Source organism: Rhinolophus ferrumequinum, chromosome 11, assembly GCF_004115265.2.
Source record: "Rhinolophus ferrumequinum isolate MPI-CBG mRhiFer1 chromosome 11, mRhiFer1_v1.p, whole genome shotgun sequence".
Lineage (NCBI taxonomy): Eukaryota > Metazoa > Chordata > Mammalia > Chiroptera > Rhinolophidae > Rhinolophus > Rhinolophus ferrumequinum.
The window spans coordinates 43014500-43158678 of record NC_046294.1 but is presented as its reverse complement, the minus strand read 5'-3'; the positions used below and the strand labels follow the sequence as shown (position 1 = coordinate 43158678).

At 41.9% G+C, this 144179-nt stretch overlaps 2 protein-coding genes across 9 annotated transcripts in view; both read right to left on the bottom strand.

Annotated features, from left to right (window-relative positions):
- SCUBE2 (signal peptide, CUB domain and EGF like domain containing 2) overlaps positions 1-41677 on the bottom strand; it is a 61499-nt gene extending 19822 nt beyond the window's left edge. For 2 of the 7 annotated variants that reach the window (XR_004424506.1, XM_033121905.1), the window contains exons 1-16: positions 41386-41675; positions 39952-40074; positions 33656-33781; positions 28878-29012; positions 24249-24374; positions 21726-21842; positions 20907-20996; positions 16307-16423; positions 15248-15370; positions 12672-12788; positions 11198-11320; positions 10664-10780; positions 10319-10405; positions 8484-8588; positions 6193-6348; positions 5593-5799 (exon numbers count right to left, since the gene is read on the bottom strand). Coding sequence is in view for 6 of the 7 variants with exons in the window: in XM_033121905.1 (XP_032977796.1) it covers positions 5593-5799; positions 6193-6348; positions 8484-8588; positions 10319-10405; positions 10664-10780; positions 11198-11320; positions 12672-12788; positions 15248-15370; positions 16307-16423; positions 20907-20996; positions 21726-21842; positions 24249-24374; positions 28878-29012; positions 33656-33781; positions 39952-40074; positions 41386-41503 (1987 nt within the window). In the remaining variant the exon portion in view is untranslated. Of the gene's footprint in view, positions 1-5592; positions 5800-6192; positions 6349-8483; positions 8589-10318; positions 10406-10663; positions 10781-11197; positions 11321-12671; positions 12789-15247; positions 15371-16306; positions 16424-20906; positions 20997-21725; positions 21843-24248; positions 24375-28877; positions 29013-33655; positions 33782-39951; positions 40075-41385 lie in introns of all 7 variants that reach the window. The other 5 variants (XM_033121907.1, XM_033121906.1, XM_033121908.1 and 2 more) reach the window with 5 other exon arrangements.
- A 23296-nt stretch (positions 41678-64973) lies between these two features.
- DENND5A (DENN domain containing 5A) lies at positions 64974-141799 on the bottom strand. 2 transcript variants are annotated; one of them, XM_033120107.1, is made up of 23 exons: positions 141422-141799; positions 112956-113027; positions 112069-112178; positions 109776-110433; positions 104984-105171; positions 98446-98763; positions 97053-97268; positions 95978-96212; positions 90235-90385; positions 89472-89565; positions 88289-88420; positions 85116-85268; positions 79301-79385; positions 77687-77771; positions 77070-77198; positions 72411-72532; positions 70860-71005; positions 70148-70266; positions 69605-69786; positions 68949-69031; positions 68323-68446; positions 67535-67703; positions 64974-65988 (listed from the first exon to the last, which is right to left on the bottom strand). In XM_033120107.1, the coding sequence occupies exons 1-23, from the start codon at positions 141534-141536 to the stop codon at positions 65805-65807; spliced, it is 3870 nt and encodes a 1289-aa protein (XP_032975998.1). In that variant the 5' UTR covers positions 141537-141799; the 3' UTR covers positions 64974-65804. The 2 variants fall into 2 exon arrangements, with proteins under 2 accessions (XP_032975998.1, XP_032975999.1); XM_033120108.1 differs by lacking the exon at positions 112956-113027.
- Positions 141800-144179: the final 2380 nt, after the last annotated feature.

The window sequence follows — 144179 nt, the reverse complement described above, 5'->3', positions numbered from 1 at the left end:
TCCCTGCTTTTCCTATAAATCTTTTCTGATTATTTCTTCCCCAGTGATCACATTCATCTAACTATTCAACCAACCCACAGGCTTTTTCTCAGTTCCTCCTGCATATGAAACAGGGCTGGGTGAGATGAGTGACATATGGAAAGTAAGTGCCAGGATCAGAGGCCAAGTCAGAAATCTCCGAGTTCACCCCAACTCTTTCTTCATCTCAGTCTCCAATTCTATCTATCACCAAACGCTGCTTCTATTTCTTCCTAAATATTTCTCTAATCCATTGCTTCTTTTCTACTCCATTTAGGACCGTTGTGTCCTCAATATTTCTTATGTGAAGCATTCAAAAGCCCCCAAATTGGTTTTTCTGCCACCAGTCCTCACCTCCAATCCAGTCAATGAGACTTTTTTTAGAATACAGTATGACCTAGAACTCCCAGGCTAAATCCTCAAACAGTACCTTGCCACCTAGAGATAAAATCAAGGCTCCTTAGCAACATACTCAAGGTGTCTCATGACTTGCCCTGCTTTTTCCACTAGCCTAGCTGCCCACCACATCCCAGACTGCTCTCCGGGTCTGGTAATACTGACATGTCAGGGATGCCCTGTGCTCATCTTGCTCGTTCTCGTTCCCCACGACTGTTCCTCTGCTTGAATGCTCCTCTCCATTGGCGCGTCGTCTGTGCATTCTTCAGAACGCAGTTTAGGCTTTCTGTCTTCTGGGAAGTCTTTCTGACTCCTGCCTGGGAGGGCCGAGTGTGCCTTGAGGGGTGGTGTCTTATTTATGCCGGCCTCCCCTGCATCAACACCAGAGCCGGCCCAGAGGGTTCGCCAAGTGAGTGCAGTATGAGTAAGATCATCGCAGGGCACAGGCTGGACCCAGGAGGGGTGACAGTTTTCAAATTGAGAGAGTTGGGAATATAGGGCTCTTGAGTCAGACCTGTATTTGAACCCTGGTTCTGCCACTTACAGGCTGGGTGACATTGGGTAAAGGGCTTACCTCCCTCTGCCTTAGTTTCCTTATTTATAAAAAAGGCATGATGCTTCTCACTTAGGTCCTAGCTCAGATGTCACCTGCTCTGAGAGCCTTCCCTGAATACCCTATGGAGAGTAACCCCTCTTTTCTTCCTCCCCTCTCTGTTTTATTATCTTTCATAACACTTATAACTTCTGAAATTATCCCTTCTTTACTTTTTTATTGTCCATCTCCCTCTGTTAGAATTTGCACTTCATAAGAGCCGGCCCCTCACCCATGATGTTCTCACTGCTTCATAACAAGTCCACAGAGTAGCACAGAGAGGTGTCTTGATAAATACTGGTTGAATTAATTTTTCTCAACTGCTGCAGAGGAGAGCTATAGCTGTTAAAAGCTGAATTAAACTTTCCTAGTGTCTCAAGAATCCAGGCACTAAAATACTACCCAGTTTGCCACTTGCCTGGATTGTGTTCTAAATCTCAGCAAGTTTTAAGAATAATCTATCTATCTATCTATCTATCTATCTATCTATCTATCTATCATCTCTATATGTAGTATATTTCTTAAATAATTTATCCTTTATGAAAGGATAAATAGCTATGAAAGAAAAATAGCTAGAAATCCATGTCATCATTAATTTTTCTTTAGCTATGAACGGCTTTATGAATTACTGTGGAGCTTAAGGAATTTGTTCCTTGCAGAATATAATTGCTATTTTTTTTTTGCCATCTTGCTAAAATTGATCACAGATGGTACAAAGGTCACCAGCAGAGCAGACTGTCCCCAAAGTCCTTAAATGCCAAATTAGAGACTTCACTATGTAAAAATGACTATAAGGAAGAAAGAACTTAACTGATCAGAGGTGACTGTCCTTTGATGTAACTTGGGACATTCAAATTTATTTTTTAAATGATATTGGAAAAACAAACAATTCAATAAAAAAAGAGGAAAAGAATACGAATATTCTCAGAAGAAATCCAAATGGCCACAGACATGACAGCAGGTTCAGTCTTACAGATTAAAAAAAAACAAGGTTAAAAATTTGATCATTTTTACTTATTAACATTGCAAAAATTAAAAATATCAGCAATAACTAACCCATGTTAGCAATGATGTGGAGCAATAAACACTCAGATACAATGTTGGAGGGAGTATGGTTTTTTTGGAGGGTAATTTGGCAGTATCTACTAAAGTTTTACATACGCACATCGTTTGACCTGGCAGTTGGATGTCTACAAGTCTATCCTTCAGAAATATTGGCCAGGTGCACAAAAAAAGAATATTCACTGCAGTATTGTGTGTAATAGAAAAATTACGTCCACCAATAGGGTGGCTATAGGTGGATATTTAGTATGGCTAATAAGTACTGGTATCTTAAAAGTAGACTAGGAAGCTTTAAAAGAAATAAGGTAGCTCCTCTATTAGCATGGGAGGATGTCCGTAATCTACTCTATAGTTTAAAATAACACACAACACTATTCAAATTATATTGATGTATATTTTTAAATATGTTCTTTTCACACATAAACCTATAATCTATTTTCAACACAGCAGCCAAAGTTGTCCTTTTGAAACATAAGTCAGAATGCTGTTTCTCCTCTACTCAAAACCCTTTTTTGGCTTTGTTTCCCAGTTTCCAAGTCAGTGTCCTCACCACCATTTCCATTCCCCACGTGATCTGGCCACTGCTCGGACTTCCTCCCTTTCCCGTCCCTCAGCTCTCACCGTCCTGGCCTTCTTTCCAATGCCTCAGCGTTTTTGTACGTGCTGATGCCTTTGCCTGGGACCTCTCCCAGATATCCCCTGGCTGGCTTCCTCTGTCCTTCACATCTCCGCACAAATGGCACTTTGCAAGATCATAGTCCCTGACCATAATCTACATTTTGGGGTGCACACTTCTCCTCAGCCCTCCCCTTTGCCCTAGCACTTTCCTTTCTCTTCCTTGCTGACCTGTTCTTATACCCTTACCACCATATGCTGCGTGGTAAATTTCCTTGTTCACCGGGTTGCAGTCTAGTACTCCCCTCTGGCATCATACACTCCATAGGGCTGAGATTTTTGCTCTTTTGTTTCATTACTGGATTTGCAGCACCTAGAATAGGAGCTGGCACTATTGAGCACTGAACACAGTAGGTGTTCAATGAATATTTATTGAATGAATAAATACAATTTCATTTTTATATGTGCATAAAAACAGACTTGGAAAAACACACAGCAAACTATTGATAGCGATTATTTCTGAGGAGTGAGATTAGGAGCTGAGGGGAGAACTTTCACCTTTAACTGTATACATTTCTGTACCATTTGAAATGTACACAGTTTTGGTAATTAAAATTAAATAACAATATTTTGAAGGAAAAACATAATGGTTCTATCTCTTCTTCCAGGTGATTCAAAACACTTTTTTGGACTTTTCTGAAAATACTAAAAATAATTTCCAAAAAGAATTATCTTAGGCTTGTCTCTACAGTGTGTACCATCCAGAGTTCAGAAAATACCAGTAAGCCTGGTCTTCCTGAAGTTCTAACACCATCAAACAGACCGGGAATGTAAGACAGACTGACAGACCCCACCCCACCCCCGCACACACTGTGGGTTGCTTGTGCCATGTATCTGCTGGGTCAAAAGCCTTTCTAATTAAGACACCCAACCCGTCCTTACATACATTTCCTCCCTCCAGCAGGAGGAAGTAATTTCACTGGTAATTCTTTATGCTTTTTCCTCTACATGGTAAAATCTTCAACACTGCTGTCGGACAAGGTGAACCTGGTTTGGTCCCACATGGGCTATAAAATTCATCCATTGCTAGAGGGAGCTCTTGAGACAAGACACGTTGCCTCCCTCAGCAACAGATCCCACCTAACTAGCATGACGAGCACCTCAAGACACATTCACACACACAGCAGCTACATAAACCCACAGTGAGTGTCTTTTATAAGTTGTCATGGTCGGGAGGTCTCTGTTAAGTCACTCCTGATCCTCATTCCTGGGCTTTGCTTTCTCAGAAGCAAACTCACGATAATACGGGTCATACTCTCACTGGGAGTTGGTCCCCAGAGCCCTTGACACTAGTTTTTCTTGAATTCTTAACTGGCCACAAAGCCTCCCTGGCAAGCCAACCAGGCCTCTTCCTAATAGGCAGCAAATGGGGCTAGAAGCAGGACAGGCCATCGTCCCCTGAGAGTTTCTACACCTCACCCCAAAAAGGAAGGCAACAACAGCCAATTCTTGTCACCATCTTCATATGGAAACTGGAGCTCTTAGAACTTTAAATGAGAACAAACCAATTAGCTATGTTGCTTTTACTCTTTTCCTCTCTGTAATAAGAGGGTCAGCTGGAATAAAAGTCAAAACTATTTGAGAACCAGCTCCTCTGGTAGATAGTTACACTTGATTTTATACTTGATTTTTACTACATTTTGGCAAAGCAACAGGTCTGGGCTGTGGGGATATTGCTGACAATTCTCCTGAATAAGTACCCAGCTTTGCTCCTGAAGAAACACTGATTTGTTGCTCCTTAGCTCAAGCTTCATTTCTTGGGCCTTGTGATTCTAATGACACTTCTGAAAGGACATCAGTTTATTCTGGAGGGGTCTGGTTATCAAAATTCACCTAACTTGGGACCAGAGCACAGGTTTTGGAGTAGGGCCATCGATATGATGTTGAGCAAGAGAACTCAGCCCTCTGAGCTCCAGTGTGTTCATCTGTTAAATGGAGATAATAACACCTACCTGGTAAGATTTCCGTTAGGATTAAATGAGATAATGCAGACACACTGCTTAGATACAGTGCTGTTGTGACAGGTGAGAACTCAATAAATCATTACCATTATGACTATAAAGTGAGACTCCCCCCCCACCAATTTCCTCCATCTAAGAATCTCCCCAAATTGCCTAGAACAGTTTCTCACAACAAACAAATCTTGAGATTGCCCAGCCTAGAACCTCTTGCCCACGTTCCTCTTGCTTGGAACTTCATCAGAGGAATAGAATTGGTGTTTCTCAAATGCCAGGTCTCAAATTTAATTCTGACATACACACCACCACCACCACCACCACCACACACACACACACACACACACACAGACACACACACTCTCTCCCATACATGGAACTGACACTGCTAGGAGCCCTGGGCTGAAGCTCAGGCATCTTACAAGGTAGCTGGGCAGCCCCCCAGCCTTGCCTCTGCACAAATTGCCACCACCCATCAAGCCAGATGGCGAGGAGCGGAGAACAGCGGTGGTGGAGTATGCAGAAGGCTCATGGTGCCTTCTACCTGCAGTCCTGCCCCAGCTGGGAGACCAGTCATCTGAAGACCACCGTCCTTCAGACCCTTCAAGGACAACACTACCTCTTCTCATCAACCCTGCCTCTTCCTTTCTGTCCCTCAATTCAGCAAACATTTATTAAGTGCCCACCACAAGCCAGGCACTATGCCAGGTGCTGGGGAGCTCCTGGTCCAGTAGCCATGACAGACACCACCATTAGTTCCCAAATGAGTAGATGTCCAGGGTGTTCTCCGGAGCCCAGGGAGGGAAGGATGAGCCAGACTTTGGTTACCCTTAGTGCTTATAGAGCTCAAGACAGTTCTGTCAGCCAGAAGGTCCTGGCCAGCAGGCCACTCACCACACTGGTTTCCTGTGTGGCCCTGGCCCACTCCACAGGGTTCTGCCCGGCGTTCAGATGCTCTGGGAGACTTTTTCGCCACTTCGAGGTCCATGCCTGAGAGCTGGAGGTGAAACTGCTCCCTGTGGGCAGCCTTCCGGAGCGTGCGGATCGCTTTCCGGAGCCGCTTCTCTGTTCGCTTTACGATGCAGCTCAGATCACAAGAAGCTACAGAAATGAGAGGGGCAGCAGTGGGGAGGATGTCAGGCTACGCATGTGAGGAGGTCCAGGCCGGCTGCAGGGCCCACCAACACCCACAGTTCCTGGTGGACAAAATGGGGGCGAGACCTGGAGCCGGGCACCTAGCAGGCTGGGCAGCATTCGACACCAACAGAAATTTGTTGACCAAAATGGTAGCTTTAGGTTTTTATGAAGCAGATAAAATCCTCAAGTTCCAAACCAATTCAGTTTAGTTTGGGGGTAAAAAAGAAAAAAAAACAGGAGATACTTCAGTGGTTACACTACTTTTTCCCCCCTCCCAAGAATGATGAAAAGTGAAAGGCAAAGGAACAAAGAGCAAGCGGTGAGAAGCCTGGCACCAGACACTGTTTTCAAACCAACCTGTCACCTCCTTTTGGTTAGTTTCAAGCTCAAACTCAACAGTGATAAATATTTCCTTAGTTGTGCTTGGTCGGCCAGCGGCTCCAGGGACTTGCTTGCCGGAGCTGCATGTAAGGTTTGCGTAGCGGAAGCTCTCTTTTACTGAGCTGTGCTTCTCTGTATGAAGAAACAAAATTATCGGAAGCCAGATTCTGGCAAAGTACTCAGTTGAACATTTGCTAGAGCTCAGTAAACATTTCATTAAAACAACTCTCCAGGGACGAAGTGATTAACTCCAGATGCCAAGATGTTGAAAACCCTCAGCTTGGAGCACGATGACATTTTAATTTAATTTAATTTGTAAGAGCCAGGCTTGCCTCCTATATAACTTAACAATTTAGCTCTTGAAAATTATTTTCATGGGTAAATGCTGATGTTTCTGCCTGACCAGCCATATATGTGGCCAACAGGAACCAGGGTCGTCTTGCATTCCTGACTGATGGTTTGCCAAGGCTCACTCACGTTCTCACAGTTGGTTTCCTTAAAGCTGGACTGTGATACACCAAGCAGGGGCTGAGGCCTCAAATAAGGAATGAGAACAGGAGTAGAAAAGAAACCAACTCCTACTTTCAGGCAAACTGACCTTGAAGTAAATCCAACACAAAGGAAAAGCTGGAAAGCACTTCAACAGTGATGTCTCATTTTAAAATAACCAGGAACAATATATGGTATAAAGAATCAACAGAACCAAACAATATTATGAAGGCATCTAGGATGGGAATGAAAGTGTTGCATAAGGCAGGGCTTCGCACATCTCTATGCCACTGTGGTCATCCCCCACCATGGCTTCCAGTGCATCTTTAATGATTATTTAACCCGAACCAAAGGGCAGGTCCACATATCATCCACACGATTAATTTATCTCTAGTTTTAAATCTTACTTTATTGAACTGATGTATCATCTGTAGTATATTCTTCTTTAACATTACAAGGATGTTCAAAGCAACAGTTCATCAGGGGTCAAAGGAAGAGGGAGACAAATTAAATATCCTGTCTATATATTTCCCCTACGATCGATCTTACCTTTTCAAAAGGCTAATTTCAAATATCAAACTAAACAGATGCTCATTTTGAACCTTTCTCCTTTTCAATGTTCCCATATCTATTTTTTAAACTTTTTATTTTGATAGAAGTTTAGATTTACAGAAAAGTTGCTAAGATAGTACTGACAGTTCCAATATACTCTTCACCAAGTTTCCCCTAATGTTAACTAATATCTTACATTAACACGTACATTTATGAAAACTAAGAAATTAACATTAGTACAATGTCATGAAGTACACTAGTGACCAAATCTATCTTTAAGTACTGCTTTTTCCTTGATCTAAAAATATAAATGTTCAATGTGGAGAATTTGGAAAATTAAAAAAAAAAAAAGAAAATCACTCATGCTCCTCCGACCCAAATATAACCACTACAAATGATAAGGTGAGTTTTCTTCTCTTCTATCTATACTTTTTCTAACACAATTTGGGTTGTATTAGATATACAAAATTGAACTCCCCTTTTTCTATCCCTTAGCATTATAACAAGAAATCTTCCTATGTCATTAAACGTTCTTTGAAACACATAATTAATAGCTGCTTAATACACCATCAAATGGAAGTACCAAAATTAATCTTGGTTAGTTACACAAAACGAGCAGTCCAAAGTGTCTACAGTGAGCTTTATGTTTATTTGTTTGTATGACTTATTTGAGAGCAAATTGGGGAAAGAAGCCTCCCTAAGACATGAATCCTGATTTATTTCTATGAAATAATACTGGAAATGTGAGCTGGGAAAGAAAGAGGAGAGTTCGGTTCTGCTCTTTTCAATAAGTCAGTTCTACTTGGGTGGTATTTATTCTTCTGACGCCTCCAAAACTAAATCCAGTAGGAAAGCTGAATATTACATCTTTGTTCATCAAAGATTATCCTTTCTGAGCCAAACCTTTTTCCATTTCTTTGGCTTATATTTCAAGCAAACTCGAAGATCTAGAAAATTTAATCCAGTATGACCAAATGCATCTGAAAGCCCTATTGATGACTGTGAATTCAGTTTTCCCCAGAGCTTCCTCATCTATACCTTGCAAAGAAGCTCTGAAGTATAACCCCAGAACTATATGGTGGTTCTAGGCGAGGTTCTTCTTTCTCCTGTGAAGAGAGTCCTTGGAGATTCTGAACTGTTCGATCCCATCAGAAGGGCTCAAGCTTGTGATGGGCCCCTTTCCCAACATGCAGGAAGCTCCCTGCACCAGCCATCTGATTCCATACCTGGTAGTGCTGGTCGCAGACCCTCGGGAAACAGCTCAGCCTTTTTCAAACTACACTTGCCTTCATTTAGCTTAAAGGTTACACTTGTCCTGATGGTGGCGACATCTTCAGAAAGAAACAAGTGAGAGATATTACCTTCAGAGGCAAAGGAATAGAAACACCAGGAGGGTAATGGTGAGCTACCCACTGGCTGGGTCCCACTGCGTGCTGCACACCCTGAACCCCACTTATCCTGAGACCAAGAAAGGTTTGGATGATGGAGGGCCCATCATCCTGGGACTGGGGACACCAGGAGCTTCCTAAGAGCTACACTTAGCCCTCTACTGAGATGAATCCAGTGCTCAACTATAACAAGGGACGGGCCCAAAGCAACCTCAACAGTGAGATGAAATATGAGGTCATTTTTGTGCCTTCCCGAGAAAGAATACCAGAATCCTCTGGTTCAAATTTAGACAAGACTGCTAAGGAAAATGAGGAAAGGCAGCTTCTACTAAATAAGCCTGTCATGGGAGGATAGGGCTGAGGGAGCCACCATTCCAGACAAGGATGGCACTCACTAAACGTGGCTAGGATTTTTCAGGGTCTGGGAGGGAGACAGGGCCTCATTTTTGGGGTCTCATGTACCAAATTCTGCTCTCCTCCCTTCAGTCTTAACCATATGTTAGGCTCTGGAGCCAATGACGAGGATTTAAACTCTAGCTCTTTAACTTGTGATGAGAACTTGAGCAAATTACTTAATCTCCCTAATTCTGTTTCCGCATCTATAAAATAGACATAATTATGACACCTATATTATCAGGCTGTTGTAAGGGTTAAATAATATAATGCAAAAAAAAAATGCTTAGCCTACTGTCTGGTATAAAGTAAGAACTGAGTGACTGTTAACTATTTGCTTGCCCATCCTCGGGGTAGCCTAAATCTCCAAGGGACCATCACTGAGGGATTGGGGTGAAACAGTCCATGATGTCTGCTCTGGCTGGGTCCAAACATCAGGCAAGAAGGGCAGTGAAGGATCAGGCTTAAGACTCTGGCTCCAGACTGCCTGGTTAGACTCCTGGCTCCACTATTTCTTATCTGAGCCACTTTGGGCCCATTATTTCACCTCTCTGAACCTCAATTTCTTCATCTGGTTAATGAGAATAACAGTAAAATTGCCCCAGAGGGTTGAAGCGTGGATTAAATTAGCTAACACATGTAATATAGTGGCTGGCATGTTTTAAGTGTTTGACCAATATATGTGAGCTGTTATTCTCATGCTTTGGCTCTCCAGCTTCATCCATGTAACATGGACATCGAACGTCATTTCTTCATCCAGCTATTCTCATGACATAATCACAGAGATGTCTAAATCTGGGTGGATGAGGCTTCCTAAAAGCTTTAAATTTTATTCTTTGTATTTTGACAAAGGAGAAAGGGTTCAGGGTCTTTCTCTGGGGAAGAATTCTTGCTCCCCACGTCATACCCATGTCTGTCTCCATCAACACCATGTGCCCAGGCACACACTTCCCACTAGGCCTTTGAGGTGCTGTAGGGTGCAGGGAGTTGGGGAGACCTGAGTCTCCCGGTCCCGGAGCTGTGTAGGCCTCTGCCCAATACGATGACGCACCAGGGCTGAACACGGAGCCTCCCAATACACAGTGGACACTCAATAAGTGTCGGCTACGTGGTAAGTCAGATTTCAGGCACCGAGGCTGCAGTCAAGGACATTCTGTAATGTGCTCACGGCATCGAGGAGATAAAGAGAAAACAAAGCTAACGCCCAAGAACAGCATCCCGAGAACGAAGCCCATTGAACATAGTGAGCCCGAGAGAGAACACACAGATTTGGTAGTTACCCCCAAAAGCAGAGTCATTTGATTTTTGCTGTTTGTTCCTGAGAGGAGAAGAAGAGCCGCAGGTGACAGAGTAGGCCTCTTGCAGTCCTGACAGACAGAATGTGGATTATCAATATGGAAGCAAGGTTACAGTCTCTTCTGATAGCAGCTAAAATCACCTCCCACCCCCACTCCACATGGACCACTAGAAAAACACCCAGCATAGGGGTCTCAAAGCACTGGCCTCCAGTGGCCAGGGGTCAGCTAGTCAAAGACATGGAAGCCTTTGAGAGCATCTGACACCTAAAGGCCAGGAAGGCCTGGCCCTGGCATGAGGACCTGCCCCAAGGACTGGGACCCACTCACCTGAAGAAAGGTGAATGCCAGAGTGACATCTGAGGAAGCACCTGTCTCCTCCGCCACTCTTACCGCAATGCAGGGACACGTGGGGTGATACACTAGTTGGCAAGACTCCCTTCACTTCTAGACAGGACAAAATATAGACACTTACAGAAAGAGAAGGACACTTCCAGGTATCAGACAATAACAGCTGAGTCCCGTGCATCAGAGGCCCCAAGAAAAGAAGGTAGAGCTGACACCCAGCACAGAACACAGGACACCAGCCACTACTTTCCACCAAGGTGAGGGAGCTACTTATACGCTATTTTTTCATGCAGAAAAGCAACCAGGAAAACAGAAGTGAGTTCCAACCTACGCAGAAGCATGGAAGGAAACCATAGAGCCTGCAAAGTATCTCCTGTTTTTGAACTATTTAAAGAACCGGCTGCTGCAGCTGAGGGGAGGGGTGGTCGGCTGCACTATGGGTCCAGTCAGACATGGGCAGTGCTGCTGGGCCAGGGCTGAGCCCGCTGCCGGGGCCTCAGCCTCGGCGCCCCTTACCCACACAGTCTTTTCTATTCCAGTGGAGCTTGTATGCAGAGTGGCACTGGCATTCATAGCTGCCCACTGTGTTCACACAGACCTGCTGACAGCCTCCATTGTTGACACTGCACTCGTTGGTGTCTGTGGAACAAAACACGCTCCTGTCACAGCAGCCCATCACTGACTGGCTGACACTATCCTGCCCTTGAGGAAGGAGCAGGAGGGGAAACACATGGTTGAAACTCATTAAACAAAGGGATGATGCTAAGTGCCTTTAGGATGCGTACTTGGCACCAGCTGACCCCATCCCCCACTCAGTGGATTTCCTGGCATGAGCCTCGCCAGAATGGTCTCAAGTTCCATTCTTGACCAAACCATTTCCCCCTTAGGGACACTCAGAAGGGGCCACATTCTACATTCAGATGTCCAAACTCAGTCGCTGCACAGGCTCCCAATTTAAAACTCCACCATCCTCCTGGACTACATACCAAGGGCGTAGAAATAGGATCCCCCTCGACAGTTTATATAGTTGAAGTATAGGGAAGGAAAATGACTTGCACTAGTCCCCATCGACCTGAAACTGAGTTCAGGTCAAAGGTGGCTCCAACTAACACCCAGAAACATATCCATATTCAGGGGCCATCCCCTTGGCATTTCTTGGTGAACTGGAAGAGTATGTTTTTAGCCACTCCAAGAATGTGTTGAAAATGAGAAGCAAGACGACGCTATAGCAAATCACCACTATCCATTCTTCTTAAGCACGGGACACAAGGACTGAGTGGGAAGGACTTAGGCCAGTGGTTCCTAAACCCTCAGATCCTTAGAATTGCCTTGGAAGTCCCAGACATGCTGAGGCAGAGTCTGTATTCTCAAAGATGGCTGAATGAACCTGATGGTCAGGGGAGCAAACTGCAAGTCATTCGGTGCCAAATCTGATTTATGCCATAGTCTACTTGACCATAAGGACAAATGACATCAGAACATGTTGCTTCATGAGCACAGAGCAGGAAGATAAAGTCAGTGGTTCTGCTTCCAGCTCAAAGACCAGCACAAAGGGCTCGAAAAACGCCTCACAGTCAGTTCCCACGCACAGCAGGGCTGTGGAATCGTTGGTGGCCCGCCAAGCCTCTCTGAGGACTGTGACTTTACTATCTGCTGGAAGTTCCAACGGATAGGGTATTGGCTCCTGAGAAATCCTCCCGTTCTCTGAATATAACCGCATCGATAAAATCAATAAAGAATTCACAGCTGAAGAGCTGAGCTCTTCTCTCTGCTTCATTTCATGCTCTACATGCTAAAGGGATAAATGGGGATGATGTCCCTTAGCAGATGCTTTCCTTGAGTCGATGAACTCACGACTGCTGTCCAGGGACTAGACTGTCCCATTCATTCCCCAGTGTAGAATTGGCCCTGATCTGAGGAAACCTCGGGGATAGGCCCTGTTCCCCTGCAAGCCCAGCCTCATCTGACTCCAGAAGGGCGTTCTGCTCACCTCCACAGTGGGTAAAGCCATAAAGGGTGTACCCTTTGTTGCAAGCACATGAGAACGTGCCAGGGTGGTTGACACAGCTATGGTCACAGGTCCTGTCCAAAGAGCATTCATCCACATCTGGAATTGTAAACGGAAAGGGGACCTGAAACGGACTCTGAGGGATGCGTGGAGAGAATATGTGCACAACAATAGCAACGATGAGAAAACAACACAGACAATAAAAAACGATCTATCAGTTCTCCCAATCACTATGTTAAAGACAGTGTTGAGCAGCCCACAATAACTATACTCACTGCCGAACTCTTCGTTGCAAATTGCACTTGCCTAAATGCTCAGTTGGTCTCTCTCACCCACGCTTATTTGCAGGACTGAGTAATTTAGAATATTTAAATGAAGGCAAATGAGATAACACACCTAAAAAGGGGTTTGTAAACGGTCAGGTGCAGACTATGCATTGTGACTGTTATATTACTATTGGTAGAACAGCAATAGTAATTTAATAAGTGATGGCAAATTGAAAGGAAAAAACACTTGGGTTGGAGATAAATCTGGTTCCTATCTCTTTCTGATCTTTCCAGAATGAGTCTTCTGGCCCCAGGAGGCCTGTTGATCCTGGATTTTAATGCCCTCTGCACTAAAGGAATGCATTTATGCTAATAACCTCAGTAATTAGCAGACACTGAAATTTCTATTGCAGACACTGAAATTTTGTGTTTAAGCTCCAAACTGTATCCTCTTGATCAATCCCTTGCCTTTGTTCCTCCCCCATGGTTGAGTCCTGGGCCCCTGCTGTCCTGGTCCATTGGGGAGGCCTCCCTGGCTTCAGCTAAGGTCCCGGAAACTGACCTCAGGAGGCTATATTTGTTGGTCTAATCATCTCTCCTTCCCTGATCTGGTCCTCACATCTTTCCTGTGATTAGAATTTCAGTGCTTCACTTCCTCAGCTCTTTGGACAGTTTTAACAGTTACCACTTATGTCTCTAAATGGATAAACCAGGACCAGTGCAGAGCTCAGTGGAAGCCAGATAGCCCATTTCCAGATCTCTTTTTCAACACCAAGTATTCCATGAGAAACTACATTAATAAGAAACAAGCATTTGCAAGAAACTGGAAGAACAAAAAAATGAAATAAAAGGCAAATTCTTGCAAAACCTCCTCTTCCCTACCTTTCCCCAGAAATCCTGGCAATTTCTTCAGTAAATTTGTTCTGTGCAAATATTTTTATTACCAAGACTGCTCAGTGAAAAATGAGAAAAAGTCTGTTTCTTCCCTAGTAATGGATGTCACTTTCTGAATTCTGTTATTAACATCAGCCAGTTGTCGAGAAAGTGGACTTGTCCAGTAGCTGACTTTGGCTGCTCACAATGGGCTTTTGCTTTGCCAAAAAAAATGAGATCACTTTTCTAATTCCTTTTTAATGTGTTTACACAGCTTAAACGGTATTTCTTGCTCTATACATTATGAAACATTATGTGGAACAGCAGATTTGCTTTCCAAGTCAAATGGAAGAAAACCACACAATAATCATCTAGAATGAACTCACTGAATTTAAAGGGGGTTATACATCTGCCTAACAAAATATATATTGAGAGAGAGAGAGAGAGAGAGAGAGAGAGAGAGAGAGAGAGAGAGAGAGAGAGAGAGAGAGATATCTAATTCACACCATAAGGTAAAAAAGGTAATGTTAATCTTTAGTATCTGATGGGAAATCAGATGTTGTTTTCTGATTTTGATTTAATTCTGGGACTTCTGACAAAACTAAGTTTGGCTGTTCTTATTTGTAGACATGGAACAGGAGTAAATGACGACACATCTTTTTTGAGAGCTTCTTCCTGTATATCAATAGGGCATAAAAGGTACTCATCTGAAAAGATAAGTGATGCCTCCCACTCAAAACAGCTTACCACCACCCCAAATAGTTACTGATATCAACAACTGCTGCCCAGAGAAGTTTCCTTCACACACCCCTTATGTGGGAGGGATGCCTCTGAGAAGAGGTCTGCAATCCCTCCCCACAACCAACCAGCTTCTCCTCCACTCAGTCTCCTCCCTCCCTCTTCCCAAGCACCGAAGGCTGGTCACTCAAACAAGGGCCATAAGGAAGAAACCAACTGGTACATGATCTTGGTTATGGGTTGACCCCATCTTTTTACTAGGACAAGGTATGTTATAATAACTAAGTCGACATATTTTTGCCACCAAATTTTGTTATAAAATCCTAACATTAAAGGAAATTTTAGAAAAGGACAATTATTCATAATCTGAACATCCTAACACAGCCTTGTTTGCATTCTGTGATCCATTCCATTTCCAGCAGCGAGCTCTGCCATAATCACACCAGATGGGCTCTTTGAAGTGTTCTCTAATCATTCGCAGCTTAATTTCCAAAATATACCTGTGAGCTACGTCAGGGATTTTATTCTACCTATCAGATGAAATAAGTGAAGCACAGGCTGGAGGTTGGGTTAATGACTCTGTCAAGAAGCCCAGTGAGCCAGTTTCTGCCAGGGTGGGGTTTTGTCTTCTCTGCTCCAACCAGCGGACATTGCACAGCAAAGCTACGTTTCAGCACATACCTTGGCAAGACTTCTCATCTGTTAATAATTTAAATCCTTTTTTGCAGCTGCAGTCAAAGCTGCCCACGGTGTTTTTGCAGAAATGATCACAACCTCCATTGCGGGTCTGGCACTCATCAATATCTGTAACAGGCAAGCATCGGCAAATCAGACAGCGATACTTGCCTGGTATTCCACAAGTCCCTGAGGTGCTATTGTGTGTATACTTCATGATCCTCTGAAACAAAAACAGACCCATACAAGCATTTAAGAATGTTTGCTGATGTTTTTAATCTTACACATGCTTTCTGGTCAATTTTGAAAGACAAGTGCTTCGTCCCCTGAGAATTCTGACTTACACTGCCCTTGATTAGCATGAGGAAACCATCCAGGGAAAAGAATGGTGATGTCCTGTTATATGGTCAGCCTTGCTCTGCTCTCTTAAGATAAGAATTCCCCCTTTGGTATACTTTCTGCTCCAGTTTAATGATTAAAGTTGTAAGGAAACAGGACATTTGTTTTGGCAAATTACACAACGATCAAATAGTCTTAATGCTTTTAAATGATTCCTGATACATTAATCTTATCTTTTCTCACTTTCATCTGGTAACTGCTTATCTACTTTGTATCATGTTAAAGAACTAAGCCTTTGTACTCCTGCCCATGAAATAATAGCAGGTCATTGGGGTCTCTATTCATCAGTAAAAATTAAAGGTACAGTTATTCATTAAGTTCTCTGGATAACAATCTTGGCCGTTATTTACACAATAATCTCCAGGCTGTTATTTATGATATGTTGATATTATCTCCTGCAAATATTCCCTTGAACATCTGCCTTTTTCTAATAAGGCCACTGTCTGAAATGGATTATTTAATACTTGTAGAAGCTGACCTTCTCAACACTTAGTGTAATTAAGTTGGTTCTAATTAAGCTTGCTCAATTATAACCTTCCACTAGCCCAGGGAAGAAAAGCTTCCATCAACAGGAATCATAAGCAAATCTGGAGTCATTCAGGAGGTGTGGAGGGGAAGAGCTGACTTTATCCCCACACACTGGCAGCACGGAGAGGCACAGGCTACCTTTACAGGTCTTTCCATCCAACTGGAGAGTGAATCCAACAGGACAACTGCAATGAACACCTGTCGAAGTATCCTTACAGGTGCGATCGCAGCCTCCATTGTTGACAGCACACGTTTCTGATGAGGAGGTAAGGAAAAGGCCGTTAGCTTCCTAAAGAAGTGCTGACACAGGCGGGAGGAAAGGTATATTGGTGCAGTATAAGTACTTGACAAAGGTCATAAAAGCCAAGAAACACGGTAGTGTGTTCACTGTTGTATTCCCAAGTCTCTGCCACCAGTAGGTGAGATAGAGGGAGAGCAAGTGCAGCTCCTCCCACCCACCTAAATAAGTGACCCTCTTTTTTTTTTTAAATTGGAGACTATCGGGGAACGGTGTGGTTTTCCAGGACCCATCAGCTCCAAGTCAAGTCGTTGTTTTCAATCTAGTTGTGGAGGGCGCAGCTCACTGGCCCATGTGGGAATCTGACCAGTGACCTTGGTGTTATAAGCACTGCGCTCTAACCAACTGAGCCAACCGGCCGCTCCATAAGTGACCCCTCTTGATGGGGTAACCAGAGGGGTAAAGATGCCTCTCCCAAACTGCTGAAACTTTCCCTTCCACTGGCAGATTTGAAGCCACTAAAACTTCCTGTTGATCCACAGCCAGTGACCTGCTAAGTATGACACATCTGGCAGGCTCGATGTGAATGCAGAACAGGGGGGTGTTCCTTCCTTAATCCTGAACTCTCTCCCTTCCATATGAGCAATGGGCAAAGCAAGAAAGGGTAAGCATTGCCCACCCCAATCATTCCCTTGCTGCAGACCAATGGCTTCTTCCTTGCAACTGCCAAGTAACTCAGATTAGAAGTTTACCTTTCCCTGAAAGAGCTGTCAGAACTACATGAAAAGTCAGCCACAGTTGTTAAATTGCATCTATAGAGATAAAGAACAATAAGCAAATGGCCTTCTAGTTCTGCATTTCACACAATTATTCCAAATAACAGACAAATGCTCTTCAACATTCATTCAACTGTTAGCATCTAAGCATCCAGAAACCTGATTTTACTTTCATAGCTACCTCATTGTAGAGCCTGTGGGGACAAGCTTAGTTCTAATTAAATATGATAGAACATGTATGTTTATCCGTTTCCTCTCAAAACCTCACTAAAATGAGAGTAAATAGATTTTTTAAAGTATAAATCCTTAAGGACAAAGAAAAGAGAAGACAATAGATGAAAGATGTCAAATATTCTGGAAGTGGCATGTCAGTGAAGGAGCAGTAACTGGCAGAGCAGAAAACTAAATCTTAGCGGTCTCCAGAGGAGGGACTAACAAGTGGGAAGCTCATGTGAGCGACAGACTCTCACAGACTCAGGCATTGGAGGTCCTGAGTTAGTCTCGAGGCAAAGAGGAGGACGGGGTTAAAACCAGGAAGACCGATTCGAAGTGTGTAACCAATAGATAAACGCCTACGTCCCCTCCTAAATTCTACCACCAAACGGCTATCCGTCTGCTGTCTGGGCTACAGCAGAGCAATGGATCCTCTGGAGAAGTGTGACCAGAGAAGCACTGGACTCAAGGGCACCAGGAATAGCAGAGGGGTACGGGGAGGCACTGTCAGTGGAAGTCTGTACCCTAAAAAGAGCAATCAAAAATTCTTATCCGCCCTCGACTCCCAGAACGCTGGCAGTCAAGCCTATGTCCCCTCAGCAGCAGATTGAAGGGCTCCTCTCCAGCTACATTGACCTGCCCACATGAAAAGACCTATAGATACTGGCATTTGAGGATCTCCAAATGAAATGGCTGAGTCACTGCCTCGTCACCTAAGCTAAGCATAAAGCCCACCAGCTGACAGAATATCTAGTCGGCGTTTTAGTATTTCACTATTAAATATGAAAAGTCAGCCAAGAATCACCAGAAATTTCAGGAAAGCCTCTAATATGAAATAAATACACCAAATCAAAAAAACAGGGTAAAGAGAATTTGGAGGAAACAAAGATAATACAGGAAACAAAAGAGAAGTTTTAAAAATCTCACAATTTCCTCAGAGAGATAAGAAAAGCATCCATGAAATAAGAACAGGTTCCTACAACAAAAGACCAAAGCAAAATTCTTGAAAGCAGAAATTTAAAAAGAATCCTGCAGAAGGATTAGGGGAAAGAAGAAGAAGAAGAAGAAAAATCTCCTAGAAAGCAGAACAAAAACATAAAGAATAGAAGAAAATTGGAGGATCAATACAGGAATTACAACAGCCAGCTAATAGGAGTTCCAGAGAGAAAGAACAGAGAAAATGGAGTGAAGACAATTATGAAAGAATATAAGAAAGTTTCTCAAAGCCAGGGGACTCGAATGTCCATATTGAAAAGGCCAAATGAGTGCTCAGCATAACAAGCAGGAAAAGTCCCACCATGAGGGACATTATTGTGAAATTTCAGATCACCAGGAACAAGGAGAAGACCCTAGAAATATCCAGAGAGAAGATTTCACAAGTTCCATATACAGGATCAAGAATAAAAATGACTTTAGACTTCTTGAAACAACACTGAATGCTTGAAAACAATAGAGCACTATTCAAAACTCTGATGGAATATTCTTTCCAACTCTGAATTCTACACTGAGCCAAATTCTCAATACAGGGTGAAAGTAGAATATAAAGCCATTTTCAGATGTGCAAAGTTTTTAAAATCTAGATTTACCCATGCAAACGAATAGAAAAGAAGACATGGGATCCACCAAAACAGGAGAGTGGTGAAGGGCATTCCAGCCTGGTGCTAATGGGAAGGCCCAGATGACAGGTGCTCGGCCGGCCTGGGGAGTCAGGCCCACTGAAGCAGGTGGAAGCCTCAGAAGAGACTTCTTAAGAAGAAAATGGAACGGATAAGTTAACTATTATATTTGAACACACTGAAAAGGGTTTTAGAGCTCTGCCAGAAATTTGCAAAAGAACTGGTAAGAGGTACTTAGAAAACTAAGCAAATAAAAAAAATACAATCATAGCACATTACATGCCTCGGGTGAATCATATTTACATATTCATAGCCACAGTAGAGTAAACACATAATATTGATATAAATTGTGGTAAAACCATGTTAAAGGTATGGGAGAGAGGGGGCGGAGAAGAGAGAGAAAGAGAGAGAGAGAGAGAGTTAGTGGAGGGAGCAGAAGAGCTACAATGTAGTGTTCTATAGTAGAAAGTCAAAAGCTAATATCTAGGGGCAGCCGGATAGCTCAGCTGGTTAGAAAGCGAGCTCTCAACAACAAGGTTGCCGGCTCAATTCTTGCTTGGGATGGTGGGCTGCGCCCCCTGCAACTAAAGATTGAAAACGGCGACTGGACTTGGAGCTGAGCTGCGCCCTTCACAACTAGATTGAAGGACAATGACTTGGAGCTGACAGGCCCCAGAAAAACACACTGCTCCCCAATATTCCCCAATAAAAAATTTGAAAAAAAAAGCTAATATCTAAAATTGACAGATCAAGAAATAACTGGAAATAACGAGAATATCTCAAACTGGATAAAAAGAGAAATAACTGTATACACTTCACTTTTCAGAAATATGGGGGAAGCAGAGTCAGGAGAAGAAACAAGTAGAATTAAAAATTGTTTCCTCTGGTGAATGAGATGAGGGAATGGGAATTTAGGAGACAAGGAAATGATGTGTTTCATTACAAGCTTAATAACACTAATTAAGTTGTTTTTAAGTTTTTATGTTATTCACATGTACTATTTTAATTTAGGCAATTTAAAATTTTAATAGGGCAGAAAAGAGCTCAGAAATGTCACCTGCCTGCTAACCAAGAGCTGCTCAGTACCTTACCTGACTGTTAAATCTGAACCTATCAAAGATGGGTTTTGTTTAGGTCAAGCCGAGCTTCCCCCAGAACACTAGTGTCAGAGGATCTGTCTGAGTCCCACCCCCACGGCCACTACCTCCACTTCTGCTCTCATCTCCAGCTCCATCGTTGGACCTGCTGGAAGACCTTCCCATGTCCCACAGCCAAGTGCCACTCTTGTCCTTTCATCTCTTCTGCCATTAACATGAGCTCAGTCAGAAAGAGAAGACTCAGTGGACAACAAAACCAGACAAATCACCATGTTAAGCGAGGGGCTGCCCAAAGTGCCTCTCTGGTCATAGCTTCTCAGAAAGAAGACAACTGACATTCACTGGCCACCCACTAAGTCCCAGACATTGGACTCTGGGCACTTTTGCATATTATTATCTTAACTGCGCTTCCTGAGAACCCTAAGAGGTAGATGTTATGACCTTCATTTGAAAGAAAGACCAGGAGATGGAGGCTTAGGGCAGTGTGCCCAGGTCTCACTGCCAGTCGGGGCAGCACTAGAATGCCGACCGGTTACTCTGACCCACAATACCAAGCGCTTCCCACAATACCAGGGTCTCGGATGGTGACTAGCAAGAGCAGTGTGTGGAGATCAGACACACCCTTGCTTGACCCCAGTACAGCTGGTGACCCCGGTTTAGCTGGTGACCCCAGTACAGCTGGTGACCCTGGTACAGCTGGTCTGAGGGCGCATGGGTCCCAGGTTCAGACCTAATGTGTCAGTTGGAGAGGGAAATGGACAATGACAGTGGCCAGGGGAGGGTGGGGGAGGCGCCTACCCATGAGCAGCCGCCGTTTCACCCGTTTGTCCCCATCCGCCACGGATGTGGCATTGCTGTCTGTCACCTCCAGGGCAGTGTCCTCTTGCTCTACAAGAGATGAAAAAGAGCTCAGTTCTGACCGAATGAGTCGGATTACTCATCCCCTGCACAACCACTTCTGCTAAATCCCAGACATGAGAACAATGTAAGATATGTGACTGCTCACTCAATAAAAATGTGCTGCAATGAGGCTCTGTGGGAAACAGCGTGCGAGATGGCCGCAGAGCCTTAGTAAACATCCAATATGGAAAAGATTTTTGAAGTACATTGTACTGACCAAAGAGACACTAGGGAATGCAAGCTTCAGATTCACTCCAGTACCCTCAGTCCAGGACAAAGAGAACCTTGGGCCTGGGAACCTCTAAAATGTAGGTAGCAAAGGACACAGGTGAAAGACAGGGCAGGCATACCACCAGAAACATGCAACTTGGTCCTGCTGACCCTAACGGCCACCGTGTCATCACAAACAGCTAGCTTTCACTTTGTGTCACCCTGGACCTTTGAAATGTGTTGTCCCAGTCTTCAGAACACTAGCTTCAGGAGCGGCCTAGTCTAGGAGAGAAGAAAGGGCTTTCCAACGTCGCACAGGGAGAATGGGACCCCATCCCAGGCCTAGACTACTCCCCTGACACATGTGAAGCAGCACAAGACCTGTTTGGGGGCAAATGCACTGGAAACTCCCTGTATCTGGTGTAAACACAGCTAATAGTTAGGGTTAGGGTTAAGGATGGTCGGGCTAGAACAGACCCTCCCCCAGTGTGGGGGGTCACCACTCACCAAGGCAGCTCCTCCCATCGGCGTGCATCTTGTACTGTGGATGGCAGCTACACTCTGGGCCTTCAGCCGTGTCCTCACAGGAGTGCTGGCACCCACCGTTTCCATGGTTACAGGTCACTGAGAGGAAAATGAATCAATACATAAAGCACTGAGTTCACAGCCAGGGATGTGTTTGCTCCAGAGGAACTCTGATTTTCATCCCGCAAGTATTTGAGCACCTAGTATGTGCTAGGCACTGTTCAGGGAAGATATAACCCCACTCAGACCTTGTCTCTATGGACACAGATAATCACAATATATAATGTAGAAATGCTGAATGACAGATGTGAGCAAATAACCTTTGATAGGAAGATACAGATGGGAAGGTGAGGGGTGGGGGTAGATTTTCACTATTTAAGGGAAATTATACCAAAAGATTCTGGACTACTGCTTTATTCCAGCATAAGTTTATATATTAATATAGCTGTGCTGGGACTCTGGGAAATGCAATAGCACTTTATGCCTGGAACAAATATGCAGTATTTAATTTGTACATATGTGTTAGAATTTCTCTCATTAGATTCCATCTGGATTAGTTAGAAGAAAAAGTAATCAGAGGAAATGATGACTCTTCACACACAATGCAACGCTAACTAATAATTACAAAGACTATATATGAATGCATTGATGACAAGCCAAAAGAGAAAAAAGTCAACTACAAAACTATCTAGTCATCAAACTGAACAGTGGATATACCTCTGGCAAAGGAAATGGGAGGGGGAAGGTTATATGCTTTCTTTACACACTTTGGACTGTTTAAATTCTTACGTAGATAGGCATTTGTAATTTTTCTAATCAAATGAACTAAATGCATATTTGTGATGTGAGAAAGAAGCTGTTCTGTGATTATAGTTACACAAAAGTTTTTGCATATGAACAACTAAATAGGAATATGAAAAAAGTGAAACAGCTGGTTATGTGGTGGAATTCTGGATCTTTTTTTTCTTTTCTCAAGTGTAATTGTAATATTATTTAAGCAGTGACATCTTAAAAACATTTTAAAAAGGAACTTTCTACTGGTCCCTGAAAAATGGTGAAATGCTGAGCATCTCACTCTACAGGTGAGTCATAGCGAACCTTGGTCTCCTTTTGAAGATACCTGGAGCCGAGATAAGTGGTCTTCACTCTGCCTCACCCACTGGAAGCCTTCAGGGACAGCCTCACTCTTCGGAACCTCACGAGCCTGTCAGAACTTGTTTGTGCCAGTGGCACCAGCCCTGGTTTGGCAGTCTTCGAGGCTACACTCTGCTTTGTGATGGAGACAATGGGGAGAAGTCTCTCCCCAGCAAAACCAGCTCCTCATCTCTTAACCACTAAGGTCTACTCACTGTCAACTATCATCCCTAGCAAACTACAGGGGCCTCCTGGAAGATCCGTGGCTTTGGGAAGAGTGCCTCAAGGGAAACCATCAGTGTTTCCTCTGGCATAAATAGTGGTTTAGGAACACCTTTCATGGCCGGTTGTTTCCTATTATCCGTTGGAGTTTCATTATTGTGTTTCATCATTGTGTGGCAGCTGTGTCCGGACTGTGTATACCATTCATTGATCCATTAATTATACCAATGTGGATTGAGCACATCCTGTGGTAGGCACCAGGAAAAGATTGAGAGGTAAAAATAAGACAAGGTCCCTGAGGCGGAGGAGCTCATAGTTGGGGAGACAGACACATGAATACACAATTTAAACCAGAGTGTCATGCCCGAGAAGTGAGGAATAATGGTGCTACGGGAGCCAAAATACAAAGTGCCTACCTAGTCTGAGGCCATCGGAGAGGATTCTGGGTAACATAGCATGGTGACCAAGAGCACAAGCTTTATAGCTAGGCGAGCCCACGTTTGAATCCTAATTTTCCCTGTGTGACATGCTGCTTTACCTTCTCCACAATTTTCTCAACTAAAAATGAGGATAATAATACTGAGCTCCTGGGGTGGTGATTGTAAGAATTAAATGGGACATGGTACATCTTTGGACAAGACTTTGCACATTAAGAAACGCAAATAAGAAGTTATGTAGGATATTGAAGGCTAAGTAAGAATTCACCACGCCAGGAAGGGACGAGAGCTTGGAAAAGGCTTGCAGGCATGAAAGAGTATGAGCTGTTCTCTGAAAGGCAAAGAATCTGGTGTTTGGGATAAGAGGTAGATAAGGCTTGTAAAAGAAGCAGGAACCAGGTAGCAAAGAGCTGTGATTCCCAGATGAGGAAATTTGATTTTAGTCTGTGGAAAAAGGGGAGACCCAGTCCCTCACATTCACACTCCTTACTCCTGAATTTCACTTTCTTCTGATTGGTTCCTTTAAAAAACACCATTCTCTTCCCTATGGGGAACCACCCTTGTGCAGTGAACTGCGTACTCAGGTCAGTATCTCCGTCAGCTGCCTTCCCTGAAACTGCTGCTGTGCCATGAAGTGGCGTTTCTGATGTGGGCAGCACAAGACGGCCTCCGGGAAGGAGGGCCCCCAGCGCGGGTGCCAGTCCATACTTACAGATGCAGTCTCTCTGGTTCTTGGCCAGCTCAAAACCAGGCCTGCATTCACAGGCGACGCTGCCCCTCGGGGCCTCCTTGCAGATGTGACTACAGCCGTGATTCTTATTCATACAGCTCAGACCTTCTGCAAAACAGCAGCATGCAGCCAGTGACCAGGGTGGACCACACACCTGCCTGCCTGCGTATCCATCAGCCCCATATTTTAAAAGAATATGTCATTAAAATCAAGGCAGGTCAATTAACAGAGACATGAAAAGTTTCTTATGTCATCCAAGAGATATGATGTCTCCACTCTCTGAAAGAAGTAGGAGCCCCCCCTCCAATAAAGTGAAAAGAAAGCACCCACCAGAAGCTCTCTGCTGGGTATGGAATCAGAGCCTGCTGACCCCAGAAAATGGTCACCCACGCTGATCAAGAATGCAAAGAGAAAAGGAGAGTCTCCCTAAGAAATTCTGCAGATAAACTGAGGAAGAGTCCAATTGTTTTCACATAATCTGAAATGATTTTCAGAAAGTTCCCACCCTCCTTTCTACTCCCACCAAATCCACACTTGGGAGGTGCCTGTGGCTATTGTATTTTGGCACTACCGTATGGACACCTCCCCAGGGACTTCTCTTTTGTGACCACCCTCAGTTAGTCCCTGGGCCCCTTTCTCAGCAGGCTTGGAGCACGAGCCTCTAACAATGTCATATGACAACACAACAACAAAGAGAACAGAGGGAGATGCCCTACGTGGGGCTTTCTTTAGCTGCTGTATACTTCTTTTCAGGTATATGATAAGTTTCATTCGCCCCAATCTTGTGGTAACAGTGGCAGGAAGCAAGAAAGGTGGTTACTTTCCTGAATGGTTTAACATGCATTGAAATAATGGGGCCATAACAAAGTATGCACCTGTACGGTCTACCAGCATTGTGTCTCATCTTTGGGACGAATTCTTTGGGACCCTGCCACTTGCGAGCACTCTGAAGGAACTACTACCACACCCAAGAATATTCTCAAAACATCGGCTCAGTTTGTAGGGCACTATTAAGACATGTTTCTGGGATGCTTCTTCGATTTTGTGCAATGTGACTCAAGCATCTTGGCGAGTAGGGATTTTATTCTCACTGGCTCTCTACTGACCAGGCACTTTCTAATATTGGGACGTAGCACTGTTTTAAACATGAGTATAAAAAGTTTTCATTCAACTTCCCTAGGCTCCCACACGGTTCTGTATTAAGCTGCTAAAACCTTAGCCATTTATTTGGTTCTAATGAAGTCAAAAGTCACCTCTCTCCAATTCTCCCACATAGCCATCGATCTATGCTTAACTAGAATAATTGTTTTAATACAAACAGATGTCATTCCTGTTCCAAACGACAGTGTAACAGTTAATACATCCTATACACTCCTAAAACCATCGTGTTTGTTATCTGACTGTTATAAACTGTTTGAACACTAGCACTCGATCTGCTGTAAGTTGCTGGGACTCATTCACCCCTGCCAAGGGCTGCTGTCAATTAACACAGAAAGAGGCTTGCACTGGATTGGTGGAAAACTCTCTTTGCTCTGGCTGGAGATTTCTGAAGATGTTATTTACTTCCAGTACCAAGATGGCACAGGAGGTGAGAGCTGCCTCTCGAAGCAGTATCCTGCCCTCCTAGGAAGGGCCAACAAGCATTACGTTTGTCGTTGGGTCAGCAGAGGATTAGAAGTAACAGGTGTCAGGAGCACGTAGGAGTACACATAACAGTGCCCAAGAAAAGACGGCAGTAACACCTGCAAAGTACACTCCCCAAACAGGTCAGCTGCTGCTTCTTCTTTTTCACATTGTTTAACAAGTCTGTTAAGACATTTGCAAAGTGACCTTTACTGCCTCAGAGCAATTCATTTACAAAAGAAATATTTCATAAGAACTCACTGTATGCCAGGAGCCATGGGGATACCAAAAAAGTTGCCCTCTGATGTCATATCATATCAAGCTAGACCTAAAGTTACCAGGAGATAAAGAAGGTTTAAATGGCTCTGGACATGCTGAGGGCTTTTTGAAAAATGACTGTGAAGCTTTTTGATTTAAAACAAGGCCACTGCTAGGAAAGCAGATGGATCTGGTCCAAACTGGGGATCCCAGGCATGGTCTTGGCTCCCCTGCAACCCCCCAGAAATTGGCCTGGCAGTCATGTTTAGGGTTGTCAGTTCACCAGGAGCTAAACAGCTCAGAAATATTAGAAGTGCCCCATTCTGGTGGTCCCGGTCTCAGGGTCTCACTGAAGAATATTTCTGGAAATGAAATAAAAATATGGCTTGCCAACAGAGTGAGAAACATTCCACAAAGGGGGAAACAGGCCCGATGAGAGCACAGCCCCTTCCTCACTACCCTGACACCTTCCCCACTACTCTGAAAAGGCAGCAGTATAAACATCTAAAAATATTCTCAGAGCAGACAAACAAAAGAGGAATGCTCATTTTGAGAGCCTGAGCACCCATGAATAGGGACAAAGGCAGGCTGGGGCAATGGTGTCTCTCCCCAGCCTACCCCCATTACATGGGTGAAAACACACAGTCTCTCCATCAGAGCTCTGGGGTCTCTAAGGATTAAAAAAAATCAATAGCTTGAGCTTTCCCTCAGAATCAGCTATTATGATCTCTTATATTGAAGAATACTTAGTCAAGAACTATTAAAAACAATAACTATTAAATAACTATTAAAAACAGCATCACTAGAAAATACTAGCTTGCAGTGTTACCTTCTTTGAATCATTTTTCAAGTATCATGTGTGGGTTTCAAAGTCTATCTTAATACAGTTTCTAAGAGTTTAATATGCGCATCAGGGAGGAAATCCTAAAGGAACACTGCTTACAGATTGTTCTATTTGAAGAGTTAAACCCCTAGGATGAAGGAGTCTCAATTACAAACTGCTATAATCTGTTGGCTCACGCTGACATGGATTTGCCAAGCAATCAGGTTGAAACACAACAGAAAATCACAGAAAGCACTTCCAGACCACAAGTCATATTCCTGGATTTTGGTTTTAGCTCCAGACAAATATGTTCATTTTAAATACTCTTCAGGGGTTGCAAGAATGTCTGAATTGTAGAAAATTTAGAAAACGCAGATTGTGGAAAGGAACTGCTTTTGTATTTACTTCTGTTATGAGGACCCTGCGTCTGTAATCAGTCGGGGGGCTTGCTGGAGGGAAAAAAGGGGCTCAGCCACTGTTCTAGGAGTGCAAGGGTAAGAGAGGAGTCACTTTGTGAGTGGGTGAGATCCATAGTGGGGGTGTTCAAACAACGGTTTCACCTACAGGTCCCCACCTACCTCCTTACCGTGTGAAGAGAAAGCCAGAGTTACTTCCCAGGAAGCAGCTTTGAGTAACCAAAGGGGAAATGCCCTGAGATCCATCTTAATTCTGCCTCAGACCAGATGCAGAGCTTCCCCAAAGAGTCCAGAGAGAGACCAGCAGGAGAGTACAACCCAACTGCTACTCTGTTAGTCCCCATGAGATAGAGATCCACCTGATTGGAGCCAGAGTGTGTGACTAACCTGCTCAAACACTGACAGTGAGCAGGCTGGGGTGGTAAGAGCCATCAAACCCACTGCCTCCAGTGTTTTCTCTGACCATTCTTAGTACCCAAACAGGCTCCTAAAGAAGGAGACATCATTCTTGGAAAATGAGGCAAAAATCATCTTCCACAAAGAAACCTTTGAAACGTCACTAAAACTATGATTAAAACAATAAACCTACAAATCTGTGATTAAATAGAAGAACTTAAAATCACCTCATTCTTAAGTTATGAGAATGAACAAGGAGTTAATAGTCTAATATTTAGGGAACTTCCCTTAAAAACAGGCACAAGCAACCAAGGGAGAAGGTATACAATCACCAAAATATGACTGTTTGGCTTAAGAAAGAGCAGAGAACAGTTAAAAGCACATCATTCTGTTAAAAGTGGCTGATTGGCCACAAGGCCCCTCCCTCCCAAGCGTCCCCTGAACTAAAAGAGGAATTTAAAAAAGGTATAAACTCAACGCAGAGATAATGAAAGGTAGGCCATCAGAAGAGAAGAGTTGTAGGTTTTCACGTGGATGCAGGAAATCACACCATAGACAACCCAAATCTGGGGAGGGGGTCCCCTGCCCCTGGAGCCCCAGAGGCTCAGAGTTCCAAAATCCAAAACACAGGGCAGGCCAGGTCCAGCCTGAGGCTGAAAACAAGGCAAAGCCCTGGAAGTCTCCTAGGGAGGCTGCAGTCCTTCCCCACCCACCCTGAGCAAGGAGCAGGCTGGCACCTAGTGCTGTGGTTTGCAGCACGTTTTTGAAAAACTTGGCAGATTGTCCATTTCTCCTGAGACATCTAGTCATGCTTGAATTGTACTCTATTTAAAGATTAGAATCAGAGAATGTGAGTTGGAAGACACCTCAGAGCTCACCCAGTCCAACCCACTTATTTTGCCAGGTGAGGAAGTTGAAGCTAAAATAATTTGCCCAGTTACCCAGTAGCAGAGTCTGGACTCATCCTCAGGCCTCCAGACTTTCTAGAGCCCATGCTTCCCTTCTAAAGTTGCTGAGGGTGGGGGTGATTCTCAGAGGTGACCCTGCCCCCCATTCCCTACCCCCCACCCGCCAACCACAACAGGGCAGAGGTACCTTCTAAGCGGTGAATGCATGTGTGCTGATTGTCACTCAGGAAAAACCCCTCCTTGCAGCGGCACTCGTAGCTCCCCATAACGTTGACACAGGTGTGCTGGCAGCCGCCATTGTTCTCTAGGCACTCGTCCACATCTGAAGGGGGAGAAGGCTTAGCCTCTGCTTTTGTGATTGTTTCAAACACCCCACCCAGCCCAGCAGCTCAGAGATGCCTACTAAGTGGAGATGAGGTCTCTCTTCTGGTACCTGCATCACAGGAGCTCTCAGAATTGAAGTCGATGGGACCCCCATATGATTAGCCAACCCTCATGGGTGTCAGGCTCACTTAAAAAGGCCTTCCACATGCACACAAGATAATCAGTTCAGTAAATATTTATTGAACCCCTTCTCTTTCCAAAGTACGGTGCTCATGGAGACAGTAAAACATCGATGAGTAAGATCAAATTCCTTCACTGTAGGAGCATGCCCTTCACGAGGACGAGAAAGACAAATATACGAGTAATTATGAGATGTGGTACAAAGGAAAGTGAGGTCACATCTGGTTGTGGGGCATCAGGATGGGTTTTCTGGAAAAGCTGATGAAGGCTGGGCCCTGCAGGGTTTCTTCCACTACAAATGAGGAGAAGGGATTGTAGACAGAAGAAAGCATGAGCAGCAGCAGGAAGGCTGGGGAGCATGGAATCTGTTCAGATAACAGTGGTGGGTCATTCCACTGCGCTGGAGCGTGGGTACCAGCAGGGAAGTTACAAGAGACAGAGCTGGGAAGAGAGATGGGGGATCACACTGCACAGGACCTTGAATAACAAGCAAAGAAGGACCTACTTTATTTGGGAAACAGTTGGGAACCACTGGAGAAGGGGTGACATGGTCAGACCCTCGTTTTGGGAAGAATATGGCAGCAACTGTGGGAAGGACATGAGAAAGGCAAGAATCAAAAGCCTGGGAGCCTGGCTTCACACGAGTGCCTGAAATAGCCATGGCTGGTGGTCGTGGGGGACCGGACCTGGGCCTGGCAGTGGGGATGCCAAGGAGGGAAGAAATGAAAGAGGACTGTGGACAAGGTGCCTGGAGGGCGGGTAGCCATGGAAACACAGGGAAGAGCAGCACTGGGTATAGAAATGGGGGTGGAGATGTGCTTGGCCCCACCCAGCAGGGAGGTAATACTGGGAGGTGCTGACATTCAGCGCTAAGTCCGGCAGGGAGTGGGAGACCTAAGTCTGGTGGTGTAAAGACAGCTCTGAAGACCATTTACTTGTGGTGGCCTGATAAAGTGGTGGATGTGCATGAGAAAGCCAAAGGCAGAAGTGCAAGAAGGGAGAGAGGGGAACAGAAAGGAGACACCAGAGGTGGAATTCAGGAGAATATCAGGGGCAGGAAGAGGAAAGGAGACAGCAGGAGCCCCAGAGAAGCCATCAGAAAGATGGGGAGGGAGATGCCTCTTCCAGTGCCACGTCCCCAGGGTGAGTTTAGGGGACTGTCCTTCCACTGTGTCACTCACGACCCTCTGCACTTACCACATTGCATTCTCACAATTTTTTTTCCCCATTTGCACCTTTTGACCCCTCAAAATCTTTTACTTATCCATCTCCACTAGATTGCAAACTCCTTGAGGTTCGAGATTTGTGTTTGATTTCGCATAGCCCTGGAACCTGCAGATGTACATTAAGTGTTCAGTGCATGAACGAGCAAGCAGGAAAGCACCGCATCACCAGAGCCAAAGAAGAGGAAACTTCCAGAACAATCTCAGACATGACAGAGGCTCAAGGAGAAGGCTGATATAAAAGCAACTTATTTTCTCCAGCCTGATTTCCCACGTGCCTATCACTAGCTCCTGGGCATATCCGTAACAAGAAAATTCACATTTAAATATCTGTTATCTGGTTTCAAGCTTCAGATCTTCCAGTCATCCGTCTTCCCACACTACCGAGCAGATAGATGCCTTTCTAAACTGATGGGACCCAAGCCATCCCCTAAAGCCGAACAAACTTGCCCTTCTCTGTGCCAAATGGTGAAGGGAGCACATTCCAAGGGGATAAACCACATTAGGACACACCTGGCCTAGGTGTTCCTCGGTGAAGACTCACTGTGAGCAGGACAGGGCTGTTTCCCTAGACACCGAATCCTGGCTTGGTTTTGAGTAAAGGTATGCTCCCACCCCATGTTTATGTAACACACTCTTCCTTTTCTCCAAAGCAATTAGAAATGTGTCATTAAGTTGGGTGACGCACTCTAACTGAATTAATACAAAAGTGTTTGTGTTCACATGGACACATGTCCATCACTAGGCTGGTGTTTCTCCAGACTGTAAAACTGTTTTACAACCCTGGCGCATGTTAGAACCCTGACGCCCGATCCACCTCCTGAGACACTGATATAACTAGTCTTGGATGAGACCTAGGCAGTGGTGTAATTTTAAATTTTTCAAGTGATTCCAATGTGCAGCCTGAGTTGAGAACCACTGCTACAAAACCCAATAGCTATATTGTGCTTCCAGACACTCAATAAATAGAAACTGAATTCAGGTGGGGTGAGCTGCATGGAAGAGCTGCATTGCACTTTTTAGGCTCACGGGCATTCGTATCTTGGAGGACTCTGGGTTTAGTGCCAGAGCTTAGTGGTATTTGTACTCTGTACATTCTGGCTAATATATTGGTGACTAAGGTGCAGTTAGGGGGCTGAGGAGAGGTAAGGGCTCATCCCAGAGAACACAGGAAACCGCTGCTCCTGAAACTTTTGGCTCTGAGTTTCTTTCTTGTAACAAAATGCTTCGGTCCTTTCAAGTCTACATGGCAGAAAAGTCTCTATATGTACTAGTCCTGCTCTTCTTAATGTACCACTTTATTTTCTTATATCTTCCTTTAAAGAATCCTTAGCCCCTTCAGATACAGTCCATGGAAGAGGACGCTCAGGATCTTTCTGCAAGGCAGATCCTTGCTACAAAACCCACAAAGAGAACCCCAAGCAGGGGAAATGGAGATAGTCTGCTTAAATATCTGTGTTCGTGGCCAGGCAAGGACGGATTCCAGGCCTCAGGATTTCTGAGCAGGTCTTTACTCAGAACTCTACCCACCCGCTGGCCCTGGTCCTTAAGCCCTGGATGGCTCAGCTTGTTGTTTTTAGGAAGCTCGCACACCCCCAGGCTATGGTTTGAGCACAACTGTGATGACGGGGTCTCCCATCAGATACACATTCTCAAATGCCATTGTGGGCAAATCAAAGGGAAATGTGAAATCTGCCCTAGAAAATGGTAAAAAGAAGGGAAGGAAGGAAGGAAGGAAGGAAGGAAGGAAGGAAGGAAGGAAGGAAGGAAGGAAGGAAGGAAGGAAGGGAAGGAAGGAAAAGAACCCACAAACACAATTTATGCTTCCCATCAAATTACACACTAACGGTGATTTTTTTTTGAGTTTTTAATTAATCTCAATTTATTGCTGCTGTCAGGATTGTCACTCTAATGTGCCTTTTTTGTGGTACTGATGGCCTACAAAGTCTGAAAAGGGGTTAGTGGTCCTCCAGCCCTCAAGTCTTCCTGAGAGCTGCAGGCTTAGAAAGCCAAGTAGTTGGGTCCAAAGCCTGACCTCTCACAGAGGGCAAGACAGGAAGGGACAGAACCTTCATCAGGCTCCAGGTGACCTGGAAGTGGACAAAGGTCATACAAGGGAGTGAATCCCAAATGGAAATACTCTCCTTCCTCAACTCTCAAAATACAAGTTCTGCCTGTACTTATCTAGTGACTTTTATGCTGATCTCAAAGCATTTGATCAAGTGGCCATTCTCACTGCACGGTAAGGGGGCATCTGAATAGCTGTCCCCACAGAGTCAGGGCCTAGCTTTAGTTGTTCCTGGGACAGCCAAGTGGACATCAGGGGGCCAACCACATGAAGGATTATCAGTGTCAAAGGAATCTGATGCCACCTGTCTCCCATGATGTCCTCCTGGACAACTGATAACACCAGCCCTAAAATACAAACAGATCACAAATACTTCCCTGCCAGGTATGCTGCATCCTCTACGACTATCCAACACTCAACCCCATCCAAGTGTTTGCTATTTCTAAGTTCTGTTTTATTCCTGGCATAAGAAACCAGTGTAAACAACACTCTTTGCAGTCCCTAACTCAAGGACTGAAACTCCAACAGATGTTTCTGTTTTGTAGAATACTAGGAAGATTCTACAGGAAGGTTTCTGTTTGAATTTCTTTCTCCCTCTCAGAAAGAAAGAGGGGGGGTCTACCTGGCTGAGATCCAAGCACACATTTGGAGTCTTCAGGACAAGTAGTTTTACCAATTCTACAATAGAGACACTTACAGCATTAAAGAAATGGTTATAAGTCAAGACCCTTTTAACACAAAATCAAAGATCTTAAAGGTGACAAGCACGCTAGAAAGTCAGTAAGTAGTAATGATGGTGCCTGTATATCTCCTTGGACTAATGGAGGATTTATATTATGAATGATCACATAAAAACTAAAACACTTGGGGTAGCCAGTTAGCTCAGTTGGTTAGAGCCTGGTGCTAATAACACCAAGGTTGCTGGTTCGATCCCCTCATGAGCCACTGTGAGCTGTGCCCTCCTTAAAAAAAAAAAAAAAAAAAAAAAAAAAAACAAAAAAACAAGAAACACTTTACCTGGTTTTCTGTCAGGGAGTGTGATTTCTATGGAGACAGAAAACACAAGTCTCTGACTCCCTTCTTTTTTAATGAGTATTTCATCAAAGGAAAGAAAGGGGTGAGGGTGATGGAGGATACAGGAGAATTGTCATTTTCAACCATTTTCCTTACCAAGACAATTATGACCATCATGAGCCAACATGAAGCCATCAAAACAAGTGCAGCGATAATTGCCTGGAATATTCAAACAGTCATGCACACAGCCTCCATTGAGTTCGTTTTCACATTCATCAATGTCTGAGGAATAAAACAGAAGTAAACCAGACAGCTGCTATTTCTTTAGTATGAAGAAATATGCATTTACCTTTTAACCAGCCATCCCACTTCTAGGAAACTACCCCGAAGTTGCATGAACAATAGAAAATAAATACGTATAAGGTTATTCACTGCAGCATTTGCAATTACAAAATACTAGAAACAACCTAAATGCCCATACAGAGTAAAGTAGTTGAAGAACTATGGTACATTTACTCAGTGAATTATTATGCAGCTGTTAAAAAAAAAACAGTAAGAAAGATCTCTATGAACTGATTTGGAGTGATTTCTAGGATATACTATTAAGCAAAAAAAATCAAAATGCAACAGAGTATCTGTAGTATGTTATCTTCATGGAAAAAATAAGGGGATATAAAAAACACACACATGAAATTTCAGCATGCTTTTTCTGTAGAACTTGATAAGCTTATCCTAAAATTTATATGGAAATCCAAAAGACTCAAAAGAGCCAAAACAATTTTGTAAAAGGAACACAGATTTGGAGGACTTTATATAAAACTACAGTTATCAAGACAGTGTGCGGTATGGGCATAGACAGGCATATAGATTAATGGAACAGAATTGAGAGTCCAGAAATAAACCCTTATATTTACAGTCCCTTGATTTTAGACCACAGTACTAAGGCAATTTATTGGAACAAATGATAGTCTTTTCAACAAATGGTGCCGAGACAATTGGATGTCCATATGCAAAAAGATTGATTTAGGCCCTTACCTCACACCATACACAAAAATCAACTCAAAAGGGATCAGAGACCTAAAATGTAAGAGATAAAGCTATAAAGCTTTTCAGAAAAAATATAAAGCTTTCATGAGAAAATCTTTGAGACCTTGGATTATGGAAATATTTCTTAGATAAAACACCAAACATACAATCCATAAATTTAAAAATGTATTAAATTGGATCTTATCAAAATCAAAAACTTTTGTACTTCAAAAGACACCATTAAGAAAATGAAGACAAGCCACATATTGGTAAAACATAGTTGCAAATCACATACCTTATAAAGGACTTACAAAGAACTCTTACAATTCAATAATAAGAAAACAAACAACTCAGTTTTAGAATGGCAAAAAATTTGAATAGACATTTTACCAAATAATGGCTAATAAGCACATTAAAAGATGCTCAACATCATTAATTATTAGGGGAATTCAAATTAAAACTACAATGAGATAGCATTTCACTAGCACTTAGAAGAGCTATAATAAAAAGGACAGACAATGACAAATGTTGGCGGGGATGAGGGTTCCCAATGTATGGGAACCCTCATACATTGTTGATGGTAATATAAGATGGCACAGCCACTTTGGAAAAGAGTTTCGCACTTCCTTAAAAGATTAAATATAAATTTACCATATGACCCAGAAATTCTACTCCTAGGTATAGGAGCAGAGAAATGCAAAATTATGTCCACACAAAGACTTGCAGGTGAATGTTCACAGCAATATTATTTATCATAGCCCAAAAGTAGAAACAACCCAAATGTCTATCAACTGAGGAATATATAAACAAAATATGGTATACCCATCACTGGAATACTAGTCAACGATAAAAAGGAAGGAAATGCCAATAAAGGCTAAAAACATGGATGAACCTCAAAAACATTATGCTATGCAAAAGAAGCCAAACACAAAGACCATATATTGTATGATTCCATTTATATGACATATCCAGAAAAGGCAAATCTATAGAGACAGGAAATAGATTAGTGGTTGCCTGTAGCTGGGGCTAGAAACAAGGATTAACTGTACATGGCCCTGAGGGATCTTGCTGAGATGAGGAAAATGTTTGAAAACTATATTATGTAATAGTTGCACAACTCAACTAATTTACCCCAACTCATTGATTTCTACACTTACTAAGAATTGGTGAATGTAAATTACAGCTTATTAAAGTAGTTAAAAATAAAACACACATTTAGCTGCTTATTTGTACAGAAGAAATAGAGGAGGATAAACCGAAACTACAGAAATGGTGACCCACAGTATATGGGAAAGGGGCAGAAAGGAGGAGGAATGGGAACAGGGTAATAGGAATAGGAGGAGAGAGTAACACTTTTCTGAGTTTTTGTATAACTGTCACGCTCAGAACCATAGTGATGTTTTACATACACACACAAATACATGTACCTACATAGGTATGTACAATCAACGGGGGGGCGGGAGGGGAAGTGAGGGGAAGGATAAAAAATGGAACACAAAGAGAAACAAATGACTATAACTGTATTATAAATGAATGACATAACCACACTGAAGGGGATGGGGAAGAAAAGTACTAGTCCAAGTAAGTTTGAAAAACAGTATCTTGACTGGATGTTGTTAAAGCTAAAATCAAAAACAGCTGTATACGAATACTATACCCTAATTGGTAAATCCGTTCTACTCACAGGTTACAGATTAGTAATTCTTTCTTTGTATACTAGGATTGAACAAACAGGAAAATATACTGCAGATGAGAGACAGGTTTCTCACTGTTGGAGGAAGAAGTTATGAATAAGCAAAGAGGGAGATTAGAATGAATCTTGTGGTATTGCTTTGGAATCCAAAGTAAATCACTCATTTTACTCACATACACACATACTATATTTATTCCTTATATCTACCCCTTTGTGTGTGTGTGTGTGTGTGTGTGTGTGTGTGTGTGTATTTGGGTTAATATGTATGCATACTTTCCTAGCTCTGTCTACTGAGACGACCTAGGAGTAATGACACCCCAGTAACAATGAAAAACACCAACATCTAGATCTTGGTTTCTATATACCATTTTCTAATAAAAGGAACCAGGGTTCCTTGGAGAAGTGGTTGATTCCAGGATTGGGGATGGGAAAATAAAATACAAGGTAAGTCTGGACTATCTTCTGGTACCAGAAAATTAGGAATTTCTCAAAAAAAAAAAAAAAAAAAAAGGACGAGGGCATTTAAAAAGACACAGGAGACAATGTAAAGGAGCTCCCAATGGCTAAAGCTAAAACAATTTGAGCAAAAATAAATAACCATACAAATAATTAAATAAATACCCATGAATCCATACTAGCATAAATACATAAACACATAAATCAATGCCTGAATAAATGGGGAAGATTCTTCTATTATTAATGAAGAATCACAATAATAGATGTATAAGGAATGAGGGAACTACTAAATTACCGACAGCTACACATCACAGTAATATTTGTTGCAGGTAAGATCCACAGTTGGATGCTGAAATCAGTGCGCGAAGATCTGAGAAGAAACAGGGTATTAGCATAGGCTGAAAGCATCTGCCCCAAGATATGTATCTATTCTTATGCAAAGGGAAAGCATACCAACTCTGCAGTGGAGAAACCCAGAATACACCATTTGAACCAGGTGATCAAGGTTAATGTCACTCGTAATGGGACACATGCATGTTGTGTGTCCCCGATGTGACTGATGCACAACAGAACTGCTGTGGCAGCCTTGTCAAAAGCTTTACTTCTGTATTACTACAAACGCACAGCCTCAACCTTATCATGAGAAAACATAGGAAATTCTCTTATCTTTTCAATTCCTACCATATCAATTCTTATCATGAGAAAACATGGTAAACAAAAGAACTGAACAGTACTCATCAAAAGTGTCAATTTATGAAAGACCAGGAAAGACTGAGGATTGTCACAGATTGGAGGAGACAAAGGAGACTACAGATAAATGTAATGTAGGAGTTTGAGTTGGATCCTGGAAAAAAGAAAAAAATGAACTGTAAAAAAATGAAAAAAAAAACACTAATGAAATTTGAATAAGGTCTGTAGTTTTGTTAATAGCATTGTGACAATTTTAATGTGCTGGTTTTAATATGTGTTATGGTTATATAAGTTGTTAACATTCAGATAAGATAAGTGAAGAAGGGCACATGTGAATTCTGCACTATTTTTGCAAATTTTCGGAAGTTTAAAATAAAACGTTAAAAAAATACAGCTCCTCATACAAAGGCCAAGTTTCGATCCATCCTTGTTAAACTTTATTCAATTCTCTAAACTGCAAGAACCATGTAATGAATACTGGCCACTGCGATAGCCCATCCCCAAAGTATGGGACACAAGCAAAGATCATTTTAAATAAAATATCGTTTATCTAAAGCTACTTATGAATTGTGCTCGCTTCGGCAGCACATATACTAAAGCTATTTATGAATCGCTTTATTTTAAAAATACTTATTCGGGGCCCATACTTTCATATCTCCAACATTTTGACAGAAGAAACTTTGCGGAGGATAGAATTCTGGTCCCTCTGAGCAAACCCAGTTGCCATCCTTCAACTCAAACAGGAGCAGTGAAGCTGGTGATAATCACAACACAAATGGTACCATGGGTAGGACCTACGAGGCTTAAAAACTGATATGCCAAGAAACACACATAAAGGAGTTACATTTTTGAATCCTTGCAATCTTCATTCTCTCTTCTTTTACTTCTTGTAAGACAGTGTCTATTTCTGGACTCCCATACCAAGAAATCCAAACTAAATAGACACATCCTTCCTCACTAGGTTTATAAATCCTACAAGTATTCAAAAGAGCAAATCCTCCTAGGGGTTTAGTTTAAAATGCAAAGAATACATGCTCCTTGTGAACAGTGTTTGCCTGTGAATAAAGAATAGGAGAGTTTTTGTATCGTTTGGCTTTTTATAACACTAATCATATATTGTTTTAAAAGTGACTTTTAATAACACTAATCACATATAATTTTAAAAGTAATTTAAATATATAAAAGCAACAATGAAATAGTAGACTTTTCAATTATTAGCTGTTAGCAATTCAGTTTCATTTGTGATATGTCAATCCCAACAGCTAAGAATGAAGAAACTCTTGCCACCTGTCATTCAACATCATTTAGTAAATATGTACTTTATCCAAAAGAAACCATGGCATGGTACCTGCTCCCAGAGAGCATACAGTTACCAGAGGACACAGTGAAAAAGTGAACATTTTTTCCCCAAGCAGGGTACCAACATGTGTGAATTCCAGTATGGAGGAAATCAGCAGAGAGATGTTTCGGGGACAGGGAGTCTATTGGCCTCCCATGATGTAGCGCAGATAGAAAGACGGCTGTCTGTCGCTGGGAAAATATGAACTGGAAGAAACAGAAGGGCTTCCTGGATGGACCTCCAACCCCACTTGCTGTGAACCTGACCAGGAGCATGCTCCTCTGGTGGGAAAGGCAGGAGTTTTGCTCCTTAGCAAAAGGGAGACTATACATATTAGGATTTCTCATCCAACCATAGAGGAACACCGGGAGGCTGAGTGAACAGGACAGCTGTGAGGCCAGGGACAGAGCTAGACACCTGACTTCCTTTCACCTGCAGGCTAATTGTGTGATCGTGGCCACAAGTCCCTTTCCCAGTTTCCCTGGTCTCAGTGTTCCCATCTGTAAAATAAAGGATGGGATTGCCTCAGAGCTCCCTGAAAAGTCCTGCCATCTCCAACGGCCATGATTTCCATCCCCATGAACAGCTGCCTCCTATAAGGGTCAGGTCTCCAGCCAATTCAGAGTTTGACACTGAGCTATTCCCCAGTGGCCCAGAGCTCAAAATGGCAGAGTCCTTACTTCAGGCTCCCAGAGCTGGAACTCTAAGGGCTTAAAGTGTCCCTCTGCACATATCTTTCCAGGGTGAACTTGTAGCTCCGAATGCAGCAGACCCTTGGTGTATCCCTCAAGCTTGGCAGGTCAAAATGCCAAACCTCCCAGAGCCGTGGACAAGATGGAACATCCAGAGCCTGCAGGGGAGGGTAGGATTGGCACTCAGACTCCAGAGCAAGGGTGCAAACTGCCCCTGGAAGGTAAAGGATTTGCTCTGCTCTGGCAGGCACTGCTCTTCTGATCAACATAACATGACTGGTGACTTTCTGCCCTCAAACTGAGTGGGACCAAAAGATACTGAAGCATCTCTTTTCCTTTTTAGAAGCTAAACACCAGGGACATTTCGGAGCCAGATAAAACTATAATCAGCTCTAGGGAGGACTCTTTAAGGATCTGAAATACATTTCAGAGAGAGGGGGATGAGACTTGGGGGGAGGGGCAGCACTTTTACCAACATGAGTGGCCACTACAAGAGCTGGGGAGATGAGGCGCTTCCCCTGCTGGTCCCCCCACGACTGATCCCCAAGTCACTTACCCTCACACTGCCTGCCCTCCCCTTGGTAGCCAGGCTTGCAGGAACACTTGTAGGAGGGGACTGTGTTTTGACACAGGGCATTGGTGTGGCAGTCATCTAGCCCTCGGGCACACTCGTCCACATCTGCAAAAAGCACAGCAGCTCCTAGTACGGTACCCTAAGCCCGGTGTGACCTGACCTTGGCCACTCGCTAGCATCACCTCCCACCAGCCCACCCCACTTCACTCCTCACCAACTGAACTGCTTGGGAGGCCCTGGGATGAGCCATGCCATTTCCAGGCCCCTGTTTCCAGGCATGGTCTGATCCCTCTGACTAAAACAGCCTCCACCCTTTCTACATGCCTTCAACTCAGCTCAAATCCACCTCCTCCAGGAAGCCTGTCATGAGTCCTGAGTGTAGGTGAGGTGTCCCCCCACGATATATATATATATATATATATATATATATATATATATATATATATACACACATATATATACGTATATATACATATATATGTATATATATATACATCTTTTCATAGCGCACATATCACTCAGGGCTGTCACTGTTCTCCAGCCCTTCTCCCACTCTGCATGTTGTTTGATCACAGACTGGCTTGACACATAAATAGGCAATAGTAAATGCCTGCTGAAGGAAAGATCAAGTTAGCAAAGAAGCTTGCCCTGGGCTGTGAGCACACCATCCTGAGCTCTTAGAGGGTGCAAAGAGGGAATGGTACCCACAGCCATTCACCACTGCCCACCCTCTCAATCTGGAAATCGGCCTTGGCAGAAGTATTGTCTGGATTGACACCACTCCAGGACATTAATTAAAAACAAACGTTTTGAAAGTACTGTACGTCCAGTTAGTGGAGAACATCCAGAGTACTTATCTCCTGCAGTCCAAAACCCAGGCTGGTCCCTGCTTTCAGGCATTCCCAGATCCTCAACCAGTGGCTATTCCGCAGATAGAAAAATCTCCGAAGCCGACCCTGAAGCCCGCAGGAGAATTTCCTCGCCCCTGAAGTAAGCAGGAGCAAAGCTACCATGACCTCCCGAAGTACCCGAGCCGGCTGCGGCCCTCAGTTTCCCCATCTACACAACGAGGAGCTAGACCTGGAGACTCCAATGCCCTCCTCTCTGCTCACCTGGCGAGAGTCTGACCAACAGGCGCTCTCCGGGGTCCCGGAGCAGCTGGGACCAGGGCGGGAACTGTCATCAGCCCCCGGTCCGAGGCTGGGTCGCAGCACCCAGGCCCTGGGCCTCTAGCCCCAGCAGTGGTGGCGCCTTGGCCTGGGCGACGGGTGAGAGCCCCCGGGGAATGGGGCCATGCGAGCTCCCGCAGCCCAGCCCCGCGGGCCCGGCCCGCCCGGATCCGGGACCCAGGACTCCCTTCCCGGCGCCGGCCCCGCCTGCGCCCTGCCAGGTGCGACCCTGCAGCCCGACACTCACCTTCCGGCGGCCCTGGGGCGCGGCCCCAGCAAGGAGGGAAAGCTGTGGTCAGCAGCAGCGGCAGCAGCGGCAGCAGCACCCGAGCTGCCCCGGGACAGCCGCGGCCCGCGACCCCCATGGAAGGCGCGGCTGCTGCCGGCAGAGGCGGCGGCGCGCGGGCAAGCACGGTGGAGACTCTGGGAGGTGTGTGCGGGCGCCCTGCCCGCTGCGCTCTGACACCCCCGGCCCGGCCCCGCCTGGCCCCCGAGCCCCGGCCTCATTTTCACACGGTCCTCCCCGGCCGGGGCGGGCTGCGCGGGGGCAGTGCCGCCCCTACCGGCCCCCCTTCCTTCCCCCTCCCGGCCTCGGGCGCAGGGGGCGCGGCCGCGGTGGCCCGAAGGCGGCTGTCAGCCTGGCGGGGGCGGGCCCCAACTCCCCGCACAGGCCCTGGCACCAAACTCCCTTGCTCTCGCACCCCCGCCCCTCTCCAACCCTCAGAGAGCCTTGTGCTCCGCCTGCTTACAGTGTCCTACAACTTGACCCAGTCCCTTTTGTGAGGACAAACAGGCCTTCTAGCCTGAAATATTCAGCCACTGGGCACCCAGGAAGTGTCCTCTGTGGTTCAGAGTCTTGTAGTCCCCAAGCCCAAAGCCACCTACGGACTGTCCACTTGGGAGTGGGGGCCTGTGGATGGTGTGGAGGGGATTCCACATACATCTGACCCTCAGGAGAACTCAGTGAAAAGGGTGACGCCAGCTTCTCTGCTCACCTCAGCACACCCTCTGCACCCTTCTCCATTCTGCCCACCCCACAGCCCTCCGAGGACAGTAGGCCACTTGTCCCACCATGGGCCACACTGAGGCTGTCCCTCTGGCACACTGCTGGGCCCAGAATCGCAGCACAAAATGTTCACTTCACCGAAAACCAGTTAAAATGTATCTTCAGCGCAGCCTAAAAGGTGAAGGGAAAGGGGACTAGAGGTCAAAGGTGAGCCACCAGGGACAAGAGACAGCCCCAACTTTGCTGGGGCAAAGGTGGTATCTATGACCAGTGGAACTCATAAACATCAGATCCCGCCAGCTGCACATACAGGCAGTGCCTGTCACCTGGCTCTCCGAGCAAGACTTCCTTACAAAGGAACACACACTCACAGGGCTTCCCAAAGAACCATCCTAGGCACCATCCTAGGCACAGATGACTGACACCCACTACACTCAGCATCACTCCAGGAACAAATGTAGCACCGACTCCTAGATGCAACAAACACCTGCTCAGGGATTTTAATGTTCTTTGAGCTTCTCTGTATTTATTAAATTTTCTCCTTTGAATATATACATACATACGTGTGTTTGTGTCTATATTTATGTCTCTATCTGTGTCTGCATCTACATCTATCTATTCATTCCTTTGATAATCAGAAAAAAATAAACATCACAAAAAATCCCCATCCAGCTCATGCACAATAATAGCACATCTCCCTGGGGTCCATCCATCCCCCTCCCAGAGCTCCTTCCTCTGCACCCCTCTTCTGCTGTCCTTGCCCCTCCCATGCCCTTGGCGCCCAGGCTGAGACTGCCTCTTTGGGCCTTAGTTGCTAGTGCTACTCCCTGATAGAGAATCTGAGAGGAAAACTTTTCTGTGGTTGTTTTTCTTTTGACCTTTTCATCCCTTGGTGAAGGCAGGCAGGTTGCATCCCTTTTTCTGTCGTTCGCCCCTCCCTCCCATCCCCTTTTGTTTTGTGCGAGAGAGACACTCAGCTATTTCTAGTCATAAGGATGGTTTTTACACATTTGTAAATCTTCACTTAGTGAAACAGTTCCCTTTGTCTTTGTGTCCTTAATGGTGGCCATAAATTACGGCCTTCTTTTCTCTTCGTTGCATCAGGCTTCATTGCTTTTGAAATGATCAAAGTTATTTTCTTTTAAAATCCAACGAGACACTGCCCATTGTGTGGCACAGACCTCTTTAGCTCTAGTCAAAGCATACAAATACATAAAGCTGCCCATTAAACTCTACCGAGCCTCCTCCAGCCCCTTGTGCCTGCTGAAGAAATAAGATGAGTGCTGTATTTTTCCCTTCACCGGTTCCCCAAGTTTATATTTCAGTAAGAATACAAATTAATAATGGTAAGACCCAGCGCTTTTTTGCCAAAGAGGGTCCATTTTTGTCATGTTTCCTGGAAAAATTCACCACTGGCATAGATCTTAAAAAGTGTTCTGAATCCTATTTTGTTTGCCCCAACCTTCATACAAATGTGCTTTCAGCTGGTTGGCTCCCAGACGCCTGGGCAACCTCTCTGACACCTCAGATTAAAGTCAATATGCTTTACAACTGGGACTTTCCAAAGGGAAAGGCTCCAGGGGAAATTTGTGTTCAAATGTCAATGTTTTCAGTGTTCCAATGTCAGGAGGGACTTGGTGGGCCCTGCGCTAGCTGCTGTCTGCCCTCTATTGTCCAGCTTAAGTCCCCACAAACTGCCCCAGAATTAAAGTTGAATCTCTCTCTTCCTCTCCTTCTCCCTTCCCCTCAGGCTGAGAGGCTGTGAAACAGGCTTGAGGGGAGAGGCAGCACAGCCAGCCAGCCCCAGGCTCACCAGGGCAGGCTTCTGGCACTAGAAAGACTGTTGAAGCGAAGAACCCTGGGTGCCCCACACTACGTATGACAAGGTTAAATGCTGTGTTCACAGGACACCTTTCAATACCCATCTTTTTTGACTCCTCAGCAGCCTTTGGAAACTCCCTCCCGTGGATTTTTATCACAGCAGGCAAGCTCCTGGTTTTCCTCCCACCTCTCAAGAATGGCCTTCTCTTTCATCTTCTTGGGATCCCTTTTCATATCCTCTTCCTCATGGTTCACTCATTCCCTTGATTCTAGAATAGAAATCTCTAGTTTCGATCTCTCCCCTTAGCTTCAGCCCTGTACATCCAATTGCCTACTGGCTGCCTCCACCTTGATCTCCCATAGGTCTCTCAGATTCAAGATGTTCAAAAGAGAGCTCATCTTCTTCCTCAAACCTGCTCCTTCTCAATGCTCTTTCTCTTATTCTGCCAATACCAACTCAGAGACCTGGCAGGCATCCTGGACTTCATTCTCTCCCTTCCCAGTACATCCAAACATCATGTCAACTCTACCTTTTTACCACCTCTCAAAACCATCCTCTTCCTCCATGCAAGCAAGCCGCCTGAGCTCAGGGCCTCATCCTCCCTCACCGGATCTGTTACTCCTAGTCCTGGCTCCTTACTGGTCTCCTTGTCTAGAATCTCACCCCCTTCAGTGTCTTTTCCACAGTGGCTGCCAGAGTGAAATGTAAATTTCATCATACCATTCCCAGTCTTCCTGAGGCTAGTCGAGACTCCCTTGATATAACCACTCCGAAGAACTGTTGGGCTATATCTACTAAAGCAAAACATGCCTACTCACTTCTAAGTATATGCCCCACAGAAATTAGTGCATGTGTTCACCAAAAGATGTGTGCAAGAGCGTTCATAAATAGCTATATTCACACTAGCACAGAACTAGAGAATGCATAAACAAATTGTGGAGTATTCGTTTGATGGAATACTATGGAGCAATAAAAACAAACAAACTGATACAAGCAACAACATGGAAGCATCTCATGATATTTATACTGAGTGAAAGAAACCAGATACAAAAGGGTACATATTGTATAATTCCACTTCTGTGAAGTTTAAGAATAGGCACAACTAATTAACAACAATAGAGGCCAAAATGGTAGTTCCCTCTGAGGATGGGTACTGACTGGGAAGGAGCTGAAGGAACCTTCTGGAATGCTGGAAATGTTCAGCTAGACCTAGGTAGTGATTACATGGATGTATACACATGTAAAAATTTCTGGAGATGTTGGCTTAAGTTTATGCACCTTATACACTTTATTCTATATGTTGTGTCTTAATAAATAAGTTGAAACAAGAACTGCTTAGACAAAGACCTTTATGATCTGATCCCATTTTACCTTTCCTGCTTCTCTCCTACCACTCCCTCACCCATAGGCTATGCTCTATTTCTATGAGGAGTTTGTCATTTTTCCCCTCATGCATCTTTTCTTTTGCTCACACTGTTCCCTTTCCCTGAAAGACACGAAGTGGGTCTCAAGAACTATTTGAATGAATGAAGTGCAACATCTTGATTAATAAATATCACTATACCCCAAGGAAAAATGTGTTTGCTGAGATGTCCGCCAAAAAGCCATTAGCTACATATGAAAGTACTAGAGTTTGCAGGTTAGCAGATCCTGAGAACTAATGCAGAAAGAAAAACCCATCTGCTTGTGCACACATATTAATTTCTCCTCAGATGGATGGCTTGCACATCTGAAAAAAAATTTTTCAATATGTCTGAGCTGGATAAGAGGTAGTAAATTTTTCTGGTTGCCTACCCATCCCCATCTGCTCCTTCCTCCTTAGTTATATATATTCACCCTCCCCCAGGCAGCCTACTTCCTCGGAGGGAAGCTGTGCCACTTTCATCTTCAGGCTCTGAAGTTGGCTTAAGAATATCTTCCACTCCATTCCCCTTGTAAGTGTCATTGGTTCAGGGATAAGCATGTGACAGCACTCCAATCAGAGTGAATCTTAGGTCCCGTGCCTGAAAGGCTGGCATGGAAGAGTTCTCTTTTTTTCCTGTTATGTGATTGTGGTGAATGAGAAACTGTGACAGCCTTCTTGATCCCAAGAGCAACACTGAGAAGCCAACCCAAAGGCACTCCCCACGTCAGCACCTCCAGTTATGTGTGCCAGTACACTTCCTTACTGTTTCAATTTGTTTCTTTTTAAAATTTATTTATTTTTACTTTTTAAATGGTGGTAAAATATATGTAACATAAAAATCACTATTTTAACCATTTTAAAGTGTACAGTTTAGTGGCATTAAGTATATTCACGTTGTTGTGCAACCATCATTGCCATTCATCTCCAGATCTTTTCCTTCTTGCAAAACTGAAACTGTACCATTTAACAATAGTTACTCATTCTCCACCCCAGCTCCTAGCAACCACCATACTACTTTCTGTTTGTATGAATTTGACCACTCTAAGTATCTCATGTGAATGGAATCAGATGGTAGTTGTGATTGGCTTATTTCACGTAGGATGATGTCTTCAAGATTCATCCATAATGTAGCATGTATCGGAATTTCCTTCCTTTTTTAAGGCTGAATAATATTCCATTATTTGTGTATACCGTGTTTCCCCGAAAATAAGACGTAGCTGGACCATCAGCTCTAATGTGTCTTTTGGAGCAAAAATTAATATAAGGCCCAGTCTGATATTATATTATATTATATTATATTATATTATATTATATTATATTATATTATATCCAGTCTTATATTATATTAAAATAAGACCAGGTCTTATATTAATTTTTGCTCCAAAGGTCACATTAGAGTTGATGGTCCAGCTACGTCTTATTTTCGGGGAAACACAGTACCACATTTTGTTTGTGCATTTATCTGTTGGTGGGTTGCTTCTACCCTTTAGATATAGTGAGTAACACTGCTATGAACATGGGTGTACAAATATTTGTTTGTGTCCCTGCTTTCAATTCTTTTGAGTAGATACCCAGAGGTGGAATTTGTGGATCACATGGTAATTCTATTTTTAATTTTTTTGAGAAAGCGCAATACTGTTTACCATAGTAGCTGCGCCATTTTACACTCCCACCAGTAATGCACTAGGGTTCCAATTTCTTCACATCCTCACAAAGCTTACTTTCTGGTTTGGGCTGTTATTTTGTGTGTTTTTTTTAAAATAATGGCCATCCTAATGGATGTGAAGTGGTATCTCATTGTGGTTTTTTGAATTGGTTTTTCTGCTATTTACAGCCAAAAATATTCCTATTCAATTCTACAGAATCTTCCATTAGGAAACTGTAACTGAGTAGCAGGTGATCCTCTGAGTGATTTGGGAGAAGGATAGTTGTATAGGTTTGAATCCTATCAGGAGCCTAAATACTAAATGATTATTTTATTCACAAAGTGCATATTATCTTGGTGAAAATGCCAGGACTCCATTTATTTCTTCAATGGTTCTAAAAATCACACCAACATTCTCTTTTGCTTACACAGGGTTAAAAATCCTTCCAATAAATATTTACTTAAAAATGATAATAGTTAACCTTTAAGTGAATATCACACGTCAGAAACTATTCTAAGTACCTCATATGCATTAGTTCATTTAATCCTCAGAAACTCTGTGAAAAGATACCATTATTATCCTTATTTTACAGGTGGAGAATCTGAAGCGCAGAGAGGTTAACTAACTTGCTATTCAATGCCAAGACGTCCAGCACTGGATCGCCCTCCTTAAGCACTGCTCCATACGGCCCATACGTGTGCAGGGCACTGTGCTATGGCGGGCACTATGAAAAATACAAAGATAAGTCAGAAGCAGAACCTGCCCTCAAAGAGCTTACAGTCCAGCACAAAAGAGACATAATGAGCATTCATCCTCAATGCCTCCTCCAAAATATAAATATGAAATTCTTGTTTAAAAACCTGTTAAAGGTGTTCCCCTTTCTTTTTATGAGCAAGTATACCATTAATATCAAAACTTGGTAATATTGTACACAAAAAAGCAAACTATAGATCAGTACCCACTATGACCATCAATTAAAAACCCTGAACAAAAAATTAGCAATCAGAATTCAGGATCATAATTAAGTGGGATACATTTCAGAATGCAAGGGATTATTTACTATTATGGTATCTACTTACATAATTAATCATATTTAATAGATTTGAGGAGGAAAATTGTATGATTATCTCCGCAAATGCTAAACGGCATTTTAAATATGTATTCTTGATTAAAAAAAAAACCTCCATATTATAGGGATAAATATTTCTTTTACATGAAAAAATGAAATCTATCTCAATCCAAAAGCCAACATCAAGCTTAACAGGGAAACATTAGAAGCATTTCCACTAAACTCTTAAGAAAGACAAAGATGATCACTTCAATATTACTTAACACTTTACAGGATATATCAGTCAAATTAACTAGACAAAAATAAATTAGAGGTATAAAAGTTGAAAAAGAGGAAATATTGCAGGTGATATAATTGTATATCAGGTAAATCAAACTGAAAAACTACTACAAACAATTTAAGAAAATACAGTAAACTAGTAGGGAACAAAATTAATATACAGAAATCAAGTTTTCTCAATATAAATGATATGAGAAAAGACCATGTTTATAGCAGCAACAATAAAAAAAATTAAATACCTGGTAATAAACATAGCAAGAAATACTCAAGACCTATGTCAAGAAACATTTTTTAACACTATTAAACACTTACCAAAATAAAACTTGAACAAGTAGAAATATAACATGCTCTTGGATAGGAATATTCAACATCATAAAGATGTCAGCTCTCCATAGTTTAATTTAGAAATTTAACATGATCCAACAGGATTTCTTTTTTTTGTCCTAGATAAATTTATTCTAAAGTTTATATAGAAAATAAAGGAGCAAGAATAGTGATTTAAAATGTGGGAAAAAAGAACCATGGGGGAGGTGGATCAGCACTATTAGATATTAAAAGATATGAAGCTTCAGTAATCAGTACAGTGTAATGCTGGCATATACATAGACGGAGAGGTTGACGGAGTAGAATATAATATCCGGAAGTCATAAAATCATACATACATACAATATAATAAAGCTTACATCTTGAGTCACTGTAGAAAATGTAGATCACTAAATAAATGGTATTGGGACAAAAAAATGAAGTTGAATCCATATTCATGCCTCACTAAGTTAATTTCAAATAGATTGAAGTTAAGATAAAAGATTTAACTTTCTTAAAAACCTCAAAAATATGAAAAGAAAAATTAATGTTGTAGTACAGAAAGTCTATTGCCCAAATCCAGAAGTTACAAAAGATTAGTAAGTTCAACCATACCAGAAAAAAAAACGATGTTTAAAAAACAAGAGTAAAGTCAAAGAACAAACGATAAACTGCAAAAAATGTTTTCATATCAGATTACAGATGAAGATGTAATTTCCTTCACATGTAAATAGTCATTAGACATCAATAAGTAAAGACTAATGACCCAACAGAAAATGGGCAAAAGACATGAATTAAAAGAAATATAATGAATCTGAAACATACGAAACAAAAAGTCCGAAGTTTGATAACATTCTCATGGTAAGACTAGGGAAACAGTATTTAAAATATTAGTGGTGGGAGTGTATATTGACATAAATTCTACAAAAAGCAATCTTAAAATATCTATTTAAATAAAAGAAATAAATAAATACTTAATGTAGATTGACTCTCACTTGTGCAAAATTACACGTACAAAGCTATTCGTTACAACATTGTTTGTTTCAGCAAAAGATTAGAAACATCTCAAATGGCTATCAAAGAGGGCTGGAAATATAAATTATGTGACATCCATTAAACAGAACATTAAGCAGCTGTAAAAGGGAATGAAGAAGCTCTGTATGTTCTAAGATGGAAAGATCTCCAAGAATACTTTTAAATGAAAAAATGCAAAATAATGTATATATACTGCTGTATAAAGAAGAAGGAAAAAAACCAAAAATCTATATTTGTATTTGCTTGTATATATATAAAGAAGCTCCAGAAAACTATATAAGAAATTAAGAAGTCAGAGTAAATGAAGGTCAAGGATGGGAGGGAGGTTTTCAGTGATTATCTCTGTATCATTTTTAGTTGTTGAACCATGTGACTATATTGCCATAGAGGAAGGAGGAGGAAGAGAAGTAGAGTGGAGGTAGTTTTTATTGTCACAACCACCTAAATAACTTAAAATTGAATGAAGTCTGGATCCCACTCATTTCTTAAAATCATGGTAATTTTCAATGTGAGGTTTGTTTGTAGTTCATTTTCAGCCACAGAGTATAACTGAATTTCTCCGGCTGCCTTAGAATTGTTGATACCTGATTATGGTGCGATATCATCCTGGACCAATTTAGGCTAAATAGGCAACAGATAAGATCTTCTAAATGCTTGTGGCAACATTGGTAACTACCGCCTAAAGCCTTTGGGAAGAGAATCAAAATACACACACACACACAGACACACACACACACACACACACACACACACACACACACTTTGGTCAGTCATTAAAATCATTTTAAGATCACTGATATTAAAGCTGTCGTAATCCTTTAAAATTAGCTCATAGAGCCTATTAATAAGATATCAAGTTAAGATGTAACTTGTGGTTCCTTGCAATTATCTGTTGATCCATTTTGCAATTTTATTGCAGGTAACTAGCAATGCCCTTTCATTTATTAATAGGTCAACACAAGCCAGTTTATCAATTATTTCTTATTTCTGAAACATTGTTCACGACAGTGTTCAAGGAAAAAAAATAAGGAGAAAAAGAAAAAAAATAGAGCTTATATATCTTATATCAAAAACTGGGCAGCTTATGTTATAGAAGAAGCAGGGACTTTACAATTATGTAAATACATTTGTAGAAAAACTGGCCTTGCTTCCATGACACTAAAGGCGTGATGACAAAGTTCCTACAATGAACAGATATTGCTCTTACAGTTGATAAAAGAGATTTTTTAAAATATAGACAAGTATAGACTGAATGTGCAGACAGACATGAATGTTAGCTCTGATCCTGTCGTTTATTATCTGTGGGATCTCGGTCAGGTCATGTTAACCTCTTGGGAGTCTGAGCTTCCCATGTGTAAACTCAGGGTAATCACACCTGCTTTGTGAAGTGCTGAGTGCAGGCTCTGGCACAGAGTGGGCACGCAGTAAATGAGATTCTCATCCCCCACCAACCATGGAAGCCAAGCCTGGATGGTGCCGTATTTCCTGAATTCCCCAATTCAGGCTATTCTACAACTGTGCCAAAGCACAGGTTTTTGGGAGAAAATCCATACCCATGATGTGGCTCTAACTGAGAAACCTGGAATTTTTGGAAATAGGCTAGCTTTGTCCAGATCCCAAAGGGTTGTTTCCCTTATTACGCTAATGAGGTTTTAGTGAAGGAAATTTAAATGGCTCTAAAAGTATACAATAGAGAGAACTGAGAGCTTACAAAATGATTGGAAGAGGTAGAGGGGTGAGCTCTAGGCTGGGCCTAAATGTATGATTCTCAGAAGACACCAAACCTAACCTGCCAGGGAAGCCACTACTTCTGCACAACCGGGGCAAATCTCAAGAACTCATTGAGTAGCTGTGAATTCAGACACCTGAGCTTGAACTCTGTCACTTATTATCTACGTAACCTTGAACAAGATACTTAACCTCTCAAGAATCAAGATGAGGAAGTTGCCATCACAGCAACTGCTTCTAAATACCTATAAACTGGTTAACAGGCTCCACAACATTTCTTTTGAGCAAAAACAAACAAAGCCAAAAGCAGTTAAAATAGACTTTGCCTCACTCATACTTTTCAAATCTCACATGAATACATTTCACTGGCACAATGTAAATCATATCCAGGACTCTAGCTGCAAGAGATTCTAGAAATGCTTTTTATGCTGTTTGTATCAGTTTGTCAGCCTATGCAGTGCCAAAAGGCATACTAGAAGGAGTTGGAAGTCAGTGCTGATTACCAAAAAATAAACCAAATCCACCACAGAAAGAGTTATTTCATTCCTAGGAAATTGGTAGGACCTCTGCCAACATCTGTTTGCATGGTTGGGGCTCCAAGAACAGTCAAGGCTTAGCCATTGTACTCATTGGAAAATGTAGTAGACATTTTTCAGTTGCCTCCTAAGTATCCATCACTCCTTATCTCCTCCTAACAATGCGCTGATTTTCATTCATTCATTTCATTTAGGTATCCACCTCTCCCCTAAGCAACCCATGTGCTTTGGAAAACTGACCCTAATTCCATCTCCAGGAATGGGCCCTAACTGGTTTAGATAAATTAGCCCATTCCATCTTCTTGGCCATAGTCCTGGTCCAAGGGCAAGACTCTCCCAAAAGAAATGACTTAGGTTTCACATTCCCTCTCCACACAGGATCCAAATAGTAAAAGTATAACTTACAATTCATTTTTTTCAGCTGTAAATTTCTTTGCTGTTTCTTGTTCTTCTTCATCCATTTCTTCTTCTTTGTCTTGCTCTGCGTCTTCTGTTGTGTCATACATACACGCACATATGGGGGCCATGAGAGGATTGCGGGGTGCTAATGCTAGTACTATTCCCTTCCTTGACCAGGGTGGGAGTTACGGAGTTACGCAAGTGTTTTCAGTTTGTGATAATTCATTGAGCTGTATGCACACTTGTGATTTGTGTACTTCGTTGTTCATGTGTTATGTTTCATTTTTTAAAAAATTAGAAAAGTGCTAGATGATAAAACTGAGGAAATCTTTCAAAAACAAAACGATGGATACATGAGCAAGTGGTAAGATGAGGTATGGAACATACAGTATCTCAACAACAGATATGCCAGAAAGAGAAAAAGAAGGGGAGGAAAACATCCAAGGTATAACTGAAGACCATGGATTTCCAAATGAATTGAAATAGACCATTAAGTGCTTACAATGGATGAAAATAACACACACCTAGGCAAATTTCATCACCAGAAACAATATCTCAAAAAATTTACAACCCATTATTTTCTAGAGATGTTACTGAAAGATATGCTCCACTAAAACAAGGAAAAAAACTAAGAAAGAGGAAGGCGTGGGATCCAGGAAAGCAGAATATTCAATACAGGGCAATACAATGACCAGAACCTTTCTACAATGGTGCCCAGAAGCCCAGGATGAACAGTGACAGTCTAGGATAACAGTGGGCCCCAGGCAGCCACCAGTCCCACGTGGAGGAGGTCTGTGGACCCAGGACGGACTTGTTTAAAAACATAAAAATGTATAGAATGTATGATACGAACTAAAATATTGAAAGGAGAGTCTGACAACCGGACAAGGGTTTGAGGTTAAATTAGTGATTAATGCAAGAAAGCTAAACAAACTCCAAAGGAACGACTCTGAAGGGTGAATCTACGCCCAGAGCTCTGATGGTGTCAGCCAGGCCCGTGCACGGCATGCATGGCAGCCTGACTTCTCCCTTTCCTCAATCCCAGCCCCTAATCCCCAGTCTTCCCCTCTCTATACAGGCTTTGATTCTAAGGGCACTCCCTCATAAACATCCTACACAATAAACTCCATCTCAGAGTTTGCTTTCTGGAAACCCTAACCTAAAGCACAAGGACAATTTCAGAGAAAAGAAAATTTGTGGAGTAAAGAACAATTCATCATATTTTACTACAGCATGCAGCTATCAACAGTATTTATATAATTATAACTGTGTAAGCTCTATATATTTTTCTAACCAAAACTACCATGTCACTTTATCAGGAGGATAGCAGAAAGGGGAGAGGTATTTGTGTCCTGGCAGTGTAGGAGGAAAGTGAGATAAATCCTCAATTTCCATAGCAAGAGATCAAGAAATAATACCTAAGATCAAAATCAGCAAGTAGAAATTCTAGCCTATTATTTGCACACGTGGGGTAAACACCAAAATAATTAGCTAAAAATTAGGAGATGAAAGTGATTGTCTCTGCTCTGGGCAAATAGGGAGAGTAGGTAAAGGGACTGCAATTTTTCTGAGCAAATTTTATATAATTATTTGATTCTTCAAACTCTGAGCAGGTCCAATTTTCATAAAAACACAGCAAAAACCAAAACATTAAGCCCTGGCTGTGTGATCAGGTAGGTCGACTACGGTATCTCCATACAAGACACTAGGCAGCCCCTAGAAATCATGCCGAGATGAAATTTATTGAAATGGAAGGAAAGTCATACCATGGTAGTGGGAAAAGTACAGAACAAATGATGTACACATAAAATCCCACTTTAAAAATTAGATAAAGACTCATGCACTGTTGGTGGGATTGCAGATTGGTGCAGCCACTATGGAAAACTGTATGGAGGTATCTCAAAAAACTGAAAATGGAACTAGCTTATGACCCAGCAATTCCACTCCTGGGTATCTATCCAAAGAAATCCAAAATACTAATTCAAAAAAGTATATGCACCCATGTTTATTGCAGTGCTCTTCACAATAGCCAAGATATGGAAACAACTGAAATGCCCATCGACAGACGATTGGACAAATAAACTGTGGTATATTTATACAATGGAGTATTACTCGGCCATAAAGAAGAATGAAATATTAACATTTGCAATGACATGGATGGACCTAGAGAATATTATGCTAAGTGAATGAAGTCAGATGGAAAAAGACAAACACCATATGATCTCACTTATATGTGGAATCTAAAGAACAGAATAAACGAGCAAACAAAACAGAAATAGACTCAGAGATATAGGGAGGAAAAAACTGAGGGTTGATAGGTGGGGGGGGTGGGGATAGGGAAGAAGGTAAAGGAATTGGAAAATACAAATTAGTAATCACAATATAGCCACGGGGATATGAAATACAGTTTGGGGAATATAATCAATAATGTTGTAAAGATTTTGTAGGGGGTCAGATGGGCACTTGTCTCATTAGGGAGACCACTTCATGGACAGTGTAGATGCCTGACCACTATGCTATACACCTAAAACTGAAGCTGAATAATACTGAATGTGAATTTAATCACATATATATATATAATCACATATATACATATATATACATACGTATGTATATATGTATGTGTGTGTGTGTGTGTGTATATATGTATATATATAGTCATGGGATGTGTAGTCACAGGATGTGGAGTACAGCATAGGGAATAGAGTCAATGGAATTATAACAGCTATATACCGTATCAGAGGAATAATAGATTGGGGGAGGGGAGTTATCACTTTGTGAGGAGTGTAAATGTCTATTACATTGTTTTGTGCACCAAAACTAATAAAAAAAATCCCTGCTCTAAAAGAAAATAGATATAGAAGTACATATGTGCACAGAAAACAGTCTGAAGCTATATACACCAAATGTTCGGAGTTAATCTCCTTCCATGGTGGGATGCGGAGGGACTTTAACATCCCTCCCTTTGTTTATGCTTGCAGCAGCCCAGGTGTCTGACACCTCTCTAGCCTCACGTCTTCCAGCCGCACAGGATCGCCTTGCTGTTAACATTTCATTAGAACTGGCGGAAATCTTGATCCTACATACTGTGCACATTCCAATGCCCTCCCACAACCCTGGTGTGAATTTCCAGGTGCTTAGTACTCCCATTTCCTCTTCCTGCCGCTCTCATTTTCCCTGGCATCCATCTTTCTGCAGCTGTTTCCTTCTCTGTCCCCAGTTAACACAGATCTGGAGCCCTCTCCCCGTTCCTTGATTTCCCCAAAGAACATCTTACTCAAAGAACTGCTGAGTGGGCTACAGCTCCACATGGCACTGTGGACAGCTTAACATCGCAGAAGCACCCCTATTCCTACTTGCACTGGCTGACCCTGCTTCTGGGGGTTTCTCACTGGACATTCTTCTTTGACCCCTGCCTCTCACCAGGTGGCTGGGTCCCTCTCTGGCCCCCAGTCCCACTCTGTGTTCTCTGGGTCCTCACCTGCCACCGAAGTGCCAAATCCTTGAAGTCCTTTGTTTTCTTATGCAGAATATATGAGGACTCTCTTGTGGAACTTGCTTTTTTCGGCAGGAAAATCTTAACTTTTCATATCCCAAAGACCATCAAGATACCTTTAAAGAGTCATCTCCTCCACCTTGAACAAGAAGATGGAGTCAGTTCTTCTGTTTGTCTCCCTATTACATGAGTAATGACTATGCATTTTCTATAATGACTGTGTATTACTAAATTATTTTCAGTAAGAGAAGCACCATGAAAGTAAGGAGTTCAATCCGTGAGCAAGTGTCCATGTCAAATCCCGTGGCCCCAGCGACTACCCACAAGCTCCTGCTTCGTGCCAGGCTAAGGAGATGCTCTTAGAGCAGCAGGATGTAAAAGCAAGGTAGGCACAGAGTTCCACTGGGCTGCTGATCCCAGGGTGGGCAGGTCAGCAACAGGACTCCAAGGAGACAGGTGGCCAGTGCAAACAAGGTGAGGACCTTACCCGAGCTGCCCACGATGCCGTCCCCTTTTTCTCTCTATTGATACCTCCTGTCCAGGCCTGGTACAGGTGCAGCGCTTTCCTCCAGAAGCCTTCTGCCAGAGCCCCCTCTCTCACCAGCTCTACTATTTATCAGCTGAGTGGCATGTTAGTTCACCTCCCCTATGCCACAGTTTCCTCACCTGTGATATGGGGATAATAATATTTGTAAGAATCAAATGAATAACATTTGTAAAGTAGTTGAACAGTGCTCGGCTCAGAGCTAGCCCTCCAACGATGTTAGCAATCATCACCATCGTCGTCAGTATTACTGTCACTTATGTCCGTGAACTCTGCCCTTGACCAGGACATCACGTGGTTGTGTGTGACAGGCTGCCTCAGGGAGTGCCTGGTATAATTGATCTCGGCTCTCGTCACAGCCAGCACAGGTGCCAGCATGGCACTTACGCTCAATGCCTACTTGATTAAAACTCTAAAGAGAAGAAACAGGCTAGCTAAAAACACACATGAGCATTATCTGTGATTACTACTGAAATCCATTTTAAGTTAATTTTTGTATGTGGTACGAGGTAGGGGTCCAGCTTTATTAGTTTGCATGTGGGTACCCAGTTGTCCCAGCACCATTTGTTGAATTATCTTGGCACCCTTACCAAAAACCCATTGACTGTAAATATGAGAATTTATTTCTGAACTCAATTCTATTCCACTGATCTATGTATCTATCCTGATGCCAATACCACGCTGTCTTGATTATTGTAGCTTTGTAGTAATTTTTGAAATTGGGAAATGTGATTCCTCAGCTTGTTCTTTTTCAAGCTTGTTTTGGATCCCTTAAATTTTAGGATCAGTTTATCAATTTCTGTGAAGTCAGATGGAATTTTGATAGGGACTGCTCTGAACTACAGACCAATTTCGGGAGTATTGCCATGTTACCAATACTGTTGTCTGATCTATGAACATGGATGTCTTTCTATTTATTTAAATCTTTAATTTCCTTCAGGATATTTGATAGTTTTCAGAGTCTATGTTTTACATTTCTTTTGTTAAAGATTCCTAAGTAACTTTATTCTTTTTGATGCCATTATAAATGGAATTGTTTTCTTAATTTAATTTTCAGTTTGTTTATAGCTCCTGTATTGAAATACAATATAATTTTTGTACATTGATCTTGCATTCTGAAACTTTGCCAAGCTCGTGTATTCTAAGTTTTCAGTAGATGCTCCGTATTTCTATATACAAGATATCATCTATAAGGGGGAGGGCGGGGGGTGGTAGATGAGGGTAAAGGGGATGAAATATATGGTGATGGAAGGAGAACTGACTCTGGGTGGTGAACACACAATGGGATTTATAGATGATGTAACACAGAATTGTACACCTGAAATCTATGTAACTTTACTAACAACTGTCACCCAAATAAACTCTAATTAAATTTAAAAAAAAGAAAACTGCCAAACAACAACAACCAAAAAAAAGATATCATCTATAAATAAAGACCGTTTTACTTCTTCTTTTCCAATTTGGATGTCTTTTATTTAACTTTCTTGCCTAATTGCTACTGACTTATTTCTGGAAGCATTTGTTTCTAGGTCCTTTTACCTTCCGCATACACCAACAGCATGAGGCTGATGTGCTCACTTTATGTGAGGACACTGAGGAACAGGAAGGCACACTAACTGCGAGTATGGGTCCCATGGCATTCCCAGACTAAAACCTAGCTGTCTAAGCCTTCCAGGTTAATCCTCAACTTTAGGGTTGAACACCTTATTCTAAATAAAGAACAACCCAAGAAAATCACCTACAATTGTGAATTCAGTAAACTGAAATCTGTTGCAAACAAAACCAAGCACCAATTTTAATTCAAGTTTCTAATTGCTTTTTCCTACAAAGTTGTACAAAATTGTACAAATCCATGTGGGCTCATGAGCCACAGGGTTAAGCTTCACAAATTGCACAACCAGGTGAGCTACAGTGGTGGGCTGAGGCACACAATTCCTGCTCTTATCAGAGGCGCCTCCAAATGCCAGAATTGAAATAAAGCGACACAAACACAAAACCAGGAAGCTTTTACAAAGTCTTACAAATCTTGGTTAAAAGTGTCTTGATTGGAAGACCTGTCCATAAGGTGTTTGTGTTTTGGTTCTCAGTTGTAACATCACTGAGAACAGAAACATTTGGGGAAAATGAAGCATAAGGATTCAAAGAGCTGCCTGGTCATGACTGCAGGGATAGTACTGGCTGTCCCCGAGGCACAGAAGAAGGACACAGCAGGAGATCAGGATCCAAGAGTATGAACCAGGATGGAAAGTGACACACAATTTCATCCAAGGACGCCCTTGGCCCAGTTCCGTGGTCAGTAATCAAGCTATTGAAACCAGGCTCTCGGCAATTAATCCTGCAGTTCCGAGGTTGCTGCAACTGTCCAGCCTGTGTAGCTCGAGTTAAAGGTCACACCCTATAATAAACCTTTCGGAAGTTGAGATCACTGTGAACCCAGCCTGAGGGCCAGGGCAGAAGTGTTCAGGGCCTGCCTCACCCTGGAAGAGAGGCGGAAGGAACCTCAAGTTCCAGGGATTCTCGTGTGTCCATTAGTATGAGTGAAGGAAGTTCAAAACAACTCAAGGGTGTCCCAAAGGTGAGTGTAAGCCTGTAAGCATGGGCCTACACACCATCGCACACATTTTAGCTTGGCTAAAAGCACAGGTCCATGTAGTGAACTGAAATATAGACTATGTACCCCTAAGACCTAGGAGACACCTTGACAACTCTTCTTCCCCAACCCATATCCAATCCATCACCAGGTTGTAGTCTTGCCTCTGAAGTAACAATAAAATCTCTTCTCTTTCTTCTAATTTCACTACCACCGCTAGTGTTTCTTAAATGCCTAGAACAATGTCTAGAACATAACTGGGATTCAATAAATATTTGTTGGATAAATGAACAGGACAGTTAAATGAAAAACACTCTCTGTTGTTAAGTGCCAGGACAGAAGACTGAATCAGGCTGACTACGGGACCCCCTATGAACAAGACCTTTCTCTCAGTGCACAGTGCAGTGGCAGGTCCAGACAGAGCTAAGGGAGTATCCACTCAGCAAAGATGCCAAGATGGTGCCTAAAAAAGTTGGAGTCTAAACACAAAAAGTATGACCTGGGCCAGAGCCCTTATTTCCTCAAAAATGACTGTTATATTCACAATGAAAGAAAAACTACCTAAGGCCACCCACAGTGAAAGAGGCACACCACGTACCTGAGATAACTGACCCAGAATGACTACCACAAGATATATTCTAGTAAAATCACTTACTTTAAAGAAAAAAAGAACAAATTTTTTGAGGATCTAGGGGAAAAAAAGAAGAAGAAGAAAAGCATGTGAATTAAGAATTAAATAAATGATCATCAGACTTTTTGACAGTAATACCTCATACCAGAAACAGAGTAATGTATTTAAGATATCCAAGGAGTACAAAATATGGGCCAAGGATTTTGTATCCAGCAAAACTGACCTTCAAGTAAAATAGACACACATGTTATCAACATGTAAGAACTCTGGGATGAATATTCCTTTAATAAATCCGGAAGAATTTATTAAATAAGCATGAGACAACAAAATGACTGGAGAGGCATCAACATAAAATCCAGTGAGGAGCATTAAACATACAGTTGCTTGTAGAACTAACAGTAAATGAGGGTTACAAGATAGAACATTTAGTTTATAATGGGGTGGTGGCCATGGGGACGTGTCACTCAAGGCTACTTCAAGGGAACCTATTGTGGAGAGCACAGCTGATATATTATCTAAGGTTAGAAAATTCACCAGATGGTTATGACCATGGGAGCGTTTAGAGGACATACCATCCCTCAGGGCATCAAAAATGCACTGGTGAGAGGGATACCAGCTCCACAAAGACAATCAGTGATGGTTCTCCCACAGGCCAGGGCTGACAGAGAGGCAATCACAGAGCTAGCTCAGAAAACAGCCATGGAAATGATGACGCACTGAAGTAATAGCGGCCAGTTGGTGCACTTAACCACCAGACGCCAGGAGGCCACAATTACCTTAAAGCCTGTAAAGTTGGAAAGGCAGTCAAAGGAGCTTGACCAGCAGGGAGTTGTGAAAATGGTTAATAAAACATGATGTCCCTAGAAGCAAAAAAAAAAAAAAAAAAAAAAAAAACCAGCCAACAAGGGAGCTGTTTAACATCTACGACCAGAAAAAAGCAAGAACAGAGTAGCAAAGCGTGGTCACCTCAATAGAAAGTTATGATCCCTTGCTCAATTCCTAGATCTGAGCCAATATTTAGATCCAGAACCTACTGACTGAAGAGAAGGCACGTCTCCAAGACCGAGTGACAAGTATATACTGTAAAGATTTCGCCAGAAATCCAGGAATGACCTATGGCATTCACCCAGGTGACTGTAAGGGAAACATCCAGGTATTTCAAGAACTATTGGACACAGGGGTCAGAGCTGACATTAACCCTCAAAGACCCAAAATGTCATCACCCCATTAGAGTGGGGACTTCTAGGGCTAGGGAATAAAAAGAATCCTAGCTAAAGCCCAATTGCAGTCCCCTGGGTCCACAGACCCATCCAACTGGTCATTTCCCCAATCCCCAAGTGTGTAATTGGAATTGCTATATTTGGCAATTAGAGTTACCCCAACATTGAGTACTTAGCTTGGGGATCAGAGCAATCATAGTGGGAAAAACCAAGTAGAAATCTCTGAAATTGCTCCCCAACCCCACCTAGCCAATATAATAAATAGAAAAACATCACAACTTGTAGGACAAGAGGCTGGCAGAGATTAATGCCACCATTAATGACCTAAAGGATGCAGGGATTGTGGTCCCTATATCTCCATTTAATTCACCAGCCTGGCCCCTGACCGATGGATCCTAAAGAATGTCTACAGGCTACTACAGTTCAGCCAAGTAGTTGCCCTAATAGCAATTGTTGTGCCGGACGTGTTATCATTGCTAGTCAGGCCTCAGATACATAGTACGAGTATGTGGCCACTGAGTTGGTCAATGTCTTTTCCATTTGAATGGAACAAGAGGATCAGAAACAGTTCACACTCATATGGAACAGACAAAAATATTCATCTACCGTTTTTCCCCAAAGCTACGTTAACTCTCTTGCCTTCAGTCATAATATAGTCCAAAGAGATCTGGACCATCTGGACATCCCATAGAATATCACACAGAGCCATTACATCAATTACATCATGGTGACTGAGTGGGAAAAGCAAGAGCTGACTAGTTTACCAGCGAGACCTTGGTAAGACACATGTGCTCCAGAAGGGGATAAACCCTAAGAAGACTCGGTGACCGTTACCTCACTGAAACTGTTTAGGTGTCCAGTGGTCATGGGTATGCCAAAATACACCCCCCCACACAAAAAAATATAAAAGACAAATTGATGGCCTCTTGCATTCCTACTGCAAAAAAGGAAGCAGAAGCACTTAGAAGGCCTGTTTGGGTTTCGGAGGCCACAGAGTCCACGCCTAGGAATTCTTCTCTGATGACTCAGAAAGTTGCCTGCTTTGAGTGGGGCCGGGGGTAGAAGAGGGTCTACAAGAAGTCCAAGCTGCTAAGCAAATATTCTGTCATTTGGGTCATATGGAAGCCAGCAGACTATAGTGTGGGAAGTGGCAGTGATGGTAAAGATGCACTGCAGAGCTCATTGCAAGACCCAGTGAAAGAATCACAACGCAGGCCCCTGGGATTCTGGAACAAAGTGATGCCAACTGCAACAGAGTTACATGCCTTTTGAGAAACAGCTCCTAGCATGTGACTGGGCCCTGGTTAAGTGAATGCTAAACCATGAGCTTCACGTGCCAGACATCAAAAACTTCCCATTATGAACTGGGCTCTGTCAGACCTGCCAAAGCATAAGTCAGGTGGCAGTCAGCAGTTTCATTATAAAATGGAAGGGTAACTAAGCCTGGTTTGCTATGGTTCAGTTGGTTACGTGGGTGGAAGCCAAAAACGTAGAGTTGCTGCTGACAGTCACATTCGGGGGTTGCCTTGAAAGAAAAGCAGGAAGCCAGTGACAATCTTCCCAATGAGCAAAGCTGTAAGTGCTGCCTGGTTATGGAAGGAGAGCTACATACAGGAGACTATAGACACATCCTGGGCAGTGGGCTGATGTATAGCTGACTAGTCAGGGACTGGAAAAAAAGGCCTGAAAAGATTAGGGACAAAAAGGTCTGGGGTAGAGGCATATGGTGGACATTTTAGGAGCAGGCACAAAGATTTTTTTATCATACATTAGCACTCACCAGAGAGCATCAACCACACAAGAGAACTGAACCACCAAGCAGATTAAATGACGCAGCATTTCACCACTGGCCATTCTGGAACTGGCATAACAGGAATCTAAAGGAGTTGGCCACAGTGGCAGAGGTAGAGGCTACACATAGGCCCAACAGCATGGACTCCCATGTGCCAAAGCTAATCTAGCTACTGTTGCCTCTGGACATCCAAAATCTGCTAGCAGAGACCAACGCTGAGCCCCAGATATGGCCTATTCCTTGAGGAGACGAACCAGCCACTTGGTGCCAAATCAACTTACCATCTATATCAGGCCCTTCATCACGTTACCTCCTCGGTGTTATACTCCCCACAGCACTTGCCTCTGAGCCCCTTGAGGATGGGGTCTGGGTCTCAGTCAGGAACAGGACAAGGCTTGATATAAGAGGGTAATCACCACCAGCACCAATTTATCGTACACGCCTGACCCTGTTGCAGACGTACACATAAGAGTCATTTAGTCCTAACAACTCTATAGTGCAGGCACTACCGTGATTCCCCGAAAATAAGACCGGATCTTATTAATTTTTGCTCCAAAAGATGCAGTAGGGCTTATGTTCAGGGGATGTCATCCTGAAAAATCATGCTAGGGCTTCTTTTCCGGTTAGGTCTTATTTTCGGGGAAACATGGTATTACCGTTCCCATTTTATAGATGATGAGTAAACTGAGGTTCAGGAAAGTTACGTAGCTCGTTCTAGGTCACAGGAGCAGAGCAAGGATTCAACCTAAGGACTCAGGCTCTATAGAGTCTATAATCTTAACCACTGCCAGTGAATTCACTTACGCCACAGATACTTACTGGGTGCCTACCGTGTGCCAGTCACTAGTGAACAAAGCGGACTACATGAGTATAAATATAGGTAGGAAGGAAAATAAAAAGAATAAGGGATAAAAGGTGACTGACCTGTTGGTATTTTAGAGCAGTCAGGATAGGTCTCTCTGATGACATCTGAGTAGAGACCTGAATCAAATAAGGGAGTAATTGTCAATGGAAAAGCCACAAGCTTGGAGTGAGACAGTTCTGGCCACTGCAAACTACTTATGGGATACGTGTGGCCTTGAGCAAGTGCTTAAACTCTGAGCTTCGCTTTCCTCGCCTAATCTACACTTGCCTTGCAGAGTTATGAGGAAAAGGAGAAGTGTGTAAAGCACAGCTTAAGCGCATCTTTGGCCTTGGCCCACAATAGACATATATACAAGTAAGGTCCATGCTGCTTTTCTTGCCCAGCCAGGAATCCCCCTTCCTGCTCTAGGGCGCTGCCCACTCTCCTCACTTTCCCTACTCCACTTCCCAAAACTGAAGACTCCCCCGCCCCTTAACCCCCCCCCTTTCAGATAGACAGCTGCAGCACAATCCACTTACGCCCCCTGCCGGCAGGATATTGCACTGCGGCTGTCCTACAAGCCTCCAGTCCCTTTGTTCATCTCTTCAAAAAGCCCCAACCGGGCACTCGCCACCTGCCAGACACCAGGAATGGAAATGAACAAGATACCCTCCTGCTCTCTAGAGCTCAGTCTAGGCAGTGGGCCCAACATGAAAGCCGGCAATGACAACCCAGAGAGGAAGTGCCGACATCTAAAAAACTATAGGAGCACAACTAGGGAATGATTAACTGTGCCCAGTGGGGATTAGGGAAAGCTTTGTAGTGGGTGACTCCTAAAGTAAACCTTAAACAATGAAAAGGAAATGGGCACAAGGGGAGGCATTCCAGGCAGAGGGAACAGTACCTGCGAAATAGGGAAACACGGAAGAGGACATTGATTGATTTGAGGTGTTCTACCTGATCATGCTATACTTCTGGAGCTTCCTGCCAAAGCAGCTTAGTTGAAGAATAAAACCGAAGGAAGCTGGTTCCCAGGACTCTCATAAAGCTCCACCTACCATCTCAGGAAAAGCAAACCTGTCTCAAGAAAGAGCTTTTTTTCCTGAGGGCACACAGGATCTCACGCGTCCTGTGTTTCCACACCTGTCTTCCTTACCCTTCAGGAAGTGGCCCATCCTGTATCAGTCAAGTGACAATTTTTGCAACCTTGACCATGTCTTTTCCCGTTTCAGCCTCCTCCTCTGTAGAGTACGAAAATAATCCTTGTTCGTGTCCCTCTCAGATAACTATTTAACAGCTATGAAAGCTCCTGGTGCTGCAGCAGGAAAGACCCAGGAGATGCCAGCCCCTGGGGGCATGCAGGGCAGGCCACAGCCCCAAGCTAGGAGAGGGAGAGAAGCGATGTTGCAGCTGGGTCCTCTCAGACAGACCACACTGCATCCTCCACCACCCACTGCTCATAAACCCCCATAAAAAACGGAACCACGCAGTTTTGTTTCAGGTGTTTTATTAAGTGGGCCATATTGTAGCTGGTTTCTAAGTTGCAAAACAACATAAATTTAACAATAACAACATAGCCAGTTAGACTGTGACAAGCTTTTTCTTTCCTTAAAAAAAGAAAAAGAAAGACTTAAAACACACAATGGAGGGTTAAATAAAAAAAAAAGGAAAGGAAAACCTGTTAAAACATGCTTATGTTTATTTCTGTGCAACTGCGTGCCAAGAGGAAAAGTGATTTTCTGCACGACGATACATCTCGGCATGTCTTCTTCCCAAATAATACTGACAAAAAAAGAAAAGATGTGGGACTGACTCGTCAGTGCTTGTAGAGGCACTACTAAAAATCCCTTTGATTGGAGCTTGGGGCTTCCCGCTCAGCACACCTGTGTGTGGTCCGGGAAAGCCAAATATCCATAATAATGTTAATATAGAAAACATTAGTTTAAAAAACGATGTGGAATGGCCTCATTAATGCGGTGGGGCAAGGAAGCAGAAGTGCCCCACATGCAGTGCCAGGCTCAGTCCAGGGAGGCCGCAGGCTCCCAGCACGCGGCCTTGGCGAGCGAGGGCACCAGCTTCAAAATAAGCGGCACCAACCTCGTCTCCCTCTCCCTATCACTCTTTCACATGAAAGTGTGTAAAAGGCAAATCAGCAAATAAACTCTAAAATAGATTATTTATTCCAAAAATCCTCTAGTTTTCTTTTTACAGTGAGTGTACATCTCCTGTCTCCTGCACAACTCGCTTGAGTCGCTTGGGGAAGAAGGTCAGAGCTGCAGGGCGAGTCTGTTTCAGTCCTATTGCTAGCTGGTGCTGGGAGGTCAGATGTCGATGCCCTTGACCAGGGACGTCTCCAGCGTGATGTTGAACTCCTGCAATGTCTGCAGCACGCGGATCAAGGAATTGACCAGTGTGTGGTCTTTGATCAGAGCCACATCCTCATACATGTGCGCGGTGATGGGACAGTCGGCCAGCAGGGCAATCCAGTGGTGTAGGAGGTGATCTCTGGCGGGCGAGATCAGTCCAAATGGGTCAGAAGGGAAAGGAAGGGAGATGGTTAGTCCAAGGCCATGGGGAAACTGCTCCGTCACTCCTTAAACAAAGTCTGAAGCTGGAGAAGCAGACAGCTCCCCACAGTCCTCTTTTCTTTCCGTAACAGGGCTTGGCAAAGAGGCCTCACATGGCTCTAAAAGGCTCCCACTGTGGGTTGCCCGGCCGCAGGACACCAACCCAGTCTGACCCAAATCAGCCCCGTCTTCTACCACCAGGCCTTCTACCTCCTTCTCTGCCTCCCTCGCCCTCCCTAGATAACCCCACCACCAAGCAGACACCAGGTCCAGTCAGCACCACGTCCTCCATCCCAATAGCCAATGACTTCTCCCCATGCTATCAGCACTGGGAATATTAAGAGCTATGTAACATCCACACAGCGATTACAGTGTTTTCCCGAAAATAAGACCTAGCCGAACAATTAGCTCTAATGCGTCTTTTGGAGCAAACGTTAATATAAGTCCCAGTCTTATATACTATAATATAAGACCGGGTATCATATCATATCATATCATATCATATCATATCATACCAGTTCTTACATTAATTTTTGCTCCAAAAGACGCATTAGAGCTGATTGCTCGGCTAGGTCTCATTTTCGGGGAGACATGATATTAGTGCTATTACTATGCCCACTTTATACATAGATGTTAAGTAGTTTGCCCAACATAACACAGCGAGCAAGTGGCTGATCTGACGTGTGAACCTAATGAATCTGGTTGCAGAGTCTGTTTTTAACCGTACAACACAACACAAAACAACCAAAAACAAAAACAAAAAACATACAAACAATACAAACAAAGTCCCAGTTCCCTCCCTTCTGTGACCTGAACAAACTACTGCCTTAAGTTTATTCATGCTTCATGCTCTCACCTGACCTACTGGAATAGCTCTAACAGTCTTGCCCATTCTGATGTACACTCTCTATGATATCAAATTAGCATCACTTCAGTCCGCTGATTAAACAAATCTGTCCTAACAGGGAAGGATTCTCTGGCCCAGCTCCTCAAAGTCCCTTTCCTACAGCCTCCTCCCCGAAGCCTTCTCTGATCTTTCTCCTCTACATTTTCAGCATATCTTATGAATGTGCACTTCCTTTTTTGGACTCTCACAACCTTCTGCCTTGTACCGTATTTAATTGGGATAAATGAACTTCTACATGGTACGGGCCATGTTTTATTCAGCGCCATTCCCGCCACCTTCCATAAGGCCTGGCACATTCAAATGTTTGTTCAAGGAACGACTAGGTAATCTGTCTTTCAAATTTCGTCAGTGGGGTGGTTTTATATCTTTCTATCAAAATGTGGCCCCTTCTGCGCAGTTACGCACACCCATATGCATGGTACATTGAAGAAATTAAGAGCCTCTAGGGAGCCCTAAGGTCTCACCTGCCCAAGGGCGCCTGGTCATTAGCCTGTCACTCCCCACCCCTGCACCACCCCAGGACTCCAGCACCACCCCAGGCTGGCTGCTGTGTACTCGGGCTGTGCGGCTGCAGTACCTGGCTCCCAAGCACACCAACATCTGAAACTTGCCGTCCTTGCCGATGTGCCGGGGAGTATTGTTGATTGCGGTGACAAATCGGCAGAAATTCCGGGCCCGTGTATGCCAGTTTTCCTCAGGAACAACTTCATTCTGCTCCAAAGTCTCATAGTAGGTTTGTGCTTTTTCTGTAGAGGAGAAAAGCCTACCAGTGACAAAGGCTCCCCACCGATTGTCCTGCAAGACACTTGCCATGGGCCTCCCCACGCTGACGCAGGCAACTCAATGAGAATAACATGAGTGTTCTGACGGCACTGGTCACATTTCAAAATGATCTGTATGTCTCTTGTCCTTATTTTTTTTAATTAATTTATGTGGCCCCTCATATAAAGATGGTCCTTTTCCTGGTCTGAAGATTAAAAACAACTCTTGAGGGAGAAGCTCCTTGCATGAAAATAACCCAGGAGGGTGCAGCCCAGGGCTTGGGCTCCAGTGCCATCAACAGGTCTTCTAGATCTAACGAGAAGGGGGAGGGCTCATAAGTAGGCCTGCACTATACAACAGGTGCCGAGAAAGAATCCTTCCTGTCCAGTTCTCAGGAGGTGAGGGGTGAAGGCTGGGGAGGGCTTCTATCATTACCTTTGAGAAAAGGCAGGGCAAACAAACAACAGATCTAATCTGAGAATCGCCTGATTTGGCTTCTGGACCACAGGCCCCAATGGTTAGCACCAGTTAGCACCATATTATGTTGGTGAGTCCCCATATCTCTGTATGCTTTTCCCACCCTCATACCTTAGTCCAACTCACCCAGGAAATCCCAAATGAAGACATTTTTGAAGAGACGGGGTGTTTTAAATCCATGCTGGAAAGCCTGTTCCAGGGCTGAGACAAGGCCGCATTCTCCACAAAGCAACAGCGTCAGACTGCCTCGCTAGTAAGGAAACAGGAGAGTGACAGGTTTGCCTCAGCCAAGCTGCCCTCCCACCACGGCCTCCCCAAATCCACAGCCCACAGCTGGGAGGGCAGAAAAGACAGGCAGGGACCTTGTCTATTTCCCCAGCACCTGGCACAGTGCCTGGCTCAGAACAGCTCTCAGTGAATAGCTGTTGAATGAATGGATGAATGAACAGATGATGGATCTGGGTCCCCACCAGGGGGACAAAGCCAGTGTGGCCATTATTCAGGGAGACCCAGGCAAATCCTGAAGAAGACAAAATACACACTGTTCATTAGGGGCCCAGGGACTCTGTTGGATCCATTAGTGAGTTAAGAAAACAGGGTAACCCAAGACAGAAGCCCCCAGAGGAAGAATCTGCTTAATTTCAAGCAGAGGTAACACTCTACACCGCTGCGCAGTCCAAGCACACGGGCTTAGAATCCTATTATTCTCTCTCGTTCAATCTAAGGCCCTGGTTGGGGGCAGGAAGACTCACCTCTTTCTCAGGTTTATGGAAGTGCTTCACGATGCCATTGACTGCCTCCCCGATGGACTCCTGGATCTGCCCAGTGTTCAGTTCTGATAACAATCAAGAAACATCTCTAACCACTGTCAGAGGCTAACAATGCCGGGTGACTGAGCAGGAGGCTGAGGACATGGGAAGGGTTCCGGCGGGGAGGACGGCCTGGACCCTGGGAAAAGTGGCTCTCGCCCACCCAACTTTGCTCAGCTAGCTCTTCCTAAAATCTTGGGGGGGGAAAAACAAAACAAAAGCCAATACCTTAGAGTTTTGTAAAGTTCATTTTCCCTTTAACCCTGGAACTTTTGGCAACCAAAAGAGGGCCAAGATTTGGCTGTGAAGCCCAGGAATCAGAAAAGAGAAAGCCAGAAAGTAGGCCCCTTTCCTCTCTAGGATCACATACAAACAGTACAGAGAACCCATAGAGCTCCCTCTCCTTCCAGGCCTCTAGGGAGAGTACCAAATCCTCCCGAACAACCCGGAGAGGAGGGTGACAAATGCTGTGTGGCTAAAAGTGGTGCCTGAGGCAGCTGCACAGGCTGGGATTTGGGCTAACGTATCAGGGCTCCCAGAGACCTTCCCACATTTCCCAGGCTGGGGAGCACGGGAGCCTAGCCCTCTCCCCCACTTACTGGGCTTGTTGCTAGGTGAGATGGTAACGAGCCTCCGGATGACACTGGGGGACTGTTGCAGAGGCGGGGTCCGACAGGGCCTCTCGTCCACCTCGGGCTGGGACGTAAGCAGCTCCCCAACCAGGACCCGCTCCAGGCTGCCATCGTCCATGCCCTTCCCCAACCACCGGCCACACGGGAACCTAAAGGTCAGGCAACGGCCTGTCAGAGCGGCCAGCTCCTCCAGTGTCCTTCCCCTTGCTGCGCTGCAAGAGCCATCAACAAAGCCAATCCCTGCGGACCCTCAAGGCCCTGCTCATCCATCCCACCGTGTGTCATCAGGGAACACACCCGAGTGATGGGTGGCCTGCAATTTGTCACACATTTTCGTTTGGAAAACCCTCCTATTTTTTCAGGTGCATGAGGCAGAGCCAAACAGGAAACTGTCTCAGCCTGTCACAACCTAAAAGGTCTCCTTAAGAAGTCCACATACCCAAGCATCAAACAGCCCCTGGTGGCACACGCTGTCCCACTACCTCATAGCACAGCTGAAGGAACACTTACTTGTAGGTATGTCCTGTGATCTCATTCCTGACCATCACATACTCCACCAGCCATTTGGCATACAGCCCCGAGTTATCATGGCCTATCTGCACAGTAGTGAGCTTCCCCAAGTTCTGGCACTAGGAGAGAACAACCAAATAGAGAAGATGGGGTAGGGCAAGAAAGTGGGAGAAAAGAGCGGCACTCCTCGGAGGCCACAGGTCTGACTGGCTGCCTGCAACCTGGCCTCAGCATCTGCAGGGGCAGAGCTCATGGCTCCACCTCCCACCAAAGCTGGCAGTACAGCACTGTCTCATGGGGGGCCCACGGCTGAGAAAGAATATGCTGCTGCCTAGAGGGAGAACAGGGCCTGGGAGCAGGCAGCCCTTGAAGTGGGACAGCAGTCCGAGGCTCAGAGGTCTCTGCGAACACTTGGGCTAAGCAGCTGGATGAATTCTTGGGATTTCTCAACACACCATGGACAGAGAGGTACACAAGTCCAGATGGGTAAGCGCCTTCCAGCCAGAGACCATTTAGGGAGGGCCAGCTGCCCCCCACTCGGGTCAACCCGGGCTCCAGCCTCCGATCATCTCAAGACAGGTCAGCTGGGCTGGTGTATAACACTGTACAGAGCAAGGTCTCCATAAAACCCTGTAGAAGGCTCCAGAAAAGCAGCTGCTGCAAACCCAGATCCCCACAAAGCCTGAAGGTGTGGTCCCCGGATGACACATACCTCGAAGGTCATCTCTAACACGTTCCTGGGAATCTGCAGGATCTGTGTCTCCCCCAGTTCTCCCGAGATGCAGATCCATGGGTTGGCAGTGAACATGGAGCCGCCCAGCTTCTTGCTCGGTACAATCAGGATGTGATAGGGGATCACTGTTTAGGGGAAGCCACAGAGGCATGGAGGGGGATCAGGAATCCCTCCCGTAACTGAAAGGGCCGTGACCTGCCCCAGGCGTGCTGGCATGATTGTGGCCACTGATGGACCGGCTCCGGCAGAGCCCAGAGCAACAGGTCCCCAGGACCTACCACGTTTCCCTGAAAATAAGACCGAGCCAGACAATCAGCTCTAATGCGTCTTTTGGAGCAAACATTAATATAAGACCCGGTCTTATTTTACTATAATATAAGACCGGTTCTTATATAATACGAGACCGGGTCTCATATTAATGCTTGCTTCAAAAGACGCATTAGCGCTGACTGTCTTATTTTCTGTCTTATTTTCGGGGAAACACGGTAGTCTCTGGCTGGTTCAGAATATTAGCCAATCCACCCCTCAGTCTCACTCCTCCCAGGGTTACCACCCAAACATCAAAGATCCAAGTCCCTATACAGGCTCAGAGATAAGTGACCTCTTCCTTAAACAATATCACCAACCCGACACTGTACTGAGTGACTTGTTTTTCAGAGCACTTTTCAATCTATCATCTCATGAACTCTAATGACAATCTCAGGAGAGGCCACACAGGTATTACAACGCCTTTTCTGAGGCACTGAGAGAGAAAATAGTTTCCTTCCGGTCTCCTAAATTCCAGCTCAGTGCTCCTTCTACTGAAGCCAACAGCACTCCTCTCTGAGAGGGAGGACAGGTGTCACGCAGAAACAAGAGTCCACACGGCTGAGGCTGCTGAGTCACTGGCCAAACAACTAGCCATGGGACAAATTCAGAGACTACCCCCACCCAACAGAGCGTCCTGGCACCAAAGAAAGATGAGGCTCCAGAGGCCCTCCCTAGATCATTCTGCACCCTCCTCCTCATTCTGCAAATAGGAAGGCTGAGGCCCACCGCAGGAGCAGACTGCTCACAGAAACATAATGGGTTAGGGCAGAGCAGGACCCAAACCTCCCACTACCCTCTGGAGTTCCTTCTGCTACTTCAGGAAGCTGTGTTTCCCTGGGCTGGTCTGAAACATTCTGTGATGCTGAATGGAGCTCTCAGCCCAAAACAAAAGGGAAGATTCCTTTACAGGTGTGCAGAGAGTGAACTCCACTACCGCACCCTCCTCTACCTCATCACCTTAGGTTCCCAGCACAGTGCCTAGGACCACAGTGACAACACGACGGCCAAAAGGACTGAGCCCCACAACTCAGAAGAAGAATTAGAAGCTTTAGAGGAAAACCACCTTCAATGAGGCAAGTGTACCTCTCTCCTCAGAAGCAAAAGGCCAAATCGAAAGTACCAGTGATCATCTTTTCTTTAAAAGGGAGGCAATGAGTTAGCCTCAGGCAGGTTCATGAAGGCTGCACCCGAGAAGGCTAGTGGGAGCACAGGGCTACTCACGGATAGTTGTGAAGACATTGGTGAAGCAAAAGTAATCGACGGCATTGAAAGAGAGGAGGTGATAGAGGAACTGCTCCTTCTCGTCGTCACAGCGTAGGAAGGCGTAGCGCTTGTACAACTTTCTGTCGGAAAGGAGGCAATATATCAGTCTCCCAGCCAAAAGGAGAGGAAAGGGCTAGGAAAGGGCTAGAATTACTCCGTACTGGAAGGAGACAGCTAAGGGAAGAGGAAGATGTCAAGCCTCAAGTTCTCTAAGGCCACCTGAAAAAGGAACAAAGCAGCTACTCTAACTGAGGGCTAGAGGAAAGTGGCTTAAGCTACAGCAGAAACAACAAAACCAAACTCTACCTGTGTCCAAGGGTTGATGTTACTGATGTAAAGTGTCAGAGGTCATGGGATGTCCTTTCTAGACCGCAGGCTGGAATGACATTCCTTCAGAGGACACACAGGCCCTCTCGGGCTTCTAGCGAGGGCATCACCCCAGTGTGTGGTGTGGGAGAAGCAATGGCAGGAGGTCTGTGACCACCATTCATGACCGGGGCTAGTGTCACACCCTCAGCAGACCTGAGACCCACGAGTCAGAACACTGCTATAAATGTGCAGGTAAGCCCAGGACAGCTTCAGCGGCAATAAGGGGCACTGAAGGGAATGAATGACCCAGGTCACAGGCAAGGAGGAGCTGCACAAACTCCCTCCCGTCCCACGCCTCCCCCCACTGCTCACTCATCCAAGACCAACTCCTTGCCTGACGAGGCAGGCCCTCTGCAGCTGCACAGCAGTAATGCCCTCCCCAGGCAGGCTGCACACAGAGCCATACGCACGGGCCCTCAGCACGGAGGAATACACAGGGAACAGAAAAAGGTAACTGCACCGGTTGCCAATCACCGTGGCCAGAGACGCAGGGGATTCAGCACATCTGTGAAGTTCTACCTAGTCAGGTTTATAAGGTACTTTCAACAGATAATTCACCAACCAAGGCCTACTATGTGCAGGTGCTGGAAAGGGAAGCATCGATCCTCAAATACAGTCTAGGTGAATAAATCAGTAAACACCATGTAATGAGTTGCCAAATGAAAGGCTCTCTCTGGGAATTTAAAGAGCCATAGGCTTCAATGGTCCTAGAACAGGGGCCTAAAGGACAGGAAAATTTAGACAGGTGTGTAGAAGGAGACAGACAGGGTGGGAGAACCAGTTTGTCTCGAGTTGAGAGCTCAGGGAAGTAATATGTTAGTAATGAGGCTGAAAAGTTAAGCTAGAGTCAAATGAAGGAAGGCCCTAAATATTCAGGCTAAGGAGTTTGCAATCTGCCCTGCAAGTAATAGCTTTCTGCAATTTGCCCTAGAAGTGAAGGGAAAGCCATGACCAACTTCAGGAAATTTAAATTTAGTGTAGCTGAGGGTTGAAGGGGCATAAGGGTGAAACTACGGTAGAGGCAGTAGGTAAGGAGCCAGGTGGGGGCGGAGGCTAAGGACCTGAAATGTGTACATGGGAGGTAAAGCAGAGCAAGGACTCAAACTGACTCCAAATTTTGAACCTCGGCAGGGAAGAGAGAGATGTTTGGAGAGAATAATGGTGATATTAACAGAAATTTTAAGAGAAAAAAAGGTACTTATGCTGAAGACTCTGTGAAGCATGCTTTTGTTCTTTCTGAGTTAAAGGTAAGATATTTAAATGGAAATAAATGAAGGACTGGCGCTCGGAAGAAACGTCAGAGCTACAGCTTCAGGTGTGGGAGTCACCTGTATACAGGTGACAGAAGCCATGAGAATGGGTGAAATGACTAAGTGAGAGAGTGGAAAGAACGTGTAGAGAACTGAGGGCTGTGGAAGTCAACACACTGGAAAGAGTAAGTGGAGAAGGAGAACAGGATGGTATAGGGCATGGCAGCCATGCATTTCAAGGTAAAGGGGGCACTGCCAGTATTAGTCACTGCAGAGACGTTAAGGAGAAAGCGTTTGAGCTCACTACATAGGAGCCAACCAACTTCTTCCCTTAGAACATACAGCCACCTTACCCTGCCTCCACCAAACCTCATCTCCAAGGAACATTCTATGAAGATATACTCTCCAAGGCCGTCTACCTCCTCCCGTCTGTACAACTATGCACACATTTTATGTGCACAATTCAATATCTGCTAGGTGACAGGCAACATGCTCAGTGCTGGGAAAGGTACATGGTTCATGACACCAATGAAAACAAACTTTAATAAGCAGTAAGCAACTAGATAATAATTCAGTCATTAGTGGTAAAACAGGGATGAACAAATGTGTAACAAACGCTATGGGTGCCTGGAGAAGGAATGGACTCTCTGGGGAGTTCCGGCAAACTTTAGCAAAGAAAATTTCTGACTAGTCCCTGAAAGGGCTGAAGACATCCTGAGAAAGCTGAGGGGTATGATGTGGCTGGAGCTTTAAACAAACTGGAGAGAAAGATGAGAGGGCAGGATGGAAAAGTCGGCAGGTTTTGATAAATAGCCCCTTTCTCTCTCCCTATGCCCCATCCAAAATGCAATCTGTCGCAGCAAAACCCTCCTCATTTTCCCTGCACTCAGAGTAGTACAGAAGGCAGACGATCAGGTGAGACGTCACTACGGACTTGAGTAAACTCGGAGCTTATCCCCTCTAGTGGGGCTACGGTAGAAAGAAACCATGATCAGCTTCCTCACTGAGGTCTGCGCCACTGGCTGCGGCCCGGGATTCTGCGCTCATCCAACCCAGACCGACCGCTGTGGAGCCCAGTGTACAGGGGCCAGCTCACGTCTCCCTTCAGAATGTATGGCCACCTTACCCTGCCTCCACACAGTTCCTGTGCTTGAACCCCTCAGGACTTTGCTGTCCTCCTACTGACTTGCAGCCTCTCCTGAGATGACGCCCACACTGGCCAGCAGGAAACACTCCTGCCCCGTCAGGCCCTGGTGCCCACACAGCTACAGCTACAGATTTTTCCACCACACACAACTGTTCTCTAAAATCTGGTGGGCAAACTTCTCCCTTCGAAACTCCAGCCTCACGTGTACACTAGTTCTCTTTTAGTTGGCCTACCAATCTTCAAATTTTATTCCTAAACCTTTTTGTCCCTATAGGGAATCAAATTTAACCGCTTTCAGAATTACTATTTCGTAACTTCTAAAGGTGAGCTCTCTAACCCATCAAGTTTTAAACCTGGTTTCTTGCTATGGCTTACACACCCAATGAACAGTCTAAAAAATCATATTTCCACTTTGAATAAAAACAAATTCTGAATGTTTAATCAGTTGGCTCACACAAAATTTCCCCAAGGTCCACTCCTCTGCTTTATCATCCATGGGAAGTCACATATACATAATAACGATGAAAAGATGCCTAAAGAGATGCTAAACAGGGCCTGCCGGCTCAGGCGGTTAGAGCTCTATGTTCCTAACTCCGAAGGCTGCCGGTTCGATTGCCGGTTCGATTCCCACATGGGCCAGTGTGCTCTCAACCACAAGGTTGTCAGTTCAACTCCTCGAGTCCCTCAAGGGATGGTGGGCAGCGCCCCCTGCAACTAAGATTGAACACGGCACCTTGACCTGAGCTCCCGCTGAGCTCCCGAATGGCTCAGTTGGTTGGAGCGCGTCCTCTCAACCACAAGGTTGCCGGTTCGACTCCCGCAAGGGATGGTGGGCTGCGCCCCCTGCAACTAGCAACGGCAACTGGACCTGGAGCTGAGCTGCGCCCTCCACAACTAATACTGAAAGGACAACAACTTGAAAACTGAATGGCACCCTCCACAACTAAGATTGAAAAGACAACAACTTGACTTGGAAAAAAGGCCTGGAAGTACACACTGTTCCCCAACAACAAAGTCCTGTTCCCCTTCCCCAATAAAAAAATTAAAAAAAAGAAATGCTAAACAAAAATGCCCAACAGGCTTGCCAATGAAGAAAGAGCCAAACATATTATATACAGGAAAAGACAGAGAGATGGTAGTCTGAGGCAAAGAAGGGGCAGAGCCCTACCCCCCCACCCCCTCCTCTAGTAGCTAGGGTACAGAAAGAATGCAAAAGATGTAACATCAAGAGAAGGGAATTGTGGGTTTAGTGGTCCCTGGGAGTGTGAGCCTTGGAATCTCTCCCCTCCCTCTGTGAGTGAAAAGTGTGGAGGGGAAGGACCTGGGAGGGTCATCTGAAAGCCCTTTAAGCTCTAGGGAGACTCAGGCAGGCTCCAGAGGAAGAGCAAGGACTTGGTTGCTTTGGGCTTGCCCTAAGCTCAGGAGAAAACAAATTCAATCAGGGGATATCTTAGAAGTTTCCTTTTAATTCTCCAATCCTCTCCTCCCCAAGAGAGGAAAGAGACTGAGAAAATGCCCTATGCCCAGGTATACAAGTCACCTAAATGCAGCAAGGAAAGGAGCCCCAAAATTTTGAGTACCCAGTGAGGACCCCAGCCTTCTCACAACCTTGTTAAGAAAGCCATTTTGGGGCATGCAGATTGAGAAGGTAGGGAGAACAAATATAGCACAATTATTCTTCCACAGATTAAGAGGGAGAAGAGGAAATGCTTCAAAACCTTCATATGCAATTTGAGTTTAGCTGAATATAGCAGTAATGACATACTGAACACTCCCCCTTCCCACACAGGGGTTTCCAATCCCCCCACCATTCCTGAGAGCCTGGTTCTACGCCAGGTGGAGTGGCCTTACTTGGTGAGCTCATGGTCGGAGAGAAGCTGCTTCAGGTGTCTGGAAAGTAACTTTTTCTCCATGGACAGTCGTACCCATGCTCTGGCCTTTCCCACATCAGTCTTGATTTCCCCAATGTTCTGGATGTGCCTGAAGGGGAAATGGGAAAAAGGAAGTGGAGGGTGTGGTGGGAGATGAACTCATTACCAATAGCTCCCCTCATGAAGCTAAAAGGTCTAGTGAGGCAGCCCTATCCCATCCTGGGAGACTCCATCTCCCTTGTTCTCTAAGCCTTGTGCTTCCATGTAGCTTTGCCAGGATAGTCTCACCACAAATGGGAGGGGGGTGGGGGATGGGATTGGGGGAAGCATTGCAGTACAGCTCTCAAAAAGCCGGGCTAACCTCAGCGCCCTTGGGCCTTGACATACTCTGGTATAATTCTCCAAAAATGTCAGGAAACCCAACTGCTTGTACAGCTCTACAAATGCCTCATGAAGCACAAGACCAATGAGAAGGGCTTCCTGGTTAACTGAGACGCCGCTGAAGCCCAAGTCACTGAGACCCTGCTATTTAAAGTGGACAGCTAAGCAGCAACTGAAAGGATTTTAGTGGCTTATTACATATGAGCCCACACTGACCTCATATCCTGAATGAGGGAGATTCTCAGGGGAGACATGACTGAGCTGGCATCGGACTTCCTCCGTTCTGAATCAAGAAGTATTCCTAGAACAAAAAAGTCTGTCATGTCCAAAGAGATCTGACTATCCAAATAGGTGACTAGCTTTCTTATCTCAAACCACAAATATCTACAGGAAATGGTTGCTTTGGTAACACTTTGATCAATCATTTCATGAATATTTATTAAGTACCCACTAGGTTTCAGATTTAATACTTTTATGCACATTATCTCATTTAATTTTCTAACAACTTATAAGACAGCCAAGGAAGATATCACCGAGGAGGCAACTGAAATTCAGAGGTTAGCTGCTTTGCCCAGTCACCAAGTGACAAAGTCAGGTCCTCTGGTTCCTAATCCGGCATGTTCTCATTATAATCCATGGATAGAGTGCTTCCACTTGGAGCTGATACGCTTGTCCTGCTCTTGCCTCAAAATGGGCTACAAAAAAGCCAACGGGATGTGTAAAGAATGTGTCCCAGAATGCCCAGGGCCTCTACATACAATACCCTTATGTGCTCACGTCTGGCCCAACGTGTAAAACTTAGTATCTTCATCACTGAGCTATTGAGAATGTTTGGCTACAGTTTATCCCTTAGCAGTTAAGTTCTACAGCTTTCCTGAGAAGATTCTTCACTCTCATATCTAGAAAGTGGACCAAAAAACTCCTTAATAGGCTACGTAGGGAGCGCTTATCCTTGGTTTTTAGTCAACTATTCTCCCCGCATTCAGTGCTAGCTGAAGTCAACTACCTCAAGGGCAGACACAACACTGAGTTCATACCTATCTTTTCACCCCCATTTAAGCTAATCTTTACCATCAAGACAAGAACATCCAAGGAAGGTGAACAAACTCCCTGACAGAGAGACGAACAGGAAGCATGGTGTGAAGGGGGATGCTGCCAAGCAGTAAAGGAAGGAGGGGACTGTCCTGCAAGGGACACTACAGAGAGGTCTAAAGAACCCCAGCCAGGAGACAAGAGGCCTGGCTCCTAATCTGTCCTCTTCCATCAGTTCACTGTGTGATCCTGAGTAAGTTCAATTCCGCTCTGGATCCGTTTCCTCCTCTTGTAAAATAAGGGGGCTGGTTAGATGATCTCTGAGGTCATTGCCAACGCTGATATTTTTATTAAAATAGAAACAGAAAGGAAGCGTAAGGGATCATTCACACGAGGCCTTAGGGTAGGACACTGACAAACAGGCTCTCTTAACTGACGGATCATCTCAATGCCCATCTCAGAGAAATAAAACAAAAGACTCTGAAAACAGCTTGCTCCACACGCAAGACGTCAGTACCACCCAAATTCATTTGAAACCTAAACTCATTCTAAGACTGGCCTCTTGCTGATATGTCTTCTATCTCACTGAACATAAGGGTATATAATGAAAACAAACCCCATAGCTATGACATGCTCTGTGGTTCGAAGAGCTCAGTGGCTTAATACTTAAAAAAGAAAACATTACAGAGCAACGGCTTCATTGACCTGGAATAGTCTGCTATGTACAGGTGATCACTCCAGTGGGGGATGGGAAAGTGGGGAGAGGGGTTCTCTCCAGTGGTGTAGAGACCACCTTACCTGAGGTACTCAGGCTTCCAGATGTGAGTTTTCTCTGCCGGTTTTCCTGATAATGTAACAGGTGGGACCACAAGGCTGATTTCCCCTGGAACCGACACAAGGGAGAAATAATTATCAGTTTAGATTTCAGAGGCCAAGGCATCCAGTGAACAGTCAGAGATAATATAAATATATAGATATGGGCTTTTGCTAAAAACTATCTGTATGGCATGTCCTCAAATAATGTCGTTTCATTCAACGTTGTTTCCTTACAATGATAAAATGCCTTAGGAACTAACCTCTTGTCTATGACAATTAGCCTACGGTAAAATTGGTTTCATTATACACTGTTTCACTTGAAGTCACAGAACATACCAACGACATTAAATGAGGACTTACTACTTATCTCAATGTACACCCGGATGCAAAGTATACAAATACATCCCCCTACTAAAATCCAAGAGAAATATAAAGAAGAACGGAAAAGAGAAACGATCCCCCCACATGGCCAAAAACAGATGTGAATGGACCAGTCGACAAGAAAGAAAAAAGCAAATAACCTATCAACCTCTCAATGGTCTAAATGGTTTGCTGCTTGAAGGTCAGCGTGGGTAGAGCATGAGGACTTTTACACAGAGGAGCGGATATCCAGTCTACGAGATTCTGATAGCTCCTGAATTTCCTGAAATAGTTAAAGGCATTCCTGCCCTTAGTGCAGGCTGGGGAGGAGAAGTCTTCACTATGAGGATTTGCTACTGAAGGACAGTTGAAGAAGCCTGCGGGAAAGCAGGCTGGTAACTAACAGTGAGGCTGAGATACTATCGTCAATATAACAGAAGCTTGGCATTTGGAAATGTAAGCATTGCAGTTTAAACTATTTGAGACTTGTAGTAATTTGTCATTTAAAAGGCACAAATCTGAATAGCATCACAAGCCTGATGTAAGGGAGTATTTGCCTAGTGAGTGAGTCTCGCTGGCCACTGAGCCACTGCTTTGTCTCTTTCTAGTCACCCGTCAGTACACAGTGACCCTTATTATGTGATGAAAATTTTATTTCAGATTCATGGTAAATGTTCCTATACAGTTGATATAACTCATAAATGGAGTACAACATTTTAGTAGTAGGATTTATTATGATTTTATAAATGACTCTAGTTCTATATTTTACGAAATAGTAATAATAATGATAGGAGCTATCATGTCTTGCGTGAGGTTTGCGATCAACTAAGCACGATGTTAAATGTTTAAAATACAATATTTTATTTAATGCTCCCAACAATCCCATAGGATAGGTACTCTGTCCCCATTTTCTTTAGAAAAGCACAAATTGAGGATCAGAAAGATTAACTTGTAAAAGATCACACAGGTAGTAAGTAAAGTGCTGAGATTCAAGCTTATGTCTATCTAATGTCAGAACCATTGCTCTCAATAATGATGCTATACAGAGTGCTTCTGACAGAGATCATTTAACTTTGCAAGTTATACTCTTTGAAGAAAATGTTATGTTCTGGGATGAAGGTGAGGATTTAAGCGCTCAAAATGTTTCCCTTGAGAATATCAAGGATCTATTTTGTTTCTATCCACCAACCTGATCTATGGGGCGGGGGCGGGGGGAGGGGAGTGGATTAAGCATTTGAATGGGACAAAACCTTCATCTATGGATCAGCAAACTGTTGATATAACCTTGATGTATGTTTGGATTTCCTACGTTGGGATTTAATCAGCTTAAAACAAAACCCAACAACCGCAATAGCAAATTTCTAAAAAACAACACAAGTTAAAACTAGAAAAGACCATTTTTATTCATTGAAATACCAAACATTTGAAAAAACAGACGTTTGATAAAATCAATGAGACTTACAGCTCCTATACACTGTTACTAACTGGTACATTAAGACAATATATGCAGAAGACAATACAAAATCTTAAAATATTCATGCTCTTTGAGATAGTAATTCATTTCTAGAAATGCATTCAGCCATTCATTGATTAAAACCATTAGAGTAGGCACCACAAAGGGCAGGGGCTTTGACTTCCTCATCACTGAATTCCCAGCATCCAGGCAGCCGAGGAAGGCAGCCCCCTTAATAGAACTGTGTGGATGTGACACAACTAAATATAGCTGGTCACCAGAGAGCCCTCTCATGCCACAACGCTGAAGAGCCAAAGGCAAGAGCAACAGCAGGCCACTGTGCCAGGACACCCTGGCTCACAGTGATCGTACTAGTCAAGGAAGGAGGCAAGGGAAAGAGTGAGAGGGCAGCAGCTGGGCTGACGCTTCGCGATAGGGCACTCGGGTCTTTCTAGTTCAGGAGACATGATTATTCTTTTTCCTCTTTTGCAAAGGGTCTGAAGGAGACTGCCAGGTTCAATATAGCTTAACTACCCATTTGGGGACGTGGCCACACAATACATAGAGAGTACCAAATTCTCCAAGAATGTCATATGCACGAAGGGTGAGAAACAACCCCTTTTCACTTACCAGTCTCCAAATGGCAGGATTACAAAACTATTATGAAAAAACAAACATCACCTCTTATTGTCAGAAAAATATACTAGAGAAGGACACCCATCTCCCTGGAATGTGTCACTGAAAGCCAGAGAGAGTGGTGAGGATAACAGGTTCTTATGAGGACTTGTTGCAGGAAGCCCTGCATGCAGACTGTGATGGCGAATGAAATTTAGGGCGCTAGCAGCAAAAACCGCTGTTTGGGTTCTCTCTACTTTCTAAGTAACTAAAAATGAACAGATGATCAGTAAGGCGACCCCAGAAGAGAGCTTTAAGATCACTCTCTGAGAGTGAATTTGGTCACAGTCTGTGCATGACCATGCACAATACGCATGATGGAGGAGACCAGTTAGTCAGGTTATAACCTTCGGACTGGAACATAACTGAAGAATTTCTCAACAGGAGAAAGGTGTTCTGCACATAGGCTAGCAAAATGGAGGCCTAAGGAACAGGCTGTAGGAACCCAACATAAGTAGTCGGGTTAATCCCCAGCTAAACATGTGTTAAGGCCATACATGCCCTGCCAACAAACATAGGTCATCACTTCCTCATGGTGACACTGTCAGTGCTTCACTTTTAGTGCTCCAAAACAGGATGCAGAACAAAATGAACTTCAACTGAAAAGCCCCCATTATTCTGTACTGGTTTCTCACCGAACAAGTAGCCTCTGTCTATCCAAACTGAGAGGGGGAATCAAATAAACTCCAAAAGAAATTACCCATGCTGTGGAAATTCTTGCAGAACATGGCCACAAAGCCTCAGAGGACAGGTTTAGAACACATGCTGACATATTTTTAAATGCCTAGCTATTTTTATGGCAAATATTTAAAAGTTTTGAGGGTATATGTTTTACTGAAAAGCCGAAAGTGCTCAACTATAGTGCCTGGCTTGCTAAACATTAAGAAAATGATAAAATGATTATGTATATTCTACTCATCTGTTATAAATAAAAGGAAAGAAACAGAAATCCTTCATGCAGACCCTAGCATAACATAGCTGTCATGTTATACACCCACCATAATGCAGGTACTTATTTTTATCATATGTAATTATCATAATAAACCTGAAAGGTTACGTTTTATTAACTCTGTATAACGAATAAGGAAGATAAGGCTCAAAAATCGCAAATTACTTGAAGTCATCCAGTGGAGCTAGGATTCAAATCCAAGTCTTTCCGACTCCAAAGCCCATAGTGTTGCTATTACAACACAGAACTCTGAAAATTTTAGGGATGTGATACACAATTTTTAACATTTAAAAAAATCTATAATCAGTGCTGTTTACAATGCTAAAAAATCAGAAATAACCTAAATGACCAATAATAAGGAATTGATTCAAGTATGGTACATCTATACAATGAGACAGTAATTAAAACTAAGATTTTGGAAGAATAATAACCACTGACATTTACAGAGAACCTGCTAGACACCATGCTCTGAGTTTAATACTTTACATGAATTATCTTCACAAATCCTCATAAGACTCCTACGGTGGTGGGTACTTTAAAATTCCATCGTACGTATGAGAAAACAGAAGCTTAGAAAAGCTAGGTATCTTGCTCAGTTTCTTAAAATTATTAAGTGGGAATCAAACCCAGGTCTCTCTGATTTATAGTCTGAGTTCTTAAACACTTACTATACTACACTATAAGCTAAAAATTAGTTAAGAACATGGAAAAAATATTACGAGGTAGAAAAAGCAAGTCACAAAAAATTATGTATAGTATGATCCCATCTGGCTTTTTTTAAAAACGGCTTTATTGGAATGTAATTCACATTCACATAACATTCACATTTATAATGTATACAATTTTCCGCACCCCCCCCCAAAAACCCCCGTTCGTAGTGTATTCAGAATTGTGCGGCCATTACCACCACCTAATGTTAGAACATTCCCAGAAGCCCAGAAGGAAACCCCATGCTCATTAGCAGTCACCCCTGCTTCCTCCCTCCCTCCCTCCCACCCCTGGCATCTTGCCATCTGCATTCCATCTATGGATGTGCCTGTTCTGGACGTTTTACATAAATGGAATCACACAATATGTGGTCTTTTGTGACTGGCTTCTTTCACTTAGTATGTTTTCAGAGTTCACCCACATTGTACCATGTATCCATACTTTATTCCTTTTATTGCTGAATATATCCCATTGTATGGACAGACCACATTTAGTTTACTCATCAGCTGGTGGACATTTGGATTGTTTCACTTTGGGCCTACTAAGAATAAAGCTGCTATGAACATTTATGTACAGTTTTTTGGGGGGGACATGTTTCCATTTCTTCGGTACATAGCTAGAAGTAGACTTGTTGGGTCATATTATAATGCTACATTTAATATTTCAGGGAGCTACCAGACTCTTTTCCAAAGTGGCGGGCATTTTTACACTCCCATTAGCAATGTATGAAAGTTCTAATTTCTCCACATCCTCACTGACACTTGTCATTGTCTGTCTTTTTAATTGTAGCTATCCTAGTGAGTGTGGAAAGTTATCTCATTGTGGTTCTTTGAATTTTTAAATATACACCTGTGTATATGCTTTGAAGGAAAATGCTCTGAAGGACAGACGTGGTAGACGGTCTCCATACCCATGAAATGGAAATTCCAGAAGGGCAGAGATCTGGTTTGCTTTGTTCACTAAGGTATCTCAAGTACCTGTTACAGTGCCTGGCAGACAGTAGGCCCTTAATAAATATTTGCTGGGTTCTTACTCGTTATTTTCTAATTTGTCCATAATAAAACTGCTTTTGAAAACGTTTCAAGTTCTTTTCAAATGTAAAAATGCATACCATAAAAAAGTTGTCCATCTTGAATAACTATTCAAAGTAGAGTATTTTGAAACAAGGAAATTCCCTGGTTATTAAGCAGTAAAAATCAAACTTACTCAACTTCCTGCAGTCTTCTCTCAAATATGGTTAAGCTATCTGCATATAAAAGACATGTTAATGACAGACCTTTATCCACTGGGATAGTGGAGGACCCTTAGAGTAAGTTTGGTACTTCTGAGCTCCAACTTCTCTCTTTGTGTTCCACCTCCAGACTATGGCCAGCTGCCAAACAGGATCTATCAGTTTGGCCTTTAGCTCTGTTTGCAGGACAGAAGATGCCACTTTTAAAATATCTGACAAACACACATATTTATGAAGCTTATTTTTAAAGAAAATAGTTTGGATCACATTTATTTATTTTTTGTTTAGCTATTTCAAGTCTCACTCCATGCATACTGTGCACCATCCTTCAAAGCCAGCCAGCTGGAAGAATATGGGAACACTAGTAGTAACTGAAAACAGGAAGATAGTTAGCTCAGCAGAGACGCAGGACATTCTTTACCTGTTTTACTTGTAGCCCATGACTCCAGATCCTTTCCAGGAGGTCACAAAGGCTGGCAATCAAGGTGTTCTCTTCCACCCCTGTGATGTTGACCTCCCCATGCCCTAGCTCCACAGCCTCTCGGCCCATCTTCTCCACCAGCATCCTCTTGGTCTACAAGGAATCAGTTGGTAGGATTAGATAACCACAGTGAAGCGTATAACGTGCAGCTAGAAAGGGTTGCCGCCACCTGCACAGCACATCTGCTGGGTTGAGAAGGTCAAGATTACTGAGACCTCGAAACATACAGTGTATTTATTCTCCACCATATAGTTCAGGTTATGGCGGAATGTATTCTTTAAAAGTTTAGTTAAGAACATAGTAATCACTGTATGACTCTGGGCAAGTGATTTCATCACTCTGGATTCAGTTTTTGCATTTATGAGGTGAAAAGAGTAGAATAAAACCCTTTGGCTAAAACTATAGAAAAACAAGGAAATAAGTATGACCTATATTTCCATTCCTAAACAACATAGTTTAGTTTTGCTAGTATGTTTTCTTTTATGATTTGCTTTTTCACTCAACTTTATGTATGTGAAATTCATTTACATTGATAGGTATAGCTGTTGTCCATTTCCACCATTGTATAGCACTCCATCATATAAATATAGTACAATTTACTTATTGATTCTCCTACTGATTGACATTTGGGTTGTTTCCAATTTGGGGCTATTATAAAGAATGCTACTGTAAACTTCCTGTACATATCTCCTGGGTCATGTTGCAAAGGTTTCTCTAGGGAACATACCTAGTAGAATACCAGATAATAATACGCTGTTTACCAAAGTGGTCATACCAATGTACCCTCTCTACATGCTAGCCAACACTTGGCGGTATTAGACTGATACTGGATTTCCTCAAATCTAAGATACACATTTTTCCACATATTAATATCTCTGAAACTGGCATGTATTTCATAGTCATTGGTGACCAAGCAATGCCATAAAGAAGTGTCACTGACTGGGCATGCATCTCAAAACTTGAAAATGAATGTCAGTGGCTTAGAAAACAAATCTGAGAGACAACAGAAAAGCCCTCTTTCAAGAAAGGCAGCAGCATCAACGTTCTTGATAGCAGAAAAGACAACACTATGTGGAAAATCAGATATCAGTGGTTCAGAGTGAATTAACAGAAGCTTTTTTAAAAACATCTGAATTCAAAATATCAGTACTAATATAGTACCATGTTTCCCTGAAAATAAGACCTAGCCAGACTATCAGCTCTAATGCATCTTTTGGAGCAAAAATTAATATAAGATCCGGTCTTACTTATAGTAAAATAAGACCAAGTCTTACATTATAGCAAAATAAGACCGGGTCTTATAGTAAAATAAGACCGGGTCTTATATTAACTTTTGCTTCAAAAGATGCATTAGAGCTGATGGTCTGGCTAGGTCTTATTTTCGGGGAAAAACGGCATCAATCTAACTTGTAACAGTAATCATTTCCTCTGCAAGAGAAAGTATATTTGATTTCATCCTATAAATGACTACCACTTGCAAACTGAAAATGCAGGAAAATCTTTTTTTCCATTGATAAATAAACAGGATATAGTAAAAACTAAGTTAGCTGAACTGTCCTAAAAAGTATGGTATACTGAAAGGCTACATTTTTATTTGAAAAGAAATTACACTAACTAAAACATTAAAAATTAAGAATCACTGTCTTTTGATCCAGCACTCCTATTTTGAGTATATATCCAAAAGAACTGAAATCAGTCTCAAAGAGATACCTACACCCCACGTTGACAGCAGCATTATTCACAATAGCAAAGATATGGAAACAGCCCAAGTGTTCGTCAATAGATGAACGAATATAAAACATGTGGTATATACATATAATGGAATATTATTCAGCGCTAAAAATGAAAGAAATCCTGACATCTGCAGCAACATGGATGAACCTGGAGGACATTATGCTAAGTGAAATAAGCCAGTCATAAAAGGACAAACACTAAATGATTCCACTTATATGAAGTATCTAAAATAGTCAGACTCACAAAAGCAGAGAATAGAATGGTGGTTGTCAGGGAATGGGGAGGGAGAAAATAGGGAATTGTTGCTCAGTAGATATAAATTTTCAGTATGCAAGATGAGTAAGTTCTAGAGATCTGCTCTACAGCACAGTGCATATAATTAACAAAATAATATTGTGCACTTTAAAGTATGTTAAGAGGATGGACCTCAAAAACAAAACCACAAAAGAACCTAAGAAGGTTTTTGGAAGTGATTCATATGTTTAGTACCTTGATTGTGGTAACAGTGTTATGGGTGCATGCATTATGTCCAAACTCATCAAGATGCATACATTAAATGTGTGCAATTTTTGTACATCAATTATACTTCAATAAAGCTTTAAAAAAATGACTTTCTTTGTAGAATTGAGAAAAACATCCCAACAAGGTTAAACTAAATAACACACTTTTGCCTGACACATAGTAGGCACTCAGTAAATTCTTGTTTCTAAACATATGAAATCACTATTACCAAATTAAAACAAAGGCAAAAATATTTCCATATGTGTAAGACTAATCTGTTGAAGATAATTCAACTACAATGATTTCAAGTAAATAATGCAAGATGTCTAAAATTAAAAACTACACCTATCTTTCAATTTTAAAGAATACATATTAAGTTTATATCAAGCAAAGTGTGCTTGCTCTTTTATTCTTTTAAAGATCTTGTGTGTGTTTTTTCAAAATTTTTTTCTTCAATTTTTTATTGGGGAATATTGGGAAACTGTGTTTCTCCAGGGCCCATCAGCTCCAAGTCATTGTCCTTCAATCTAGTTGTGGAGGATGCAGCTCAGCTCCAAGTCCAGTCACCATTTTCAATCTTTAGTTGCAGGGGGTGCAGCCCACCATCCCATATGGGAATTGAACAGGCAACGTTGTTGAGAGCTCCGCTCTAACCAACTGAGCCATCCGGCCGCCCCAAAGTTTGTTTGCTCTTGATTAATGGTTTCTTTTATTTAAAAGAAATACACTTAATTCCAAGTTAACAGGATCTTAAAATTAGTACCATCCCATTATGTTAACAATATTTTTAAAACCAAGAAAGAATGTACAGAACCAAGCCTTGGTCTCACTTGGCTGCCAAGGGAAATAGCACACATACAGAGGGGTCCACAGCTCACCTTGTTGCGGCATTCCTTCAGCAGGCCCTCTACAAACTTCCAGTTGGTTTGGGCAATCACTGACGGGGACAGGTTGGATAGTTTGGGCTGGCGGATGGTGCTGCCCATATTCCTGGCTTCCTGGATGTATTTCTACAGCAAAGGGAAAAATCAAAGGCTGTGTTCATGCAAACAAACTATTCACCAATACCGATGGGTGCCTGCAGAGGGCACTATCACCCCACACTTTCTTGCCTCTTTCCTAGGCTCAGATAAAGTTAGGGACAGAAAGTTTAAAACGCAACTCTGTATCAAAGGGAAAAACTGAGATAACATGATGAATTCTGTTTTCTCTGATGTAAAGCACTCCATGAGTACTGGAATTACCTTTGCCTTAATGATACAAGAGGTAAAAAACAAACAAACAAAAAAACATGGCCGTAGCATGTATAGCTCAGTGAGCAAATCCACCCAAATATCAAAGTACTAGTGAGAAAATCATGTTGCACACTAAGCAGGGAGGAATTTAACTCCTGTGTGCATATCAAAGATGTCAACCCTTGTTATCATAAAGTATAACTTTGCTAATAATTAGGGCCTGGAAAATAAGATTGCACACTCAAAACAACAACTGTACTTTCTGCTTTTCTACAATGTGCTGGTGATTTTCCATACGCTGCTTGTTTTAACACAGAACCAACGTAAGTGCAGTGAACTGGACACTGACATCCTCTCAGTATCCCAGGTTCACAGCCAACATTTTCACCCACGACTTCCTTCTCCCCCGTATTAATTCCAATAGTACAATTCTGTCTCTTCCATCTTCTGGCCCCTCGATCTGCCCCTACTACCAACCCCGAAGGTTAGGCTTTAATTATTATCACCTGGACTACTGTTGCCTGTCTTTTAACTTGCTAGCTACCTCTAGTAACTTCTGCCTCCAAAATATTCCGCCCACAGCTTCCATACACAACAATCACCAAGCTTTTGATCCTACATTTCCTCTACTTAAAATGCTCTCTGTTATAATCTATGGAGTTGCCTGCTTCATTTTTTGGCCTCAAATTACCTTCTCGGGTCAGTGGTCACCGTACGTCTGATCCACATTCAGACATTGCTAGGACAAGTGAATCAGACAAGAGGCCAAGGAAATAGGAAAGAGAAGGAGAGTATAGCATTCCTTGTCATTCTTAAGGTGTCTCACCTCTCTCTGGTCATTGTCTAAACGCAGGTGTTCTGTGTGTTGCTTCTGCCGATCTTTCCGCCTCCACTGGGCAGGGGCATTCCTTTTTGTCCACCTGAAAGAATCAAAGCAGGCAACTAAGAACATCATCCCACTAAGAAAGTAAGGTCAATTGACAGGAGAAAACTTGAATGTCTAGGAACCAATGCTGGGAAGTCACCAGAGATAGCTCAGAGAACTTGAGGAAGAGTAGCTTAAAGATCAGTGACTGGTCAAGAAAGATAACTCCCAGGGAACACAGATCTCACTCTCTCTCTAAAAAAAAATCTACAAAAACTACATGTGCCGATCCAAAACTATACTCGGTCAACTCTGTCTGAGCTTTGATACACTTATCTCCAATAGTAAATAAAGAACAGCAATCCTACTAAGTTATCTACTTTCAGTTCAGACTCTTAAATTATTTCAAACAGCACTTATTGAAGAAACAACGCTAGTGTTGTATGGGATTCAGTCATGAGATAATTTCAACCCATCTGCAGCCTAGCTTTTTGCAGGTCCTGGGTATGTGGACCTATCCCAATTTGCACAGTGGAGATAGGAGCTGATGATATCTTGTCACCTGTTTTCTTGTTCAAAGAAGTGAACAACCTAGATAGTATGGGTCTTCTCCATATTTGCTTTACAAAATTCGGGGGTCTTCCACCAACTCAGGCCCAGATATGGGATGATTACAAGGCTGTGATGAGGGAGCTGGATCAGGGAATCCCTGGCGTTGACTCACTTGTTGCTGGCTGGCCCGATGGAAAGCACATCAGACTGCAGCTTTGGGAAGAAGCCTGGCTCATACTTCCCTTGCCCAATCTTCATGTCAAGTAGATGGGGGTGAACAGCAGTATGGTCAATTTTGGCCAGACGCAGCTCAATTGCTTTCTCTGGATGAAAATAACAACAAAAGTCAATTTTTTTTAATATACCATATTCTAGACCATAAAATAAGTCTCAATAAATTTAAAAATAATTTGAATTATGTAAAGTTATGTCCTCTGACTACAGTAATCAATAATATCTTAAAACTAAATAACACACTTCTAAACAACTCATGCATCAAAAAAAGAAAAGGTAAATAAGAACTGAATAAAAATGAAAATACAAAATATCAGAATTTGTGGTATGTCATTAAAATATTACTTTAAAAGAATTATGGCACTAAACTCCTATCTTAGGTAAGAAAAAAGGTCTCAAACTAATGACCTCGGCTTCCACCTTAAACTATAAAAAGACGAGCAAATTAAATTCAAAGTCAGTACAAGAAAGGAAATTATAACAGCTGGAGTAAAATCAATGAAATAAACAGAGAAAATTAATAAATCCAAAAACTGGTTCTTTCAGAAGATCACTAAAACTAATAAACTTATAGTCAAACTGGTCAGGATAAAAAGGAAAAGACACAAATTACCAATAGCAGAAATGAGAGAAGTGACATTCCTACAGATTCTATAGATACTAATATGGGAATATTATGAATAACTCAATGCCAACAAATTTGACAATAGGTGAAATGGACAAATTCCTTGAAAGACACAAACTGCCAAAGCTCACTCATGAAGAAATAGATAACCTGAATAGCCCTGTAGCTACTTTTCAAATTGAATCTGTAGTTTAAAACCTTCTTGGAAAAAAAACACAAAAAAACAACAACAACAAAAAAAACTCCAAGCCCAGATAGCTTCACTGATTAATTATGCCAAAGAGCTAAAAAAAAATATCACTTACACAAGCTCTTCCAGGAAATTGAAGAGGAGAAAATACTTCTTAACTTATTCTTTAGGCCAGCATTATTGTAATACCAACTCAGACTAACATATTATTAAAAAACTTATGAACCAATACCCCTCATCAACAAAAATGTAAAAATTTTTCTAAACAAAATTTTAGTAAATCAAGTTCAATAATATACAAAAAAGATAATCCATCATGACCAAAGAGAGTTTACCTCAAGAATGCAAAGTTGGTTTACACATTCAAAAATCAATCAATGTAATTCACTATATTAACAAACTAACACTAAAAACTGTGTAACTACGTCAATATGTGCAGAAAAAGCATTGATGAAATACAATATCCACTTCTGATAAAAAGTCTCAGCAAACTAGTAACAGAAGCATATATCCTCAACTAATAAAAGGTGAAAAACCTGCAGCTAACATCATATTTAATGTTGAATGCCTTCCATCTAAAATCAAGAATAAGACAAGGATGTCGACTCTCACTACTTCTATTTGACATTATAGTAAAGGTTCTACATAATGCAAGAAATAAGAGGCATCCAGACTGGAAAGGAAAATGTAAAATTATGAGTATCTATGTAGAAAATCTGACAGAATGTATAAAAAGCCACTAAGAGTAAGTTTAGTATGGTTGCAGGTTACAGATCAATATACACAGCGATTATATGTCTACATATTAGCAATGAACAATCAGAAATTAAAATTTTAAAATACCTTTACAATAACACCAAAAAATATGAAACACCTAGGGATAAATCTGACAAAAGATATGCAAAACTTGTGCATAACACTGACAGAAATTAAACAAGACCTAAATTAATGGAGAGATACTCCAGGTTCATGGATCAGAAGACTCAATAATGTTAAAATATCAATTCTCCCTAAATTGATATACAGATTCAAGGTAATACCAATAAAAATCTCAGGTCATTTGTGGAAACTGGTAAGCTGATTCTAAATATATATGAAATACAAAAGACATCGAATAGCCAAAACAACTTTGAAAAAGAAGAATAAAGTTGGAGGACTAATATTACATGGCTTCAAGATTTAATATAAAGGTACAATAATTAAGGCAGTGTGGTACTGGTATAAATGTGTGATCTATCTAGATCTGATAGATCTATCTAGACTGATAGATCAATGAAACAGAACAGAGAATCCAGAATTAGACTTACACATATACAGATTGCTTATATTTTGACAAAAGGTAAAAGGCAATTCATTGGAGAAAGAATCGTCTTTTCAACAGATGACGGCAGAACAACTGGATATCCATGGGGAAAAAAATGAACCTGGACCCTTAGCTTATTAACTACTTATACAGTACTTATAAAAAAATGGATCATAGACCCAAATATAAAGTTTAAAACTATAAAACTTCTAGAAGGAAATATAGAGGGGGAAAAAAATCTACGTGACCTTAGTTAGGCAAGACTTTTTTAGATACAACACCAAAAGCACAATCCATTTTTTAAAAACTGGTAAGTTAGGCCCCTAACGTAAACCTTTGTTCTTCAAAAGATACTGTTAAGAAAACAAAAAGACAAACCACAGAGTGATGGAAATATTTGCAAATCGTATATCTGCTAAAGGGCTTGTATCCAGAATATAAACTTTCAAAACTCAATACTTAAACAACCCAATAAAAAATGGGCAAAAATTTAAACAGGCACTTCACCAGAGAAGATGAAAGGATGGCAAATAAGCAGATGAAAAAATGTTCAACATCATTAGTCATCAGTAACATGCAAATCAAAACCACAATGTGATTCCACTACAAACCTATTCGAATGGCTAAAATGAAAAGACTGACTATACTAAATGTTGTCAAACGTGTGGCAGAACTATAACTCTCATATACTACTAGTGGGAATGCAAAACATACAACTCTGAAAGACAATTTGACAGTTTCTTTAAAAAGTCAACATACAAATATCATATGATCCAGTCATTCTACTCCTAGGTATTTATCCAAAGGAAAAGAAAACATGTACACAAACGTTCATAGCCCAATGGTAACCAACAGATAAACAGATAAAAAAAACTTAGTAATACCCATACAATGAAATACTACTCAGCAATAAAAGGAACATGAATGAATCTCAAAATAATTATGCTGAATAAAAGAAGACAAACAAAAAAAGAGTTCATACTATATTATTCCATTTATATAAAATTCTAGAAAATGAAAACTCTACAGTAACAAAAATCACAGCAGTGACTGCCCTCGGGATTTGGAGAGAGAGTGGGGAGATGGGATGAAGGTATTAGAAAAGGGAAAACTATTGAGGGTGATGGGTATGTTTGCCAATTCTTAGTGGGTGTGTGGGTGTGTGTGTGTGTGTGTGCACCAAAACTTTAAAATATGTGTAATTTATTGTAGGTCAATTATACCTCAAAATTTTTAAAGAGTAAAAATTTTAAAACCTGGTGACTATCCTGGTATTTTCTAGTCATGTAAAAACATGTCAACCTTTGGGCCTTGCTGTTACCCTAGGTCAAGCTGCCTTCTCTCTTTGCACCTCCCTCACTTCCTTCCATCCTTACTCTTACTCAACAGAACTTACTCAGTGTCTAAAATGTACCAGGGACTATTCGAGGCCCTGCGGACATGTGTGAGCCAAAGGAACATCTTTAGCTATAAAATTAGTGGGTGAGTAGAAATGATCACCATCAAGATCCCTTTCAAATGTAACATTTTAAAGGATCTCCGAAAATAGCCCTTTCGTTATGTTTTTAACACTTTCCAGTCAGACTGTTTGAAGAAGCTGAGGTATCCACGAGGGATGGAGTGAGGTGGCTCAATGACTCCTCCAGGCTCAGGATCTGAGGCCAGGGGCCAGAGCCCTGCTTCAGCACAGCTGGAGTGCCTCTCTCTCCGGGGCATACCGAAGGGATATACCAATGGCAAAGATATTTCCATTATTCCTGGGAGCAGAGCCCAGAGTTGCCTGAAAGGTCTCTGTGAAACCCATTTTTCTGAAATGAGTCATACAAATGAGAGTTAGTTAACCCTCCTTCCATTTCCCAAACCTCACATTCTAACAGTCCCAAGAGAACACATGTTCTGGCCTCAGCTGAGACCAAAGTAATTCAAATCAGTACGCTGTGGTGTTTGGTGTTCAACAAATGGATTACAGATGGGCTGAGAATTGACTGGCTCAAGCCTTGTGACAGATAGGCAAGGCCTCAAGTGACCAGAGCCTCTCGCTTTATAGCCTAGAGCTATAAGCAGACTCCTCCCTTGATTCCAGTGAGCCAGATACAAATATTTTCCTTTCAAGTGTAGCATAACATGAAAAGATTGGGAAGTCCTGATTTAAACTGACGGCTTGGGAGATGTTTCTCTAAACCTCCAGTCTTATAAAAACCTCCACCAAGCTCCCTAGGACCAAAGCCTTGCAGGGTTCTGGAATCTGAAGCCAGGAGGCAAGGGTGACCACATCAGAGCAGTCCACGTGCACGGGCAACACATCCCCAAGCCTCAGCCAAGAGAAATGCCGTCTTAATGAAAGGCCCAGAACAAGTTGAAAGGGAATGACAGAGGTTACAGAATGTACTCGATGAAGGCAGGACTTGGCCCAAATTGTCACCAGTTGTATCTTCAAAACCTAGAAAGATGCTTGGCATGTTCATTCATTCAGTAAGTATTTGTTGAGCACTTGTCATATGTTAAGCATGTAGTCAGTATGTATAATATTTGGTAAACAAATGAGTAATTATACAAAAAGGCTAGAAGGACACTGAACATCCCGCAAGGAAGTGAACACACTTAAATCTGACACCTCAAACTGAGACTATCCTCTAATAAACTGATCTAAATGAGGCCTCTATGTACAAAAAGGCCTTTTCAATCATGCATGTAGCAAACAACTTTTAACATCTACACGTGCTAAGTATAACGTTAGATGAGTGAGGGTAAGAAAACGGGTAAATACAGTCTCTGCTCTTAAATTGTTCCCTGTTGATGACAGCTCAAAGAAACAGAGATGACAGAGGTGAGGTTAGAACACAGCACCGCAGAAACACAGAGGCTTCACAGGGGAGACATATCAGCCAGGTTTCTGTGGCAAACACTGTCAACTGCTTACTCTTAACTTATTTGCCCCTTCTTTCTTGCTAACAGAACCCCAATACTGTTTAGAGTAACATTACACCCCATTCAATACTCACTTTCACAGCCTCCCTTGCACTTAAGGATGGTCACTAACATGGTCCTGGCCTCTGAGGCCATAAAAGTTGTTGGGAATTTCTGGGAAAGCTTTTGCTTTCTGATATAAGAGGGAAAATACATCTGGTAGCAACCTCCCCTCTTCTTGCCCTGAACATAAAAAACCTCTGGTAACCGTGAGGCAACAAGCATGAAGACAAAAGTCAACACGCTAAGGACAGCTGAGTAAAAAGATGGCAGCTAGGGTCCCGATTACACTGCTGGGCCGCTGAGCAACCACCAATGCTGCACTTGTTGCTAACGTGAGAAAAACAACACCCACATCTATCTAACCCACTGCTGACAGGTTCTCTATCACCTACAGCAGGACCCATTCCTAACTGACACTGTTAAAGGATGAGAAGAAGTTAACCAGGCAGAAAAGACGGGAAAGAGCAGTTCAGGCCATGGGCACAACTTATACAAAAGCAGAAACAAAGACAGCAGCTGGCGTGTTTACGAACAGGGACACGTTAGTGACGTGATCCAGGAAGCTAGAAAGTGCAGCGCCAAGGAGGCCCCACCTGCTTCATCCACCGTGGTACACTTCTGGTACATGGACGTGCGGAGAGTAGGTGTCCGAACATTCAACAGCCTGATCTTGTCTACGCGGGAATCAAATACCCGGAGCACAGGGTCTTTATCATCATCATCATGACACATGATTTTATTGTCAATGAAAGAAGCAAACATCTGTGTCTCCAGGAATCTTGAGAGGAAGGGCAGGTAGGGCTCAGGCTGATCTGAGAGAAAAGATGCCTGGTAGGAGCAGAAGGAAACAGACAGTCATCAAACGGGAAGAGGGAGGAGAGTATGTCAGCAAAGGCAGTGCACCCAAAGGATCCATAGGTTGATTCTTCTCTGAAGCTTCCTAAGTCTTTAGAAAAAACAAACAGCAAAATCTCTTCATCAGTGTTTTTTTAACACTCTCACTAACCTACTTATAATTTCAGATATCCTGAAACCTTGACACACTAGTCCAAACTTACTCAGGCAACCTACTGTAGCAACCCGTCTTCCCAGAATCCTGATGTTCAACCTGCATGGGCACCTCTGCTAAGACAGCTCCTTGACTGAAGGTAAATCAGCTGATGTAAGAACCAGCACTCTGTTCTAAAGCAACAAGACTTTGTATTTTATCAGCATCAGAAGGACCGTGAACTTGTTTCCAGCATATAATACAATTGACCATTGACCAACACGGGTTTCAACTACACAGGATCACTTACACACGTATTTTTTTCATTAAATATACACTTGGCTCTCCATATCCCCAGTTTTGCATCTGTGGATTCAACCAACCGCAGATCAAAAACAGTCTTTTCGATCCGCAGTTGGGAATCTGTGCATGCAGAGGGCTAACAGCACGCATTGTTCTACGCCATTTTATATGAAGGACTTGAGCATCTGCAGATTTTGGTATCTGCAGGGGTCCTGAAACCAATCCCCTGGGATACCAAGGACTGGGCGGGTGGGGGAGCAGGAGGAGGGGTCAGAATCCATAACCCCTGTCTTTTTCAAGAGTCAACTGTATTATGGAAGAAAAACTCATCTTCAGTTAAATATCCGTGCCTCCCCATCTCCCCAGCTGATACTCACTTTATCAAAGTTTTGCATCTGCTCCCTGTTAGTAAACCAGGACTCCTTATCCTGGCTGGGTTGAATGACAAACACCTCATAATCTGCAAACATCTGAGTGAAACGATTTGCAAAAACTTCCCGGATCTGAATGTTTAGCTGGTAAATCCTGAGTTCTTCTTCATCACACTGAACTTTCAGATCCTTATTGCTGCTGGCGTCTTCACGCACTTCCAGCTACAAAAAAGGAACAACAGTTGAGAACAAACAGCTTTTCCTTCTATCCCAAAGAAATGCAACCCATCTGTCCCCTCCTACCCCCACAGTAGTCATTTACTTTGCAGCAAATGGAGAAAATAAAGAAGAGATAATGGGAAGGGGAAAAACAGAAGGGAATTCTGACATGGAGAAGAAATAGTGTTTCATTTGCAGGTACTCGCTACTCAATGAAAGTGATTATTATGGGCAGAGAGAAATTAAGCAACAGAGGAAAAGGTGCTATTTACCTTAAGGGTCAGGGCAAGGAGGGAATCTGGAAGTCAGCGAGAAAATGAAAATGCAAAGCAACAAGGTCAGACTCTGGCTCTCCCTTCATCTCTTTGATTTTTTTTCCCCATATCACTTTCCTTATCTTTCTCCCTAAGAATTTTTCCTTACTCTGTCTTTTATAACCTTTTTAATCTCTCTAAATATTTCTCTGCTCCTCTATACCTGGCCATGTTTTTTTTTTTTCAATATCTGCTTTATAAGCAAAATAAAGGAGGAAAATGAAACATTTCACACTTCAGTAAAAATCAGCCCAACAAAATGATTCCATCGGCCCATTTTGCTTATGTGTAATTTACAAAAGTAATTTAACAGTGAGAATGGGGGAGGGTGAAGATGGGTAAAAAACTGCAGAAAGCTAATCGTCTAATCAAAGTCAGGAAATGGAAAGCTAAGTAAATCCCTGAAAAGAGCACAGGACTAGAATTCAAGAGGACCAGGTTCTAGCCTCAGCTCAGCCACTTCCTAGGCATTTAATGTTAGACAAAACCCTCAGGCTCTCTAAGCCTTGGTTCCTTGAACTATCAAAACAGAGTTAACAATACCTGCTCTGTATGCTTTAGGTTGCTATGGAACTCACAGGGCAATGGGTCTGAAAGAGGTCTGAACACAGTTTACCACACCATCCCTTCAGACAAAATGAGAACACGCTCTCCGTGGGGCCCAAGTGAGAAGCTACCCAGATCGAATCCCAGATTTAGATTCAAGTAGCATTTACTTGGATAACGTATGGGAGCTGAATCTCCCACACAAGAGCTTTCTTTCACTGCTCACAAATATGCCTTGCCCTGAACTCAGTGCTCGCTCACCCCACACTTGAACACAGCACCCTAGCACAAAACTGTCACAGACTCACAAAGCATCTTACCTTCTCCAGGCTCACCCCAGTCCTCCTGACCAAGGCCTGCAGCCGGGCTATAGTTTCGTTCTCCTTGAGGAGCTCATAGGAATGCAAAGGGGAGCCTGCGAGGTTGCCGTTGGTCTTGTCAGAGACCAGCTCGGAGGCGCGCAGCCTCTTCAGCTTGGAGGCGCTCTCGCTGCAGTGCAGGTTCCCCTCAGGTGGGATGCCAAATGCCATGAGAATCTCAGAGACTTCCTGGACAAACTCCAACTTGTTGGGAAACTGAGGCAAGTCCTCTGGCAGCTCAATGAAGTGGTTGTCAATGTCCACAAAGCAGAGGTTAGCCTGGCAGTCAAAACAGGATGAGTGTGAACAACTCCAGAGCATTAAGGAAGAAGCTTCAGAAAGGGTAATGAACAAGACAGGAGAGAGAAGACATCTGAAATGGGTGCATAAGAAGTATGGTATAAAGAAGATAGGGCTCAGGAGAGAGACCTGAGTTCCAAGCTGCCCCTCCCACTTTCTGGGTGTATGATCTTGGGAAAGTTACTTAACCTCTGTGATTCTGTTTCCTCAGGTATAAAACAGAAATAAAGAGATAAAAACACTTATCTTAGACAGTGGTAAGGATTATGTGATGATAGATGTTTAGCATCTAGCACAAAAGTCTCACATATATAATAATAAATGCTCATAAAATTATTTGTCGAATTCGTGAATTCTTACGGCAGTAAAAAGAACACAAGGAGTTGGAAAGTCTAGGATCCAGACCTGACTGTCACTATCTCCCTATATGACTCTGAGCATACCATCATCCCTTTCTGAGCTTCAGACCTGATCTGCAAGATTTGGTAGCTGGTCTTGGTGATTTCTGTGCTTCCTTCTTGCTTTAAGATTGCTTCTCGATAGAGCAAGCACTCTCATACATTACTGGTAAGGTGGGTAATCTGAATTAACAAAGAACAATTTGTTATGTCTTTCTATTCTTATTTTACAGACAAAACTGACAAAGAGATGTTAAATAACTTGTACAAAGTTGCACAGTTAGTAGAGCGGGGCTCTGAACTCAGCTAGCCTTACTTCAGTCATACCCTCAAGCTCTTAACCATCCACTATTCTCCTTAGTGTTCTTATACATTTCTTCTTCAATTTAACTTAAATATTTTATAGTTCTTGTCCCTATTAGCATTTTCTTACAGCTATAAATCAGAAAGGACTTTTTTAAAATATGTATCCTATATCCATGAACCTGTTCTTTCCAAGACAACTGACATTTCCTTCACTGCAGTGCATTATTAAATGCTTAAGAGTTTGCCAGTTTCATTCACAAAACATAGGTATAATATTACCTATTATCATAGGTCTGTTTTGAGGATTATGAGACAATAAATGTCAAAGATTTAGCACAGTGCCAGACCCATAGTACATAATAAATGTTAATTAATATTGTTATTATCACTGTGGAAATAAGCTTTCTATAAATGGATGAACATATACAGTATTACTAGATAGGAAAATTCCATAATAAAAAGATGCTAGTGTTGGTATCATCAGATTTCTTAATCTTGCCACCAACACTGGTACGTTTAATTTACACTTCTCTGACTACTAGTGAAGTAAAGAAATGTGTATGTTTTGTGCAATACATTTCATGTCTTTAGCCCATTTTTCTATTGGGTTGTTTATCATCTTACTGATTTGTAGGATTTTGGTCATCTCCTAATGCTAACTCTTTGTAGGTTATATGTGTTACACATATCGTCTCCTAGTTTTTATCTTCTCATTTTAAGATGTCTTTTTCTTACTTAAAAAATCAAACTTATCGAGCTTTTATTTTATGGATAGTGTTTTCTGTATCTTGTTTACAAAGTCCCTACCCAGAGATCAGAAAGGTATTTATATTTTCTTCTAGAAGATATATACTTTTGCTCTTGACATTTAATTTCTTAATCCACCACAAGTTTATTTTGTTATGGCGTGTCGTAGGGATCCTGTTTTACTCTTTTCCCCTAAGGACAAGCAATTTTTCCAGCTCCATCATTAAATAGTCCCTCCTCTGGCAGGGTGCCTCTGTTGTATAACAAAATGCTGGTCCACATTTGCTCAGTGCATAAATTACTCCGCCTCCAATCTATAACTAAAAAAGAGAACTTTCCCATATCCACAATGCAAAGATTAGAAGAATTGCTTTATAAATTTCTCTTTCTAGAGTTCCTCATTAGATAACAACTTTAAACTCTGTCTAAGTTAAAGGATAGATAAATGTTTAACACCTAAAATGGGCTACTTGTTTATTTGTTTAATATTTTAAAATTGTAAATGCTTTCACAGATCAAGTCATTAAAAAAGATAGTAAAGACAGAATTAAATCATCTAGTCATGACGTTTACCTGTCTGCCTCATAAACCCTGTCTATGAGCTAACAGAACAAAGCACTGTGACCCACCAGGGTACACAATGCAATCATTTACCCCATCAGTTCTCTCTTTAGATGAAAAAAAGTAGTTTGTGCAATAAGAAACATAGAGGCAGCTAAAAATAACTGCATCCACTCAACAATGCTTGGTTGGCTTTTCTCTCACTACTGTGAGCTAAATATAGACTGTCTAAAGAATTTTATGAACTCCAAATACTATATCCACATATCATAGATATACTCCTGGCCAGAGGTGGCTAGAGGAGAGAAAGCAGCTCCGGCACATTCAGGGATGGCTAGATTAGGATAGGAGCCTCTGAGTAGACACCACTAGCCATTCTTTGCAGAACTGGGCTAAAAGAGGTAGGGTAAGAAGGCAAAATGAAACAGGAGGCCATTCAATTACAGGCTCATACAATAGCCTCATGCTGTTTCCTGACAGAGGGCTCTGGCAAACAGAAGCATCTTGCAAGCCAACCTCAAACTCCTCACACACCCCTTTCCTCGACTGAGAAGAGGCCAGATCCTGCAAAACAGCTAAAGAAGTAACCTGGAAGAGGCACTAAATCCAAGTAATCAGCTTTCCTCAGTTAACCTCCTGCCTTGTTGGGAAAGACCATGGGAAGACTTAGCTGCTCTGAGGTAGTGAACACATAGATCCTCAAACTCCCCAAGTCTCCCAAATCTCTTCCTGCAGGAGGTCACGATGCCCGGTTCCCAGCCCGGTTCCTAATACCAAATCACAGCCAGCATCACCCCCTATTCTATCGCCATGTTATTCACTGAAGGGGAGCCCAATACACAGATTACTGGGAAAAAGATAAGTGAAGGAGTAACCTGAGACAGGAGGGGCAAAAGTAGAAAAGAAAGAAGGACTCAAGACAGAAAGAAGTAACACCCCCTTCTTTACTCTTCTATCCTCTGCTTGCTTCCCCTGAATAGCTGAGGACAAAGTACCTCTTTGCTGGCCTCAGACAGTGAACCCAGAAGAGAAGCACAGGACAAAGGACGCCTCACGAAGGCAGCTCAGCACTCTCACTTGCCCAGGGCCAGCTGAGCTCATGTGTTGGTATAAAAAACAAAGGGCTTTTCACAGACTTGTGATGCCCGATGATGGGCAGCTGATGAATTCTGATATAGAGGGAGTCAGGGGATGTACACTCTCCAGCCCTATGGATAAAGTCCCTTTTACAAATCATGTCTGCCCCACCCCCACCCAGATAACGCCCCCCCCCTCCTTGTACAGGCCCAGGTGAATTTCCCCATCCTGCCTCAAAGCTTCCTTCTAGCAGCGCAAAGACACCACAGGATGTGCACCAAAATGTTGAAAGTAGCTTTATCTGGGTAGTAAAATCTGAAGTAACTTTTACTTTATTCTTTATGCTTTTGTGCATTGTTAGAATGTTTTAATATAAACATGTACCATTTCTGAAATACCCCGAAGTTGTCATCACTCTCTATTCATTATGTGCACCTTTCCTGGTGCTTTGCTCCTTGAGAAAATCAGTTCTTTCCTCCTCAGCCGCAAGTTTCCTATGGGAACTACACAGACTCAGACATCCCAGAGGTTATCTGCTAAAAAAATCACCGTGGAAAATATCCAGCTATGTAACTGCCCCCACAGATATATGACCTTTAGAGGGACAGTCTGGATTAAGTGGGTCTCTGAAAACCCAGAACTATTTATTAAGTATAGACAGGTATTCTATAGTCCCACTGTCACCACTCCTTCCCAAATAGACACAGGGAGAGGCAAAGGATGCAGCAAAGATGGAGAATATTGCAAGAGTGGAAGCCTCAATACCCCACAACAGAGTAAACGTTTAGGTTCCTAAAACAATCCATGGTTTCTCAAACAATCCCACTATGAAAACTACTGATCTCCTAGCAGCTTCTTCATACACCCACATATGAGTACATGAAGCACACAAAGAATGATGCTGAGAGATCCTACAGAGAACAGAACTTGCCCCAAGTATAGAGCAAGCCAATGCCAAAGATGAAAATAAAACTAAGAAATCTGGCTTCTTGCCCAGTGACCTATATATTAGATTATGCATGTAGCATGCATGCCTTTTGATTTTGCACCTTCAACCATTTTTTATTGTTATTCTTAGTTTGACTTTACAAAATTATAATTAGGTTTACTAGGAAGAGGTGTCAATACTGATATGCATTTGTTTAGAGCAAACAACAAAACACTCCCCATTCTCTAATCTCTGGTATCTACTCTTCATGTATATTTATGGGTAGACAAACACCCAATATCCCAAGTCACTGGTTTTCTCAATCATTTACATCTTTTCTTCCTTAATTAATCTTATCCCATCCCAAATAGTACAAAGCTCTACAGAAGCAAATGAGCCAAAGGGGTGGAAATGAAAGAAGCTACAAAGAAGACATTTTAATTCTAAAACGAAAGGAGAGAAAAAAGAGTAACAAGATGCTTTTCACTATAATTTAAATGTTACAGGTGTGATCTAATTATCGCAGTTTCATCAAGCATGCTGCCCAGACATGCCCAACAACACGAATTCAATTCATGAGAATGCTTTCTTCTTTGGAGGTCCCTTTACTCATATGCTTCAGTTACATCCAAAACACATCTCCCCAAAAAAATTCCAATTGAAAGAGGAAACAGAGTCATGTTGATACCATTCCATGTATATTCCAAAGTCTTCTTCCCAGGCTTTCTAATGACTAAGAAATGCAGAGTAGAAAGTCCTTCTCCCAGCTAGTTTCATACCAGCCACAAAATGACCTAAAAAGGTAGACCAGTTCTATTGGTAATTCTAGGAAAACAAAACAATCTTAGAATTCCTAATTATGTTTTAAATCTATTTAAAATGAAGTGGGAAATAAACATATAAATACGTATTTTTAATCAATTCTTCTGGTATTTGAAACAATAGGAAAGAGGAGGAGGCCACCCTCACAGCAAGAGGAGAAGCATTCTCTCAAGGCCTGCCTATCTTTTTTTAAAAAATCATTTTTTAGTTTTAGTTGTACAAAACAATGTAATAGTTAGACATTTATACCCCTCACAAAGTGATAACCTCCCCCAATCTACCCCTCTGACACTGAATATAGCTGTTACAACTCCTTAGACTATATTCCCTATATTGTACTCCACCTCCCGTGAATATATGTGTGTGTGTGTGTGTATACATATATATATGTGTATATATATATATACATATATACACATATACATATATATATGTGTATATATATATATATACATATATACACATATATATATAATTATAGCTGACATTCAATATTATTCTACTTCAGCTTCAGGTGTGTAGCGCAGTGGTCAGGCATCTGCACAGTCTATCACGTGATCCCCCTGATGAGTCCAGTGCCCATCTGGCCCCTTACATGATCTTTACAACACTGTTGATTATATTCCCCACGCTGTATTTCATATCCCCATGGCTATATTATGACTACTAATTTGTACTTTCTAATCCCTTTACCTTCTCCCCCATCCGCACCCCCCTCCCACCTAGCAAAAACTGAAGGCCTTCTTATACTGAACACAAAAAGCTTTTAAAGCTGACTCAGTACCACAAGAATCACTATGATCAGGTCAACTTTTACAGATCAACTGTGGCCTGTAGAAGAAAACCACTGATTTCTTAGTACATGTCTGACTACTAGAATAGTTACAAAATTGTATTTTGTAGGATTTCCTTAAAATAAAGGAGGCAGAAGGTATAGAAATAAAATACAATTTAACATGTATAATTAACTGTTAAAGTTCGGTGTTGAGAACACGGATTCATGATGCTACTCTTTTGCATATGTTTCAAGTTTCCTATAATAAAAATATTTTCTAATAAACATATTTAAAAGTATGTAAAATAGTGTGTTTGAAAAACTATAAAAAAGGCAATTCACAACTGTATAAACACAGACATTACAGTGTATTATGTCAGGTGATAAAGATGACAAGTGTTTCTAGAATGATATAAACTGAGCCTAATGTTCATTGTTTTTACTTTTTTCCTGGAAAGCTATTAATGTTCCCCAAATAAAAGAAAAGAAATTGGTGACACCACCCTGGGCACATCCCAAAGCCCTTCTGTCCCCACCCCATCCTAGACTGGACCAGAGGCGTTAGCACTGCTCCACATCTCTCACCTCTTGAGGCAGCTCCAACTTTGACCGGTCATCCAGGCCATTGGAATGCAAGCCCATCAGGTATGGAACAGGAGCATCTAAGAAATGGAGGAGAGAAGCCGGGAGAATAGGGACATAGACATGCTGCCACTGGAAAGGAAACATGAGCGCTGTAATTGTCTCCGCCACAGTCATCAGCCTCTGGTAATCTAGGTCAAAACAAAAAAACACACAAACCAGTCAAAAACGAGGCACTTGCATCCCAAATAGTAAGTGAAAACCTTCAATATAATTTCACATTTAGAAAGGATCAGAATAAACTTAAGCAAAGGTAAGCACAGAGTGTGATTCCCTTGTGGGTGTCAGAGAGACAACCCAGAGACCTCAAGAGATCACAATTTGAAATATACCGCCCTACACAGGTCCCTGCTTGTAATGAAATTTAATATGAAAATATAATAGAAATCATAAATAGCGTCTTGCTCTATATACTAAACCAGAATATTAAGTAGATTGTCTTAATCTACTTAAGAAAGTGGTTGAGGAACTGGAATGAAAACAGTAGTCTGGGTCTCCATTCAGCATGGAAGCCCAAACAGGCTCTTTTACAATCAGATAGTCTACATTCTGTAAGGAGCTGATGTGAGCTTTGCCTTCAAGGTCAAACCCAAAGAACCACCAAGCACACAGAAGCTGGTTTTCCATACTACCCAAGTCTGCCCTCCACCTGGCAACCTGTTTATGAAAATAAACAGTAAACTATGAAAGCAAAAAGAATTGTTTCTCTGAAAACAAAATTAAGTGCTTTGAAAAGACTCAGTAATGCAAAGCCACTAAAAAATACTGTAACAGAATTAGGCATACCGTGAGGCAATATAGTGCAAAAAATTAGGGAAAATTACCAAAAAAATCTACCATTAGCCTCCACTCTGGTTCCTTTGCAGTGTTCTTGAGTTCTCACTCCATTAAAGAAAAAAATGGTGTCTGAAAAGCCAGTGCATGAATTATAGGTACTGTTTATGAAAAAAAAATGCAGACATCTGATTTGTGGACCCCTAATCAAAGGAAATGCCCAAACCCTTCACCAAAAGATTGGTGACTTCACACTCGTATGTTTTAAGTTAAAATAAAATGTTTAATGGATATATGTATCATTTTTAGGATTCTCAGCCTTAAATGACTTTTTCAATTATCCAGTTCACATGAGATAAAGAACTGCTCTACCTACAATTTAAAACAACCACTAAAAAAATATGATGTTAAAAGAAACTATCTTCATGTGGCTCAAAGAACAAATATTATCCAGTAGTAAACAAACTGGTCTACACAAATTTAAAAAAAAAACAACACTGCTTAAAACTGCCAACTTAGTCACCCAAAGGGTTATACTTTTAGAGTTTTACAATTTTGCCTGCATTCATTTTCCCTAACTCACACCTGTTTCCTATTCAGAAGGCAGGACAGGCAGTGGGCAACACCAACTGTGAGGGGTGACAGCATATTTTTGGAGGGCCAGAGAGATTTTCATTCACATAGGCCTTTGAATCATAAATAAAAACTATTTCAAGAAAACCAACCTAAATCCTTTAAAGTTCTCTTTTAATAACAGAGCACATAACCTACATCCAATAAAAGGCCACTCCATTTTAGCCTCAGCCATGCTCAACAATGGCCAGGAAGTTTTTGGAAAAAGCTTTTTCTTGACTGTGCTGAACATAACTTTGGGTCCTGAGCTCAATTTGACTCTACACGAAAGCTTTCTCAATTGCCTTCAAACCTTTTACAATTCTTATTATGGATACAATAACCCATATTCTGGGAAATATAAGAAGGCTCTCTCACGGAAAAATGTCGCCTATCATATTTCTGGTTTTAATCCTCTTTTTCCCAACTCTAAACATCCCCACTGCATTACAGGTGCCTAAATGCCACTGCACCTTCTAAACCTATCTGGTTTGGTTTCCTCTTCTCTGTTCTGTTCTAAACCAGTCTTCACTACTCACCTATGTCTCTGTTTCAAAGTATTTTTGCCAAGCTCCAGTCAAAAAACAGTAACTAAGAAGGCAGCACGACTTATCCAAGTCTATCCTTCACCCAGAGATAGGAGTCTGAAACTTCATATTTTAAACCAGAAGCTGCAAAGTGGAGCCAACAGATTCAGCCAACAGATGCTTTTTGTTTGGCCTGCACTGTTTAATAAGAATGCCGTTGCCAATGTTTAAATATCAGAGATTTAACATAAAAAATCTGGGTCCTTATGAAAAATTGGAAGATTAGCAACATTAGGCCAGCTTTCCCACAAGGAATTAACTGGAGCTAATTAGTGGCCGCCCACTTTAGACAGAGTTATGTGCTCTCCAACTCAAAGTAGTCTCCATTGCTTCACCTTTGAACTGTATCCAAAATCCAACCATTTCATACCACTTCACTGCTACCTCTGTTACCTTCACTGTCACAGCCAACATCATCTCTCACCTGGATTACTACAAGGACCTCCTAACTGGACTCCTTGCTTTCCTCCATATCCCCTTTGGAGATAGCCTCTTAATACAGTAGCTAGAGTGTTCCTGTTAATAAAAGTAAGTTATTCATTCATTCAACAAACATTTGTTGAGCACCCTTATATACCAGCTACTGCTCTAGTGTTTGGAGTACATCAGTAAACAAAAGGCAAAACCCCTGCCCTCAGGGAGGTGAAACATCATTCCTTTGCCCGTGGACCAAATCTGGGATATTCTGAGCACCAAAATAAATAATTATAGTAATGTATAACCTACTGAATAAAATTAAAATCTACGAGCCCATACAATAATAAACAAACTAACAAAGAAATAAGAAAGATGGAATGTTCTTCCTTATAGAAAAATGCCAATTAATAAGTATAGAAAAATCACCATTTTGTAACCATCATGGTTATAACTGATTCAGACTAGAATCATCAATGCATGTTAAAGCCATTAGGCAAAACTTTGAGGAGGAACAGTAAGTACATTTGCAGAGTTTCGAAGTATCTCCCCATAAATTACTTATTACAAAGGGGAAAAACACGACTTTCCAGTTAAGAAATTTGGCAGCTATCTTCTTACCCAAGTGATCACATTAACATTAGCAAAAAGGGACAAACTGACATCATGTGCCTCCTGTAATGATAAAAAGACATTATGTGTCTCCTCATATAATACACTGAGAGAATCACAACATAACTTCTGTCACACTCGAGCCAAAAATGTATAACTTGAAATCTAACCATGAGAAAACTTCAGATAAACCCAAGCTGAGGAACTCTCTATAAAATACCTTGCCTGTACTCTTCAAAAATGTCAAGGTCATGAAAGACATAAGGAATTGACAACTAAAAGCAATGCATCTTATGGGCTATCCTGGATCAGGAATGAAAAAACAATGATCATAACAGACATTATTGGATAATGGTGAAACTTGAATATAGTATTGCATCAATGTTAAATTTCCTAAATTTGATAATCATACTATGGTTTTGTAAGAAAATGTCCTTGTTCTTTGTGAAAAGTTGAGGCATTTAGAAATCAAGAGACATGGTGTCTACAATGACCTTCAATGGTTCACTTATTTTCACACACGTACAGAGACAGAGAATGATAAACAAATGTGGCCAAATGTTAACAATTGGTGAATTGTTCTTCAAGAGTTCTTTGAATACTTCTTGAAACTCTTTCATAAGCTGGATATTATTTCAAAATAAAAAGTCAAAAAACTTAAAACCTCCAATGACTATGCATCTCAGAGTAACAAAGTCCTTACAATGGCCTACAGGACTGTACAATCTGGCCTCCTGTTAAGTCTCTAATACCATCTGCTACTAAACTCCTGCTGTCTTGCTCCGTTCCATCCCCCCAGCTTCCTTACTGTTCTTGAACAAAGCAAGAACGTTCTTGTCTTAGAAACTTTGCTTCCTGTTTCCTTTGCCTGGAATACTTTTCCTACAGATACTGACCTAGGTCACAAAGAGAAGCCTAATCTCAGTATTAAAAATTGGAACTTCCCTTCCCCAAATACCTTTGTGTCTCCTGTTTTATTTTTCTCCATAGACCTTATTACCATCTTACATATTATAAATTTTATGTATTTATTTTATCACTTCTCTTTCCTCACTAAAATATAAGTTCCATTAGAGGAAGGATTTTTCTCTGTTTTGTCCACCACTGTACCTCTAGCCCCTGGAACAATGCCTGGCCCACAGTAGGCTCTCAATAAATATATACTGAATGAATGAATTTTACGTTACTTGTCTGGCTCATTTAAAAAAACATGTTTCCTTCTGACCTACTTTATTCTTTTGCTCACATCTGCTGCTCACATTCACTTAATTTTTCATTTATAAAAACAATTCAGTTATAACAAATAAACAGAAAGAAGTAATACATCCTCTTTTTCTCAAATACATTTTTTCAAATATATAAAGGTTCATCACTTAAGAATCCTCAATTTTACTGTCAGGCTGCAGAACAGGCAGGAATAACTCCGCAGAATGATACAGCAGCACTGATGGAAAGTCCTGGCCCCCTTTTCAACATCAATCAGAAGGGACACTGGGAGGCAAGTTCCCCTCCCAGACTGAAGTGCCCAGCAAAAGGCTACGATGAAAGCCAATAAGAAATGGTATTCTTATGTTTCTCTCGTGTTCCATTGGTTTGCCATCCACCACGTACCTGCCAAAGATCTAGGTTTTGCTCAAACTGTAAAGCCCTTGACCTTTACAGTCAGCCCCACTGTATCTGATATGGAAAGAAGGGAGGCCCTGCCAGGGAGAGAGCGCTAGTAAGCACTGACTTACGCTGCGAGTAGAGCAGGATTTGAAATTCCAGAAGAGCACAGGTAAAAAGCTGAAACACATTCTCCACCCCAAGCAGTTCAAAGACCTCTTTGACAGGAAAGTCAAATAGGGGAAGTTCATTGGTACTTGGTCTCTGGCAGATTATTGGCCCATAGACTCCGGAAAACTTCAAGGACCGGCCGGGCGGTGGGAGTGGCACCTCGTAAAGGACGTTGTAGATGTAGCTCTCAAGGGGCAGCGGAGGGGGCTGAGGTGAAGTGACCGCCTGGTGAAGCTGCTCCAGCACGTTCCGACACGCTTTCATGAAGGACATGGGCGTGATGAGGCAGATGCACTTGGAGACATACAGTGTGTCCCGGCTAATGTCGTAGGAGTTGAAGCGCTGCAGCTTGGTCCCAGGAGTGCCTTCCCCATCCTCCATGCCACTGTGGTCTCGGCCCTCCGCAGGGAGAGCACGCAGGACATCATACTCAGCGTTATGCATGTGGTAGAGTGTCTGCATGGCACTGCAGATCTGCTTGCTAGTCACTTCCTCATAAAACGTGAGGGCAAACCCAAATGTCCGAGAGCCATCCTCCCTTGTGATAATAAAGGCATGGAACTGGGGCTCCCTGGGATCGGCCTGGGTCTTAAATGCCAGCCCTTTGGGCATGCATAGCTGCAAAAAACAAGGAAACAAATGGTGAGAATACTCACTGCTGCCCCGCTTTTCAGAACACCACTGCTCTTTATTTGCTTACAGAACATCTATTGTACGGGATGTTTGGGATATCAACATCAACACAGCAAAGTATGTGCCCTAAAGATCTCCCATTCTAGACACGCAGCAAATAAAATGATGATGCAGTTACCAGGGCTATACAGAAGTAAATACAAAGTACTAGGGGAACGAAAAACAAACTCAGAAAAGGCTTCACAGATGAGGTTATGTTCACCAGGTAGACAAGGGAAAGAAGGGCATTTGAAGGGCAGGAAGAAAATGCACAAAGATAAAGCGATAAAAGAAAGCTTGCAGAATTCAGGTAGGTGGTAGAGCATGACAGCATGTATTGAGAGATGAGGCTAGAAATATATCTAAAAATCAGATACATGCAACTTTGTATCTAAAAATAAAGTTTTAGACTCTATAAGCTCATAAAATTTGTCATCAATAAAACCACTGTTCCTAGAAAAAAAAAGGGTGCTCATTTCATTCAAAGCAAGGAGATGACATAATCAGAATAAAGATGTACTTTTTCCACTTTAACTCAGGTGAGTTACATACAGAAAGTTGGACAGCTAATTAAATTGACCTGAATCAATCAGTCGCCGTTTTTGTTTTACACAAACCAGGATATACAAGTGAACTACCAGTAGCGTGGGTTAACAAATACAAGGACCTACATTATGTTATATCCATTAGCCCTGAACTTGACTTCCCAAAGTCAGGGTGTTTCTAGAATACAGGATGTTAAAATGAAATAAGCACTGGACTAGGCATCAAAAAACTTGAGGCTCTCTATGACTCAGTTCTCTCATCTGTGAAATAAAGATAATATATTATAATAGTTTACTCTGCCTACTTCACAGGGTTAGTACATGCATCAAACAAGATCATCCTCTAAAAACTATAAAAAGCTATTGAAAATTAATAGAGGTGGTACAAAGATGTGGCTAAGAGCAGAGCTCTGGAACCAGAATAAAGTGTTCAAACACCAGCTCAACTGCTTCTTAGCCATGTGACCTTGAACACATTACTTAACCTCTTTGGATCTTAGTTTCCTCATTTGTAAAATATATATGTCTGTGTCTGTATGTGTATTTATTTAATATTATCTACATAAGGAGTATTTTAAGGAGTCTTGTGAGGATTAAACGAGTTAATTCATGTAAAATGCTTATCACCATGCCTAGCGTAAGGTGAATGAATAATTAATAAAGCTTAGCTTTTTCATAGTAGTATTTTTCTACATGTCCTATCTAAAATTACGATGAAACAAAAATATCAATTTCTACCTCATCACTCGGATACATATAATGCAGACTGAGAGAAAACTGCTTTAAACCTCACTTTTCATGTAAACTCAATGCTATAAGTAACCAATAGCTCAGTACCACAAAAACAAGTTCACTAACCCATTACTATGTATTTGTCTGACACAACAGAAACACACTGTGACTTTTAGTATTGACATACGTATTCCGAATTATTTGATATAGTGATCAAAATGCAGAATCATGAACAATATGCACACAACCCCTTTTTTTTAAATTTACTCTGTAAATTCTCACGTTTGTAGCTACAAATACTAACCATTCCCACTGCATCTTGGTCAAAGGGATTCCATTCTACATTTTCAGGATACCGTGCAAGGACCTTAGACTTGAATGTTCGTCTCAATGGTGTCTGCTCAAAATTTTCTCCTGCAAGAAAAAGAATGAAGTAAATCACCTTCATGAAGTTCCTTGAAATCACAGGGTTTTGAATGTCTGAGCTTGGTATTCCAGCAAGGCACAGAAATGAAGGCCAAGCAAGGTGCAGAAATGCCAACCGTCTAAGAACAGGAAAGGCATTAAAGTGATTAGGTAAGTAGGGAGGCTGAAAAGTGTAGCATGGTTAATACAGGACACCACCAGCTATCGTTCTTTTCGTTAACATGAAAATGATTACTACAAACCCAATGGTTAATCTTCTTGGGAGAGAGAGGAGAAAGCACAAGGAATGATAAAGGATTATACTCATCTTTTTTTTTTCCTGAAAGCAACATTTAGGTTGCTTAAAGTCAACTGGTAACAGCATAGAAGCATAAATGATTTTAAATTCAGAATCAAGTGTGCATTCCTATGATCTCTGAAAAAATACAAAGGGACTAAAAGATTCAAGAACAGCAAGAAAGCAGATTTCAGGGTAAATCTAAAAAGCTATTTTGCCAATTCAGAATCATTTGAAATTTCTGAAATTCTCCTTTGTTTTCCCCTTCCTTCCTCCTAAAAATATTAGAACATACTGAAATAAAAGCATTAAAGTGAAAAGAGGAAGAACCAAAGAACCTACCACCTAAAAGGATACAAATGCGAAAAATCTACAAGAAGGTACAAGAAAGTTGGAAGGTCAAAGGGTACAAAATGCCACTGAAGAGACATATATATGTAAGAGCCACTAGAAAGCTTTGGGTATTCTCAATTTTGTTTTGTTTTTACCTTCAGTTGTACTGGAAATGAAAGAGCTGGCACCGTCCCTGGCTTTAGAAGCCTGTATGTACTGGCATAGTGCTATATAACAAATGAAATAACAGAGTATTACAATAAAGCAGTATGATTCAAACTTTTTGACCATGACTCCAGTATGAAACAAATTTTTCATTGTGAAGCAATAAACACACAATATGTACTCATATATATAAATTTACCCAAAACAAAAATTTCACAAAATAATACTTACCCTTACTACAGGACGCTCTCTCATAATTTTTACTCTATACCATTAAAACCAAATATGCTAATTGCAGACCTACTAATGGTCACAATTCAGTTTGAAAAGCATTACAATACAGTATAATGAGATGATGACCTCAACAGATATCAAATTACTATAAAGTCACTAGTGCTTTGTCCAAAAGTATGCTGCCCCAAATACTCCTTTTCCAAAGGGGTTACAGAGTGGGGGACAAATTAAATGTTCCTAAATATGTCAAGCAAATAAATTTAGCAGTAGTCATAGAAAAATATGTAGGAAACATGATCAAGGACAATTCAATTGAATTCTATAATAGGTATATAGAACTGAATTCTGTAATAGGTAACTGAGTAATCATGTTATACAAGGGCCTTAAGTACTGGGGGGGACAGAGATGAATCAGAGGGAGCACCTGTCCTCAAGGCCCTTACTGTCAAATGTATAGGAAAAAGAACATACACAAATAACCATTTCACAGGAAAGTTATTGTCAGGGAGGTTCCAGATCTTGTCTATTTGGTCTAACCATTCAGAGCAACTTGTACAGGGCCCTGTTCATGTGCTCCAGTTGACAGAATAAATTCTGTGCCAACTAGTTTTTCTAAGTTGGTCTGAAACCCAAAAGGGCTAGTGATTACTAAGGTAGATGTATTTTTCACAACACAGAATTGGGGTGAACCTAAAATCAGATAGTTCTTCCCTCTAAATCATCCCAGAGGCATCGCAAAAGTTTCTTAAAAAGATTCGGTAATAATTCTAAGGCACCTGTTCCAGAAACTAATAACAATTCCAGTCCGAAACTTACTGCTTTTGTAACTAAAACCTTCACTTCCATTTTCTCTCAGGTTTTTCCTGTCACCATCAGAGGCACACTTATTCATAATTTTCAACTTATGACAAGATGCAACCTACTTTCTGTTGGTAAAGCAAGTACCACAATTTCAATTCCTCTCATTTCCTGACCCCTTCTTCAAAACTGATTTTTCTGAAACTCTTTTCCAGCAAATTTCAACTCTCAAAATACATTTGGTAAATCTTCACTGAAGAAGACTGGCAAAATCAGCAGGCAGCTGGTACCAGCGGTAGCAACAAAGCTATGCAGAGCTATGCTCAGCTATGCAGAGCTGGTGTCAGAGTCTGCAGTCACACCTGCCAGAGCCCATCCATGGCAAGCCTGCACTTACAGTACAAAGTAATGAAACAGCAAGCAGACGACATAATGATCTTAGTCTATAGTCTGAGATTCTCAGAATGTATTTTCAAACTGCATTCAGTTCTAAGAAAAGATAAGGATTTCTTCCTGTTAAGCTTCTTTTGTCAGTTTGCACATTTCTCCATTACTAGACTAGAAAATCCCCACAGTAAAAACCATGAAATATGTGAATATACAGTAAGTCCTCACTTAACATCATCAACAGGTTCTTGGAAATTGGACTTTAAGCAAAAAGACATAACAAAACCAATTTTACTACAGGCTAATTGATACAAACTAAAGTTAAGTTCCTACGGTATATTCCTGGTCACAAAAACATCACCAAACTTCTAAATAAAGACCCAAGACATTTCTAATATTAAACATTGAAACAAATGTGAGCTACACAACATTTAAGAAAGATTAAAATACAAGTGAGAGAATTCTATTCCAAGCAGGGTCAGGGTCACTGGTTCAGGGTCACTGGTGGCTGGAGTGGGCCGTATCTCACAACATCAGGCAGGACCCGCTGTGGACAGGACCCTTCCATCACAGGGCACATCACACCCAACCCACGCCCACTGGGACACTGTAAACACACAAATTCACCGAACATGTACATGTTTGGGATGTGGGAAGAAACTGAAGTGCCCAGAGAAAACCCCTGCAGACATGGAAAGAACATGCCAACTCCACGAAAGTCCCAAATCAATTGTTTTTCCTCATCAGTGTTATAACAAAACGACATTGAACAAAATGACGTTATTTGAGGGCAGGCTGTATACAGGCATGTGGGCAGTTACTACCGTCCCATACAAAAGCCTTTAAAGATATTTTCCTAAGATGGCTATGGGTGCCCCCTAGACATGCTGAGCACTGGAAGGACAGAGCAGGGAGGTGGGGCCAGCGAGAGGAGACTCTGAGGGACTGATCTGCGGTGTGGACAGAGGGGCGGGAGGCGGAGGTGCAGAAGCCGTCTTCAGACCGTCCTCCCCATCACCACCTCTCCACCTCCTAAAGACGTCTTGTTAAAGAGTCAGGCTCTGAATAAAGGCCCCCCACAGACGGTGCCATCTTAGACAGAGCCGGCTGTGTAACAGACCGACCAGCAGCGGGAGCACAGCAGTTTCACTGTGGGGGAAAAGGGGTGTACAAAGAAGAGTTATGAGGGCCCTGAGAACAAATCGTGTTCATTACAGCAACCCTATAAAGTCTCCGAAAAATAACAGAGGGAAGAGAGTCACATACCTAAGATTGTTTTAGTAAAAAACAATTCAAATTTTCTTCATTTACTGAGGGCTGAGTTTTGAGAATCAGTGGAGACTTAATGCCGCAGGAACACCTACATGGACCCACCTCCTGAAACCTATACATGTGTCACAGGCTCATCCTCAATTATTCAGACCTTTGAAAATTCAAACAATATTAGGAATATGACACCACAACCACAACTGTCCTAGAAACAACAACTAATTATTTGCCCAACACATACAAAGTACACAAACGTCAGCAGGTCTGGACATCAGAACTAAGGCCCGTTTCTAACAACTACTGAAAAATGAGTCAAGTAGGTGTTGGTCTACCGTTGTGAATCTGCCACCATGAAAATACAGATAAATCACAGCAGATTTTTTTTTTTAAGCCAGCATGCCTTACTTACAAGGATTTCTAATAGATTCTCTGGTTGCTTGTTCTGCTTTGACCAAGCCAGAAACAAACTGGTATTTGTATTGCTATTAGCCTGTTGGTCCTAGTGTGATTCGAATAACTCTAAGTGAGGGAAGCTTATGCTGAGACGCCTCAAAGGAACCCCTAAACTCTCTGAAATGATTTACAAAATTTTGTATAAAGATATGTGCATTTTTCAGGGGAGAGAAGACAATTTTCATCAGTCTCAAAGGGTCCCATGACGCAAAAAGGTTGGAAACCACAGTTCCACATGTTTTTTCTAATTTGGGCAGGAAACATTTTGACCACTTCAGATTAACCTAAATGAGCAGGTTTTCATACAGTTTAAAATAAAATACATGTGCTACTAAATAACTGTTTTCTAGGTTGACGCTAACCCCAATTAGGACATTATCTTCTCAATTTCTATCATAAGAATCATATGTTGACTGGATACAAAATTTTCTCCCTTTAAACATACACGTTTAATTTTCTCCCTTTAAACATACATTTAAAAAAAAGGAAAAAAAAATCATATCCTCAAAACTTCTATCTGAAGTAATCTGAAAGATCATCAGAAAATGTTGACCCAAACCTCAAAGTTGCACATTTACAGCAAATGTATTACATTTGTGAGAAATAATGACAATTTGAAATAACAGAGCAGATATGATAAGCATGTCCAAACAGCTACCTGAGAAAGACCCAATACAGTCAAATCTCAACCTAGTTTATATTGAACTATACAAAGCTTCTCCAGAGCATGTTAGCTCAGATTCAAGCAACATAAAAGTAACCATGATTTCCTACGAAACTGTTTATGAGATACATCTGTTATACCTATATCTTGGACTAAATCTACCAAATAAAAGGGGTATTTCAATTTCTGATCCTATCAGTAATCAGAGTTGAGATACACTTAAGGAGCTTTACATAAATTTGAAGCTTTAAAAAAAGAACTACAGGCATATTTATATCTGGCCTCTTAGAGGAAATGGGGAGGATAACATACTTATCTGTGAAATTACCTCTGAAAAAATTTGACTTTGTCAACAAAATAATTTTTACTAGTATGATGGGGGTTTTGCTTCCAGTCATGGCAAAGTAGCTCCAATAAGACCAACTCTCTTTCACATAACTATGAACTCTGGACAAAATATAAAAAACAGCTACGTGAAGGTACTGGAAAATGAAAAGCAGGCAGGTTCCGAAGGGGGAAGGAGGGTCAACAGCTGGAAGAAGGAATGACATGGTTTCCCCTTCTTCATGGCTTTTGGCCAGGCAAGCGTCAGTCGTGCCATGAGAGGCACTAAAATAATTCAGATAAAAACCCGCAAGTCTTTCTAGCTTGACAAACCAGAGGACAGACTATATAAGGCAACCACTGAAGCTGGCAAGTGAGAGAGAGAAATTCCAGAGAAGTCAGAAAGGAGGTACCCCAAAACATGGATAAACTCTGCTGAAATCTCTGGATGATCTCTGAACCATGCAAATCCCAAGCAATCAAGTTAGGGCTAAAAGAACTGAAGTGAGACTAAGCTGCTGCTCACTCCAGGGGAATGGTGTTTAACAAAACAAACAAAATTCAATGCTCTCTGTTGGAAGGTAACAGAATCCAGTGCCTACACACACCATACTCAATGTCAAGGACACAGTCCAAAACTGCTCAGCATATAAGAAACAGGAAAACGTGACCCATTCGCAAGAGAAGAATCTATTAACAGAAACCAACCCTGAGTTGACCCAAATATTGGAATTAGTAGACAAGGATTTTAAAACAGCTACACCATAATGAATGAAAAAACAGTAGACCTCAACAGAGAAACAGACACTGTAATTCAGTGGACAGGCTTAACAGCAGATTGGAGATGAAAAGAATTACTGAATTTAAAAATAAATCTACAAAAATTATCCAATCTGAAACGGAGAGAGAAAAAATTAGAAATATGGGGGGTGGGGAGAGGAGTAGATCTGAGAGATCTGTGGGATAACAAGTCTAACATACATATAATTGGAGCTCTGGAAAGAAAGAAGAGCAAATGAGATAGAAAACAGAAAACAGAAAATTTTCCCAAATTTGGTAAAAGATATTGTGAAATAATAGAATATATATACACCTGTCCCCAGTTCCTGGCACAGAGCTCCTGAAATCCTTCTAATTTCCTAAATGATAAAAACACCAAGAGCATCTCTTATTCTAATACTTGTCTTTGACCTCATTCCTGACACAAGAATCCTGAAACCCTTGTAAATTCCTCAGTGAGAAGAGCACTCGGAGCATCTTGTGTTCTACTGAGGTGACCTGAGCGCTCTCTTAGATGGCTCCTGGAAGGGGGCTGGTTACCAGAAAGACCAAACCATGATTAGAAGCATGGACTTTTCAGCCCCACCTCTCCTTCTCCACAGAGGGAAGGGGACTAGAAACAGTTAATAATTGACGGTGCCTCCATGAAGCCTCCATACAATCCCAATAGGATAGGATTCAGAGAGCTTCCAGGTGGGCAAACCCACCCACACTGAGAGGGGGATGCACCTCAATTATGCAAGGTCAGAAGCTCCTGTACTCAGGACCCTCCCAGACCTTGCCTATGTAGCTCTTCATCTGGCTGTTTATCTGTACCCTTTATCTTATCCTTTAATAAACTGGTAAACATAAGTAAATGTTTCTCTGAGTTCTATGAGCCACTCTAACAAATGCATCAAACCTAAGGAGGAGGTCTTTGGAACCTCTGATCTATAGCCAGTTGGTCAGAAGCAAAGGTGACAGATAACCTGGGCTTGCAACTGGTGCTTGAAGTGAGAGGCGGGGGGCAGTCTTGGGGGACTGAGCCCTTAATCTGTGGGATCTAACGCTATCTCCAGGTAGATAGTGTCACACTGAGTTAAATTGTAGGATACCCAGCTGGTGTCCAGAGAATTGCTTGTTACAGGGAAAAACCTCCACACATTTGGAGACCAGAACTGTCAGAAGTTAAATGTTCTGTGTAATAGTAAAGGAGATACACAGTAGAGAAACACAGTAGGGAAGAACTGGGTTTTTCACTACACAAAAAGGAAAAGAAAACTGTGTTTTTCCTTTTCAGATATAAATTTACAGATTCAAGAAGCTCAATGGATCCCAAGCCAGATAAATACCAAAAAAGCATACACATAGGCACATCATAGCCAAACTTTTAGGGGAAAAGGGACGGAAGGAGGAGAAAAAAAATTTTAAAGAAAAAATCTTGAAAAGAGCCAGAGAAAAAGGATACATTATTTTAAGGAGAAAAAAAAAAAAGATTGAAGTTACCACTGCCTACTCATCAGAAACAAGGGAGTTTCCAAGACATGGACCAACAACTTACAAAGTACTAAAAGAAAAAAACAAAAACCCTGTCAACCTAGAATTCTATAAACAGAAAAGAAATCCTTCAAAAATGAAAAGGCAAAATAAAAACATTTCCAAGTAAAACAAAACTAAGAGAATTCACTGCCTGCAGACCTGCACGACGAGAGTAAGAAAAGCCCATCCCAATAAATTACATACTGTCTGACTCCATTTATGTAACATTCTTGAAATGACAATATTGCAGACATGAAGACTTGTGCCTGCCAGCGGTCAGGGGGTAGGGGTGCCTATGAAAAGGCGACCCCAGGAATTCTCGTGATGATGGTACTGTTGTGTATCTTTACTGTGTCAGCATCAATCTCCTGGTAGCAATAATATACTATAGCACTGCAAGATGCCACCCCTGGGGAAACCGGAAAGGGGGTACAGGGTCATCTCTCTATTGTTTCTTACAACTGTATAGGAATCTACAATTATCTGAAATCCAAAGTTTAATTTTTTTAAAAACACATTTTTAAATTAAATAAAAAGTTTTAAATGTGTTTAACAACCTGTCAAAGTTTTACAGCAGAGGCTGTAGCACTCAGAGCTACACTATGCACAGAACTCTGACGGCAGCTGAGCATCCCTCTCTCCAGGCCCCAGACCCCAGCGTCACATCGACAGCCTCCCCTCACCCCACCAACACCAATCGGCCTCCCCTCACCCCACCAACACCAATCGGCCTCCCCTCACCCCACCAACACCAATCGGCCTCCCCTCACCCCACCAACACCAATCGGCCTCACCCACCCCACCAACACCAATCGGCCTCCCCTCACCCCACCAACACCAATCCTATAGTCTTAAGTCACATCACCTACAGCTAGAGTGACGGAATTCCCTTCCTCTGGGAATGGAGACAAGCAGGTCATTACACTAACATTTGCATCTTGATTGGCATTCTGGGATATCCTAGAATTGATCCTGTTCGTGACACTAGTCGCCAATCAGTGTCACTCATGCTACAATTAGTTTACTTCCTGCACTAAAAAATGTCACTGTATCTTTCCTATTACCAACACTCCTGAAACAGACTGCCCGTCACAATAGTTATTACCACCAACTTACACTTCTATTTTTGGTGTATGTTGAACAACCAACTTGTAGTTTTGTCTTAAACTCACTTGCTGCCCCAGCATTTCAACTCTCGTTGCCTTCCAGATAATTTCTGAGCCCCTATACAAATCAAAGGTCATCTCTGACTGACAGTGCAGTAAGAGAAGGGAATGCAAATTTCTTTTATTATTTTTTTTTTCAGTTACAGTTGACATTCAGTATTATTTTACATTAGTTTCAGGTGTACAGCGTAGTGGTCAGACACTTACACAATTTATGCAGCAATTCCCCGCATCAGTCTAGTACCCACCTGACACTATACATAGTTGTTCCAACACTATTGACTCTATTCTCCATGCTGTACTTTACATCCCTGTGACTATTTTGTAACTACCAATTCTAGTGCTTAACCCCTTCACGTTTTTCACCCATCTCCCCAACTCCTCTCCCGTCTGGCAACCATCAGTTTGTTCTCTGTATCTATGAGTCTGTTTCTCTTTTGTTTGTTCATTTATTTTGTTCTTTACATTTCTAACTACATGAGAATTAACCTTGCTGTTTTTTTTGGGTGACTACTTCATTATTACCAGCACTTTTTAAATAGAGACATCTCTAACACAATAAGGCTAGCAGAGTTTTGGTAACTACAAAAAACCATCTAACACTCTCTACTCACTGTTCTCCCTCACTTCTTCTACATATAAAATTGAAGTAAATGTACAACTCCTGCAGCATAAAGTGAAGGAAAAAATTGCTCTTTGAAGAGACAGCCTATACTTTGGCCCCACATCACCAGCTGACTGTGGGGCTCTGGAGTCAGACACCCACAAATCCCCAGAACGCAGGCAGTGATCTGCCCCAACCTTCGACGGGCCACAGGCCTCTTTACGGCATTAACTAACCCAGGAAAGCTGCTCACCAGGCTTTTCAATGGAAGAACAATAGAAATCACGTTACCACTGTGTTTTCCCCCTTGAGGCAGATTTGTTCACTTTCTTTCTCAACATATTTTCTTTGTCAGATAGCATGAGATTTGTATATATGGCCATTACTTTTATTGATAATCTGCCTCCTTCCTTGACATCTTTCAGGCACCACACCTAACCAACTCATGCACCTAGTAATTCTAGAATTTACCCAGTTTTAACAAGAGACTGGGGTTTGAGAGCCTATCCGAATATGCTCCAAACCATAGCTAGGACAGAATTTTGGTAGCAAGGTGTCAAGTGTAGATACTGACTCCCTTTCAGCCTATTTGAATACCCTGCAGGGCACACATCTGTCAAGCTAACATCTAAGTGCCAGCAAGGATGTGGTGAAAAGGAAACCTTCATACACTGTTGGTAGTAGTGTAAATTAGTCCAACCACTAAGGAGAACAATATGGAGATTCCTCAAAAAGTTAACAATAGGTCCGACATCTTAGCAAAGCTGCAGTTGTAGCCGCTGCTGTCTGCACTTCGCCATGCCGCCCACGGACGACAGAAGAAGAAAGATGCTGGAAAGTCAGCCAAGAAAGACAAAGACCCATGAACAAATCTGGAAGCAAGGCGAAAAAGAAGAAGTGGGCCAAAGGCAGAGTTCGGGAAAGCTCAACAACCTAGTCTTGTGTGACAAAGCGACATAGGACAAACCTTGTAAGGAAGTTCCCAACTATAATGTAAGCTTATAACCCCAGCTGTTGTCTCTGAGACTGAAGACTCGCGATTCCTTGGCCAGGGCAGCCTTCAGGAGCTTCTTAGGAAAGGACTTATTAAATTAGTTTCAAAGTTTAAGGGGACAAACTTGTACTGAGTAGTAAATAAGCCATAGAGACCTAATTCACAGTATAATGAATATAGATAATAATAATATATTATAAAGATGTAACACGATAAATATTGCTTCAGTGGCAATCATATTACAATATATAAATGTACCAAAGTAACACGTTGTACACCTTAATCTTATAAAATTTAACATGTCAAACTTATCAAATAAAAATATGCCAATGGAAAAAAACACATACCCAAAGGAAGGGAAGAAGGAATGAACTCTTAAAAATAAGTGAGAAAGCCTGGAATTCCAGGCCTAGTACAATCACGACTTATATAAATCATTTCTATCTTCATGGGCTCCAGTTTCTCCACCTTCATATAAGATACCTGCCAGCCTCCCCAGTTTCACCCCCCACCACCCCTTCTCTCCCTCTTTACATTACCCCCAGTAACTCACTTGTAGTTCCTCCAACATGGCATGCTTTTTCATGCCTTCATTCTTTTGTAGATGCTATTCTCTGCCTAGAATGAATTTCATCCCCTTCTTTGCCTATTAGCCAATCTACAATTATTCAAGTGAGTGCTATCAAAATCTATGGTATTCCAACAATGTTGCCATTTCTCCTCCAAATTCTTCTGGGACTCTTCTGTGGGAGCTATTGTTAGAGCCATTTACTGGTCATAAAACAAATCTGCTCCTTTGATTGTAGTTCACATGACAGGAGTTTTCATTTCCTTTACTAGCTCCTAGAACTGACATCAGTACTCTATGTGTGGTCTAACTCACATCATTTAAAACAGGACTATCCACTCTTTTTTTTTTTGACAGTATCTCTATTAACAAGCTGAAAATCACAACTTTTTGTCAACTAAATCACACTTTTGCCGTAAAGCAAACATGCAGCTAACTAAATACCTTACATTTTAGTGTGGCTATTAAGTCACATCTCCTTTCTATACTTCTACTTTTGCAGCACCTATTTCACCATACAATTCAAATCTCTCTCTTATCCCCAGGTATAATCATTCCCATCAAAACATTCCTGAATCCAAAAATGGCAGCTGACAGTATTCTCTTCTACCAGTCTACTCTAATAAAAAGAATGGGGTCAGTCTGACCTAACAGATTCTTAGTGGGTCCACGTTGGCTCTTAATAATCAAAGTTTCATGTTCAATAACCATATCCTTAAACCATTCTAGATTTTGACTAGGAATATGTCAAGCTCTTACTTGAAATGTCTTTTTGTGGTAACTCCATGATTCCTTCAAGTTTACTGACAGTGAGCAAATAATCTCATCCCAAAATTCTTTCAGAACTCTGGGCTGTAATTTGTCACGGTCAGGAGACTGGAATTTATTCTGAGATTAAATGCTCCTATATAAATGCTTAATGATCTCAGGTTTCAGTCTCCTCTTACCAGTTCTATCCTTTATAATTTATAGATAATTTTCATAACAATGAGGGGGAAGCTTCTGGGGCCATTTTAGTCTTGGAGATATCTGAAAAATGTGGTTATTTGGGACTCCACACTTAAGAGTATCACCAGTATAAAATACCCTTCTTGAAGAAATATTTAGCAAAATGAAAGTTTCTGCTGGGGTTATTTTTGTTGTTGTTGTTCTTTGAAACAAACCCATAAAATTGCTAGAAGAAGCAAAGATGCTACCTATAACATTTCTTACCACAGCGGCAAAAACCGAACTAGCCAATCTATTACAAAATGAGGCTAAAGGAGGATTCGGAAAATGAACACACCTCTGCTACCATAAAGAAAGAAAATGTGCCAAGCCAAAATTTAAATTCTTCCTAAAGGTGAAAATATTCCCACAATTCATCACCATATCAGCCCACAAATATCTACTGAATGTGCAAGACACTTAATCGAAACAATTCACCCAGAACCTCACATCATACACCCTCTCAACAAATCAAGGCTATAAATATAAGCAGTCAAAGTAATGTTTTCTCCTCTTGGCCACCGTGGGACGGAGACCTTGTCTACCCATAATCAGCATTCTGCTTCATTACTACATTATTCCATTCTCAGTTGAGTTCCTATTACGAGGTCTGACAATTAAGTTCATGAACTCATCCTAGAAAAAGTGCTACGTACCTCATTGCTGAGTATCATTATGGTCACCTTCGAAGTACTCCCCTTGGGAAGCTATACACTGATGCCAGTGCCTAGTCCACCCTTCAAAGCAATTTTGGGACTCTTTTTCTGGAATGGCCATCAGAGCTGTCATTCTATTACCCTTGATGTCCTGAATGTCATCAAAATGTCTTCCTTTCCTTTCAATTTTTCCTTTATCTTCAGGTAAAGAAAGAAGTCATTGGGGGCCAGATCAGGTGAGTAGGGAGGGTGTTCCAATACAGTTATTTGTTTACTGGCTAAAAACTCCCTCACAGACAGTGCCGTGAAAGCTGGTGCATTGTCATGATGCAAGAGCCACGAATTGTTGGCGAAAAGTTCAGGTCATCTAACTTTTTCACGCAGCCTTTTCAGCACTTCCAAATAGTAAACCTGGTTAACTGTTTGCCCAGTTGGTACAAATTCATGAATAATCCCTCTCATATCAAAAAAGGTTAGCAACAACGTTGCAACAAGTTCACAAACTTAATTGTCCCATCTCATATGTACTCATACATAGCTCTATGCTGAGTATTATAGAGACATTAAAATTTATCATTTAAAACTAACCCCTCCTGAAATTCATCAATACATCTGATAAACCTGTATCTCTTGCTCAGCTTGGACAGGCCTCCCAAATCTGAAGGGGCCTCTCATCCAGATGAAGCAAGGAAGGCACTGCAGTATATCCTGTGGAACAATTACTACAGTGGAAGAAACAGGACTTTAAACACAGGCAAATCTAGATTCAAATACTAGTTCCATGTCTTGCTGAATTTTAAGTAACCTGCTCAAGGTCTGTGCTCCTTCTATAAATCTCAGTTTGCTCATCTGTAACATGGGGATAATAATACCTATTTCAAAGGCCTAATGAATAGACTAATTGAGTTAACATATGTAAAGCATATGGGACACACTTGTAAGGAGCACAACAGGTACTCAACAAATATTAGCTTTTTTCCTCCCAAAAGGACAGCTATACATGGCAAGAGTCACCTCTAAATCTTTACCCATGAAAATAAGACACAAAAATGTCCTGGAAATTCCAAAATGCTTCCCAAGAAGGAAGCCTCTACTTCATGAAAGTGACAACATCCACCGCTTCACAGAATGTATACCAAAGCAGAGCCCAGGGCAGCAAAAGTGGCTGTATCCAGAACGGTGACATGTCCCTAAGTCCAAGTTTCAAACCACAGCTTATAATAAAGGACTACCCAACAGCCTCTCCCTCCCCAGATCACACAGGAGATTTAAGCATCTGGGAGCCTCCAGCCAGGTTACCCTCAAAAACAAAAGAAAATTTTTTTTATCCTTAAGACTTTTTACAGTAATATTTTTTGTTTTTACAGAGTTTCCTAACCACTAAAATTTTACCAATTGGTACTAAATCAAAGCACAAAGACTAGCATTTGTTTTACTAACTGTGTATTAAAAGCACTGTCTTGGTCATGTCAAAAGCCTTGTTGTACTTCAGGCCCAGCTGTGAGAGCAATGGAAATGTTTCTCTTTCACTTTGCAGAATGCTGAAAAATGGCACATACACACAACAAAAGAAGGTGGCGGAACGTTTTTCAGGCAGTACAAAGTGTTATAGCATAGTGTTTAAGAGAACGAGTTCTGGGATTTCAGATCTAAGTGTGCAAGACGAAACAAGAAAGCCTTTAGGAAGAAATACAGAACACTTTTGTGACCCTGCAATAACAAAGATGTCTTAAACAGAACACAAAATGCACTAAACATAAAGAAAATTAATAAACTGGACTATATTATCACTAAAAGTTTTTGTTCCTCAAAAGTAAGACATCATTAACAGAATGAAAAAGAGACAGATTACAAGAAGAGATTTTCAATACAAGTAACTGACAAAACTCACATCTAGAACACGTAAAGGACTTAAATCAATAAACAAACAAACAAAAAGACCACCTGAAAGAAAAATGGCAAAAGAGGATGTACAAATGTCTGATAAACTTTTGAGAGGTGCTCAACTTCATTAGTCATCCAGAAAATACAAATTTAAGTAATGCAGTACCATTCCATAACAACCAGAATGGCCCAAATAAAAAGGAATAAGTCAAGTGTTGGTGAGGGAGCAATCTACACTCGCATGGACTGCAGATGAAAATCTAAATTGACACAACCACTGTGGAAAACAGTATGGCAGTATCTACTAAAGCTTAACATACACCTATGACCCAGCAATTCCACTGCTGTGTACATACTCAATAGACCAAAGGACATGTTCACAAAAAAAGGCACATACAAGAATGTTTATAACATGTAACTACTGTTATACTAAAAATCTAGAAACTACCCACATGCCATCAAGAGAATTGAAAAATAAGTTGTGGTATGGAAAACTAGACAGCAGTGAGAACGAATAATCTAAAACTACATGTAATAGTGTGAATCTCTCAGATATAACATTGTGTGACAGAATCCAGACACAAAAGAGCACACAGTGTACGATTACATTTATATAAAGGACAAAGACAGGCAAACTAACCTATGCTGTTAGAAGTCAGAACAGTGGTTACTTTTGGAGGATGAGAAGGGCAACTGGAAGGGGCACAAGAAGGATTCTGGGGTGCTGGCAACATGAGTGTGCTCAGTTTATGAAAATACATCACAGTGTACACTTTGATATGTGTACTTTACTGTGTACATAGTTAATAAAGTTTAATTTTTAAAAAATAAATGCTGTATTCTGACAGATCTGAGTTTGAATCCCAATCTTTCCACATAATAGGTGTGTAACTTTAGGCAAGTTATTTAACTGTGTTGTGCCTCAGTTTCCTCATCTACAAAATGGGGCTAGAACTTCTCTCATGAAGATGCTAAAAGGCCCAAATATGATCATGTATGTAGTACTATTACCCTATCTCCATTTCCCATCAATGTCAAAATTATATAGACAATTATATAGACATATAAGTTAAGTGATGTAAAGAATAAAAATGTCAGAAATAGCACATTTAATGGATACACAGCATGTGCCAGGCACTGTTCCAAGCCATTTAATGTATTAACTTACTTTATCCTACCACAACCCTATGAAATAGGTTCTATTTCCACTTCAAAGATGAAAAACTAAAACAAGGAAGTAAATTGCTCAAGGTCACACAAATAGTAAATGGAGAGTCTGCGTTTCAAGTCCAGGGGACAGATAGAACCTTTAGGCTACACTCCTTTACTATCCCTGTAGGGAATCTCAGCTTTCAGGGGAAAAGAATTCATTAATTAAATAAAACTTGTGTATTTTTCCCATAAATCTCTATTTCTCTTACGTTTGCAGTTTGTATACTGTATCATAGGAAAAAGTTAATGGACCCCAAATTCAAGTCTCAGCTCTGACACTAACCAGCTATGAGAAGAACTCAGACAAGTTACTCAGAACCCTCCCAGCCACACTTTCTTCTCTGTAAAATAAGAGGTTTGAAATTCTCACCAGCTTGTTTCTCTTCTGAGACCTATGCTGCCTATTTGGAAAGAATACAGTATAAATAAAAGGCCTCACGGTAAGAAAAGATGATATAGGACCATTTGTGACAACATGGATGGATCTTGAGATTATAATGCTAAGCGAAATAAGTCAAACAGAAAAAGCAGAGAACCATATGATTTCACTGATATGTGGTATATAAACCAAAAACAACAAAAGAACAAGACAAACAAATGAGAAACAAGAACTCATAGACACAGACAATAGTTTAGTGGTTACCAGAGGGTAAGGGGGTGGGGGGTGGGAGATGAGGTTGTAAAGGGGATCAAATATATGGTGATGGAAGGAGAACTGACTCCGGGTGGTGAACACAATGGGATTTATAGATGATGTGATACAGAATTGTACACCTGAAATCTATGTAACTTTACTAACAATTGTCACCCCAATAAATTAAAAAATAAAATAAAATAAAATAAAAGGACTCACGATCACAGTGATAATTACTGATGACAACGACAACATGTCTGACTGCTTCCAACATCACTGTGCCGCTAAAGAAACACTTGTATTATAGATAAGAATGTTCCACCACAGCAGAAGTTTCATTTCTGTCTGAGTTACATGGCTTCTGTCAAATAAAATGAGACCTAAGTCACTGCTATCCTAGAGTCATATGGCATCTGTGAATACCAAGTATAGTAACAGAGGAGAGCACTGGTGGTGTCTCTTTTCTCCTTAACCATTCTTGCTGGCAACCCCTTCCACCCCTCTGTGTCTTACTCACACTTGAAGAAATCCAAGACCTACTCTTTAGACCCTCTGTAGTGGGTTGAATGTTGGTCCCAAAAAAGATCAGCCCACATGCTAATCCCCAGAACTCTTTTTTAAATCTTATTTGAAAAAGATCTTTACAGATGTAATCAAAGATCTTGAGATCATCCTGGATTAGCTGGGTGGGCCCTAAATCCAATGACAAGTATCCATATAAGACAGACAGAAAAGACACACACAAAGGAGAGGGCAGTGTGAAGTGCGAGTGACGTGGCCAGAAGCCAAGTAATGCTGACAGCCACTGAAAGCTGGAAGAGGCAAAGAATTATTCTCCCCTAAAACCTCTGAGGGAGGGAGTGTAACCAGCTGACACTTTGATTTTGGACTTATGGCTTCCAGAACAGAGAGAAAATAAATTATTAGTGTTTTAAGCGACGGAGTTTTCTAGTAATTTGTTGCAACAGCTATAGGAAACTAATATACCTTCAAACCACATTCCTTCACCCACCCTACTCCTGTTACAACCTCATCAGCTTTCCTAAGAAAAAAAGATCCATAACTACCCTTCAAAAGCACCGCAATCTCGAGCCTCTCCATTCTCCCCAAAAAAACATTAGCAAGAAGAGAAATTATAAAGAGCATACACAGACAAATCTTAATACAATAAGATTTTTAAATTGCCTTTAAAAAAACCTACCTTAGTAGTCAAAGAAACACAGATTAAAACATAACAACATCAAAACATAGAAAAGTATTAGCGAGAATGTGGAGAAAGTGAAACCCTCATGTGATATATGATAATGGGAACGTAAAAATGGGGCAGCCACTGTGGAAAACAATTTGACAGTTCTTCAAAAGGTTAAACAAAGAGTTACCATATGACCCAACAATTCCACTCCTGGATATCCTTTAAAGGGATTAATAAATTGCCTTTAAAAAAACCTACCTTAGTAGTCAAAGAAATACAGATTAAAACATAACAACATCAAAACATAGAAAAGTATTAGCGAGAATGTGGAGAAAGTGAAACCCTCATGTGATATATGATAATGGGAACGTAAAAATGGGGCAGCCACTGTGGAAAACAATTTGACAGTTCTTCAAAAGGTTAAACAAAGAGTTACCATATGACCCAACAATTCCACTCCTGGATATCCACCCAAACAGGCGCTCAAACAAAATCTCGCACATGAATGTTCATCAACAGCACTATTCACAAAAAAGCCACGAAGTGGAAACCCAAATGTCCACTAACTAATGAGTGGGTACACAACATGTGGTATAACCATACAATGAAATATTATTCAGCCATAAAAATTAATGAAGTACTAATTTATGCTACAACGTGGGTGAACCTTAAAAACATTAAGTGAAAAAAGCCAGACATAAAAGGCCACATATTGTATGATTCCATTTATATGAAACACCCAGTATAGGCAAATTCAAATAAATAGAAAGCAGATTAGTGATTGCCAGAAGCTGGAAGAGGGGGAAATAGAGAGTGACTGTTTCATGGGTGCAGGATTTCCCTTTGGGAGATGAAAATGTCTTATGGGGTGAGGAAAATGCTATGGAACTACATAACAGTGATGGCTGCACATTGTGAAATGTACTAAATGCCACTGAATTATGCATTTTAAAATGGTAAATTTTATGTTATGTGTAATTCACACCCCCCCCAAAATACACACACACACACACACGATTAAATAATGGCAAGCTAGGAGTGAGCATAAATTGGTATAGCACTGGGGCTGATGGATTCGATTCCCACAATGGATTGCCCGTTCGATTCCCCCATGGGCCAGTGAGCTGCGCCCTCCACAACTAGATTGAAGGACAACAACTTAGAGCTGATAGACCCTGGAGAAACATACTGTTCCCTAATATTCCCCAATAAAAATTTTTTTAAAAGTTCATTTAATTTGACTTAATAATTCTTATTGATATTTATACTAAACCCATAGTTAGACACTCGAAGATTTGTATAAAGTATGTATGTTGTAAAATTATTTATAATAAAAAATATAAAGCACTCAAAGTGCCAAATAATTATTAAAAAGTTTACAGTTCACCAATACTTTGAAATTAAATAACGAGAATCATGTTTATGAAGAATATTTAATAGCATGAGAAAATACTCAAGACACATTTAATAACATGGGAAAATGATCAACATGTTAAAATGCCAGGGTACCGCCGGCTCAGTGGCTCAGGCGATTGGAGCTCCGTGCTCCTAATGCTGAAGGCTTCCGGTTTGATTCCCACATGCGCCAGTGGGCTCTCAACCACAGAGTTGCCGGTTGGACTCCTCGAATCCTGCAAGGGATGGTGGGCTTCGCCCCCTGCAACTAAGATCGAACCCGGCACCTTGAGCTGAGCTGCTGCTAAGCTCCCGGATGGCTCAGTTGGCTCAGTTGATTAGAGAACATCCTCTCAACCACAAGGTTGCCAGTTCAACTCCCGCAAGGGATGGTGGGCTGCGCCCCCTGCAACTAACAATGGCAACTGGACCTGAAGCTGAACTACGACCTCCACAACTAAGACTGAAAGGACAACAACTTGACTTGGAAAAAATCCTGGAAGTACACACTATTCCCCAATAAAGTCCTGTTCCCCTTCCCCAATAAAATCATTTTTTAAAAAAAAGGCAGGATACAGGGAGCACCCAATAAAGTCCTGTTCCCCTTCCCCAATAAAATCATTTTTTAAAAAAAAGGCAGGATACAGGGAGCATTTGAGATCTTGCTCCCCAGCATATGTTGTCAGTTTGGCTCAATTAAACTCATAAAAATTCAAAAATAAAAAAAGGTAGGATACAAAATTAAATTTCTCTTATGATCCCTACTTTATAAATATATATATGAATGTATGATTTTTTCACTGCTAGTATTTTTGAAGTACTTCTTGATAATCTAAATATTCCTAACTTTCCACAAATCATTGAGAAAAGTCATGAAGGACACAATAGATGTATGAATAAACAAAGGACCTGAACAGGTAATTCATAAAAGAAATATATAAATGTATATGAAGTACATGAAAAGATGCTCAGCCTCACAAATAATTAAATTCAGATTAAAACAGGTATTTTCTTCCTAGGAGACTGGAAATATTTTAGAAACGCAGTAACATTTTATTACAGATGTAGAGAAAAAATTGGTAGAATATTAAAAACTGTTGGTGAGTCTAAACTTTTGAGGAAGGAAATTAGGCCATCCTCAAATGTATTATTGAATCTTAAAATATGCATTAGTCCTTGGACTCAACAAAGTCTACTTTTAGCAATAAATCCTCTACAATGACTCCCACGAGTGTAAGAATATATATATGAGGATATTTGAGGGGGAAAAAACTGAAATATTCCACATATTCACCAGAAAGATCTTTGTATTGATATTGTTTTAAGATGTTATTTATAAATATATTATAACTTGAAATAAATGCCCTTTTTACTTCAGCTTGTTTGAATGAGTTTCTGCTCCTTGTAATTAACTCTTAACTAGGATCAAAAAAATTTTTAGGAGAATACTTCATGATATCGAGAAATACTCATGATAGAACATTAAGTGAAAAAAATTGAAACACAAAATTTTTGCATTTCACTTTATCACAATATGTAAAAGTACACACCTATACACCCACATATTGTAAAAACTGAGAAGACTTAACCTGGGTGATAGGTTATACACATGTCAAGCTACATACTTAGGATTTGTGTTTAAGGTGTACAGCAATAAAAATGTTTTTAAATTGGAAGGCACTACATAAAGACATCAAAATGCTAACAGCTTAATTCTGGATAGAAAAATTATGAGTGACTTATTTTTGTACCTTTCTATAATTTCTAAGTTTCCTATAAGAAATATGCACTTTATAACTCTAAGTTTCATTTTTAGAGAGAGAAAAATATCATTCCTTACCATGGTTGACCTTCAACCATGTTTTTTCCAACCGTCAGATTCCATAAATTTTACATATATTAAATGAGCATTGAATTAGCCAATAAATAAATCAGAGATTATTGTTTTTGTTCAGGGTCACATCCAATGCTAAGCACTTTATACTGAATTTTTCAATATATATACTGAATTTTGTAAGACATATAAAGCTAGAGAACAGAACTTTTCCCCTCTCCTGAACCATTATCTGCTTTTCCCTTAATAAACTGATCCTTTTATGCAGTTATTGGTTTATATGCCTGACTCCACGGAAGGCTAGGAGCCCCTCAAGGACAGCAACTGTATTTCACATCTATGGAAACAAGTGTCCCATGACTAAGCTGTCCTTTCAATACAGAAAGGTATGTTGTAGAGGGCTATAAAGACAGACTTCCAATTCTTGCTATATGATCTAGGTCATGTTGTTTAAATTCTCTGCACTTTAGTTTCCTAATCTGTAAAATGGGGACAAAATGCCATCTGGTCCCTGGCACTGAAGTGTATTCAATAAACAGTAAGTACCTATTAATTTAATGATCACCTATAAATAACAGGAATGAAGTGCTACTCTAGCCTCACTTTCTTGCCTATGTACCTGATAACCTGCAGTGTACTCGTGAGTGGGATGGTCCGCAAAGGCTAGCACAAAAGTGGGTAGAACTAAGCTAACTGATCCTTTTGGAGACCAACTGAGTGACGTTGGCCTCATTAAATGCATCAGACTCACAACCAACTGAGCTAAACAGCCAACAGAGCTAGATCAGGGACCAACAATCTTCTAGGAACACTAAACAAAACGCTAAGCATTCTTCTACAAGATAAAACCACAAATGCTTAAACATCACTTTCTACACAATAGATCTGCAGGGGAAATAATGTGTTTCATACAGATGTGAGAAAATGGGGGTGGGAGAAGAATATTAGGTAATTACTTAGCAAAGAAAGGGATTACATATTATCGGGACAGACAGCACCTCAGAGTTCAGCAAAGCTGGACGGATATCAGTTTGATAGGTAATACTTCCAAATATTTATGTGTTTTTTTTCCCAACAAGAGATTGTCATCCTGAGCCAAAAGAAATGGTTAAATAAACTAAAATGAGATTCATTAAAAAAAAAAAAAAAAGTACAGGTTAACCTAAACTACCATAAAATTTAGCATTATAAATTATAAAATAATCATAATGCAATACAAAATGCCCCTCCCATCATCATCTTACCTCTAAATCTGACTTTGGCCCTCAGCTTTTTGAGTGTGGGAAAACAATCATTGCTATTTTTCTCTTCTACAGATCCCACGTTCTTCACCTACTCAGCACTTAGAAAAGTTGTGGAAGTTTGGCTTAAGTTCTAAAATGTTAAGTATTATGCCTTATATCTGAAGGAAAAATATGGTTACATACAATTCTTTGAAAATCTGAATAGGCAGCCTCTATCTTTTCATAATTAATACAACAAATCTTCATCAAGCAACTATTATATAAAGCACTGTCTTTAATATCTATCTTCATAACTAGGCTAACATATTATTAGAGGGCCATTACTCTAAAACTACAAAAACAAAGAAATAAAAAGGTATCAGAGATGACACAACTAAGAACCGCGTCCTTTAGATTCCTGGAATGCAATTCTAATGTAAAAAAAAAAAAAAAAAATGCACGTAATTTGCTTTCAATTGGGTTTACCCACTTATAAAGAAATACCTTTTTTTACTGCATTTTGCTTTACTGCGCTATACAGATACTGTGTTTTTTACAAATCAAAGGGAAGACCCTCCACCAGCAGAAAATGACTCACTTTATTGTAGTGGTCTGCAACCGAACCCGCAATATCTCTGAGGTAGGTCTGTAAATCATGGTTTATGATGATCATTTCTAAATAATTTCCTCCTCTGTCCTCCTGCCTTAAAAAAAAATCCTGAAAGTTTCTCTGTTGCTTCCTATATCCTATCATTATAAAGAATATGGTAAACCAGAAGTCACAACCAGCCTCCAAACTTCAACCACAGAAGATGTAAACTGCAAGCTATACTGAGCAATTTCTGAGGTTAGCAGGTACCTTTCAAAGAAAACAGACCTCAGACAAAAAGCATAAAACATATGAAACAGTCACACAAAAAAGGGAACAAAGGCCTTCGCAGAAACAAAGCCCTAGTAACTATTTGTTCTAAAAAAAAAAAAAACATTTCCAGAACTGATAAGAGTCGGGAAACAGGAAAAATATATATATAAAAGAACAACCAGTCTTAACTACAATTCAGAACACAAGTGATCTGGCTCCTCTCCTGAGAGAGCTCCTCTACTGCAATGTGGGTTGGGGACCAAAATAAAGAGGCCATGCCACAGCTCTGCTATTCAATGAGTAAGCCACTGCGTCAGGTTTCCAAAAATCTATAACTTAAAAAATAATTATCTCATCAATGGTGAGACAGCAGAGAGAAGACCTGGATTCTAACAGTTTCTTTCTACTTGCCGGGTGACACTGGACAAAAAATTGTATTTCAAGTAGGGCTGAAAATTTCTTAAACTGTTTAAAAGTACACTGCAAAACTATAAAGTCATTTACAAATATTAATCATTACCATCTGTCAAAAGTGATAGCCGGACCATCTCTGATTTCTAGCTCTGACATTTTTTGATTCTGTGACCAATATAAATGAATGCACACTCATATTATGTTTTGCCAGCTGGGAATAGTTTAGAAATCAAGGAATCCCACACTCAAGAGAAATGAAGCTTCATTAATAAGAGGAACCTCTACACACCTTCTCGTTGCTTAGGCCTCTCAGAACTGCAGGAAAACATTTTAGACTAACCCGACTAGTTCAGCTCACACTACAGATGGCCTAGCAAAATTCTGACCTAACTTACCCATCACATAACGAACAACAAAAAATTACTAACCTGGCTCTCTCTAACTATGACATGGGACACTATGATAGATCCCATGGATGACAATCAAGCAAATATCCTAAGTATAATTTTGAGAAACCTGATGTCAAAACTATACCTCTTTCCATCTTACTTCCTGGAGTTACACCTGACCCTCAGAAGCATACTGAACACAGCTTGAGTACATGCTCTCATTTTCCACCATGACAACACTCTGCCACTCATAAACCCCGTCCAGGGTTCTATATACTCCAAACTAAAATCAGCCATCACAGAACATCTGGAAAACAGATAGTTGATCAATATCTGCCTCACTTAATAACTTTTGAGAAGTAAATCTAAATATCTGGCAATGATAGCCTATGTGTAATCACTGTATTCCGTAAGAAATGACCAACTTCTAAAAGGCAAGGCTTTCTCTCTTACACTGGAACCTATGCTATATCCAACAGGAACCTAAAACGGATTAAGTATATGTTCCCTCATGTGTACCGAGGTTCCTGAGAGACCCCTAAAACCACTTGACAGTAATTCAAATCTAGGCATGAAGATAGGACCTGAGGAGCCAAGCCAAATCCAAGTACACCTTCCACCAGTTAGCCAAAAAACAAGCTTCTGAAAGGATATAGGACTTGGAAATAGGTGTTGCCAAAGAAGGCCTTAGGCAAAGAAAACTTTATTTTTAATCTAGAAAGGAAGGAAGGGCTGAGCAGAGTCTAAAAGAATTTGACCACCAAACATCGTGACTCAGGATTTCCTCCTAAGGACAAAGGAGCAAGGCCCCAGTGTCGTTAAAGTAAAATGTGATACTTCAGGGTGATCCTCCCTACCTGAGGGAGTGTGAGGGGGTTTCTCTTAAGTTTAAGAATATACAGCCACTCCAACTAAATTTGACATGTAATTTTAAACTGCCTTGAGATGCTCTGTAACTGTTCCTGTATGTTGGTCTCTTCTCTGGACTTACTTGCTCTACCTTATAAAAGGAAACACATGACCTAACTTAGGAAATCACGCACCTCCCCCCAAACCCCTACAGCAACCTTGACCTCTGGAAGTACTTGAGGTGAGCTATCAGTATTTGAGTTTTGCTTCACCTAGAAGTCTGGGCTTCAGAGCAGAGATGCCATCAGAAAATGACCATGAGAGAATTTGCTTACAATTGACCAGACTGGTAGAGGAAAATAAAAATTAAACTTAACTCATATTGACTACCTGTTTGAAGCTGGCTCATCAAATTTTTTATAGCCACTTCATCTCTGGGAAGAGACAGCCTTTTTTTTTCTTTTAAATAAGTTATCCTTGGCCATCAAAGCTATGCAAATCAAAACCACAATGAGATACCACTTCATATCAACTAGGATGCCTACATTCAAAAAGACGTAAGACGGACCAGAGAGGATGTGGAGAAAGTGGACCCTTCATATGCCGCTGATGGGAATGTAAACTGACGCAGCTGTTTTGGAAAAAGGCTGGCAATTTCTCAAAAGGTTAAGCACAGAGTTACCAGAATACCCAACAATTCCCCTCCTAGATAGATACCGAAGAGAAATGAAAACAGGCCCAAATAAAAACATGTACACAAATGTTCACAATAGCATTTTTCGTTGTAATCAAAAAGTATAAATAACCCAAATGTCCATCAACTGGTGAAGAAATAAAATGTGGTATAGTCATACAATGTAATAATATTATTCAGCCATAAAAAGTAACGTACTGATACATGCTACAACATGGATGAACCTTGAAAACATGTTAAATAAAAGAAACCAATCACAAAAGACCATTATTATGTGATTCCATTTATATGAAATGTCCAGAATAGGCAAATCTATAGAGCTCAAAACCTTCCCTATTAACGGTTGCCTAGGGCTGGGAATTAGGGAGATGGAAGGAAATGGAGAGTGACTGCTAATGGGTATGGGTTTTGGAGACAAGAGTGATGAATATATTCTAAAACTGACTGTAGTGATGACTGCACAAGTCTATGAACATAGCAAAAACCACTGAATTGTACACTTTAAATAAGTGAATTATATGGTATGTGAACTATATCTCAATAAAGTTGTTTATACATATTAGAGAGAGAACACACAAGTGATAAAGCAAATGAAGTAAAATGCTAATCAGTGACTCTGGGAAAAGGATGCACTGAAGTTCTCTGTACTAATCACATCAATGTTTGGTGTGAAATTATCTCAGAAAAAGCTGGAAAAAAAAAAGATATCCCTCAAAATAATCACGCAGAGTATTCTTTCTTAACATGAAACAAAAACCTGCACTAGAAAAAACTGCAATAATGTCTGCTCCTGCCAAACAAATATTTTACTGGAAACCCCTACTCTTCAGATTACTGCAAAGCATGCAAAGATAGCATCATTCAAGTAGCAGAAAATAAGAATAGTAAGGGAGACAAATATTCTCTAGTTTTCTCAGGACCTCAGTTTCCATATCTGTAAAATCAGAAGACTATATCATCTCTAAGATTGCTTCCACGTCTGACTTTCCACGATTCTGATGTTCTAACTTCACTGATCAACATGGGTTAAAGAGAAATATGATCTGACCAGTCCTCTGGCTTCTCTGGACAGTGAGCACTTCTCTCTTCTAAGGGTGACATTAAGGATGATTTCGGGAGCGAGGGGGGCGGTTAGCTCAGTTGGTTAGAGCATGGTGCTAATAACACCAAGGTTGCCAGTTCGATTCCCACATGGGGCACTATGAGCTGTGCCCTCCTTAAAAAAAAAAAGGGAGAGATGATTTTAGTGTATTCTCAGTGTTCTAAGACTCATATAGGATACTGACTAGTCTCCCTTCTGTCTATGTCTCCAAGCCTTTCTTTTAAATTCTTTGCAAGGCCCTGTGCTCAAAGCCTAGGAAAACTGCAGTAGCAGATGCATGAACCTAAGATATTGGGTGCATATCAGTTCAGAGGAACTTACAGATTCTAAGATAAAAAATAGGTCAGAGCATTCTGGAATCTTAAAGCTCAGGCAGAGATAGGGAAAAGTAATCTCAGAAATCCCACCTCATGGCAAGCCCTCTCCTGCAGTCACTTGGTAGTGACCATAAGAAGAAAAGGGGGAAATACAGATGCCTGGGAAACTCACCCATCAAAGTGGTAGAAAGAGGGACTGGACTCTACCATCTGCCTCCATAGTTAGGATGGGCCAACAATAATGGAAAATGCAAATCAAAAGTGATTCTTCCACATGTGCTTATCTACCTGACAAGCTCAACAAGCTAACAAGCAGATACGATGTCCTCAAGTTGGCTAGACTTGTGTTTCACTCATAAATTACCTTTCTCTCCCCTTCCAAGCCAAAGCACTTCTTCAAATAACGAGAAAAGAAAACAAAATTAATTTTCACACCTTGCACAACAAAAAAACTACGTGACTTGCATAAATGCTTAAGTCTGCAAGAAAGGGGAAGAGGTGACAGGAAGAGTCTCCTATAAAATCCAATGACCTTAGTCTATGTTCAACACAGCAAGCTCTATGCTTGCTTCAGAAGAATAAACCTTAACTCTTCTCCACAAAACCAGAAGAAACACCAAGCATCTTTGATTTGCTTATTCTGGATTCGCTTTCTATATGTATCAGAAGCTGCCTGATACAACAACTTAATTTGCTTTAAGAGAACATAGACTCCTCAGTACCTCCCTAAAGCACCTGGGTGCAATTCACAATTTCCTGTCATTTCACTTACTATGACATCACCAGTTTGGGAGCTATAAGGCAGGCTGGGCAGAGAAAATGCACCCTGTAGAGTCTCAATACTGCCTGCATCCAGCTATTTGTATTCTGTTTTGTTTTATTCAAAGATTCCCTCTGGGTAGTCCAGATTCCCCTATCAACCCACCAGAAATGAAATGACGGGGGAAAAAAGAAATCCTTCAATCAGTGCCTATTCTTAACAAAGGCCACCTATTGAATAAATGGTTTTGGCATTCCACTACTGCAACCACATTTTAAAAGACAGAAAAAAAAACACCCTTCTTTACACATTTTACACAACTCATGCCCCTTTCTTCATCCTCCCAAACAGCTTTCACAGGAATATAATTTTAGCTCTCTGCAAAGCCAGATAATTAACAGATAGTTACTTAAAGAGAACTAACATTTTTGAGGATCTTCTTGATGAGATGCTTTTTCTTTACATTCTCTTTATTGTAGATGAATTATCTGACTTGCCCCCAGTCAGAGACAGTCAATAGCAGAGGGAGAATGTTTAACCCCAAAACCCATGCTCCCAGTAACAAATCCCTTACCAGCTTCATTCTTATGCTTTATCATTTGCAAACTGTTTCCTTTATTTTCTAAAATTAAATGTCTGTATAATTTATTAGACCCTCAAAAGCACAGCATAAAAATAACACTGGTTTATTCCCAGTCTAAAGTTTCTTTAACTGGGGAGAACTGTGTTATTTTTAGTCTTTCTCAACATGTTAGTGTTTTGTAAAGACTAAGCCAGGCAATGAGATGCATGCAGTTTAGTGTCACGAGAGAGTCACTGGACCAACAGTCAGGCAATTAACTAACAGGTCGTTGGCCCTACTGTCTTTCCTAAGACACATTTTCCTCTTTGATGTCCCTTCCAGCTCCAATACCGTGTGCTGAATTCCAACAACTACATCAAAAAGTCACAAATTTAATAAATATGAAACAGAAGAAAAATTACACCTGTATTATAAGAATTTGAAGACATAAAAAAGTGAACCTGAAACAATAAAGCCACCCCAACAAAAGGCCTAGTATTAACTGTATTTACTGCTTCATGATTTTTTTCTCCGCCTGCTATTAATTTGAGAAAACAGTATATTTGTTCTGACCTTGTTAAAGGTCACCAGTTTATCACAGTTTTTAAGAGTCCATTTTTGTCATTTCAAGTATGTACCTAATTTTTTTTTTTCATAAGAAACACTGGAATTTTTCTGGTGACGAAAACAAACCTGTCCTATCATCTCTAAAGCAAAGTAAAATTAGTCACTTTCAGGAGAGAAATTTTACAGTGAATCCATCATGACAGAACACTGGAAAGAGTAGACCTCATCAAATCAGGACCACACAACAAATTTCCATCCACATGAAACCTGCAAACTGGACACTCCAGAAAAAAAAAACTTTTTCAAAACTTGTAATTTCAAAGGCTCCAATGACGGTGCTGTGGAATTTACCGGGATTTTACAACTCTGACACCCTTCTGCAATTAATGCCAAATCTAATGCCCAATCTTCACTTCCCCACCACTTCCCCTTTGAAAGATGATTTCAGAAACACCACTGTGCAACCCAGGCTCTCCACCAAGGTTGCTGCCCTTTTATTCACAAATGTCGCTGGCCTCATAAAGGACACAAATTACTTTTCATAAAGAAGGCATGGCCCCGGGGTACAAGCCCTATCTAGTACTAAGGGAGTTCTCACCCTTCCTTGTGTGGCCCAAATTCACTTTAATATTTCCCATCAACCCGGGCGGGGGGGGGGGCGGGGGGGGGGCTGTGTAGGCCCAGGGCTAGGTTAGAACGGTTTTGAGGAACAGTTATCACAGGCTTCTTGGGAAGAGGCCAGATAAACTCATCAAGTTTTTGTTTTGCCCTTTTTTTTTTTTTTAAGTCTGGGTGGAACTTACTTTCACTAGGACGTAGGATGCCTTCCCTCCCTAACGGGTGTTCGAGAACAAGTTTTCCTTTATTTTATACTAAGTCACTCAACCTTCACCAGACTGAGAACACACACCCCTCCCTCTTCCTGGTCCGGGACGACGTGACCACAGCGCAGGGGGGCGTAGAGGCCATTCGGACCCCTCAAGGTTCAGAGCCCCTCATCCCGTCTCCCCTCCTCCAGCCCGACGCTCCCTTCCCCCGCGCCCGCCCTGAGTCCTCCCCACAGACCCTCGCCCGGCTACCGGGACAAAGCGGGGGAGAGGTTTCCTGGGGATCCCCGCCCGCAGCGGGCGCGGAGAAGCGGCCCGGGGCTCGGCGAGCACTCACCCGACAGCTCGTCCGGCTCCAGCCCGGTCTCGGTGTCTAGCCCGCAGATGACAAAGTAGTCGGCGAAGCGACTGGGTGCCGAACCCCCTCCGCCGACAACACCGCCGCTGCTCATGGCGCCGGGGCCGAGCCAGGCCGGGCCGTGCGGAGCGCTGAGCCCCCGCACCCGGGCGCCCGCCCGTCCTCAGGCCGCCCCTCCCGCCGCTGCCGCCGCTACCGCGGCTCGGGCCGCCGCCCCCGGCCCTGGCCCGGTCCCCGCGGCCGCTGCGGCTGCCGTGACGGGGCAGGGGGGCACCGGGCCGCCCCGCGCTGCATCCTGGACGCCTTCCCCTCCGCCGCTACTGCCAGCCGAGAGCGCAGCGGCCGGAGCGAGCCTAGAGGAGGGCGGAGAGCTCGGAGGAGAGCCCCCACCGCGGACCCCTCCCGCTGCGCCTGCGCAGGCGCTGTCGGGGGGTGGGGGGGCCGGGCGCCTGGCGGAAAGGATGACGTGATGCTCTTTAAGTCCGGCGGGCCGCAGATTCCCCCGCCGTCGCCGCAGCGCGGCTGGCCACTATCGTGTTGCTCGCGACCGCCACTCTCTCGGGGCTGTGACTCCTTTTGAGAGGGCTGAGGAGGTGTGGGATGAGTGGGCGCGTCCCTCATAGCCCGGACCCGGGCCCATGTTCCGCCCTCACCTCCGCCTCCCACTAGAGTTCGGAGATCTGCTCACCCTAGCCCTGTCACAGGGGTAGAATAGCAGGACTGAGCTTCGAAGCCCACCTCACCCTCTCCCCGGGCTGTCGGCCGAGACCCCAGATAGCGCCTTCTCCCTGCGCCCACTCCCTGGAGTCTATGCCCGGCCCATTCCCCAATACAGCTGTGGATTCCCCCTTTATGGGCGGTGGTGGATCACATCGTCTTATATTTACCCTTGTTTTACAAATGGGGAAACTGAGGTTCAGAAAGAAGCAAGAACTTGCCCCAAGGTGGAATAGACACTATATAGAGAGTCTAAGAGATAACACCTGGACAAGAATCCTGGGCTCATGATCAGCACCCCCGCTCCCTCACCCCCACTCCAGCTAGGCCTTCCCCCCCCCCCCCCCCCCCCCGCGCACCATGCTGTCACCTTTTCTCTGGAGCCTCCAGTGGCCCCTGCCACTTAGGAGCTCCCCTTCTGCTTCTGAGAATTCTCAGACCCATCCCTGAGACGATACTTCTGAGAGAAGGGGGGAGGGGTGGATGCGGAGAAGAGAAGACTTGGTCCTTGTCTTGGGACCCTCTGATTTGGTTTCCCACAGAACGTAGTCAGGAAACTGGAGATCAGAAGAAACCTGGAGGGTAATACAGTAGAGTAGTTGCCAGCATGGGCTCTAAAAACAGAATGCTCAGATTTGAATCCTGACTTTGTCATTAATGTGTAACCTTGGGCAATCTCTAAGGTCCAGCAGTCAAGGTTTTTGTGAAGATTACACAAGATAAATGTACATACAGGTGAAGTGGTCCGAATAGTGCCTGGAACATAGAAGGCACTCCATAAATATTGCAAATTATTATTATTCCAGCAAGAAGTATGCTCAAGATTGCCTCTGGCAGACTACTAAAGGCCCTAGAAGGCAACTGGCTTCCCCAAGGGCTGATTCTGGGCTCTCTCCTGGCCTCTCTCCTGGGTACTTGTCTCAAGCATCGATTCCCTTAGGGAGGGTGGCTTGAAGGTCACAACCAACGTCACTGGGAACCATAGCACCTGCTCCTCCCTGTATGAAATCTGTCTGAACCTGTGGAAGAAAAGTGAGGAGAAAGAAGGTTGCTTCACAAAGCCCATTTAGGATGATGCCCCACCCTATCCTGTATGCTGGGGACTCTGAGACAGTAGAGGGGTCTCAAAGAGCTAAATAGTTACAGAGCACAAAAGAGGGGCATCTCTCTGGATTGGGAGATGGTCAGGAAAGACTTCTCAGAAGGAGGTATAATCTGACTTGAGTTCCAAAGCTCCAAGAGGAATTCTTCAGGTAAAAAGGAGAAGGAAAGAAGATGGTTCAGAAAGCATGTGCAACAAGGAGTGGCAGAATATAATGCCACATGCAGTCAATGGCAAGTAATTTGTTCTGATGGGAGATGGAGAATTAAAAGGGAATGAAACCAGGGAAAGAGAAGAGGGACAGAGCAGGAAAGGCTTCAAATGGCAGGCTAAAGAATTTGTCCTATAAAGTGTGCATGTCAGGGGGAGGTAAATTAAAGAAATTTAAGCCAAGGAGTGACAAGATCTGACCCATGTCTTAGAATGATCTTAGAAGAAGGGACATGAAAAAGGCTTAAATGCCCCCAATTTGAAAGTTCAGAGACTTTTTATCCAATGTGTCTAGGGTGATCAGGAGCTGGGAGACCTCTTACACTAACTAAACTCATAAAACACAAATTAGAAACAAAAGCCTGACTGTATTAATTTGCCCTGGGAAATGTAACTGCTCAGAGGCCCGGAATACTCAACTGTAAAGTGATCTCCTTCCCAGTAGGAAATATATTTGGTGGAGAGATTGCTTCTTCAAGAGTCAGGGGGGAAAAAAAGCAAAAACAAAAAAACAGAGCTGGATGCTCTTAAGCTTTAGTGTTTAAATCCCCACACCCAATTTTACTAGCTGCATGAGCTGAGGCACGTCAGTTAACCTGTCTGAAATGAGAATAATCGTTCTTACCCAAGATTGCTTTTAAGATTCATAAATTAATTTAAAAAGGAATTTTAAATATCTAGAACGTATATACTCTTAGTAAGTGGCAT

Excerpts from the sequence above, each read along its gene's own strand:
- DENND5A (XM_033120107.1), bottom strand. The coding sequence starts at position 141,536 with ATGAGCAGCGGCGGTGTTGTCGGCGGAGGGGGTTCGGCACCCAGTCGC. Across the intron at positions 85,269-88,288 it reads TGAAGGAATGCCGCAACAAG|ACCAAGAGGATGCTGGTGGA; the intron begins GTGAGCTGTGGA and ends GATTCCTTGTAG. Across the intron at positions 77,772-79,300 it reads TGGAAGCCTGAGTACCTCAG|GAATACTTCTTGATTCAGAA; the intron begins GTAAGGTGGTCT and ends TTTTTGTTCTAG.